Raw genomic sequence first — 144,179 nt, 5'->3', positions numbered from 1 at the left:
TTGAGAGAAAAGAATCTACATTTACATTTGGTGTCAGAAGTGGGATCTCAACGGACGACTGCTGAAAACTTGCGAATTAAGGACCAGACTGGCCTTGGACGAGACGAGGGGAAAGTGGCCACTGGAGTGAGTATGATTCCAATACTGCTCCAGTTTCCCCCGGTTTCAAAAGTCTGAGGAAAGTTTAGCCACTCGCTGGTTCTCAGGTAGTGTCTGAACGAGATCCAGGACAATCTGGTGAATACCTTTCAAACTTAGAATAGGGATAGAGATAGGGAAATTGCACGATGACGCAAACCAAGCGGCGACTTGGAAAGATAGGTTATAGTTAGAGCTAGATAGGGATAGATGATCAATCATGGATCCAAAAATTAATCGGAAAGAAAAGAGACTCTTGTGAACGTCTGTTTAAATGAGAAATGCTTCTGTGATTTTTACTGTAAAAAAAAAAGCTGGGGATTTGTGGTTTGTTTTAGCTCCACTTACTTTTTCAAACAGAATGAAAGTTTCTTTAACCCTTCGTAGTGTTGTCCTGTATGTGGGAAGTTTAAGAGTGTGAACCTTATTGAATTACGTATATTCGGATGATAAGTTACGGAGCCAGGAAATGCACAAAGGATAGGTTTGTTAAAAAAAAAGAAAAACTTGTTGAAAGAAAACATTCAGAGAAGGCACAGCAAAACAACTGAGATGGATTCAAAAGGATTCAAAAAAAAATATTATATTAAATAACACGACCTTGAGGCTGGAACAATTGAGATAACGAAAAGTAGTCCACAGCCTACGTGCCAGACTTCTCTCTAGTTATGGAAAATACAAAAAAAAGTAACGTACTAAATAGGTGCTGAAAACAAAATGTTCTGAGATTTTAAATTATGAGAAAAATTCCACCGCAGTCTAAAAGAAAAAAATCACTCCTGTCCAGTAGGCAGAAAAACTTCATTAAATTAGGGCTTTCATTGACTGATTGGATTTAAACTGAGCAGTGACGCGAAAGGATAGGGAAATTTGGAGACTAAAAGAAATTAAATAAGGCTCATAAGAAATTAAATTTAGAAAATTAGGCTCACAGGGAATTAAATAGAGGATAGGTGTTCAAATCAGGTGTGACGTCGACCTTGTATATCACTTGGCCCGTCTAGGCACTGATTGAAAAATCACGCAGCAACTCGGAAGGTAGGGCCGACGCGAGACGCGCAGCGGCGCGAGCATGCGGCCGAGAGGAGGAGGGCCGACGCGAACGCGCATCGGCGCTGACGCGCAACGACGCGAGATGCGCAGCGGCGCGAGCGTGCGGCCAAGTGGAGGAAGGCAGACGCAGACGCACGGCAACGTAAACGTGTGGTGACGCGAGACGTGCGGCGGCGCGAGCACGCGCTCGCGAGTAAACGTGGGCCGACGCGAACGCGCAGCAACGCGAACTGCGAAAGTCAGTGCTGATTTCTGTAAGTCCGTTTATTGTTGAGTTTGTTAAGCTTGTTTAGGTGGAATCGCGTGGTGACGCGAGCCGCGGGGCGACGCGGCTTTGTGTTAAGTTTGTTAAGCTTGTTTAGGTGGAATCGCGTGGTGACACGAGCCACGGGGTGACGCGGCTTTGTGTTAAGTTTGTTAAGCTTGTTTAGTGGGAATCTCGGAATAGGCCGTTCAGCCCCTCGAGCCTGTATCGCCATTCAAAGAGATCATGGCTGATCTGCAACTTAGCTCCATGTACTTTGCCCCATATCCCTTTATACCTTTGGTTAACTAAAAGCTATCAATCTCCAATTTAAAACTAATAACTGATCTAGCATCAACTGCCGTTTGCGGAAGAGAGTTCCAAACGTCTACCACCATATGTGCGTAGAAGTTCACTCCTGAAAGGTCTGGCTCTAATTTTTAGACCATGCCTCCTAGTCCTAAACTCCCCAACCAGCGGGAATAGTTACCCTATCAGTTCCCTCAATTTTTTTAAAACTTTGATCAGATCACCCCTCAACCTTCTAAATTCTACTGAATACAACCCTAATTTGTGTAATCTCTCCTCGCAACTTAACCCATTAAAGTCTAGGTATCATTCTGGTAAACCTACACGCACTCCCTCCAAGGCCAATATACCCTTCCTAAGGTGTGGGGCCCAGAACTGCTCACAGTGCTCCAGGTGTGGGCTAACCAGGGCTTTGTACAGCTGCAGCATAACTTCTACCCCCTTGTATACTAGTGCTCTCGATATAAAGGCCAGCATTCTATTTTCCTTTTTAATTATGTTCTTGGCCCAGTGATGATGAAGGAGCGGTGATATATGTCCAAGCCAGACATGGAGGAGAACTTTGAGATGATAGTGTTGCTGTCACAATGTGCTTTTGTCCATTTTGAGAGTGGAGGTCGCAGAGGCTGGGAGGTGATATTGAAGTAAGTTTGGCGCATTGCCCCACTGCCTACTGTAGATTGTACGTACTGTACTATGGTGCGCTGGTCATGATGGGACTGGGTAAGTTTGAGTGCGTCCATTTTTGGGGCGCGTGAGGAGGGTGCAGGATATGAATGTCGCACCTGAACGGTGAGGTCCAAGGAGTCCTGATGGGAGGAGCATCAGCGTTATTTTTGTTGATTTGCTCCATGTTGCACTGAGCGAGATCAGCACTTGGCAAGTGAAGCACTGGGGTGTTTGGAAAATGGTCCTGTAAGATGCGCAGGACACTGATTTGAATAAATTATTTCCCCTTTAAATGTTCCCGACGTGCGCTCCTGATGCCAGTGCAACCACCATAACTAATACAGCGCGAGGTGCCCTTCCGTTCCCTGCTCTCGCCCTGAACTAGAAAATTTCATTCACTTTGCTTCCAATTTTCACCCTTCCCTCACCTTCACATGGTGCATCCCTGACTCTTCCCTTCCCTTCCTCGACTTCCCTGTCTCCATTTCTGGGGATAGGCAAACATTCATTATAAGCCCACTGACTCCCACAGTTACCTGGACTACACTTCCTCTCACCCCGCTTCCTGTAAGGCATTCCATTCTCCCAGTTTCTCCATCTCTGTCGCATCTGCTCTGATGATACCACCTTCCATACTAGTGCTTCCGATATGTCTTCCTTTGTCCTCAATCGAGGATTACCCTCTACTATGCTTGACATGGTCCTCGGCTGTTTCCATTCTATTTCCCGCACTTCTGCTGTCACCCCTTCCGTTCCCTCTCAGAACCACGATACGGTTCCCCTTGTCCTCACCTTTCACACCACCAGCCTCCACATTCAATGGATCATCCTTCGCCATTTCCGCAACTCCAGCGTGATCCCACCACCAAACAGATCCTGCCTTCACCGTTTCAACATCCTGAAGGGTCCGCACCCTCTGCGACACCCTGGTCCACTCTCAATCACCCCTTTCCCTTCCCATGCCACCTTCCCGTGCTAGCAAAGGAGATGCAACATCTACCCCTTTTCCTCCTCCCCTCCCACTGTCCAGGGCCCCAAACACTCCTTCCAAGTGAAACAGCGATTTACTTGTACTTCTTGCAATTTAGTATACTGTATTCTCTGCTTACGATGCAGTCTCCTCGACACTGGGGAGACCCAATGCAGATTGGGTGACCGCTTTGCAGAACACCTCCATTCAGTTCATAAGCATGACCCCGAGCTTCCTTTCACTTCAATTCTTGTTCCACTGCCACTCTGACCTCTCTATCCTTGGCCTCTTACACTGTTCCAATGAAGCTCTACATAAGCTCGAGGAACAGCACCTTATCTTTTGATTAGACTCATCATAGCCTTCCAGATTCAACATCGAGTTCAGACCAGAACCTCTGCCCCTATTTTTTTTGACATGGCAACTGTTGATAATTCTGACATTCCCATTTACATCATCTTTTAGAAACATAGAAAATAGGTGCAGGAGTCGGCCATTCGGCCCTTCGAGCTTGCACCACCATTCAATAAGATCATGGCTGATCATTCCCTCAGTACCCCTTTCCTGCTTTCTCTCCATACCTCTTGATCCCATTAGCCGTAAGGGCCATATCTAACTCCCTCTTGAATATATCCAATGAACTGGCATCAACAACTCTCTGCGGCAGGGAATTCCATAGGTTAACAACTCTCTGAGTGAAGAAGTTTCTCCTCATCTCAGTCCTAAATGGCCTACCCCTTATCCTAAGACTGTCCCCTGGTTCTGGACTTCCCCAACATCAGGAACAATCTATCCGCATCTAACTTGTCCCATCCCATCAGAATCTTGTATGTTTCTATGAGATCCCCTCTCATCCTTCTAAACTCCAATGTATAAAGCCCAGTTGATCCGGTCTCTCCTCATATGTCAGTCCAGCCATCCCAGGAATCAGTCTGGTGAATCTTCGCTGCACTCCCTCAATAGCAAGAATGTCCTTCCTCAGATTAGGAGACCAAAACTGAACACAATATTCCAGGTGAGGCCTCACCAAGGCCCTGTACAACTGCAGTAAGACTTCCCTGCTCCTATACTCAAATCCCCTAGCTATGAAGGCCAACATGCCATTTGCCTTCTTTACCGCCTGCTATACCTGTATGCCAACCTTCAATGACTGATGAACCATGACACCCAGGTCTCGTTGCGCCTCCCCTTTTCCTAATCTGCCACCATTCAGATAATATTCTGTTTTCACGTTTTTGTCCCCAAAGTGGATAACCTCACATTTATCCACAATATACTGCATCTGCCATGCATTTGCCCACTCACCTAACCTGTCCAAGTCACCCTGCAGCCTCTTAGCGTCCCTCTCACAGCTCACACCACCAGCCAGTTTAGTGTCATCTGCAAACTTGGAGATATTACACTCAATTCCTTCATCCAAATCATTACTGTATATTGTAAATAGCTGGGGTCCCAGCACTGAGCCCTGCTGCACTCCACTAGTCACTGCCTGCCATTCTGAAAAGGACCCATTTATCCCGACTCTCTGCTTCTTGTCTGCCAACCAGTTCTCAATCCATGTCAGCACACTACCCCCAATCCCATGTGCTTTAACTTTGCACATTAATCTCTTGTGTGGGACCTTGTCGAAAGCCTTCTGAAAGTCTAAATACACCACATCAACTGGTTAGCCCTTGTCCACTCTACTGGAAACATCCTCAAAAAATTCCAGAAGATTTGTCAAGCATGATTTCCCCTTCATAAAGCCATGCTGACTTGGACCGATCCTGTCACTGCTTTTCAAATGCGCTGCTATTTCATCCTTAATAATTGACTCTAACATTTTCCCTACTACCAATATCAGGCTAACCGGTCTATAATTACTCGCTTTCTCTCTCCTTCCCTTTTTAAAAAGTGGTGTTACATTAGCTACCCTCCAGTCCATAGGAACTGATCCAGAGTCGATAGACTGTTGGAAAATGATCACCAATGCATCCACTATTTCTAGGGCCACTTCCTTAAGTACTCTGGAATGCAGACTATCAGGCCCCGGGGATTTATCGGCCTTCAATCCTGTCAATTGCCCTAACACAATTTCCTGACTAATAAGGATATCATTCAGTTCCTTCTTTTGTTTCTTTACGTGTCCCATTACCATCTCCTTTTGCCTCGCACCATCATCCCTTTTGTCTTTTACTCTCTTCTGTCTTCCACCCTATCACAGACCTTTCTTTTTGGTCATTCTCCCTTTCACCCCCCCCCCCACCTTTCCCTGCTCTTAGACTTGCTTAAAAATCTGTTACAACTCTTAACTTTTCCAGTTCTGATGTAGGGTCAGCAACCTGAAACGTTAACTCTGTTTCTCTCTCCACAGATGCTTCCCGACCCGCTGAGTATTTCCAGCATTTTCTGATGTATTTCTGAAACTATAAAATATGTCTTGCATTACCATGCGAACATGTAAATATGTTTGATCATATTGCACTCCTTGGGCCCAAGTTTCGGCTGTCCTGCAGAACGGCGCACCTCCGAGAGGCGCACCTAATTTCTGGAACATAAAGTGCGCCTATTACTAACCTCGGTAGTCTCCGATATTTTTCGGGCCCTTTCCAGGTCGGCGCGGCACAGCAGGAGCTGCTGGGGGTGGGGCCAAGGCGTTGCGACGAAGAACTGCCGGCGGGGGGGCGGGGCTAGGGCCCAGCGTCATTTTTAGTGCCGGCAGCCTTGCACATGCGCGCTGGAGTGTGCGTGCATGCGCAGTGGCGCAGTGGCAGTGAAACATTGGCAATCGGCCATTTTTAAAGGTACATGCAGAAGCGGGATTTTTGGTTTTGTGGAGCTGTGCAAAGGCTTCTGACTGATTTTTTTGTGCCTGAATGAATGCTTTTAGCAGTACTGTGGAAGAAATCACCTGCAGGAATCAGTGAGTGCCGTTTGTTGCTGCTAAACTTCCAGAACAAGTGATGCATAGGTGCATGCAAAATAAGGACTGTATGTTTTGAAAAATCAGAGTGTCAATTCAATACGCAATGGAACAATGTCCACCAAGAACGAAGAATTTCTTGCATGAGGAAGTGGAGACACTAGTGAATGTTATTGAGCAGAGATGGCAGGAGCTGGATACCAGCAACAGAGGTTACACAAAAGTGCCACTCAAAGAAATGAAGAAACACTGGAACCAAGTTGCAGAAGATTACTGCGCAGTGATGCATACCAGGAGATCTGGAAACCAGTGTAAAAAGAAATGGCACGACCTTGGTCAAGTAGTTAGTGTAAGTTTTATTTTCATTTTTCAATGGAATCTAAATTGTAAATGTGACCATCTGTATATGTCCCACCCTGCAGAAAGACACACTCTGTAAAAAGTTATATTTTAATCTTTGCAGAAGAAATTGGTCCACAACAAAAGGGAAAGAACTCGAACAGGAGGAGGTGTGCCAAATCTGCATCCACTGACACCCTTAGAACAGAGGGTCGTTGCTTTGATGAGTCGTACATGGAGAAAAACAATCAGTACAGCACAAGCTGGGCCCACACTCGAGGGAGAGGGTAAGTCCTGAAAATGCATCATGGCCCTTCAAATCAACCTGCTGCCTGGCCTGCTATGTGTGAGAGTACTCATGCCACCCATCCTGCCCCCTCCTGTGCTGCTAAATATTTGACTGTTCTGATATATTTTGGAGAAGGTGATGCCAATCCTGAAGATCCTGAACATAGAAACATAGAAACATAGAAAATAGGTACAGGAGTAGGCCATTCGGCCCTTTTAGCCTGCACCGCCATTCAATGAGTTCATGGCTGAACATTCAACTTCAGTACCCCATTCCTGCTTTCTCGCCATACCCCTTGATCCCCCTAGTAGTAAGGACCTCATCTAACTCCTTTTTGAATATATTTAGTGAATTGGCCTCAACAACTTTCTGTGGTAGAGAATTCCACAGGTTCACCACTCTCTGGGTGAAGAGGTTCCTCCGCATCTCGGTCCTAAATGGCTTACCCCTTATCCTTAGACTGTGACCTCTGGTTCTGGACTTCCCCAACATTGGGAACATACAGAAGAAGAACCAGAAGAACCAGATGCGGACGATCCAGATGATCCAGACCAAGGGTGGCTGCAGGCGTTGACTGAAATGTCTTCAGGGGAGGCCTTAGAAGTTAATATTTATGAGCCTACATTAGTGGACATCAGTGTTTCAAATCCTTGCATAGGTTCTGGTTCCACATTCTATGGTTTCACAGATTCCGACGTTGTGGGTCCCAGTGATGCTGCTGGTGTAATGCAGCAGTTTACACCCACTGCCCCACCATCCCAGCCTGCATCTCCCACTGAAGTGGTACTGGATGTAAGACCCAGGGCCCCACCATCCCAGCCCGCAGCTCCCACTGGAGTTGTGCCGCTTGGAACACCCAGGGTCCCATCGTCCCAGTCTGCGCCTCCCGCTGGAGTGGTGCCGCAAGGCAGACCCAGGCAGAGGAGAAGGAGATTCGAAACACGCTCTCCTGAGATGCAGCATGCAACAGATGTGACTCAGGTTGTGGCATTGGGTGTGGAGAACAATGACCTTACCCGATCACTCATGGGCAGCGTCAGTGCAGTGGGTGAAGAGATAACGGTACTGACAGGAGAAATAGCAGTAATGACACGGGAAATGAGGGAGGGAATGTCAGAGGGAGTGCAAGTGACAGCACAGGCCATCAGGGAGGTCATGCAAGTGATGGCACAGGCCCTAATGGAAGTAGCTGCTGCAATAAGGGCACACAGCCAGGCCAATCAAATTACACCCCCATGAAGCAGTGAACATTTACCGAGTTGTGGATGAGAGATGGGTTGCAGCCTTTCTTTGCTGCTTTTGTTCTTGTTCTTGATGTAACTGTAGTAACTTTTTTCAAATTGAAATTGTTTTGTAAGTTTTGTAACTTTACAAATTATAAGTGATCTTATAGTGTAAATGTTCTCACATTTTGTAACTTATTTAATTTTGCATCTAAAAAGTGATCTTGAAGTTTCAGTGATCTTAAGAGTGTAAGATTTTTCACATTGAAATTGTTTTGTAACTTTTGTAACTTTACAAGTTTATAAGAGATCTTAAAGTTTTTAAGTGATCTTAAAGAATCATATGAAAGTAAAGTTTGATACAACAAATATTTTATTACACTAACGTGTACTTTTCAATAAAATATTTTTATATTAAAACTGAATCATGTTCCATTAACACAACACAACATAGGAACTCCAAAAAATAAACATGTCCTTGCACAACAGTTGTCGCTGAGCCCTCAGGCATCAGTAATTGAAGCATTCACGTATGAGCTGCTGGTGCAGGGCTCGAGCAATTGTTAAAGGAGCACGATGAACCGCCCGCCTTCGACCTCGTGCTCCGGCATCAGGCACGTGCATGCTTTCCTGATCGTCATCATCATCCTCATCCTGCTCTTCCAAATTACTATCATCAGGCACTCTCCCCTCATGTGGGTCTTCTGGTTCCACTACCAGCTCCTGCTGCCTCATGATGGCAAAGTTATGCAGCATGCAGCACACAACAGTGAACTGACCAAAAATCTCAGGGGACTATTAAGTGGCTCCGAATGGTCCAGGCATCGGAAACGCGGTTTCAAGATGCCAATAGTCCTCTCTATGATGCTGCGCGTCGCAATGTGCGCCATGTTGTATTGATGGTCAGCTTCCGTCCGTGTCATGCGTAGGGCGTCATGAGCCAGGTGGCGAGGCTGTACCCTTTGTCTCCCAGTAGCCAACTATGCCCTTCTAGCTGCTGCTGAAACATGTCAGGTATAACGCTGTCGCATAGGATGATCGCATCATGGGTGCTGCCAGGGTATCTTGCATTGACTGACATGATGCGCTGCTTGTTGTCACACACGAGCTGCACATTAATGGAGTGGAAACCTTTTCTATTCCTGTACTGCTCGGAATCCTCCACAGGTGTTCGCAAGGCGATGTGGGTACAATCAATGCAGCCCTGTACCTTTGGGAAGCCAGCAATCCTAGAGAAGCCCACAGTTCTGTCATGCATCGCTTGGCCGTTCATTGGGAACTTGATGAAGTCATTCCTCCGTGCATACAGTGCAGCCGTGACCTGGTAAACGCAGGCATGTATTGCACGTTGAGAGATGGTGCACACATCTCCAGCTGTAGCTTGAAACGATCCCGAGGCATAGAAGGAAAGTGCAGCTGTTACCTTCACTTCAACAGACAAGGCAGTCGGCGTTCTGCTTCTCAGCTGTAAATCTGCTCTCAGCATATCACAGATCTCAATGACAACTTCTCTGCGAAAGCACAGTCTTTTGACACAATCAGCCTCGCTCATGTCCAGGTACAAATGCCTGGCTCGATACTGCCAACGTGGGTAAGGTCTCCTGCCCATCAGCCTACGGGCTATGATGTTCCTGGTGTGGTGAGCTCTAATCAATTCTCTCCTATGCAGCGAATTGATGGAGAACCATTGCATAATCCGTGGTGTTGATAATGCAGCACCCATACTTGAAGTACAAATTAAACTTTCTAACTTGCTGGCTGGCTCTCCCTCCCTCCCTCCCGGTGCTTTGCACGCGTCCCCTGGCCGAACGGCCGAGCTCTCGCAGCTTGGTGCCTGCTGCCGCTGCTTCAGAGAGGTAGGAAAATGTAATTTATTTTTTAATTGATTTATTTATAATTTATTATTCATGATGGCTCTTTATTGGTAAAAGTGGTGTTTAATGCTTTTAAAATCCTCTAACTTCCCTCTAACTTCCCTTCCACCCCCCATCTCTCGCTCCCTGCACCTAATTTATAAAGTGTAGGCAAGGTTTTTCTGAGCGTACAAAAATGTACACTTGCCCCATTCTAAGTTAGTTTGGAGTAAGTTTTCACTGCCTAAACTTGCAAAACAGGTGTAAGTGGCTGGTAACGCCCCCTTTTGAAAAAAGACTGTTCTAAAACGAAACTATTCTAACTCAATAGAATTGGAGCAAACTAAATGCTGAGAATTGCAATTTCTAAGATACTCCATACTAAACTAGTTGCTCCAAAAAAATAGGAGCAACTCAGGCCAAAACTTGAGTCCACAATTAAGTCAAAGTCCCTTCTGTTTAACTTGCTCAGAACCATAAAAAAGGTGATGGTAATGCACTGATTGGTGCATTTCCTATAAATTAAACACCTTAAAAATGCCTACATTCTATCTCAATGATTTGCTGAGTCATAAATTAATCAGTGGAACCTTGACCTCTTGATAATCTCAAGTACTACCGTTGAATGTTACTAGATCCAAGTATAAAATAGTGCTATAGTTAAAAAGAAAGAAAGACTCGCATGACCTCAGGATGTTCAAAAGCGCTTTACAGCAAATGAAGTACTTTTTACAGTACAGTCACTGTTGTAATGTAGAAAATACGGAAGCCAATTTACGCACAGCAACATAGGATTACCCAGGATATACACCACAGAAATAAGTCATTCAGTCCAAACAGTCTATTTCAGCCTAAATGTATCGATACTATGGCCCCTATTTTCGCCACAATTGTACGCCATTTTTTGGCGTCCAAACATTTTTTGCCAGCAAATCCTCAGTTTCCAATTTTTGCCAACATTTGGTGCAGACACGAGTGAAAATGGGCTCGGGCGCCGTTTTTGTGCAGTTAGGCGATTTTGGCCGTCCATGATTTTTTTCGGCACAGCGCACACTGTCAAAAAGCCTCGGAAAAAAACCCTTCTGTGAACGTAAAGAAATCAGCGCGGCACGCAATAGGATATTGGGGCCAGGCAAAAGAAAACAAAATAAAGTACAAACACGTGGATTTTTTTTGACGGGGTACTCTGAAAATAACTCGGAAAGTAATTGAAGCCAAACATCGAGTTGTTGTGCTTGTGTCCAGCCGCGCTTGCGATCCTGCCCGGACGGCACTCCTTTGATCCTTGTTCTAGCTCGGTCAGCATCTGAAACGGGACGTTTTGTGCACAGGTACAGCAGCAAGCTCAAAATCACCATTTGTCACAGGTGACCCAAGAGAATCACTGTACAAACAAACAAACAAATGCATGGGCAGGTCAGGGTGTGGTCCGATCTAGGGCATCACCCAGCCTTGTGGAGCAAAACCGAGAGGAAAGATGCCAGTGATTTAAGTATTTATCTGCATAATAACAATAATAATGGGTGCAATTTTTAGCATGCCTGATGTGATAAGGGCGTTGGCCATATATGGTATGCACATGCAGAGATGATGAATAATTCGACACTGATATCAGGGAGACAGATTGATGGGAAGGAGGCCTTACCCTCAGCGAGTCTATAGGGAGAGGCGTCATACCTGCAACTGAGTGAGACAGACTGCGTTCACAGGCTGCGATTCAGAAAGGAGGTCATCACTGAGATCTGCCAACTAATCAGGGCAGACATGCGGCCAAGAAGTGGAAGGAGGACTGCCCTCCCTGTAGATGTAAAGGTAACAGCAGCACTTACGTTCTATGCTACGGGATCATTTCAAGCTTCAACTGGGGATGTCTGCTCACTCTCTCAGCACGCCACCCATTGCTGCATTCGCCAGGTGACTGCTGCACTGAATGCCAAAACGGACCAGTTCATCACTTTCCCTATGACCATGCAGGCAATGAGAGACAGGGCTGTGGGGTTCTCCAGAATTGCTGGCTTCCCCAGGATACAGTGTGCCATTGACTGTACCCACATCACCTTGAGGGCACCCTTGCAAGATTCCGAAGTTTACCACAACAGGAAAGGGTTCCACTCCCTAAATGTGCAACTGGTGTGTGACGATTTGCAGCGGATCATGGCAGTAGATGCCAAATATCCCGGTACGATCCATGATGCTTTGATCCTACGTGAGAGCGTTATATCTGCGATGTTTCAGGAGCTGCCAGAAGGACAGAGCTGTTTGCTCGGGGACAAAGGTTACGGGCTCGCCACCTGGCTTATGACCCCCCCTACGCAAACCCTGCATTGAGGCAGAGCGTCAGTACAATATGTCGCACATAACGACACGGAGCAACATAGAGAGGACAATTGGCATTTTAAAGCAGCGTTTCCGATGCCTGGACCACTCTGAAGGCTACCTGCAATGCTCCCTTCACCACATCGCTCAGTTCACGGTCGTGTGCTGCATACTGCACAACTTGGCCATCATGAGGGGACAGGTACTGGACGTTGAAGATCCTCCTGAGGGGAGAAGGAGGGATGAGGATTTGGAGGAGGCTGACGAGGAGGAGGAGGACCAGCGGCAGGAGGAGGAATCACCTCAAGCCGAAGGACGACAGCAGAGGAGGGTGGGGCGACCAAGGGGACCTCTAGCCATTGTTAGAGACTTGCGTCAGTGGCTAATCCGTGAACATTTTTCTGCCTGAAGGCTAAGCAACGGCACGTTTAATTATAGTGTCGCACCATGTTGACTGTTTACACCTGTTTGCACTTTTAATAATGTGTTGGTTTATGTTGGTTAAATTCACAGAATAATGCACTGATTCTGGTTAAATTAAAAGAATAGGTTTATTAGACATTTGTACATTTGTACTTTAATAAAACATTTTGCATCAAACTTTAAAATTTTCAATTAACATACATAAAACTTTAAACCTCTCGCAAACTTTAACATTTTCAATTAACAAAACTTTATTGCAGCAAACTTTTCTATTAACAAAACAAGTAACAGCAAGATACAAATATCTCTCTTCCCCCTTATTCAAGGTCTTCTTTTTCAAGCTGTGGATCACCCTACGGCACAGTCCCTGGGGACAATTTGAGTGGCAGCAGTTGATGCCACCAATTGGTGTTGTTGAATGACAACCACCGGTGTGAATTTCCGTCACATATGTCAGACAATTGCCCCATCAGCTGTCCCGACAGTGCATCACGTGCATTCACCGTTCCCTCCCTGCCAGTGGTGGTCCTATTCCTCCAGACAGTGTTGCTACTTCTCCTGACAGTCCCGCAATTTCTACCCTCACCTCACCCCTGGTGTTCATGAGTGACCTGATTAGCTGCATACTCTCCCCATTCATCCTGATGAGCTGTACCATGTCTACCTGCGCTTGTGGTTCAGCTATCCTTTCCACCCTTCTTCGCCGTCTCCCACCGGTACCTTGCTCCTCGACCCTATTGGGCATCCCTCTCACAGGTGTACGTTGCTGGACCACACTGGGACACACATCCTGATCCATGGGTTCCACCGGCTGCAGGTCCAACATGACCATCTGATCAGTGGGGGATCTTCATGCTGGCCTTCATCCAGATCGTCCTGCTCAAAACCAGGAAACAATTCTAGTCTCTCTTCTGGATGTCCTTCGGGTGCTACTTCTGCTTGTCCTTCTGCTGGTCCTTCTGGATCACCTTCTACCTCTTCCTGACACGCAGCTACTGTAAAAATATCAAAAACATCCATTAAAGCCTAGCTAACCCACAGTGTAAATTGCAGGGCTTACCTTGTCAATTTGACCTGAGCCCAGTGTCCACATTGATGGTGGACCGTCTCCGGTGAGCTTTAATCCGATCAGAGATCCTCTGTTCCAGCTGGCTCAATTGCAGCTTACTTGGTGGACCTCCACCAGTACGATTCCTGTGGTTCCTGATCTTTGCATTCTTCAGCTGCAAAGATGAAAATAGAACTTTTTAAGAGAGGGCCCTTCTGCTATGGTGGCCACACACACACACACACACATTTACAAATGTAATTGCAGTGCATACTTTAACTAATTGTCCTAGGTCCTGCCACTTCTTTTTCAGCTGCCCGCCGATTCTCCGGGTGATGGCTACTGCATTGTACTCTACAGCAACACCATCCCAACGTTGAGCCATTGTAGCAGGTTTTACTCTTTTTCGCTTTTCCCCCTGAGTTGCCAGCAGATCCCATTTCCTTTCAATGATATCTACCAGGGATACCACTTCGTGCAGGAGAAATCAAACAGCCCTTCGAATTCCTCTTCCACTTCCCTCTCAGCCATGTTTTAGAAACATAGAAACATAGAAAATAGGTGCAGGAGTAGGCCATTCGGCCCTTCGAGCCTGCACCGCCATTCAATGAGTTCATGGCTGAACATGCAACTTCAGTACCCCATTCCTGCTTTCTCGCCATACCCCTTGATCCCCCTAGTAGTAAGGACTACATCTAACTCCTTTTTGAATATATTTAGTGAATTGGCCTCAACAACTTTCTGTGGTAGAGAATTCCACAGGTTCACCACTCTCTGGGTGAAGAAGTTTCTCCTCATCTCGGTCCTAAATGGCTTATCCTTTAACCTTAGACTGTGACCCCTGGTTCTGGACTTCCCCAACATTCGGAACATTCTTCCTGCATCTAACCTGTCTAAACCCATCAGAATTTTAAACGTTTCTATGAGATCCTCTCTCATTCTTCTGAACTCCAGTGAATACAAGCCCAGTTGATCCAGACTTTCTTGATATGTCAGTCCCGCCATCTCGGGAATCAGTCTGGTGAACCTTCGCTGCACTCCCTCAATAGCAAGAATGTCCTTCCTCAAGTTAGGAGACCAAAACTGTACACAATACTCCAGGTGTGGCCTCACCAAGGCCCTGTACAACTGTAGCAACACCTCCCTGCCCCTGTACTCAAATCCCCTCGCTATGAAGGCCAACATGCCATTTGCTTTCTTAACCACCTGCTGTACCTGCATGCCAACCTTCAATGACTGATGTACCATGACACCCAGGTCTCTTTGCACCTCCCCTTTTCCTAATCTGTCACCATTCAGATAATAGTCTGTCTCTCTGTTTTTACCACCAAAGTGGATAACCTCACATTTATCCACATTATACTTCATCTGCCACGCATTTGCCCACTCACCTAACCTATCCAAGTCACTCTGCAGCCTCATAGCATCCTCCTCGCAGCTCACACTGCCACCCAACTTAGTGTCATCTGCAAATTTGGAGATACGACATTTAATCCCCTCGTCTAAATCATTAATGTACAATGTAAACAGCTGGGGCCCCAGCACAGAACCTTGCGGTACCCCACTAGTCACTGCCTGCCATTCTGAAAAGTACCCATTTACTCCTACTCTTTGCTTCCTGTCTGACAACCAGTTCTCAATCCATGTCAGCACACTACCCTCAATCCCATGTGCTTTAACTTTGCACATTAATCTCTTGTGTGGGAGGTTTGCAGGTTTTAATGCTCAAAATTGCAGAAAGATCTAGCCAGCATGATCCGATCACAAAGGGCTCTTTAAATATGTCTGATCCAGACCAGGAAGTTTCTTTTTTCGCACATACCCAGGCAGTTTTTAGCGCAGACTTAATGCTCCGCCACCCCCCGCTCCTCCCCAGACAACTTCGGAGAGCATGGCGCCAAATTCAAATATTTGTTTGGTGAAAGTCCCAATTTTTTTTTCTGGCGCGAACGTACACCAAAAAATTGTACGTTAACACGCGTGGGCGTCAAAAATACATCAAATGGAAAATAGAGGCCTCAACTACTCCCTGTGGTAGCAAGTTCCCCAATCTCACCATTTACTGGGTAAAGAAGTTTCTTCTGAATCCCCTGTTTTATTTCTTGGTGACTACCTTATATTGATGGCCTCCAGTTATGCTCTTCCCCACAAGTGGAAACATTCTCTCTGTATCCACTCGATCAAAACCTTTCATCATTTTAAAGAGCTCTATTAGGTCACCCCTCAGCCTTCTCTTTTCAAGTGAAAAGAGACCCAGCCTGTTCATCCATTTCCTGATAGATATATCCTTCCATTTCTGGTATCATCCTTGTAAATCTTCTCTGGACCTTCTCCAGTGCCTATATATCCTTTTTTATAATATGACGACCAGAATTGTACGCAGTGCTCCAAGTGTGGTCTAACCAAGGTTCGATAAAAGTTTAGCATAACTTCACTACTTTTCAATTCAATCCCTCTAGAAATAAACCCTAGTGCCTGGTTTGCTTTTTTTTTTATAACCCGTGGGACTACTCAGTGATTTGTGTATTTGTACTCCAAGATCCAAAAATTTAAATACACTTTGGTAGGAAAAATAGAAAAACAGCCGGGGGAAATGCCGTTTGGAGGTGGTAACCTTCTGGGGCCGGGACATTTATCACTCGGCCCGAAAGTTCCACCCCCGGCGTGGAATTCGGCCCTTCCGCACCTCAATGGAGGCGGAGCACTATCGGAGGCGCTCCCAGGGTGGTAGAGCAGCACTGAGTCCGTAGCACTGACATGGCAGAACACCCCTCCCCCGCTGCACGCTCTGCAGTCCCTTTAGTGGCCGTGTGCGCCAGCCCGGGGCGCAAATAGCGGGGTGCAGCGCTAATGGCACAATGCCCCCAAACCTCCGGGGCACTTTCCCCGGAGGTGCTATCGACCCCTTCCCCTGGGCGATAACCTCATTGTGCCCCATTAGCGCAAGGGTGATGATAATGGGTCGAGATGAAAGAACAATTTTGCGGGGCGTTGCAGAATGGCCACCAAGTCGCAGTAGACTGGCTGACGTTCGCGGCATTGCTCTCATGGGTTTTTGCAGCGGTGTGCAGATCCGCCTCGCTCTCCCCACATCCGCAGATGTGCCGTTAACGACATCATCAGAGCACGCACCGCCACGGACCCGTCCCGAAAGGTAAATTCACCTCAAATAATCTTCCAGCCGCCTGTAGGTGCCAACGACAGGTTTTTGAGTGGGTACACAGTGCTTGCTCAAGACCGCCAGCCGTCTTTAAAGGCGTGTTGCGTGTAGCATCATTCTTGTCTGCGAGATTTTGTCAGACTTTTCCAAACATTGCAAATTGCCTTGCTGATAGCAGGATTGAATGATCATGGGCCAGGCTCTTCAATCTCTACAACAGAGAGCCGTGATTGTGGATGCTGTGCTTGCGGAAGAGAGCTAAATGGGGTCATTGCTAGCAGCGCAACACCTCCTGCGCATTGTGTGCGGCAGCGAGGCACACAAGAGAAGGTGTCGCCGGCTCCAACGGCTGGAGAGGCAGCAGGCAAGGGACACAGCACACACGGCTGAGGAACATGCAGAAGGCCATGGAGATGGCGACAGAGCTGAAGCCAGAGCGGTGCCCGAGGAAGGACCTCAGGAGGAGGGTCAGATACGCTGACCCCCCCCGCACACCATAGTAGGCTAGATGGACAGGAGGCAGCATGCACAGGTGGCAGCTGCTTTGTCAGCAGCAGGCTGCAGAGGGTGAGGACCAATAAGAGCAGGAGGGAGATGGCAATGAGGCAGCTATGAGAGGAAGATGCCTACACAGACGTGGTGGCAGAAGGCCCTATTGTCAAAGGGTCTACAGATAGCAGTTCATACACGGACCTTACGGACACTGCGCTTCCGCAAGGACATCGTGATGGAGCTGTGCAATCTCCTGTAGCCAGACCTCCAGCCTCAAATAAGATTGAGGACAGCTCTGACCGTCGCATCAAAGATGACCATTGCACTCAATTTCTACGCAACTGGATCTTTTCAAGCTGCAACTACAGATATCTCACACATCTCCCAGTTCACCACACATAGCTCCATTCATCAGGTTACAGATGCTCTGTATAAGAGGAGGAGGAGGGACTACCTATCCTTCCCTATGAGCAGGGAACGGCAGACTGGATTTGTGAGGATTGCGGGCTTCCTTAGGGTTCAGGGCCCAATAGACTGCACCCACGTGGCATTGAGGGTGCTGCAGATTAATTCTGAGATCTTTAGAAACCACAAGTGATTCCACTCCCTCGATGTCCAGCTAGTGTGCAACCACACCCGCAAAATCATGATGCCAGGTATCCTGGCAGCAGCCACGATGCATTCATCCTCCTCGGCGCCTTCAGTCAGAATTGGCTGGGGTGATTCCATGCTTGGCAGCAATGGCGGAGTGGCAGGTCTCAGCTCAGGCCTGCTGTGATGCTGAGAGACCACATCAGGATCCTGGTCTGATGACCCTGCGCCACTCCCCCGAGGCAGCACCTCACCATCACCACCAATCTGCTGGAGCACAGGTCGGTGAGGTGGCGCAATACCGGAAGGCCCCCGATTGACCGCGGTGGATCCAGCTGCGATGGCAGCAGCCAGATCTCGCGTGGCAACCAGCTGAGACTGGTTGCTCTCTGGGCACTGTTGTCTCTGGCGGCATCGAGACTGTGTCTGCTCTCATGCAGAGAGCAGACACAGTCTCGATGCCACCAGAGACGACAGTGCCCAGAGAGCATGAGAGCATTCTGAACTTTCAGGGCAGTGGCCATTCTCTCCAATGCAATACTCAGACTTTCATTCCCTTGTGCCCGTACTGTAATGGCAGCTGCCACATTACCCACGAGACACAGCATCACAGCTGGATCCACACGGTCACTCTGAGTGCCCACCATTGTCTGCACACTGGCAATGATGGGCTCCATGGTGCGCGCAGAGCTGTCCACAATGCGCGAGGCAGACTCCTCCACGCTCCTGACCACTTGTGACAGGCTCTGGGGCACCCTTGCCATTGCCCCCAACATCTGTGAAGGCATGGTCTCCACCCTTCTTTCATAAGCCCCAACATCGAAGGGCTCGTCTGAGTCCTCTGCAGCAGAACTCGCGTGTGGACTTGCCCCCCCCCCGGAGAGCTGGCACCCGAGGTTGCCTTCGCCCTTGACCATGCTGCAGCCCGCTAGGCCCCCGTGCAGACCCCTCTGCTAATTCTAACTGTCCCGACCGCGTACTCCCAGTATCTGAGCTGGCGTGTGTGAGTGTAGGAAGCAATGATGTGGTGTTGCCAGCAGTGTCGCCCTCTTACCCTCATTGGACATTCAGGCACTGTCTGTAATGGGCTCAAGGGTCTCGTCCTGAGGCTGATTCCCACTCGCCTCAAAGGTGTCCTCCTGACTATGGCTCGCAGTCGCCTCAGGGGTCTCGGTCTCGCTGTGGCTCACACTCGGGGTCTCATCTGCAATCATAAATGCCACAAGGGGTCCTGTCAGTGAGCTAGGACATTGCACCATGCAGCAAGCAACTTTCACACATCATAATCAATTGCCTGGTAGGTGCTTGGACTTTCAGGGAGAGATGGCATTAAAGGAAGGCCTTCACTTACCAATGCTGCCCCCAGTGGAATCCACACGACCGGCGGCCAGAGGGAAGACAACATGTCGGCCCACTAGCCGCTGCACCGTTTCTTCAATATCAGTCAGCTGCTGGATATCGGCCTCACCCCCACCAGTCCTCTGTTGCTCCAAACGGTTGTGAGATACCTTGACCTGCAAAACAAAGAAGGGTTTCTGAGCAGCGGTGTCATGAGGTCTCAGCAATGAGTGCAAGTGTGGGTCCATTACATGCAGGTGTAACTCTGACATGAAAGGGAGCCTCCGTTGCAAGTATGCACGCTACATCCATACATGCCTCACCAATCAAATGGTGCTTCAGTGACTATGTAGTGAAGGTGGGAAATAAGAGAAGGTGAAAGAGAGGCTCGCAAATGGAAAGTGAGTTTGGGGAACATATACTCACTTTCATCAGGCGAATTATGTCGTTCAGCCTTTTGCAGCATTGGGTGGCGGTGCGTTCATGAATGGAGGTCCCCGACACCTCCACAGCGATCTCCCTCCAGGCATTCACAACAACGGGGTGAGTGGGTCTGCCTGTGTCTGGATACAGGACGCACCTCCTTCCCTCCACAGCTTGGATCAAGGTCTCAAGTTCCACATCAGAAAAGCAACTGGCCCTTCTCAGACCTCTGACATTAGGCATTCCTTCACAAACAACAGAGATAAACTCAGTGCTCAGGGCCTAGCTGCAAAACCTGCCCTTTAAGAAGGCCAGAGAGCAGCTGCCTTGTTATGAGCAAATCGGCAGCAACTGAATTTCGCGGGCCAATCGGCCCTGCCACACCCACACCATTACAAAGAGCCCATTCCCGCCACCAATACCACTCCGCTCCTTTTTTTCAGCAAAATGCTGAATTTCCCTCTAATGGCCGCCGCATCCATTGCGGTGGTAATGAACGGCAAAAAGTGGTAGATGCACCTCGTTTCAGCCCCAAGATGTCTAACTGCCATTATATAGGACCCTGGTTTACTTACCTAAGGAAGGATATACTTACCATAGAGGGAGTGCAATCAGGGTTCACCAGACTGATTCCTGGGATGGGGGGACTGTCCTATGAGGAGAGATTGAGTAGACTGGGCCTATATTTTCTAGAATTTAGAGGAATGAGAGGTGATCTCATTGAAACATACATAATTCTTACAGGGATTGACAGGGTAGATGCAGGGAGGATGTTTCCCCCGGGCTGGGGAGTCTAGAACCAGGGGGTCACACAGTCTCAGGATAAGGGGGCGGCCATTTAGGACTGAGATGAGGAGAAATTTTTTCACTCGGAGGGTGGTGAATCTTTGGAATTCTCTGCCCCAGAGGGCTGTGGAGGCTCAGTCATTGAGTATATTCAAGACAGAGATCGATAGATTTTTGGATATTAAGGGAATCAAGGGATTACGGGAATAGTGCAGGCAAGTGGAGTTGAGGTAGATTAGCCATGATCTTATTGAATGGCAGAATCGGCTCAAGGGGCCGAATGGCCTACTCCTGCTCCTATTTCTTATGTTCATATGTTCTTATCCCTTTGCTCCTCTATCCCACCCAGAATCGCACTCTCCAAGTAATAAGTGACCTCTCTATTCTTCCTACCAAACTGTAATACTTCACATTTATCTGTGTTGATTTTCATTTGCCAATTATATGCCCTTTCTGTAATTTTATTAATGTCTTCCTGTAATTTGTTGCAGTCCTCCTCTGTCAATACTGATTCTTAAGGAAGTGCAGGGGCACTGAAAGCGGGGAGGGGGGGGGGGGGGGAGAGAAAAAAAAAGGGAAGGTCTTTGATAGAGTGGAAGGAAGAAGTGATTTGAGAGAAAAATGGATGATGGGCCAAATTGAGATGGTAATGGCACAAGTTAAGAAACAAAAGATGAGGTGCTATTCCTTGAGCTTGCGTTGAGCTTCATTGGAACAGTGGTCACCCAATCTGCATTTGGCCTCCCCAATGTAGAGGAGATCACATCGTGATCAGCGAATACAATATACTAAATTGAAAGAAGTACAAGGAAATCGCTGATACACCTGGAAGGAGTGTTTGGGGCCCTGGATAGTGGGAAGGGAGGAGGTAAAAGGGCAGGTAATGCATCTCCTGTGCTTGCACGGTAAAGTGCCGTGGGAAGGGGAGGGGGTGCTGGGGGTGACTGCGGAATGGACCAGGGTGTCGCAGATGGAGTGGTCCCTTCGGAACGCTGAGAGGGGAGGGGAGGGGAAGATGTGATTGGTGGTGGAAATGGCGGAGGATGATCCGTTGAACGTGGAGGCTGGTGGGGTGAAAGGTGAGGACAAGGGGAACACTGTCGTGGTTCTGAGAGGGAGGGGAAGGGATGAGAGCAGAAGTGCGGGAAATAGAACGGACACGGTTGAGGGCCATGTTAACCACGGCGGAGGGGAATCCTCAATTGAGGATCAAGGAAGACATATCAGAGGCTAGAGTGTGGAAGGTGGCATCGACAGAACAGATACAATGGAGAAACTGGGAGAATGGAATGGAGTCCTTACAGGATGTGCAGTGGCAGGAAGTGTAGTCCAGATAACTGGGAGTCAGTGGACTTATAGTGAATGTTTGTCAATAGTCTACCCCAGAAATGGAGACAGAGAAGTCGAGGAAGGGAAAGGAAGAATCGGAGATGGACCATGTGAAGGTGAGGGAAGGGTGGAAATTGGATGTAAAGTGAATGAAATTTTCAAGTTCAGGGCGAGAGCAGGAAACGGCACCGATACAGTCATCAATGTACCGGAAAAAGAGGTGAGAGCGAGAACCTGAGTAGGACTGGAACAAAGAATGTTTCACATATCCCACGAAAAGGCAGACATAGCTAGGACCCATACAGGTTCCCATAGCAACACCTTTAATTTGGAGGAAGTGAGTGGAGTCAAAGCTGGGGGATGGAAGTGTCATGTATCTTACATTATTATATATAACTGTACCCTAACATGCTATACATGACTGTAACAAGATATGACCTGTAACCACCAGCAAACCTTACCACCAGGGGTGCACTTGCAAGGACAGGTCTCAGGCAAGTGCAGCATTCCAGAGCTGTGAAATAAAGGTGCAGGTCCAGAGTGACCTTGACTTCACTACATGCCTCATGTGAATCTGTACTGAGGGGACAGGACTTTACAACATCCTAATCACAGGTCGTGACACAGAGGAACACCTCCACAACCTGGAGGCGGTGCTACACTGATTGGACCAGGTAGACCTGCGTCTAAAGTAGTCCAAGTGTGTGTTTTTGGCCCCAGAGGTTGAGTTTTTGGGCAGGAGGGTTGCCGCAAATGGGATCCGGCCCACCAAATCCAAAACGGAGGCGATCGTCGTGCGTCCAGGCCCGGCAACACATCGGAGTTGCGGTCATTCCTGGGACTCTTGAACTACTTCGGGAACTTTCTGCCGAACTTAAGCACATTGTTGGAGCCACTACACGTGCTCCTACGTAAGGGTTGTGAATGGTTTTGGGGGGACTGTCAAGAACAGGCTTTCAGTCGGGCGCGGAACCTGCTTTGTTCAAATAAGACTCACGGATAATATTTCTGCCATCTCTCTATCCATGGTATTATCCTGTCCATCCCTTAGTGGCCCTATTTCTATTCCGACCTACCTTTTTTTAAGGATGTGCTTGTAAAACATTTTACTATTTTGTTTTATGTTCCTTGATAATTTAATTTCATAGATCCTCTTTGCGTTCCTAATTGTTTTTTAAATTTCTTTCCTAATCTCTTTGTATTTTCCCATATCGTGCTCTTCCCTGCTGTCCATGTACTGAATATAGGCCTCTTTCTTTACCTTCAATTTTTCCCTTATGACTTTATTCGTCCATGGTGTCTCATTAGTATTTAGCTTGTTTTTGTTTTTTAGCAGAATATTTTTTCTGGACTCTGCTGAACACTGTTTTAAATGATTCCCATTGCTATTCTACATCATTGTTTGCCATTATTGTTGTCCATTTTATTTTCCCAAGTTCTAGTCTTAGCCCCTCAAAATAAGCAAGCTCCCACAAACAGCAATGTGAAGGTTGGTGTCGTACAAACAACTCAACATATTTCACGGTTATTTGAGTCTGGTGACGACATTAATGAAAACACATTGGTTGGATTTTGCATTAAGAATAACGGTGAGGCAATCAGTGCTCAGCGTCATTAAGGAGTGAATCGGACAGTAACTTCTGGCGTCCAGGTGCGCAGTAAAACGTGAAAATCTGTAAGTTGCTGTCTGAGTTGTCCTGCTCCTCCACAAGCTGCGCAAAACTGATACCTCATCGAGAGACATGGCATTGAATTACATGTGAGCATGTGAATTTGTGGCACTTACTAGATATCCACTAAACACAGCAGAAAATGTTAGGGCGTGTCCATTCAAGTGTAAGTGAAATTTTAACGATGTGGTAAGTCTTAATTACTACCAAACAACTTCTCTAACACTGAACATTAGCTTTTACAAGTGTGGAGTCTCATTCCTTCAGATTTTAATTATTATTGGAGATTTAAAAAAAAATTAAATTATGTCTTCTTTCTCTCTCTTTTATCACTCTCTCTCTCTATTAATCCCATCTTTCTATCCCTCTCCATTTCGCTTTCTGTATACGATTTTACATTGAATTAAATATTCTAACTTACACTTCCTGGTTTAGACTCAGTAGAATCAGTAAAGATTCTTCAGTCTGACTGATTGAGGAAACACACTGTTACTTGCCTTGTTCACAAAGGCCTCAGATCCCCTGTTTCAGAAGTTCGTAAGTTGCTGCTAAAAAGCCCACAAAAGGTCTGTGGGCAGCTGTAAGTGTAATGAATGGCGAGCCCTGTTTGTTCGCTGCTGACTGAAATCTGGGCCTTTGTTCTCTTGAGAAACTTAACTAGCCCACAGTCATCATCATCATCACAGGCGGTCCCTCGAACGAGGATGACTTGCTTCCACACGAGTTCACAGATGTTTCAATGAAGGACCCGATGTTCCAGTCTTGAACTCCAATTGAGGGGGTGGAAGATGCCTGTGGGTGGATTTTTTTAACGTGGGGTGGCCGTTGCACACCAGCCACCACACGGGCTTGACCGAGCGAGGTCTTGGTCCAGTGGTAAGGGTTAACCAGGACAACTGGAGACCTACTCTGCTGCATGGACCTAGTGCGTGCACATATCGCACAGTGTGGGCTGGCCCGTGCTCCCCCTGGGCCCTCGGCTCTTCTGGGCCCCGTACCTTCATTCGCCGCACCTCCATCACGATTTCTCGCCGCACCTCCGCCACAAAAACACCCGCTGCACCTCCGCACCAAACATTCACAGAGCTTCCGCCACGATCATCCCCCAAATCTCAGCCATGCTCCCTCATCGCTCCTCCGCCCCGACCACTGTAGAGAAGCAATAAAAGAATGTGAATGTTGGAAATACACAGCAGGCCCAGCAGCATCTGAGAAAAGAAATGATAAATTCAGATTTCGCTTATCTTCCAGCTTCTAGTTTCAATTAAAGGCCACACGCAACATATCTACCAGTCATTCCTCTCTTCAGATGCTGATGGGTCTGCTGCTTGGTTTCACTGTGATACGTTTTGGTAGCAAGAATGAGGAGTGGTAATATAAACTAAAGGGTATAATTCTAAAGGGGGTGCAGGAACAGAGAGACCTGGGGGTATATGTGCACAAATCGTTGAAGGTGGCAGGGCAGGTTGAGAAAGTGGTTTTAAAAAAAGCATGAGGGATCCTGAGCTTCATAAATAGAGGCATAGAGTACAAAAGCCAGGACGTTATGATGAACCTTTATAAATCACTGGTTCACCCTCAACTGGAGTAGTGTGTCCAATTCTGGGCACTGCACTTTAGGAAGGATGTGAAGGCCTTAGAGAGGGTGCAGAAAATATTTACAAGAATGGTTCCAGGGATGATAGACCAGAGAAGCTGGGGTTGTTCTCCTTGGAGCAGAGAAGGTTGAGAGGAGATTTGATCGAGGTGTTCAAAATCATGAGGGTTCTAGACAGAGTAGATCGAGAGAAACTGTTCCCATTGGCGGAGGGGTCAGGAACCAGAGGACACAGATTTAAGGCGATTGGCAGAAGAACCAAAGGCGACATGCGGAAAAACCTATTTACACAGCGAGTGGTTAGGATCTGGAATGTGCTGCCTGAGAGGGCGGTGGAGGCAGACTCAATCGTGGCTTTCAAAAGGGAATTGGATAAGTACCTGAAGGAAAAAAAATTTCAGGGCTATGGGGGAAAGGGCAGGGGAGTGGGATTAGCTGAAGTGCTCTTGCCAGCACAGGCATGACGGGCCAATTGGCCTCCTTCTGTACTGTAACCATTCTGTGGGTTTAATTTTCCCCATTCATTTGCGCTGTTTTTTTTGGCATGCGCCATTTTTTGGGCGTATTTGTTTTTTTCAAAGTTTCCCCCTGCGATCAGCGCCATCGTAACTGATTTAGTTACGATTTTTCTAGGCCAGTTTTTTTTGACGTCATGGGGGGACGTTCCCTCCTGTCTGCGCAGGTTTTTTTCAATTGTTCGCAGTTTGGCCAACATTTTCTTCTCTTAGGTTGGCGTATCTGGACACTCCCGAAAAACCTTCTGATGAGTTAAGAAACCAGCGCACATTCGCATCGGCGCTGAAAGACGCCATTGTTTTTAAATCAAAGATTTTGGAGGGAGTCAAGAACACTGTCAAAATCAATAATAAAGTTCAACTTTTTTTTAACCTGTCAACGTAGAAGTGTAAATTTGTTGGATTTCAGAAGTTCTCTCTTTTTTACTCACTCACACAACACCTCCAAACCTCTTGAAGCAGGGCTGGAGGGTCTAGGTTTGTCCTACAAAATCGGCCCCGGACACGGGCTCGGGGCTCGGGCTACAGCTGTGGGAGGGGGAGGGGGGAGGAGAGAGCGAGGTGCCGATCAGAAGGCTTGGAGCCCGGGAGGGGGAGGGAGAGACAGAAGTCACAAGACTCCAATTAGTAAAGGGGGGGGAGCAGAGAGGAGAAGTCACAAGACCTTTGGCTCTGGTCCATCCATACAGACCTGGAGAGAGACAACTGCGAACCTGTGCTGCCTGCTTTCTTGCCGTTCTGAGCTTCTTTCAAAGGTTAAATTTAAGTATGGGGGCAATACTGACAATGCCATACCTTGTGCGAGCCTTCTGCATCATGGTGCTACGTAGGAGACAATTGATTCAATTTCATCACATCAGGAATATCAGAGCCCATAGGGTGCGGTGCTGGGCAGGAGGCCTTACCCACCTCGGGTGTATCGAGACAGGCGTTCGTACCTCCACCTGAGTGATGCAGACTGTGTCAGAAGGCTGCGTTTCCGCGAAGAAGTTGTAAGTGAGATCTGTGAGTTGGTCAAAGCAGACCTGCAGCCTAGAAGCATCAAGGGGACAATTAGTCAGTTGAAGTGAAGGCTACAGCTGCACTTTCATTCTATGCCTCCGGATCGTTTCAAGCCAAAACTGGGGGTGTGTGCGCCATCTCTCAACATGCAACACATGTCTCCATTCGCCAGGTCATGGCTGCACTGTATGCATGGAGGAATGACTTCATCAAGTTCCCCATGACCGCCCAAGCAATCCATGACAGGGCTCTGGGCATCTCCACGATTGCTGGCTTCCCAAAAGTACAGAGCTGCATTGATTGTACTCGCATCATCTTTGAAGGATTCTGAGATGTACAGGAACAGAAAAGGCTTCCACTCCATTAATGTGCAGCTCGTGTGTGACGACATGCATCACAACATGTCAGTCGATGCAAGATACCCTGGCAGCACGCATGATGCGTTTATCCTATGCGACAGCGTTATATTTGCCATGTTCCAGCAGCAGCAGCCAGAAGGGCAGAGCTGGCTACTGGGACACAATGGGTATGGCCTCTCCACCCGGCTCATGACGCCCCTACGCGTGACTCGGACAGAAGCTGACTGGGAATACAACATGTCGCACATTGCGATGCGTAGCATCATTGAGAGGACCATTGGCATATTGAAACAGTGTTTCCGATGCCTGGACTATTCCGGAGGCTACTTGCTGTACTCCCCTGAGATTGTCGGTCAGTTCACTGTTGTGTGCTGCGTGCTGCATAACTTAGCCATCATGAGGCAGCAGCACCTGACAGTGGAAGACCCACCTGTGGTGAGAGTGGCTGATGTCAATGATGTGGAAGATGCAGATGACGAGCAGGAGGAGGAGGATGTCGAGGATGAGGAAGCAATGCGAGTGCCTGAGGCTGGAGCACGACAGCGAGGAGGGCGGGCCATCGTGCCCCTTTAATGATTGCTTGAGCCTTGCGCCAGCAGCTCATCCGTGAACGCTTTACTGATGCCTGAGGGCTCAGCGACAACTATTCCACATGGACATGTTTACTGTTTGGAGCTGTTCCGTAAGGTGTTGTGTTAATGGAACATGATTCAGTTTTAATGTGAAATATATTTTATTCAAAAGTTTACAATGTACTTAACTATAAAATAATTATTCTTGTATCAAACTTTACTTTAATATCACACTTTAAGATCACTTAAAAACGTAAATTTACATAACTTACAAAAACTTTTAATTTGAGAACAGTTACAACAACAATAATAATAATAATAACACCGCTCGCTGCGCTTGGTCTTGGACACGCTACCACCTCTGCCTGTAGGCAGAGGCGCAGTGTTTCTGGGCTTGATACCAAGCTTATTCTTTCTAACATCTTGGGTACTGTGCACCTCTTGAGGGCAGTGGGGGCGTCAGCATCAGGCGGCAAGTTGGAGAGCCTAGCTTTGGGCTCTTCAGAGGTTGGTGTGGGGATCGGAGTGGGAGTGACTGTTGATTCTGTCAATGGGCGCGGGGTCTGGGCATGCTCCCTTATTGCAGCAGCTAACTCCAACATGTAGTCCCTCATGCGCCCTCTCAACGACCTGCAACATTCCCTCCCTCATGTTGAGCAAAACTGTCTGAACGGCCTGCAACATTCCCTCCCTCGTGGTCAATGACGTGGTTTGCACTACCTCTGACATTCCCTCCCTCATGCCACTATTCCCTCACTGATGGTCCCGGATATTGTTCCCATTTCTCGTGTCATTGCTGTTACTTCTCCCGACAGTCCCGCTACCTCATCACTCACTCCACTGATAGCGTCCAGGAGTGATCAGATAAGGTGAATGCTCTCCGCACTCAATGACATCATCTGAAGCACATCTGTTAGATCCTGCACCTCAGGAGAGCGCGGCCGAGCTCTCCTCCCCATGGGTGTGGCTCGCACCCCACCATTGGGACCCGCAGCCTGGGACGGTGGGACCCTGGGTGTACCTCGCTGAACCACACCACTGGGACCCGCAACCTCGGAAGGTGGGGCCCCTGTGTGTGCCTCGCTGCACCACACCACTGGGGCCCGCAGCCTCGGTAGGTGTGAAACCATAGAATGTCCCACCAACACTCAAAACCACTAGTCACGGAAGGGGCTGTCACCTCTATGAGCGGCATCTCCTCCAAAGTCAGTACAACAGTGGGAGCTTCATCCAGCTCCATCTCCTCCCTTTCACCCCCATGTTCTTGGTCTGGAGGGTTGGATTGGAAGATGTTCTCCTCTTCCTGAGGCTCATCCACATCTGGATCTTCTTCTGCATTGTCAGTGAGGGCCTCAAGTTCTGCAAAAGGTAACAGAATAGTCAAATGGTTAGCAACAGAGGAGGAGGCAAGGTGGGTGGCATGAGTAGGGTCACACATCGCAGGCCAGGCAGCAGGTTGATTTGAAGGACCATGATGAATTTGCAGGACTTACCCGCTCCCTCGAGTGTGGGCCCAGCTTATGCAGTGCTGATTGCTTTTTTCCAGGCAGGACCCATCAAAGCAGCGACCCTCTCTTCCAAGGGTGTCAGTGGTTGCAGATTATCCGGGCCTCCTCCTGTTCGAGTTCTTTCCCTTTTATTATGTGCCACCTTCCTTTGCAAAGATGAAAATGCAACTTTTTAGAGAGGCTGTCTTTCTGCTGGGTGGGACATAAACAGCTGGTCACATTTAGAATTGCAATTCCATTGAAGAAATGAAAATATTACTTACACGAACTACTTGACCAAGGTCCTGCCACTTCTTTTTACACTGGCCCCCAGATCTCGTGGTGGTCACCATTACACAGTAATCTGCAACTTGGTTCCAGCGTTTCTTCATTTCATTGGGTGGAATCTTTATGTGACCTCTGCTGGTGTCCAGCTCCTGCCATCTGTTCTCAATCACAGTAACTGGTGCCTCCACTTCTTCCTGTAAGAAATTCTTGGTCCTTGCACCGCGTTGCATCTTGTATTGCTCCAGCTGCGAATTTTCCAATGCTCTCACACAGCACTCCTTCTCTCACACACACAACTGTCTCTTTAAAAATGGCCGATTGCCAAACCCAAGCTGTACTGAACATGCGGGTCCATTGGAACGATGTCAAAAACGTAACTTTTTTTTCCCGCGCATGCACAGAAGATGAGGCTTCGTTTTTTGGCGCAGACAGCAGGCGCCGCCCCCTGCGGCGACTGGACACGCTTCATGCCGCCAAATTCGAATTATACATTGGGGAAACTCTGGCAAAATATTTCTGCCGCATTTCTGGCCTAGAAAAACGGGCGGAACTCTGGCAATACGCCAGAAAATGGGCTTGGGGAAAATTGGGCCCCACGATTCTATGATTGTTTCTGTCCCAAGCTATAAGCCCAATATTTGTATATTTGATTGTTGTATCTATCAGAGCTGTAAAAATGTTTATCGTGGTTGTCATATATTCAACCAGCATTGTAACCCATGTATAATCTGACCTAAGTTGTATACTGTGAGAACAATGACCACAAGGTGGTGAACTTGTGGGAGACACTCCTAACCTGGACCTTCAGATATAAAAGGGGAAGCTCCACCCACTTCCATCACTTGAGTGCTAAGGAATAAAGGACAGGTCACAGACTGACCTTCTCTCAAGCATGGGCCTCTTGTGCATTTATACTGTGTGGTAAGGACGTATTAATGGCGACAAGAAACTGGGATTTAAACCACGCGAGCATGGCCATTAGCAGAACAAACGAGAGGTACTGTGTTAAGGAATGGTTGGGACAGAGATTCAACATGGTTAAAGCAGCACACAGTTCTCCAGGCAGACAAGGGCAGTCGGGCATGCCCCAACATGTAGGCGAAACCAGAGGGGGAGTTCGACAGAGACAATGGCAAGCTGAACGGCGATTCACGCCATTGCAAGGGACAATGCGGCCAGTAATGGGGCCATCAACACCTGTTAATGACGCACTCAAGGACAATCACAGGGGCAGTCAGGGATGATCGACTGGCAAGGGACCTTTTGTTTCCAACAGCAGCTCATGTTGGAGGCGTGGAGGCACACACTCAGCTGGAGTTTGCAGAGATGAGCAAAATACCTGCAGAAATTGCAGAAATGAATGCTGGGGTCAATCGCTGGAAGCTGAAGTTCAGCGAGTTCATGTGGAGCACATATACAGTTCATACACCAGGACGCCACCGATAATGATGAAAGTGCTCCTCAATGGCATCCCAGTATCAATGGAGCTAGACATGGGGGCCAGCCAGTCCCTGATGGGTATCAAACAGTTCGAAAAGTTGTGGGCGTCCAAGGCCAGGAGGCCAAAATTATCGCCGATTGATGCACAGCTATGGACAGACACAAAGCAGATCATTCCGGTGCTAGGCAGTGCCACGGTAGTCGTGATCCACAAAGATTTGGAGAACAGGTTGCCACTCTGGGTTGTCCCAGGGGACGGTCCCGCACTACTGGGGAGGAGTTGGCTTGCTGTCATGAACTGGAAATGGGGCGATGTCAATGCAATTTCCTCTGTGGCGTGAGTATCATGCTCACAGATCCTGGACAAATTTGACTCATTATTTCAACCCAGCATTGGCACTTTCATGGGGGCCAAGGTAGTGATTCACATGAACCCGGACGCCAGACCAGTACACCACAAGGCCAGAGCGGTGCCATACGTGATGCAGGAAAAGATAGAAGGCGAATTGGACCGCCTGTTGAGGGAAGGCATCATCTCGCCAGTCGAATTCAGTGACTGGGCGAGCCCGATTGTGCCGGTGCTCAAGGTGGATGGGTCGGTCAGGATATGTGGCGATTACAAGGCCACCATCAATCGGGTGTCACTCCAAGACCAGTACCCGCTACCGAGAGCAGAGGAACTCTTTGCGACGCTATCTGGTGGCAAACTTTTTTCAAAATTGGACCTGACCTCAGCTTACATGACCCAGGAGCTGGTGAGTGAGTCGAAGAAGCTGACCACCATCACGACACACAAGGGGTTGCTTGAGTACAACAGATGTCCATTCAGAATTCACTCGGCCGCCGCAATCTTCCAACGAAATATGGAAAGCCTCCTCAAGTCGATTCCAGGGATGGTGGTTTTTCAGGACGCCATCTTCATCACGGGTTACGATACTGAAGAACACCTCCACAACCTGGAGGAGGTGCTACGCAGACTGGACCGGGTAGGGCTGCGACTGAAAAAGGCAAAGTGCGTCTTCCTAGCTCCAGAGGTAGAATTCCTGGGGATGAGGGTAGCAGCAGACGGGATCAGCCCTACTGCGTACAAGACGGAAGCGATCCAGAGAGCACCCAGACTCCGTAACACGACGGAGCTGCGTTCGTTCCTGGGGCTCCTGAACTATTTTGGTAACTTTCTTCCCAAATTGAGCACGCTGCTAGAGCCGCTACACGTGCTCCTACACAAAGGTCGCAAATGGGTCTGGGGGGACAGCCAGGAAAGGGCTTTTAATAGAGCACGCAATTTGTTATGTTCCAATAATCTGTTAATGCTATATGACCCATGTAAGAAACTTGTGTTAACGTGCGATGCGTCGTCCTATGGTGTCGGGTGTGTGTTGCAGCATGTCAATGCCAAGGGTCAGTTACAGCCGGTAGCTTATGGCTCCAGAAGTCTGTCCCAGGCAAAAGGGGCTACGGGATGGTAGAAAAGGAGGCGCTCGCATGTGTATATGTGGTAAAGAAAATGCACCAGTACCCGTTTGGCAGGAAATTTGAGCTGGAGACAGATCACAAACCCCTAACGTCCCTTTTGGCCAACAACAAGACCATAAATGCAAACGCATCGGCCCGCATACAGAGGTGGGCACTCACGTTAGCCGCCTATGACTACACAATTCGGCACAGGCCGGGCACCGAAAACTGCGTCGATGCACTCAGCAGGCTCCCACTAGCCACCACTGAGGGGGCTACCGAGCATGCTGCTGAGATGGTCATGGCTGTTGAAGCTTTCGGAAGCGAAGGCTCACCCGTGACAGCCCGTCAGATTAAAGTCTGGACAAATAGAGACCCGCTATTGTCTCTAGTCAAGAAATGTGTACTGAATGGGGACTGGGCAGCCACGTACAGGGCATGCCGTGAGGAATTTAAACCATTTCACAGGTGCAGGGATGAACTCTCGATTCAAGCCGATTGCCTACTGTGGGGAAACCGCGTAGTCATGCCCCAGATGGGCAGAGAGGTGTTCATCAGAGAACTCCACAATGAACACCCGGGCATTGTCATGCTGAAGGCAATTGCCAGGTCACACGTTTGGTGGCCAGGGATAGACGCAGATCTGGAACTTTGTGTTCGCAGGTGCAACACGTGTGCCCAGCTGGGCAATGCGCCCAGGGAAGCCCCCCCTTAGCCCCTGGTCCTGGCCCGCCAAGCCATGGTCACGCATCCATGTGGACTACGCAGGTCCTTTCATGGGAAAAATGTTTTTGGTTGTAGTAGACGCCTACTCCAAATGGATCGAGTGTGACATTTTAAATTCAAGCACATCCTCTGCCATGGTGGAAAGTCTACGGGCAATGTTCGCCGCCCACGGTCTACCGGACATCGTGGTCAGCGACAATGGCCCGTGCTTCACAAGCACTGAATTCCAGGACTTCATGGCAGGCAATGGAATTAACCATGTCAGAACGGCACCGTTCAAGCCAGCCTCAAACGGCCAGGCAGAATGAGCAGTTCAGATAATCAAACAGGGGATGCTCAGAATTCAAGGGGGTTCCCTACAATGCCGCTTATCACGCCTCCTGTTGGCATACACATCCCGACCACACTCGCTCACAGGGGTTCCACCCGCAGAGCTACTGATGAAAAAGATGCTCAAAACCCGATTATCCCTTATACACCCCACCATGAAAGAAATTGTCGAGAGCAGGCGCCAGTCACAATATGACTACCATGACAGGAATGCGAGGGTGCGATGTATTGATGTAAATGACCCTGTTTTTGTCCTCAATTACGCTGCAGGGTCCAAATGGCTCGCATGCACTGTGATTGCCAAAGAGGGAAATAGGATTCTGGTAGTTAAACTTACCAATGGACAAATCTGCCGCAAACATGTGGATCAAACAAAAAGGAGGTTCAGCAACCCCATAGAAGAAGCAGAGGAAGAACACGATATAGAGTTCACTCCTCCACAGGTGACCGAACACAGGAACCAAATGGAGGAGAGCCCAGTCACTGTGGGCAGTCCGGACAGGCCTGAGGCACCGCAAACAGCAGACACTCAGGCCAGCGCCCAACAACCGGAGCCCCAACTCAGGCGCTCTACAAGGGAGCGTAAACCACCAGAGAGACTCAACTTGTGATCCCAATAAGACTTTGGGAGGGGAGGTGATATCATGTATTCAACCAGCATTGTAACCCATGTATAATCTGACCTAAGTTGTATACTGTGAGAACAATGACCACAAGGTGGTGAACTTGTGGGAGTCACTCCTAACCTGGACCTTCAGATATAAAAGGGGAAGCTCCACCCACTTCCATCACTTGAGTGCTAAGGAATAAAGGACAGGTCACAGACTGACCTTCTCTCAAGCATGGGCCTCGTGTGCATTTATACTGTATAGCAAGGACGTATCAGTGGTGTATCAATTAAAAATAACACTTAGGATCTCCATGTGATCTCCTGGACTGGGTTGATTTCCTGAGAGGGTCAGGGACTTATTTGCCAGAGATTTGTTTCACTTTCTCGGCTCTGGGTTTTATCTTTATTTTGTTACATCTCCCAGGAAATTACATGGCTGTGGGTAACGGTGAGAGGTGGGGTGGGGGTGGTATAAAATGTTTAATCATGATGCTCCAGACATCATGGTGCAAGGCAGGCTTGATGGACCAACTGATCTTCTCCTGCCCGTCAATTTTGTATGTCGTAACTGGATGTAAAAGATCCCACAGCACTATTTTGAAGAAGAGCAGGGGAGTTCTCTCCCCTGTGGCAACGTTTATATCTCAACCAACATCACTAAAACAGATGATGTGGTCATTATCATATTGCTGTTTGAGGGTGCTTGCTGTGCGCCTTTCATGACCTCGGAACATCCCAAAGCGCTTTATAGCCAATGAAGTACTTTTGAAATGTAGTCACTGTTGGAAACTAGGAAACGTGGCTACCAATTTGCCAACACAATGAATTCTCTGCTCATCTCAGCTAAAATCTAAAAAAACAGTCTAACTTTTTTCAAATCTCATTAATTTGTAGGATCTCATGCACAAAATGGCTGCCTTGTTTGCCCACAGGACAGCAGCATTTCAAAATAATTAATTGCATGTGAAGAGTTGAAGATGTGTCCATGGGCTAGACTTTCGGTTTCATTGTTGGTGATTTTCTCAGTGGTACAGCTGTTTTTCCGCCCGGCGAAAGTTTCCACTTAAGTTTCTTCATGCTATCGCCGACATCTGAAGTCGCCCGCCAGGATCAAACCGCCCACGTGCAACGCCGAGAACAACCGTCAGGGCGTAAGTTTGGCCTCAACCGCCGACATCCAGATCGCCGAGAGACCCGCCCTGTAAAAGTAAGGGGGAACCGGGCAAAGAAAGGTAAGTTAAAGGTTCTTTATTTACTTTTTTTAAATTTTAAAACAGCAATTAGGTTTAAAGCTGTCTTGGGAGTGCTTTGTATGTTTTTTTTTAATGACATTTTTTTTTAAGTTTTCTCCCTCCCAAGGCCCAACCACAGCCTCGGACTAAATTTTAGTACTTACTATCCATTCTAGTAATGACCGCACATGTTGCTAACTTTCCACTTACCTGCCAAGAACACCGCCGACAAGGACTGTGCAACGCCCATTTTCTTGCCAGGCGATTAGTTTTACTTACTTTATACATAAAAATGGAAATTCTCGCCAGCTTTTCACGCCAATGTTAGCGGTTCTTCTCAACGGGCAGTCGGGCGTTGAGGGCCTTTAAGGAAGGTCAAGCCCTAAGAAAGGTAGTAGGGTGGTTCATGAGAACGACTCTTTCACTTTGCCATTCGTGGTTTCAACCGAGATTGGATCTGCAGTCTCCCCTTCCGCTAGTATATCCTCCAGCCAACAATGCCAGTCCACTGCCAGATCCACAGGTCTGCTTAACAAAACAGTCCACAGCCTTGTAGTGACACCCCTTGCCCCATTTCCTCAGCTTTTGCTCTCTGGGCTACCACAATGTTAATCATTTTTGACTGCCTGCTCAAACTGCGGTCTCCATTTGCCCATTCTAGTGATTCAGGTGGAAGTTAAAGAGGCTGTTCAGAGAAGGTTCACTAGGTTGATTCCGGAGATGAGGGGGTTGACTTATGAAGATAGGTTGAGTAGGTTGGGCCTGCACTCATTGTTCAGAAAATGAAAGATGATCTATCGAAACATATAAGATAATGAGGGGCCTTGGCAAGGTGGATGCAGAGAGGATATTTCTACTCATAGGGGAAACTAAAACGAGGGGACATAATCTCAGAATAAGGGGACGCCCATTTAAAACTGGGATGAAGAGGAATTTCTTCTCTCAGAGAGTTGTGAATCTGTGAAATTCTCTGCCCCAGAGAGCTATGGAGGCTGGGTCATTGAATATATTTAAGGCAGCGATAGATAAATTTTTGAGTGATAAGGGAGTCAAGTGTTATGGGAAGCGGGCAGGGAAGTGGAGCTGAGTCCATGATCAGATCAGCCATGATCGTATTAAATGGCTCGAGGGGCCAAATGGTCGACTCCTGCTCCTATTTCTTACGTTCTTATGTATATAATTACAAAGGGCATGTAACTGCCCCTAGTATATTGCCGAACATTCATCCCTTAACCAACACCACAAAAAAATGGATTTCCTGATTATTCATCTCATTGCTAGTATGTAATCTAGCCTGGGGTGTTAGGCTGACCATTAATATTTAAACTCATCTCTTAACATCTTCTCCTATTTAATAGTTTCGTTAAGTCTTTATTCCTTCACTAGAGACCTCCTGACAAGCTCCAGGCCTTAGCTCATTCTTAATCACTAAGTACCACACATCAAGGTTACACTCAATTTCAGCTCTCTTTTGTGTTGCAATATGAGTGGAAATTTCCCTACACCTCGTTTTATGGCTTGATAAAAGACTACTCATGAGTCTACAGTCCAGTTGAAATCAAAGGAGTGACGTAGCTCATATTTGCTTGTAAGAAACTTTGAGAAAATATATTGCAGGATACAAGTTTGTGTCTATTGTGCAACATTATATTACATCTCATTAATTGCAAACTATTTCGCTCAACAAGGTGAGGGCTGATGTACTGAGTAAAGCTCCCTCTACACTGTCCCCATCAAACACTCCCAGTGCAGGTACAGGGGGTTAGATACAGAGTAAAGCTCCCTCTATACTGTCCCATCAAACACTCCCAGTGCAGGTACAGCACGGGGTTAGATACAGAGTAAAGCTCCCTCTACACTGTCCCATCAAACACTCCCAGTGCAGGTACAGCACGGGGTTAGATACAGAGTAAAGCTCCCTCTACATTGTCCCATCACTCACTCCCAGGGCAGGTACAGGGGGTTAGATACAGAGTAAAGCTCCCTCTACACTGTCCCATCAAACACTCCCAGGGCAGGTACAGGGGGTTAGATACAGAGTAAAGCTCCCTCTACACTGTCCCATCAAACACTCCCAGGGCAGGTACAGGGGGTTAGATACAGAGTAAAGCTCCCTCTACACTGTCCCATCAAACACTCCCAGGGCAGGTACAGGGGGTTAGATACAGAGTAAAGCTCCCTCTACACTGTCCCATCAAACACTCCCAGGGCAGGTACAGGGGGTTAACTACAGAGTAAAGCTCTCTCTACACTGTTCCATCAAACACTCCCAGGGCAGGTACAGCACGGGGTTAGATACAGAGTAAAGCTCCCTCTACACTGTCCCATCAAACACTCCCAGGGCAGGTACAGCACGGGGTTAGATACAGAGTAAAGCTCTCTCTACACTGTCCCATCTAACACTCCCAGGGCAGGTACAGCACGGGGTTAGATACAGAGTAAAGCTCCCTCTACACTGTCCCATCAAACACTCCCAGGGCAGGTACAGCACGGGGTTAGATACAGAGTAAAGCTCCCTCTACACTGTCCCATCAAACACTCCCAGGGCAGGTACAGGGGGTTAGATACAGAGTAAAGTTCCCTCTACACTGTCCCATCAAACACTCCCAGGGCAGGTACAGGGGGTTAGATACAGGGTAAAGCTCCCTCTACACTGTCCCATCAAACACTCCCAGGGCAGGTACAGCACGGGGTTAGATACAGAGTAAAGCTCCCTCTACACTGTCCCATCAAACACTCCCAGGGCAGGTACAGGGGGTTAGATACAGAGTAAAGCTCCCTCTACACTGTCCCATCAAACACTCCCAGGTCAGGTACAGGGGGTTAGATACAGAGTAAAGCTCCCTCTACACTGTCCCATCAAACACTCCCAGGGCAGGTACAGGGGGTTAGATACAGAGTAAAGCTCCCTCTACACTGTCCCATCAAACACTCCCAGGGCAGGTACAGCACGGGGTTAGATACAGAGTAAAGCTCCCTCTACACTGTCCCATCAAACACTCCCAGGGCAGGTACAGCACGGGGTTAGATACAGAGTAAAGCTCCCTCTACACTGTCCCATCAAACACTCCCAGGGCAGGTACAGCACGGGGTTAGATACAGAGTAAAGCTCCCTCTACACTGTCCCATCAAACACTCCCAGGGCAGATACAGCATGGGTTAGATACAGAGTAAAGCTTCCTCTACACTGTCCCATCAAACAATCCCAGGGCAGGTACAGCACAGGGTTAGATACAGAGCAAAGCTCCCTCTACACTGTCCCATCAAACACTCCCAGGGCAGGTACAGCACGGGGTTAGATACAGAGTAAAGCTCCCTCTGCACTGATCCATCACACACTCCCAGGGCAGGTACAGCACGGGTTAGATACAGAGTAAAGCTCCCTCTACACTGTCCCATCAAACACTCCCAGGGCAGGTACAGCACGGGTTCGATACAGAGTAAAGCTTCCTCTACACTGTCCCATCAAACAATCCCAGGGCAGGTACAGCACAGGGTTAGATACAGAGCAAAGCTCCCTCTACACTGTCCCATCAAACAATCCCAGGGCAGGTACAGCACAGGGTTAGATACAGAGCAAAGCTCCCTCTACACTGTCCCATCAAATAATCCCAGGGCAATTACAGCACGAGTTAGATACAGAGTAAAGCTCCCTCTGCACTGATCCATCACACACTCCCAGGGCAGGTACAGCACGGGTTAGATACAGAGTAAAGCTCCATCTACACTGTCCCATCAAACACTCCCAGGGCAGGTACAGCACGGGTTCGATACAGAGTAAAGCTTCCTCTACAATGTCCCCATCAAACACTTCCAGGGCAGGTACAGCACGGGGTTAGATACAAGGTAAATCTCCCTCTACACTGTCCCATCAAACACTCCCAGGGCAGGTACAGGACGGGGTTAGATACAGAGTAAAGCTTCCTCTATGTAAAGTCCTGTCCCCTCAGTACAGATTCACACGAGGCATGTAGTGAAGTCAAGGTCACTCTGGACCTGCACCTTTATTTCACAGCTCTGGAATGCTGCACTTGCCTGAGACCTGTCCTTATATACCTGTCTCTTGCAAGTGCACCCCTGGTGGTAAGGTATGCTGGTGGTTACAGGTCATATCTTATTACAGTCATGTATAGCATGTTAGGATACAGTTATATATAATAATGTAAGATACATGACATCACCCTCCCCCAAGGTCTTATTGTCTTTATAGGTTCAGTCTCTCAGGTGGTCTACGCTCTCGCGTGGAGCGTCTGAGTTGTGGTTCAGTTGTTTGCCTTGGTGTCTGTTTTTCTTTGGGTGTGGTTGCTGGTATCTCGCCTGGGCTGTCTGTTGGGATTGCCCTTTCCTCAGGTTGTTCCCTCTGTCTGTCCACCAGGTGTGGTGCGAGTTTCACATTGTAGTCTGCCTCTGGTTCCGCAGTGTTGTGGTAAATCTGCTTTTGACTTGGTCTACATGCCTGCGGCAGGTTTTGCCATTGTCCATTTGTACTACCAGTAGCCTGTTTCCTTCCTTGCCCGTTACTATCCCTGCAAGCCATTTGGGACCCCTGCCATAGTTTAGTACAAACACTTTGTCCCCTATCTCATTCCATCTCCCCCTCGAATTTCTGTCATGGTACTCAGTCAGCTTACGGCTCTTTACCTCAACGATTTCATGCATGTCTGGGAGGATTAATGAGAGCCTTGTTTTTAAAGTCCTTTTCATCAACAGTTGCACGGGGGGGAATCCCAGTCAGTGAGTGCGGACGAGATCTGTATGCCAGCATCAGTCGCGACAGGCGACCCTACAGCATGGGACCTTGGATTTTAAGCATGCCTTGTTTAATGATTTGCACTGCTCTCTCCGCCTGGCTGTTGGAGGCCAGCTTGAACGGTGCCGTCTTGACATGATTTATGCCGTAGTCAGTTATAAAGTCTTGGAATTCTGCGCTGGTGAAACACGGACCATTGTCACTGACCAATATGTCAGGGATTCCGTGCGTTGCAAACATGGTTGCGAGGCTCTCCACAGTGGTGGAGATTGTGCTCGAGTTTAAAATGGTGCATTCGATCCATTTTGAAAATACATCTACAACTACGAGGAACATTTTGCCCATGAATGGGCCTGCATAGTCTACGTGCACTCACGACCACGGTTTGGTAGGCCAGGGCCAGGGGCTCAGTGGAGCCTCCCTGGGGGCATTGCTGAGTTGGGCACAAATGGTGCACCTTTGGACGCAGAGCTCCAAGTCCGCGTCAATACCAGGCCACCAGACGTGGGATCTGGTTATGGCCTTCATGAGAACGATCCCCGGGTGCTCGCGGTGGAGCTCCCGGACAAATGCCTCTCTGCCTCGCAGAGGCATGACTACTCAGCTGCCCCACATCAGGCAGTCTGCTTGTAGTGATAGCTCATGCATGCGCCTGTGAAAGGGTTTTAATTCATCGGGGCAGGCATTGCGAGCCTCTGCCCAGTTACCGGTTAGGACACATCTTTTTACCAAGGATAACGTGGGGTCGCTGGCCGTCCAGGCTCTGATTTTGCAGGCCGTCACGGGCGAACCTGTGGACTCAAAGACATTGATTGCCATGACGATCTCACAGTCCTGTTCGTCAGACCCTTCCGTGGTCGCCAGGGGTAGCCTGCTGAGCGCGTCGGCACAGTTGTCTGTGCCTGGTCTGTGCCTTATGGTATAGTCATAGGATGCCAGCATGAGTGCCCACCGTTGAATTCGCGCTGAGGCGTTGGCGTTTATTGCCTTGCTCTCGGATAGGAGGGACATGAGGGGCTTGTGGTCAGTTTCTAACGTGAACTTGGCCCCGAAAAGGTATTGGTGCATCTTTTTGACACCGTACACACACGCGAGCGCCTCCTTCTCTACCATTCCGTACCCGCGCTCCACCCGCGAAAGTGACCTGGAGGCATAAGCTATGGGTTGTAATTTGCCCGCACTATTGACATGTTGCAAAATGCACCCGACCCCATACGCTGATGCATCGCATGTGAGAACTAGCTTTTTACCTGGGTCAAAGAAAGTCAAAACACTATTGGAACACAGAAGGCTGCGTGCCTGATTGAAGGCGCGTTCCTGGGCGTCCCCCCAAAACTAATCGCACCCCTTCCTGAGTAGCACGTGGAGAGGCTCCAGCAGCGTGCTTAAGTTCTGCATAAAGTTCCCAAAGTAATTGAGCAGCCCGAGAAAGGCGCGCAGTTCTGAGACATTCCGGGGCCTGGGTGCCAGGCGAATTGCTTCTGTTTTGGACTCTGTTGGGCAGATTCCATCAGCGGCAATCCTTCTGCCCAATAATTCAACGGGTGCGAGAAACAGGCACTTGGATTTCTTGACTCGTAGGCCTACCCGATCCAACCGCTTAGTACTTCCTCCAAATTACGGAGATGGGAGTCGGTGTCCCTGCCCGTGATAAGTATGTCGTCTTGAAATACAACCGTCCCCGGGATGGACTTGAGCAGCCTCTCCATGTTGCGCTGGAATATGGCAGCTGCCGACCTGATGCCGAATGGGCATCGATTGTACATGAAAAGGCCTCGATGTGTGTTGATGGTGGTGAGTAGCTTGGATTCCTCGGTCAATACTTGCGTCATATACGCAGATGTGAGGTCTAATTTTGAGAAAAGTTTACCTCCAGCCAATGTGGCAAATAAGTCCTCCGCTCTGGGCAGCGGGTACTGGTCCTGTAGGGAGACTCTGTTTATGGTAGATTTGTAGTCCCCACAGATTCGTACGGATCCATCAGGCTTCATGACTGGGACGATGGGACTTGCCCAGTCGCTAAATTCCACAGGTGATATAATGCCTTCCCGCAGAAGCCTGTCTAGTGTTCAATCTTTTCTCTCATCACATAGGGTACAGCTCTGGCCTTGTGATAGACCGGTCTAGCATCCTGTGTGATGTAGATTTTGACTTTGGCCCCTTTGAAAGTGCCCACACCTGGCTGAAAGAGATGTTCAAATCGCTTTATAACTGTTGAGCAGGAGGTCCGTTCCACTAATGACATGTCATGGACATCATCCCATTTCCAGTTTAGTTTTGCCAGACAGCTTCTCCCCAGCAGTGCTGGGGGGTCTCCGGGGACAATCCACAGGGGAAGTCGGTTCACTGTCCCTTTGTGTGTGACAGAGAGCATGGCGCTGCCGAGGACTGGTACGATTTCTTTGGTATAGGTCCTTAGTGTGGTGTCGACCCTTGTGAGTTTTGGTCTGTCTCTTTTATGCGGCCATAGTTGTTCAAATTGTTGAGCGCCCATGAGAGATTGACTTGCTCCCGTATCCAGCTCCATGTTGACAGATATCCCGTTGAGTAGTACTCTCATCATGATAGGAGGCGTCCTGTTGTAGGAGCAGCGGCCATTGATCATGTTGACCCGCTGTACACCGGTGTCCTGGGTACTGTCCCCACGATCTTCTGGTCCATTTTCCGAACCATCCGATTCGTATACCAGCCGAGCTGCCGTTTTTTTGCACATATGGGCCAAATGTCCTGTATATTCACAATTTCTGCAAACAGCCTGCTGAAATTGACATCCCCTTGACGAGTGCCCACCCCCATACCTCCAGCACAGACCTGTTCCATTGTTCAAAGAGTTCCCAAAGAATGAGCTGCGTCTGGCTGATCTCTCTTGAGCTTCTCTCAGTTTGTAGTTGATTGCTCGCATTGTGGGTTGATGAGGTGTGAACGGCTGTTCCTGTGGCCCTTGATGGCCTCTGCCTGCTATCGAGAGCCTGTTCTCCCGGTTTTGTCTGTGTGTGGGGGTAGCAGCTTGTTTAGTGCTGTGAACTTCTTCTTCCGATATTTCGTTAGTTGTCGTACCTGCATTGTAAATCAACCTCGTTTCTTCTTCCCCTACCAAGAATGTCTGTGCAACCAGTGCTGCTGCCTCCAAGGTCAGGTTCTTGGTCTCTATAAGCTTCGGAATATGCCTGCGTGGCCTATTCCTTCAATGAAAAAGTCTCTCAGCATTTCTCTCCTCAGTTCATCGGAGAACTCACGTAAACTAGCCAATCTCCGAAGTTCTGCCACGAAGTCGGGTATGCTCTGGCCCACACAGCGTCTGTAGTTGTAGAACCTGTGTCTGGCCATGTGTAGGCTGCTCGCTGGCTTCAGGTGGTCTCTTACCAGTGTGCTCAATTCTTCAAACGACTTGCTTGCTGGTTTCTCGGGTGCCAACAGATCCTTCATTAAAGCGTATGTTTTCGAGCTACAGCTGGTCAAGAGATGGGCTCTTCTCTTGTCTGCCTTATCGTCGCCTAACCAGTCTTTGGTTACAAAGCTTTGCTGGAGCCTTTCTATAAAGTCCTCCCAATTGTCTCCCGCATTGTACTTTTCATCTGATCCGTTGTTCGCCATTCTGTGGATTCTGTAATCCCGTAACCCGTCACCACTGTAAAGTCCTGTCCCCTCAGTACAGATTCACACGAGGCATGTAGTGAAGTCAAGGTCACTCTGGACCTGTACCTTTATTTCACAGCTCTGGAATGCTGCACTTGCCTGAGACCTGTCCTTATATACCTGTCTCTTGCAAGTGCACCCCTGGTGGTAAGGTATGCTGGTGGTTACAGGTCATATCTTATTACAGTCATGTATAGCATGTTAGGATACAGTTATATATAATAATGTAAGATACATGACACTCTACACTGTCCCATCACACACTCCCAGGGCAGGTACAGCATGGGGTTAAATACAGAGTAAAGCTCCCTCTACACTGTCCCATCAAACACTCTCCGGGGCAGATGCAGCACGGGGTTAGATACAGAGTAAAGCTCCCTCTACACTGTCCCATCAAACACTCCCAGGGCAGGTACAGGGGGTTAGATACAGAGTAAAGCTCCCTCTACACTGTCCCATCAAACACTCCCAGGGCAGGTACAGGGGGTTAGATACAGAGTAAAGCTCCCTCTACACTGTCCCATCAAACACTCCCAGGTTAGGTACAGCACGGGGTTAGATAGAGAATACAGCTCCCTCTACACTGTCCCATCAAACACTCCCAGGGCAGGTACAGGGGGTTAGATACAGAGTAAAGCTCCCTCTACACTGTCCCATCAAACACTCCCAGGGCAGGTACAGGGGGTTAGATACAGAGTAAAGCCCCCTCTACATTGTCCCATCAAACACTCCCAGGGCAGGTACAGCACGGGGTTAGATACAGAGTAAAGCTCCCTCTACACTGTCCCATCAAACACTCCCAGGGCAGGTACAGCACGGGGTTAGATACAGAGTAAAGCTCCCTCTACACTGTCCCATCAAACACTCCCAGGGCAGGTACAGCACGGGGTTAGATACAGAGTAAAGCTCCCTCTACACTGTCCCATCAAACACTCCCAGGGCAGGTACAGGGGGTTAGATACAGAGTAAAGCTCCCTCTACACTGTCCCATCAAACACTCCCAGGTTAGGTACAGGGGGTTAGATAGAGAATACAGCTCCCTCTACACTGCCTCAATATCGTGCTGCAGTCCCACCTTGGACACATATGATGGCATTTTCTTCCATGTTCCGTACATAAGAACATAAGAACATCTTAAATAGGAACAGGATTGGCCATTCGGCCTTTCAAGCCTGTTACCGCATTCAATAAGATCATGGCTGATCTTCTATCTCAATTCCTTCTTCCCATTCTATCCCCATATCTCTTGATTTCCTTAATATCCAAAAATCTAGCGATCTCTGCCTGAATATACTCAACAACTGAGCATCCACAGCCCTTTAGGGTAGAGAATTCCAAAGATTCACAACCCTTTTAGTGAAGAAATTTCTCCTCATGTCAGTTCTAAGTGGCCAACCCCTTATTCTGTGACCCCCGATCTAGACTCCCCAGCCAGGGGAAACACCCTCTCAGCATCTACCCTGTCAAGTCCCTTAAGAATTTTATGATTCAATGAGATCTCCTCTCATTCTTCTAAACTCTAGGGAATACAGGCCTAATCTGCTCAATCCCTCTAGGACAAGCCCCTCATCCCAGGAATAAAGTGGCAAATTGAATATAATGTGGGAAAATGTGAGGTTATTCACTTTGGTATGAAGAATCAAGGAATATTTTTTAAATGCTGAGAAATTATTAAATGTTAGTGTTCAGAGAGATTTAGGTGTCCTCGTACAGGAAACACAGTGAGTTAGCATGCAGGTACAGCAAGCAATTAGGAAGGTGATGGGGTATAGGCAAACTGTGGCTCTCTGAGTGCGACAGGGGAAAACCACTGTCAGCAGTCAAACTGTGTACAAGCACCAGCAGGCCAATCACAGCATGACAACATAGACTTGCAGACCAATAGTACGCTCATGCCCTTAACCCAATCGGGACCTACATGCACCAGCAGGCCAATCACAGCATGACAACATAGACTTGCAGACCAATAGTACGCTCATGCCCTTAACTCAATCGGGACCTACATGCACCAGCAGGCCAATCACAGCATGACAACATAGACTTGCAGACCAATAGTACGCTCATTCCCTTAACCCAATCGGGACCTACATGCACCAGCAGGTCAATCACAGCATGACAACACAGACTTGCAGACCAATAGTACTCGAGGGTGGGGGCGATGGTGTGTGGGTGTGTGCTACTAATGTAAACTGTATAAATGGAGCTGGCCAAAAAACACGTGTGTGACTCTTTGAAATGGAAATTTGAAGATGTAATGAATACATGCTGCAATAAAGTTCACCTGAATCTACCACCGGACCCCGAATCTCATTAAGAACGAAGAGATCTAACAATTCTGGCATCACGAACAGGATCGCAGAAGGAACACAAGACTAAATCCTGGACATCGAACCTACGCCGCGACCCGGAGGTAAGGACACCTCTTTATAAAAGTCCTCGATTGTTGTCTAAGATTTATCTTTCCCTATCGCGATTCTACAAAGAACCTCCGGTTGGTAGTTGGCTCGAGACTCCATCCCGAGAGCTCTCACATCGGCGGTGTCCTGACGAGACACCGACCCGGCTAAAACAGCCCACGGCTCGAGACCCCATCCCGAGAGCTCTCACATCGGCGGTGTCCTGACGAGACACCGACCCGGCTAAAACAGCCCACGGCTCGAGACCCCATCCCGAGAGCTCTCACATCGGCGGTGTCCTGACGAGACACCGACCCGGCTAAAACAGCCCACGGCTCGAGACCCCATCCCGAGAGCTCTCACATCGGCAGTGTCCTGACGAGACACCGACCCGGCTAAAACAGCCCACGGCTCGAGACCCCTAAGAAATCGGTACAATGGCGGAGGAAAAGGATAAACAGTTGCCTACAGTTAAAAACGGGCTGGCACCACCTAATGTCTCAGACGGAGAAATTCCACGGCAACTAAAAGAGTGCGTAGAGCAACATTTTGACTTATCCAAAACCTGTAGCGAGATTGAACAAAAGTATGGCACCTCCAAGGGACAGTGGACCTTGGACGAAATAAAGAAGGTCTGGGGAAAAACGACCCGCCTGAAGGAGAAGGATCGTATCAAATGGTCCCTAGTCATTATGGGTCAGATCCGACAGCGAAATAAAACCATAAAACAATCGCAATATGACCGCGATTCAGTGACAGCAAAGGACCAAAAGAAGGCGATCTGTGAACAGTTGGGAAAATAAACTTGAACGAGAAAAAGTGCAAACAGAAATTACGAAGCTTAAGGTGGAAGTTGAAAAATTGAAAAATCAGTCATGTAACGGACCGGTAAAGCAACCGAAAGCAGAATGCACCGGGTTCTGGCCGGGATATCCGTGCCAGATAGGAGAGGACCAGCGGAAGATGCAGAGGCGTGAAGCGGGCTTGGAAACAGATTCTGAGTCTTCTAACGAATCCAGCGGGGAAAGTGACATTGTCTCTCGGACGAGGCTTGCCCTGCTGAAGAAAAAACGGGTTAAGGTTAAGACTGAGGAAACTACTGACGCAGAGGGTGTGAAGACACGTCAAGCCAAGTACGCCCAGCATTACTACCACCAACCAGCGGACCTGGAGAAAATTGATAAGTGGTCTGTAGAACTGCCACACCCCAAAAAGGGGGGAATAAAGACATGGAACAACTGGAACATATAAAAGGCATCTACCACCTTCACCCGTGGGACGGGGTCCAGGTTCTGACTGTGATGGTGCCTGGACGAGCAGCAAGAAGACTGAACAGGGAAGTAGAGAATGCCCTTGGTGAGGATGAACAACTATTAGATGCTGGGTGGCAGGCGATCAGGCGATGGTTGCAGGTATTCAGCCCCACTAAGACGGATTGGGGAAAACTTGCAGCCTGCCAGCAGAAAGCCGCGGAAGAAGTGTTAGAATATGAAGAACGATTTAAAACTGTGTGGTTGGAACACTCGGGGATGAACAACGACGGACCCGACGAAATGGACCAGAGCACTTCTGGACCCATGAAAGCTGCCTTCGTTGCCGGCCTAAAACCAGAATGATCAAAAGTGCTGAAGATGACCCTACCTGATTGGGAACGCCCAGGAACAACCCTTGCGGCGCTGGTGGATCGGTGTAACCAATTGGATAGAGATATGGGAGCTAAAGTCCGAACCATGCAGGCAGGGTGGAAACCCAAGGATCCTGACAGACAACCGTCAGCAAAATTACCTGGAAAATGCCACTATTGTGGGAAGGAAGGTCACTGGGCCAAAACCTGCCGAACAAAACTACAAGGAAAAGGGCGTCAAGGGTATAACCCGACACACAGGCAGGGTCCACATTCGGACAACAGCAGCCTCTTGGAACAATTTAAGCAGCTCTCCACACAGCAACAAGAGGAGTTGATAAAAGCAACAAAAAACTAGAGAAGCCCGCCTTCGTCCTCGCGGCACCCCTCTTGGCGCTGATACAACAACGAGGGGATGGGATATATATAACAATGAGGGTGGGCGATCAAGAAATAGACTTTCTCCTGGATACGGGAGCGGAATTGACATGTTTACCCCTATGCTACAAAAAGTTAATACCACTGGATGGCATGGTACAAACAGCCTATGGGGTTGGGGGTCACAATCTGGTGCTCAGTAGAACCAAACCCATGTGCCTAGGACTTGACCCACACAAATTGACTACATCGATCTGGACGGGCCCCGTGGATCAAGCCCTTTTGGGAATGGATGTCTTGACTCAATTGGATTCCTCGTTGCATTTTGAGGATGGTCGGGTAACGTGGTCTATTAGATCTTTACGGAAAGAGGAACTGAAGGAACACCCAATATGGGCTCGAGATAAAAATGACTGTGGCCTGCTCCAGATGGAGCCCGCATCATTTACTCGGACCTCTCCCCCGTGCACGAAACAGTATCCCATCAGTCCCAACTCCATTGCAGGAATCCTACCCGTCATTCAACAACTAGAAGAGCGGGGCGTGCTGGTCAAGACACATAGTTCGTCCAATAGCCCAGTATGGCCTATGCAGAAAGACAACAAGACCTGGCGTCTAACCATTGATTACAGAAAGGCCAACCAGTTTATCAATCAGAAGGCCCCTTTGTTGGCGGACCCCACCATCAGTTTTCAGGCTCTAACACCAGAACATAAATACTTCTCGGTCATCGATATGGCCAACGGATTTTTGGTCAGTACCATTGGCACCTGAGGTCCAATCATGGTTTGCCTTCACCGCCCAACAGCAACAGTACACATGGACTCGGCTACCGCAGGGTTTTCATAACAGCCCTACGGTATTCCATATGGCCTTGCAAAGCCACTTACAAGAGTTACCTACCATGACCTCCATTGTCATCAGTATGTCGATGATATTTTGTTGGCCCCCAACATCCACCTTGTAGAATTGGGCAGCTGGATGGTTGGGTTGGATAGGGAGCTCTGTGGTGCAAGGGCTGGTCTTATTCTTTGTTGTTATTGTAGTGTTGTATTGTTTGTTTATGTTGATCAGATGCTGTTACAATCAAGCAACTGTGGCCACAGCTCCACAGCCAAGACGCCTCAAGGATTTCTGTAGGCCTTCTTTGCACCGCACTGGAGCTTGTTATGTTTAATGAAAGAGTATGTATTGTTTGCTTATCAGATTTTATGATTCACTGAAGGAAGAATCAAAGGGGAGATTGATGGGGTATCGGCAAACTATGGCTCGCTGAGTGCGACAGGGGAAAACCACTGTCAGCAGTCAAACTGTGTACATGCGCCAGCAAGCCAATCACAACATGACAACACAGACTTGCAGACCAATAGTACGCTCATGCCCTTAACCCAATCGGGACCTACATGCACCAGCAAGCCAATCACAGCATGACAACACAGACTTGCAGACCAATAGTACGCTCATGCCCTTAACCCAATCGGGACCTACATGCACCAGCAAGCCAATCACAGTATGACAACACAGACTTTGCAGACCAATAGTACGCGAGTGGTGGGGGCGGGGGTGTGGGTGTGCACAACTAATGTAAACTGTATAAATGAAGCTGGCCAAGAACCACGTGTGTGACTTTTTGTAACGAATACATGCTGCAACAAAGTTCACCTGAATCTACCACCGGACCCCGAATCTCATTAAGAATGAAGAGATCTAACAGAAAGCAAGTGGCATGTTGGTCTTTGTTGTAAGGGGGTTGGAATACAAGAGTAAGGAAGTCTTACTACAATTGTACAGGGCTTTTGTGAGACCACACCTGGAGTACTGTGCACAGTTTTGGTGTCCTTATGTGAGGAAGGGGATACTTGTCTTAGAGGCGATGCAACGAAGGTGTGCTAGATTGAACCCTGGGATAAGAGGGTTGCCCTATGAGGAGAGATTGAGTCGATTGGGCCCATGCTCCCTGGAGTTTAGATGATCTCATTCAAACATATAAGATTCTGAGGGAAATTGACAGGGTAGATACTGAGAGGCTGTTTGCCCTAGCTGGAGAGTCTAGATAGGGGGCATAGACTCAGGATAAGGGGTCGGCCATTTAGGACTTAGATGAGGAGAGATTTCTTCACTTAGAGGGTTGTGAATCTTTGGAATTCTCTACCCCAAAGAGCTGTGGAAGCTGAATCATTAAGTATATTAAAAGCTGAGATAGATAGATTTTTGGACTCTAGGACAATCAAGGGATGTGGGAATCGGGTGGGAAAGTGGAGTTGAATCAAAGATCAGCCATGATCTTATTGAATGGCAGAGCAGGCTCGAGGGCCCATACGGCCTACTCCTGTTCCTATTTCTTATGTTCTTATAAATCAGTCTAGTGAACGTTAAGGCAGGTATATCTTTCCTTAGGTAAGGGGTCCAAAACGGATCATATTGCACACCAGCACCATATTAGGAGTGGTCTATTCCTGAAAGCCCACTCCCAGTAGCAGCACTTTTTTATATTCGTTCATGAGATGTGGGCGTCGCTGGCAAGGCCGGCATTTATTGCCCATCCCCTAATTGCCCTTGATAAGGTGGTGGTGAGCCACCTTCTTGAACCGCTGCAGTCCGTGTGGTGAAGGTGCTCCCACAGTGCTGTTAGGGAGGGAGTTCCAGGATTGTGACCCAGCGACGATGAAGGAACAGCCGATATATTTCCAACTCAGGATGGTGTGTGACATGGGGGGGTGCTTGCAGGTGATGGTGTTCCCATGCGCCTGCTGCCCTTGTCCTTCTAGGCGGTAGAGGTCGCGGGTTTGGGAGGTGCTGCCAAAGAAGCCTTGGTGAGTTGCTGCAGTGCATCTTGTAGATGGTACACACTGCAGCCACGGTGCGCCAGTGGTGGAGGGAGTGAACATTTAAGGTGGCGGATGGGGTACCAATCCAATGGGCTGTTTTGTCCTGGATGGTGTCGAGCTTCTTGAGTGTTGTTGGAGCTGCACTCATCCAGGCAGTGGAGAGTATTCCATCACACTCCTGACTTGTGCCTTGTAGATGGTGGAAAGGCTTTGGGGAGTCAGGAGGTGAGACACTCACCGCAGAATACCCAGCCTCTGACCCGCTCTTGTTGCCACAGTATTTATGTGGTTGGTCCAGTTAAGTTTCTGGTCAATGGTGACCCCCAGGATGTTGATGGTGGAGGATTCAGAGATTGTAATGCCAAGGGGCGATGGTTAGATTCTCGCTTGATGGAGATATTCATTGCCTGGCACTCATGTGGCGCGAATGTTACTTGCCACTTATCAGCCCAAGCCTGAATGTTGCCCAGGTCTTGCTGCATGCGGGCACGGACCGCTCCATTATCTGAGGAGTTGTGAATGGAACTGAACACGGTGCAATCATCAGCGAACATCCCCACTTCTGACCTTATGGTGGAGGGAAGGTCATTGATGAAGCAGCTGAAGATGGTTGGGGCCTAGGACACTGCCCTGAGGAACTCCTGCAGCGATGTCTGGGGCTGATATGACTGACCGCCAACCACCACAACCATCCTCCTTTGTGCTGGGTATGACTCCAGCCCGTGGAGTTTTCCCCTGATTCCCATTGACTTCAATTTTACTAGGGCTTCTTGATGCCACACTTGGTCAAATGCTGCCTTGATGTCAAAGGCAGTCACTCTTACCTCACCTCTGGAATTCAGCTCTTTTGTCTATGTTTGGACCAAGGCTGTAATGAGGTCTGGAGCCAATTGGTCATGGCAGAACCCAAACTGAGCATCGGTTAGCAGGTTATTGGTGAGTACGTGCGGCTTGATAGCACTGTCGACGACACCTTCCATTACTTTGCTGACGACTGAGAGTAGACTGCTGGGGCTGTAATTGGCCAGATGGATTTGTTTTGCTTTTTGTTAACAGGACATACCTGGGCAGTTTTCCACATTGTCAGATAGATGCCAGTGTTGTAGCTGTACTGGAACAGCTTGGCTAGAGGCACGGCTAGTTCTGGAGCACAAGTCTTCAGCACGACAGCCGGGATGTTGTCGGGGCCCAGAGCCTTTGCTGTATCCAGTGTGCTCAGCCGTTTCTTGATATCACATGGAGTGAATCGAATTGGCTGAAGACTGGCTTCTGTGATGGTGGGGGCCTCAGGAGGAGGCTGATATGGATCATCCACTCGACACTTCTGGCTGAGGATTGTTGCAAACATTTCAGCCTTGACTTTTGCACTCATGCTGGGCTCCGCCAGCGTTGAGGATGGGGGGAATTCATGGAGCTTCCTCCCGTTAGTTGTTTAATGGTCCACCTCCATTCATGACTGGATGTGGCAGAACTGCAGAGCTTTGATCTGATCCATTGATGGTGGGATCGCTTAGCCCTGTCTGTGGCATGCCGCTTCTGCTTTTTAGCATGCATGTAGTCCTGTGTTGCAACTTCCCTAGGTTGGCACTTCATTTTTAGGTATGCCCGGTGCTGCTCCTGGCACGCACTTCTACACTCCTCATTGAACTAGGGTTGGTCCCCTGGCTTGATGGTAACAGTAGAGTGAGGGATTTGCCATCTATGAGGTTACAGATTGTGGTGGAATACAATTCTGCTGCTGCTGATGGCCCACAGCGTCTCACGGATGCCCAGTTTTGAGCTGTTAGATCTGTTCTGAATCTATCCCATTTAGCACGGTGGTAGTGCCACACAACACTTCGTCTCCACAATGAGTGTGCGATAGTCACTGCTACCAATGCTGTCATGGACAGATGCATCTGCGTCAGGTAGATTGGTGAAGATGAGGTCAAATAGGTTTTTCCCTCGTGTTGGTTCTCTCACCACCTGCCTCGGGCCCAGTCTGGCAGCTATGTCCTTCAGGACTCGGCCAGCTCGGTCAGTGGTGGTGCTACCGAGCCACGTTTGGTGATGGACATTGAAGTCCCCCACCCAGAGTACATTCTGTGCCCTTGCTACTCTCAGTGCTTCTTCCAAGTGGTGTTCAACATGGAGGAGTACTGATTCATCAGCTGAGGGAGGGCAGTAGGTGGTAATCAGCAGGAAGTTTCCTTGCCCATGCTTGACCTGAAGCCATGAGACTTCATGGGATCCGGACCCCATGTTGAGGACTCCCAGGGTAACTCCCTCCCGACTGTGACTGTACCGCCACCCCTGGTGGGCCTGTCCTGCCGGTGGGACAGGACATACCTCGGGATGATGATGGAGGAATCGAGACATTGGCTAAAAAGTATGATTCTGTGAGGCTGTTGTTTGACTAGTCTGTGGGACAGCACTCCCAATTTTGGCACGTCCACAGATGTTGGTGAGGAGGACTTAGCAAAATCGACTGGGCTGGCTGTGCTGTTGTCGTGCCTGTAGTCAGTGCCTGGTAGTCTGTCTGGTTTTATTACAACTGAATGTCTCACTGGGCCACTTCAGGGGCCAGTTAAGAGCCAACCACATTGCCGTGGGTCTGGAGTCACATATAGGCCAGACCAGGTAAGGATGGCAGATTTCCTTCCCAAAAGGACATTAGTGAACCAGATGGGTTTTTAACGACAATCTAGTAGTTTCATGGTAACCATTACTGATACTAACTTTTTATTCCAGATTTATTGAATTGAATTTAAATTCCCCAGCTGCTGTGATGGAATTTGAACTCACGTCTCTGGATCATTAGTCCAGAATTCTGGATCACTGGTTCAGTAACATAGCCACTATGCTACTGGTCCCTGGAGGGAGAAGTGCCCCAAATCATTGCACTTAGCAGCCTTTGTTAACCAACAGAGGAGAATCATAGAAACATAGAAAATAGGTGCAGAAGTAGATCATTCGGCCCTTTAAACCTGCACCACCATTCAATATGATCTTGGCTGATCATGCAACTTCAGTACCCTATTCCTGCTTTCTCTCCATACCCTTTGATCCCTTTAGCCATAAGGGCCACATCTAACTCCCTTTTGAATATATCTAAAGGACTGGCCTCAACAACTTGCTGTGGTAGAGAATTCCACAGGTTCACAATTCTCCGAGTGAAGAAGTTTTACCTCATCTCGGTCCTAAATAGCTTACCCCTCATCCTTCGACTGTGACCCCTGGTTCTGGACTACCCCAACATCGGGAACATTCTTCCTGCATCTAACCTGTCCAATCCCGTCAGAATTTTATATGTTTCTATGAGATCCCCTCTCACTCTTCTAAATTCCAGTGAATATAAGCCTAGTCGATCCAGTCTTTCTTCATACATCAGTCCTGCCATCCCGGGAATCAGTCTGATGAACCTTCGCTGCACTCCCTCAATAGCAAGAATGTCCTTCCTCAGATTAGGAGACCAAAACTGTACACAATATTCCAGGTGAGGCCTCACTAAGGCCCTGTACAACTGCAGTAAGACCTCCCTGCTCCTACACTCAATTCCTCTAGCTATGAAGGCCAACATGCCATTTGCCTTCTTCACTGCCTGATGTACCTGTGTGCAAACTTTCAATGACTGATGTACCATGATACCCAGGTCTCGTTGCACCTCCAATTTTTCTAATCTGACAACACTCAGATAATATTCTGCCTTCCTGTTTTTGCCACCAAAGTGAATAACCTCACATTTATCTACATTGTACTGCATCTGCCATGCATTTGCCCACTCACCTAACCTGTCCAAGTCACCCTGTAGCCTCTTAGCATCCTCCTCTCAGCTCACACTGCCACCCAGCTTAGTGTCATCTGCAAACTTGGAGATATTACATTCAATTCCTTCGTTTAAACCATTAATGTATATTGTAAATAGCTGGGGTCCCAGCACTGAACCCTGCGGTACCGCACTAGTCACTGCCTGCCATTCTGAAAAGGACCCATTTATTCCTACTCTTTGCTTCCTGTCTGCCAACCAGTTCTCTACCCACATCAATACATTACCCCCAATACCATGTGCTTTAATTTTGCACACTAAGCTCTCGTGTGGGAACTTGTCAAAAGCCTTTTGAAAGTCCAAATACACCACATCCACTGGTTCTCCCTTGTCCACTCTACTAGTTACATCCTCAAAAAATTCTAGAAGAATTCAAGAAAATTTTCCCTTTCATAAATCCATGCTGACTTGGACCGATCCTGTCACTGCTTTCCAAATGCGCTGCTATTACATCTTTAATAATTGATTCCAACATTTTCCCCACTACCGATATCAGGCTAACCGGTCTATAATTCCCTGTTTTCTCTCTCCCTCCTTTTTTAAAAAGTGCGGTTACATTAGCTACCCTCCAATCCACAGGAACTGATCCAGAGTCTATAGACTGCTGGAAAATGATCACCAATGCATCCACTATTTCTAGGGCCACTTCCTTAAGTACTCTGGGATGCAGACTATCAGGCCCTGGGGATTTATCAGCCTTCAATCCCATCAATTTCCCCAACACAATTTCCTGACTAATAAGGATTTCCTTTAGTTTCTCCTTCTCGCTAGACCCTCGGTCCCCTAGTATTTTCAGAAGATTATTTGTGTCTTCCTTAGTGAAGACAGAATCAAAGTATTTGTTCAATTGGTCTGCCATTTCTTTGTTTCCCATTATAAATTCCCTGATTCTGACTGCAAGGGACCTACATTTGTCTTCACTAATCTTTTTCTCTTCACATATCTATAGAAGCTTTTGCAGTCAGTTTTTATGTTCCCTGCAAGCTTCCTCTCATACTCTATTTCCCCCCTCCTAATTAAACCCTTTGTCCTCCTCTGCTGAATTCTTAATTTCTTCCAGTCCTCAGGTTTGCTGCTTTTTCTGGCCAATTTATATGCCTCTTCCTTGGATTTAACACTATCCCTAATTTCCCTTGTTAGCCACGGTTGAGCCACCTTTCCCGTTTTATTTTTATGCCAGACAGGGATGTACAGTTGTTGAAGTTCATCCATGGGATCTTTAAATGTTTGCCATTGCCTATCCACCGTCAACCCTTTAAGTATCATTCGCCAGTCTATCCTAGCCAATTCACATCTCATACCATCGAAGTTACCTTTCTTTAAGTTCAGGACCCTAGTTTCTGAATTAACTGTGTCACTCTCCATCTTAATGAAGAATTCTATCATATTATGGTCACTCTTTCCTAAGAGGCCTCACACAACAAGATTGCTAATTAATCCTCTCTCATTACACATCACCCAGTCTAGGATGGCCAGCTCCCAAGTTGGTTCCTCGACATATTGGTCTAGAAAACTATCCCTTATACACTCCAGGAAATCCTCCTCCACCATATTGCTACCAGTTTGGTTAGCTCAATGTATATGTAGATTAGAGTCATCCATGATAACTGCTGTACCTTTATTGCACACATTCCTAATTTCCTGTTTGATGCCATCCCCAACCTTATTACTACTGTTTCGTGGTCTGTACACAACTCCCACTAGTGTTTTCTGCCCTTTGGTGTTCCGCAGCTCTACCCATACAGATTCCACATCATCCAAGCAAATGTCCTTACTTACTATTGCGTTAATCTCCTATTTAACTGGTAACGCTACCCCACCTTCTTTTCCTTTATGTCTCTCCTTCCTGAATATTGAATACACCTGGATGTTGAGTTCCCAGTTTTGGTTACCCTGGAACCATGCCTCCATAATCCCAATTACATCATATCTATTAACAGCTGTCTGCGCCGTTAATTCATCCACCTTATTACGAATGCTCCTCGAATTGAGACACAGAGCCTTCAGGCTTGTTTTTTGAACACTCTTTGTCCTTTTAGAATTATGTTGTAATGTGGCCTTTTTTGATTTTTGCCTTTGATTTCTCTGCCCTCCACTTTTACTTATCTCCTTTCTACCTTTTGCTTCTGCCCCCATTTTATTTCCCTCTGTCTCCCTGCATAGATTCCCATCCCCCTGCCATATTAGTTTAAACCCTCCCCAACAGTACTAGCAAACACTCCCCCTAGGACATCGATTCCGGTCCTGCCCAGGTGCAGACCATTAGGTTTGTACTGGTCCCACCTCCCCCAGAACCGGTTCCAGTGTCCCAGGAATTTGAATCCCTCCCTCTTGCATCATTCCTCAAGCCACGTATTCATCTTAACTATCCTGCTATTTCTACTCTGACTAGCATGTGGCACTGGTAGCAATCCTGAGATTACTATCTTTGAGGTCCTACTTTTAAATTTAACTCCTAGCTCCCTAAATTCAGCCTGTAGGACCTCATCCCGTTTTTTTTACCTATATCGTTGGTACCTATATGTACCACGACAACTGGCTGTTCACCCTCCCCCTCCAGAATGCCCTGCAGCCGCTCTGAGACATCCTTGACCCTTGCACCAGGGAGGCAATATACCATCCTGGAGTCTTGATTGCGGCCACAGACTTTCTCCTATCAGCCGCGGCTTGATTTAAACCCAGGTCCTGTGCTGGAAGATTTTGTGTGTATCCCACTGAGTCATCCAGTTTATGATTTGTGGAGGGTACGTTAGATTAAAGCCTAGTGGGTGAAATGTCATCCGTGGTAAGGTCGAGATATTAGAACATAACAGTTTCAAATAGCACATGAAGGACAGAATTGTTAACCAATGAGCAAAAACATGGGTATGGTGTTGTAGTGGTTCTGTTATTGGATTGATAATCCAGAGTCCTTGACTAATAATCCAGAGAAGATGAATTTAAATCTCACCATGGTAGCTTGACAATTTGAGTTCAGTTTCAAAACGCTGGAATCAATAAGTGACCGTGAAGCTGTTGGATTTTCGTAAAAACCCAACTGGGTTCACTGATGTTCCTTTAGGGAAAGAAACCTTCCGTCCTTACCCAGTCTGAGCCTGTATCTGACTCCAGTCCACACACAAGCGTGGTTGACTCTTAACTAGCCTCCTAAAAGGCCTAGTGAGCTCCTCAGTTGTTTCAAACTCAGGGCAACGGGGAGGGCAATAAATGCTGGCCATGCCAGTGACGCCCTCACCCCGAGAACGAATATTTTGAAAAATAGCCGTCAGAGGACCTTTAACCCATGGCTAGGCTGAAAGCAGCCGAACGCCTGCCTGGTTTGAACCCGATTTGTGCTGCTCCTGATTCGACTGTCACCCTCCCATCAGACACATCCCAGACAGAACAGCCCTAGTGTGCTCCCATCTCTCCCAAACACCCAGTTCTTGAAGGCCAGCGATTCTCTGTCAATCTTTATTTTCACATCCAACATTGTCACAATAAATAATTTGCACAGATTCCAGAACTCGCATTACCCATCCATGGAAGGGAAACACGAGCGGGCAACGTAGCAGCAGACATACCCAAAGCTCAACTTCTTCAAGACAGCTCCTCCTGTCCTCGCTCAACTGATGTCCATTGCTGGGAGGAACCTCTCTTTTTCATTATGCATTGTAAGAAATTTTAATAAGAAATATTTTGTGCATTCTGAGGCAAATTCAGTGGTGCCAGCGAACAGCCTTCCTCGAACAGGAGGGCATGGGAACTCAGACTGCGGAGGTCAGCACGCCTGAATCACGGCAAAATTTGGCGTGCGAGGCTGCCCTCTGTATCTCCCACCCCACCCCCGCCACCTCGAGTCCCAATGGGTGCGGCTACTCGCCGAAGCTCACCTTTGGGATCCCTGAATGGTGTGATTCACCGTCGCTATCCTCACCATACGTTGTCGGGCTTGACTATCTGTACGTTACGTCTACAGGCTCTGAGCGAGGGAGGGGTCTTTCGGTTCTTACTTGGAGCTGATGATCAATGTTTGTGATAAGTGGTTGAAGGAAGGGGGTGGAATTTGTGGATTAAAAAATATATATTCTCGGGATGTGGGTATCACTGGCAAGGCCAGTATTTATTGCCCATGCCTAGTTGGCTGTGAGAAAGTGGTGAACCGCTGCAGTCCGTGTGGTGAAGGTGCTCCCACAGTGTTGTTAGGGAGGTAGTTCCAGGATTGTGACCCAGCGACGATGAAGGAACGGCCGATATATTTCCAAATCAGGATGGTGTGTGATTTAGAGGTGGTGGTGCTCACATGCACCTGCTGCCCTTGTCCTTCTAGGCGGTAGAGGTCATGGGTTTGGGAGGTGCTGTCGAAGAAGCCTTGGCGAGTTGCTGTGGTGCATCCTTTGGTAGTACACACTGAAGGCAAGGTGCGCCAGTGCTGGAGGGAGCGAATGTTTAAGGTGATGGATGGGGTGTCGATCAAGTGGGCTGCTTTGTCCTGGATGGTGTTGAGCTTTTGAGTGTTGTTGGGGCTGCACTCATGCAGGCAACCATTTGGGACTTCAGTTATGTGGAGAGACTGGAGAAGCTGGGATTGTTTCCCACATTACAGCAGTGACTACACACCAAAAGCACTTCATTGGCTGTAAAGCGCTTTGGGATGTCCGGTGGTCGTAAAAGGCGCTGTAGTAATGCAAGTCTTTTCTTTTTTATTCTCTTTAGAGCAGAGAAGTTTAAAGGGAAATATAATAAAGGTATTCAAAATTTTGAAGGGTTTTGATAGAGAGGTGGATGAGAGCATTGTGTGGGGAAGAAGAGAGGGATGTGTGGGGGGAGGGGGGGGAGAGAGCAGTGCGAGGGGGAGAGAGCAGTGTGTGGGAAGGAAGAGAGGGATGTGTGGGGGGAGGGGAGGGAGAGAGCAGTGCGAGGGGGAGAGAGCAGTCCGTGGGAAGGAAGAGAGGGATGTGTGGGGGGAGGGGGGGGAGAGAGCGGTGCGAGGGGGAGAGAGCAGTGTGTGGGAAGGAAGAGAGGGATGTGTGGGGGGAGTGGGGGAGAGAGCGGTGCGGGGGAGAGAGCAGTGTGTGGGGGGAGGGGGGGAGAGAGCGGTGCGGGGGAGAGAGCAGTGTGTGGGAAGGAAGAGAGCAGTGTGTGGGGGGAGGGGGGGAGAGAGCGGTGCGGGGGAGAGAGCAGTGTGTGGGAAGGAAGAGAGCGATGTGTGGGGGGAGGGTGGGGAGAGAGCGGTGCGAGGGGGAGAGAGCGCGGTGCGGGGGGGAGCGGTGCGGGGGAGAGAGAGAGCAGTGGGGGGGGGGGGTGAGAGCACATTGCGCGCGGTGCAGGGGGAGAGAGCGCGGTGCGGGGGGGAGCGGTGCGGGGGAGAGAGAGAGCAGTGGGGGGGGGGGGTGAGAGCACATTGCGCGCGGTGCAGGGGGAAGAGCGCGGTGCGGGGAGGGTGAGAGCGGTGGGTGGGATGGGGAAGAGCGGTGCCAGGATGAGCACGGTGCTGTGTGGGGCGTGCGAGCGGCATTAGGTCTGCACTTGGGGTGGGGCACTAATACATGGCAGTGGGAGGTGCACAGTGGGCACCTGTAAATTAACTCAGAATCTGAGTCAGTGCTGAATTAATTAGATCTCATCTCTGCTACGCTTCCTGCAATTCATCGCCATCAACATCACCGAAAATTGTAGAATTTCCATGTTTAACTGATTTACAAAAATCATAATAAATACACAAAATATCAATTAAGCACAATGGAGAACCATCTGTTGGAACGCAAACATTCCTCTATTAATCACTTCTCCTTACGGAAGGACTCGGAGGTGAGGGCAGATGACTCAGATTTATGTTACAATCTCTTGACGTCTGAACTTGAACAAAGAAAAACTCTATTTCTAATATGATAATCTCACTATTGCAGACTAGTTTTGTTTGCTAACCCAATATGTGGGTGCCTGAGTGGAGAAGGTGAGTGAGTAATAACAGCAGTAGAAGGAGATCGTAGACTTTAAATGGCGTGTAGTTCTATGATCTGCGACCTCGAGGTTTTGATCTGAAGAATAACAAAACAGAATATGAAAGCGTCATTGCCTGTCCACTGTTTATCTCAAGGGGGCTGGATTACAAAGGGGAGGAGGTGATGTTACAGTTTGTATAAAGCTCTGGTTATACCCAGTCTGGAGTAACTGCGTTCAGTTCTGGGCCTCGCCCCTCAGGGGGGATATATCGGCCTCGGAGGGGGAGCAGCGCAGATTCACCAGGAAGGGCCTAAAGGGTTAAATTACGCGGACAGGTTACATGGACAACGCTTGTATTCCATCGCGTATAGAACACCAGCCACAACTTGCATTTATATAGCGCCTTTAATGCAGTAAAACGTCCCAAGGCGTTTCACAGGAACGATTATCAAACAAAATTTGTCACCAAGCCACATAAGGAGTTTTTAGGGCAGATGACCAATAGCTTAGTCAAAGAGGTTGGGGGGTGTGATCTGATCGAGGTGTTTATGATGTTAGAAGGATTTGATAGGTTAGATACAGAGTGACTATTTCCTCTGGTGGGAGAATCAAGAACAAAGGAACATAAAATTCAGGAGTGAGATCAGGAAGCACTTTTTCCCACAAAGGATAGTGGAATTCTGGAACTCTCTCCCACCCCAAAGGCTGTGGATGATGTCATGTTTGTAACCTTCACATAACTGTAACCTTCATGTAACAACACTGTACACTGTATACACCTGAGAAATGCACACCTTGACCACATGGGGTGAACTTGTGGGAGACACTCCTCACCTGGTCATCCAGGTATATAAAGGGACGTCCCACGCAGTATCATTATTTCTTGGTCCTGTGAATAAAGGTACAGGTCACAGAGTGACCTTGTCTGCAGTATGTGCCTCGTGTTGATTTGCTGTAGTGTATAAGGACACAACATTTGGCAACGAGAAACAGGAATCAACGACTCAAGAGAATGGCCACCGGTAGCACGGAGGAACGGTACTGTGTTGGTGAGGACTGGGATGATTTAGCTGAGAGGCTCTAGCAGAGCTTTGTCACAAAGGACTGGCTGGGAGCGGCAGCGGCTGACAAGCGAAGGGCGCATCTACTGACCAGCTGTGGACCTAAGACGTACGCGCTGATGAAAGACCTGCTCGCACCGAGAAGCCGGCGGACAAGACCTTCGAGGAGCTCAGCAAACTGATCGGTGAGCACCTCAAACCGGCGAGCAGTATACACATGGCCCGACACCGATTCTCTACGCACCGACATCGGGAAGGACAGAGCATACTGGACTTCGTTGCGGACCTTCGGCGCCTGGCCAGCCTCTGTAAGTTCACAGACGCCTGCAGGGGGGAGCTGTTACGGGATTTCTTCATTGAGGGCATTGGTCATGCCGGGATTTTTAGGAAGCTAATTGAGACCAAGGACTTGACCCTGGAAGCAGCGGCGTTGATGGCTCAAACCTTCATGGCGGGGGAGGAGGAAACCAAGATCATATGCGCACGCAGCTCTGCTCCCAACGTGGCGATGGAGCAGGAAGTTAACATGGTAAACGCGACTCAGAACCCCGCAGGCAGGCAAGGGCAATTCGACACCAACCAGACAGCAACAGACTCTAGGGTGGGTCCTCAACAGAGACAATCGCAGGTTGAACGGACATTTACACCATCACAAGGGACAATATGTCCCCGGATGGGACCATTGACACCCACAAACAGAGTGCTCAAGAGTAATCAAAGAGACAATCAGAGAGGAATGCCTGGTCACAGCTCTTTTGTTCACAACAATCTCAGCTCATGCTGGAGGTGCGGGGGCAGACATGCTGCGAAGACCTGCCGGTTTCAACCATTCATCTGCAGAAATTGTAACTTGAGTGGACATTTAGCCAGGATGTGCAGGAAGCCCGCAGCGAGGCTGGTTTACGAAGTGGATGAACCACAAGAGGGGTCTGCAAGGCAGGGGTATGCCTGGGACACAGCAATGGACGCTGAAGTTCAGCGGGTCCAGATGGCAAACATCCACAGCTCATACACAAAAACGCCACCTATGATGAGAGTACTGTTAAACAGCATCCCGGTACGCATGGAGCTGGACACAGGAGACAGCCAGTCACTTATGAGTGTCCAACAATTCGAGAAACTATGGCCACTCAGAGCTAGCAGACCCAAACTAGAACACATTGACACGCAATTACGGACATACACCAAAGAGATCATCCCAGTGCTGGGCAGTGCAATGTTGGTGGTCACGCATAATGGATCAGAGAACCGGCTGCCACTCTGGATTGTCCCGGGAAATGGTCCAGCGCTTTTGGGGAGGAGCTGGCTAGCCGAGATGAACTGGAAATGGGGGGATATGCACGCCATTTCATCTGTGGAGCGAAGTTCATGCTCACAGATCCTTCAGAAGTTCGAGTCATTATTTCAACCTGGCGTCGGGACTTTCAAAGGCACCAAAGTAAGGATACGCATCACCCCGGACGCCACACCAGTGCACCACAAAACCAGAGCTGTGCCGTATGTGATGCGGGAGAAAATTGAGAGTGAATTGGACAGGTTGCTCAGAGAAGGCATAATTTCGCCCGTTGAATTCAGCGACTGGGCAAGCCCCATCGTCCCTGTTCTAAAAACGGATGGCTCGATCAGGATCTGTGGCGACTACAAGGCCACCATCAACCGAGTGTCCCTTCAGGACCAAGACCCGCTTCCGAGAGCGGAGGATCTTTTTGCCACGCTGGCAGGCGGCAAGCTGTTCACCAAGTTGGACCTCACTTCAGCCGACATGACCCAGGCACTGGCTGAAGAATCCAAGCTACTGACCACCATCACCACGCACAAGGGGCTGTTTGTCTACAACAGGTGTCCATTTGGCACTGGTTCAGCAGCCGCTATTTTCAGAGGAACATGGAAAGCCTGCTCAAAGCTATCCCCAGAACAATCGTATTCCAGGACGACATCCTTATCACGGGTCGAGACACCGAGGAACACCTCCACAACCTGGAGGAGGCGCTACACCGACTGGACCGGGTAGGCCTGCGACTAAAGAAGTCCAAGTGTGTGTTTTTGGCCCCAGTGGTCGAGATTTTGGGCAGGAGTGTTGCCGCAGATGGGATCCGGCCTACCGAATCCAAAACGGAGGCGATCCGTCGCGCGCCCAGGCCCAGCAACACATCGGAGTTGCGTTCATTTCTAGGACTATTGAATTATTTCGGGAACTTTCTGCCGAACTTAAGCACATTGTTGGAGCCGCTATACGTGCTCCTGCGTAAGGGTTGTGATTGGTTTTGGGGGGACTGTCAGGAACGGGCTTTCAATCGGGCGCGGTACCTGCTTTGTTCTATTAAGTTATTGACCTTGTACGATCCCTGTAAGAAATTGGTTTTGACATGCGATGCATCATCCTATGGGGTTGGGTGCGTGTTGCAGCAGAGTAATGGTGAGGGCCAACTCTAACCTGTGGCTTATGCCTCCAGGTCGCTCTCCCAAGCAGAAAGGGGGGATGGGATGGTTGTAAAGGAAGCACTCGCATGTGTCTACGGGGTGAAAAAGATGCACCAGTACTTTTTTTGGCAGAAGGTTCGAGTTAGAAATGGACCACAAGCCGTTAACATCCCTGTTGTCCGCCAGCAAGGCTGTCAATGCCAATGCATCAGCTCGCATACAGCGATGGACTCTCACGCTGGCTGCGTATGACTACACCATACGGCACCGGCCAGGTACCGAAAATTGCGCTGACGCGCTCAGCAGGCTTCCACTGGCCACCACTGTGGGGCAGCGGAGCAAAGTGCGGAGATGGTCATGGTTGTCGATGCCTTTGACAGCGCAGGCTCCCCCATCACAGCCCACCAGATCAAAACCTAGACAAACAGAGATCCCCTCCTATCTCTGATTAAGAAATGTGTCCTGACTGGGGATTGGGCGCCCGCACGCAGAGCATGCCCTGAAGAGGTCAGACCATTTCACAGACGGATGGATGAACTCTCCATCCAAGCCGACTGCCTACTATGGGGCAGCCGGGTAGTCATGCTCCAGAGGGGCAGGGAGGCATTCATCAGGGAACTCCACAGCGAGCACCCAGGCATCGTGCTTATGAAGGCCATTGCCCGGTCACATGTATGGTGGTCGGGAATTGATGCAAACCTGGAACACTGTGTTCACAGGTGCACGACGTGTGCCCAGCTGGGCAATGCCCCCAGGGAGGCCCCACTCAGCCCGGGGCCCTGGCCCACCAAGCCATGGTCACGTATTCACGTAGACTACGCGGGCCCGTTCATGGGAAAAATGTCCTCGTTGTTGTTGCGTACTCGAAATGGATCGAGTGCATCATATTGAATTCGTGCACGACATCCACCACAGTGCGACCCACGGCTTGCCGGACATCCTAGTTAGCGACAACGGCCCGTGTTTCACTAGCTATGAATTCCGGGAGTTCATGTCGGGTAATGGCATCAAACATGTCAGGACAGCGCCGTTCAAGCCGGCTTCCAATGGCCAGGTGGAATGTGCGGTCCAAATCATAAAGCAAGGCATGCTCCGGATTCAAGGACCCTTCCTTCAATACCGTCTATCGCCCCTCCTGCTGGCCTACAGGTCCCGACCGCATTCACTCACGGGAGTCCCGCCAGCAGAACTACTCATGAAATATACACTAAAAATTCGGCTGTCCCTCATTCATCCAGTCTTGTCAGACATTGTTGAGGGCAAGCGCCAGTCCCAAAATGAGTGCCACGACCGTAACTCAAAGGAGAGATGGATAGAAATTGATGACCCTGTATTTGTTCTTAATCACGCTGTGGGACCCAAGTGGCTTGAGAGTACTGTAATTGGTAAAGAGGGGAATAGGGTCATAGTGGTCAGACTCAACAATGGGCAGATATGCCGCAAGCATCTGGACCAAGTAAAAAATAAGGTTCAGCATGGACACTGAGGAACCTGAGGAAGATCATGAGATGTTGCCCACACCACCGCCAGTGAACGAGCAACAAGAACCGTCAGCAGCATGCACAGTACCTGCGGTCAGCCTGGACGAGCCGGAATCACCACAGGTGACAAAGACGCATGCCAAGGCTCAACAACCAGAGCCTCAACTGCGGCGCTCCACGAGAGAGCGTCGACAGCCTGAAAGACTTAATCTTTGACCCAAAGACGTTGGGGGGAGGTAATGTTCACATAACTATACTCTTTATGTAACAACACTGTACACTGTATACACCTGAGAAATGCACACCTTGACCACAGAGGGTGAACTTGTGCGAGACACTCCTCACCTGGTCAGCCAGGTATATAAAGGGAGGTCCCATGCAGGGTCATCACTTCTTGGTCCTGTGAATAAAGGTACAGGTCACAGAGTAACCTTGTCTCTAGAATGTGCCTCATGTTGATTTGCTGTAGTATGTAAGGACACAACAGATGCTGTGTGTCAATTGGAGCAATAGTGAGAACGATAGACTTTTATTGGGTAAGGGTATCGAGGGATACGGAGCGAAGGCAGGTAAATGGAGTTGAGGTGCAAATCAGCCCTGACTTAATTGAATGGCGGAGCAGGCTTCCTCCTGTTCCTATGTTTATTTCTGCATTATATTTGGTTTAGTGTCTCTGAGGTGAGTGGAGGGCTGAGTGTGGGGCCAAGAGCCAGGAGTGCCCGCCCCCCCCCCCCCCCCCCCCGAGTCCACATTAAAACTGGGGGCTGCTGCCACCGCTCGCCTCCCCCAATTTCCTCACCCCCACCCGTCCCGACGTATCACATGTCCTCAGTCAGCCTCCGAGCAGACCGATCTTGCTATCCAACTCTCTTCCCCCCCACCCCCCCCCCTGCCACTCGCAACCACCTCTGAGGTCAGGTATGGTTCCCGCAGATCACCACTATCGTACCAATGAGGACACGGACTAATGTTGCGCACCGTACCATCTCTGGGCCATGGGATCCCAACGGTCAGATGGTACTGTCACATCATCTTAGCATTATGTTACTGGACAAGTAATCCAGAGGCCGGGACTAATGATCTGGAGATGTGAGTTGAAATCCCACCACGGCAGCTGGGGAATTTAAATTCAGTTAATTAAATTATTATTTTTTTTTATTAGTTAACGGGATGTGGACATCATTGGCAAGAACAGCATTTATTGCCCATCCCTAATTGCCCCTTGAGAAGGTGGTGGTGCGCCCCCTTCTTGAACCGCTGCAGTCCGTGTGGTGAAGGTGCTCCCACAGTGCTGTTAGGGAGGGAGTTCCAGGACTGGGACCCAGCGACGATGAAGAAATGGCCGATATATTTCCAAGTCGGGATGGTGTGTTACTCGGAGGGGATCGTGGAGGTGGTGGTGTTCCCATGGGCCTGTTGCCTTTGTCCTTCTAGGTGGTAGAGGTCGCGGATTTGGAAGGTACTGCTGAAGAAGCCTTGGCGAGTTGCTGCAGTGCATCTTGTAGATGGTACACACTGCAGCCACGGTGCGCCGGTGGTGGAGGGAGTGAGTGTTGAAGGTGGTGGATGGGGTGAGTGTTGAAGGTGGTGGAGGGAGTGAGTGTTGAAGGTGGTGGATGGGGTGCCAATCAAATGGGCTGCTTTGTCTTGGATGGTGTCGAACTTCTTGAGTGTTTTTGGAGCTACACTCATTCAGGTAAGAGGAGTGTATTCCATCACACTCCTGACTTGTGCCTTGTAGATGGTGGAAAGGCTTTGGGGAGTCGGGAGGTAAGACACTCGTCGTAGAATACCCAGCCCCTGACCTGCTCTTGTAGCCACAATATTTATAAATAAAAATCTGGAATTAAAAGCTAGTATTAGTAATGGTTGACCATGAAACAACTGGTTTGTTGCAAAAACCCAACTGTTTTATGATATTCTTTAGGGAAGGAAATCTGCCGCCTGGTATACCCGGTCTGGCCTATATGTTACTCCAGACCCACAGCAATGCGGTTGGCTCTGAACTGCCCAGCAAGACTCAGTACCAAACCGCTATAACAAAGTCAGCACTGTGGGAGCAGCTTCACCACACGGACTGCAGCGGTTCAAGAAGGCGGCTCACCACCACCCTAAATGCTGGCTTTGTCAGTGATGCCCACAACCCGTGAACGAATAAATAAAAAAAATTAAGATTATCTGATGATGTCATACCGCAGAAGATGAGTTTCCGACTTGCAGTCTCGGGTGGAAGTTCTTCGATTCCGCACACCTGGATCCACCTGCATATTGGAACACAGCTGTTAGAAGGTCTTGTCTTCTGCACGCCATTGGAGAGTTCACACCAGCCTCAGGTCCATAGCACTGAGAATGTTCTGCAGCCAGGCCTCCCCTAAGGGATGCTGGGATGCCTCCTTCCCCCACCCCAACTCCGACTCTCACAGCATTCCAAACTCCAGCATCCAGACCCAGACCCCAGAATCAGAATGATACAGGATCCCAACACCCAGACTCTTCGAATCCCACAGCATTCCAGACCTTAGCACCAAGATCCCAGCACCCAGACTCCGAGTGATGTAGGATTGCCGCGCCCAGATATCTTTGGTGCTTTCAATCCCTCGGTGGTGGGGGGAGTCTTCTGTTACTTTTCAGTCATCCCAAAAATTGTAAGTTAAACTTGAAACAAGTACCTTTCACCGCCATTTGGGAGACAGTTTCTTAGACTCTTCTGCCTGTGCCATTCTAACTTCAGGCACGTCCCGACAGTTTAATCAACCACACAACTCGAAAGATGTTGAATCTTACCATCGAAGTTCATAGCAGCAGGGTTTCCCAGGGTTAAATTTCCGGATGCGCGCCATTCCCAATTGTCCGCCTCCCACCGATCTAACATCTGTTTTTCTCTCTTCTGCCTGTTAAATTGCAAAAGGGATGCCCTCTATTAGTAGTGTCAGTGGGTGTACGGACTCGGAGTGATAATCAATAGATTTCCCTCTTGTAGGATTCCCTGGGTCCGGAGGAGGAGGAAATTGCCATCACACATGGACCCCGCTCAATTTTATTTTTTATTTATTCATGTATAAGTAGGCATTGCTGGCAAGGCCGGCATTTAATGCTAATCCCTCGTTGCCCTAAGAGCCCGTGGTGAGCCTTGAACTGAAGCAGTTTGACACAATTGAGGGCAGGTAAGAGTCAACCACATTGGTGTGGGACTGGAGTCACTTACAGGCCCAGACCCAGGAAAAGATGGATGGTTTCCTTCCCTAAAGAGCATGAATGAACCAATTGGGGTTTTGACAACAATCTTAAAGATTCGTGATCACTTTTACTGAAACCAGCTGTTGTTTTCAGATTTCTTAAAACGGGATGCAAATTCTAAAACTGCCATGGTGAGATTTGTAATCACCTTCGCTGGATTACCAGTACAAGTAGAATAACCACTATAATACCATACCAGGATGGATCACATGTGCGATTTCCCCCCCTGCCTGATTGCTCTCAAAGTGTGGCACTCAGCTGATTCTTTATGCCCAAGGGCAGACGAAGAAATTCTTTGCAACTGTGTGTAACAAATACCATCAATCTCCGCGCGGAGTTGTAAATGTACTAGGACTGGGAGGAATAACGTACTGGTGGGAATGGGCTTAAACAGGAGGATTAATGTACTGGGGGTGGACTTTGATGGGGCAGTTAATGTACTGGGGGATGGGCTTTGATGGGACAGGTAATGTACTGAGGGTGGGCTTTGATGGGACAGTTAATGTACTGGGAGTGGGCTTTGATGGGACAGTTAATGTACTGGTGAATGGGCTTTAATGGGACAGTTAATGTACTGAGGGTGGGCTTTGATGGGACAGTTAATGTACTGGGGGTGGGCTTTGATGGGACAGTTAATGTACTGGTGAATGGGCTTTAATGGGACAGTTAATGTACTGGTGATGGGCTTTGATGGACAGTTAATGTACTGGGGGATGGGCTTTGATGGGACAGTTAATGTACTGGGGGTGGGCTTTGATGGGACAGTTAATGTACTGGTGAATGGGCTTTAATGGGACAATTAATGTACTGGTGATGGACTTTGATGGACAGTTAATGTACTGGGGGATGGGCTTTGATGGACAGTTAATGTACTGGGGGATGGGCTTTGATGGACAATTAATATACTGGTGATGGACTTTGATGGACAGTTAATGTACTGGGGGGTGGGCTTTGATGGACAGTTAATGTACTGGGGGATGGGCTTTGATGGACAGTTAATGTACTGGGGGGTGGACTTTGATGGACAGTTAATGTACTGGGGGTGGGCTTTGATGGGACAGTTAATGTACTGGGGGATGGGCTTTGATGGTACAGTTAATGTACTGGTGATGGACTTTGATGGGACAGTAAATGTACTGGTGATGGACTTTGATGGACAGTTAATGTACTGGGGGGTGGGCTTTGATGGGACAGTTAATGTACTGGTGATGGACTTTGATGGGACAGTTAATGTACTGGGGGATGGGCTTTGATGGGACAGTTAATGTACTGGGGGTGGACTTTGATGGACAGTTAATGTACTGGGGGGTGGGCTTTGATGGACAGTTAATGTACTGGGGGATGTGCTTTGATGGGACAGTTAATGTACTGGGGGGTGGACTTTAATGGGACAGTTAATGTACTGGTGATGGACTTTGATGGACAGTTAATGTACTGGGGGATGGGCTTTGATGGACAGTTAATGTACTGGGGGATGGGCTTTGATGGACAATTAATATACTGGTGATGGACTTTGATGGACAGTTAATGTACTGGGGGGTGGGCTTTGATGGACAGTTAATGTACTGGGGGATGGGCTTTGATGGACAGTTAATGTACTGGGGGGTGGACTTTGATGGACAGTTAATGTACTGGGGGTGGGCTTTGATGGGACAGTTAATGTACTGGGGGATGGGCTTTGATGGTACAGTTAATGTACTGGTGATGGACTTTGATGGGACAGTAAATGTACTGGTGATGGACTTTGATGGACAGTTAATGTACTGGGGGGTGGGCTTTGATGGGACAGTTAATGTACTGGTGATGGACTTTGATGGGACAGTTAATGTACTGGGGGATGGGCTTTGATGGGACAGTTAATGTACTGGGGGTGGACTTTGATGGACAGTTAATGTACTGGGGGGTGGGCTTTGATGGACAGTTAATGTACTGGGGGATGTGCTTTGATGGGACAGTTAATGTACTGGGGGGTGGACTTTAATGGGACAGTTAATTTACTGGGGGGTGGGCTTTGATGGACAGTTAATGTACTGGGGGATGGGCTTTGATGGACAGTTAATGTACTGGGGGATGGGCTTTGATGGGACAGTTAATGTACTGGGGGATGGGCTTTGATGGGACAGTTAATGTACTGGGGATAGACTTTGATGGACAGTTAACGTACTGGGGGATGGGCTTTGATGAACAGTTAATGTACTGGGGGATGGGCTTTGATGGGACAGTTAATGTACTGGGGGATGGGCTTTGATGGACAGTTAATGTACTGGGCGGGTGGGCTTTGATGGACAGTTAATGTACTGGGGGGTGGGCTTTGATGGACAGTTAACGTACTGGGGGATGGGCTTTGATAGACAGTTAATGTACTGGGGGATGTGTTTTGATGAACAGTTAATGTACTGGGGGATGGGCTTTGATGGGACAGTTAATGTACTGGGGGATGGGCTTTGATGGGACAGTTAATGTACTGGGGGATGGGCGTTGATGGACAGTTAATGTACTGAGGGGTGGACTTTGATGGACAGTTAATGTACTGGGGATAGACTTTGATGGACAGTTAATGTACTGGGGGGGTGGGCTTTGATGGACAATTAATTACTGGGGGGTGGGCTTTGATGGACAGTTAATGTACTGGGGATAGACTTCGATGGACAGTTAATGTACTGGGGGATGGGCTTTGATGGACAGTTAATGCACTGGGGGGTGGGCTTTGATGGGACAGTTAATGTACTGGGGGGTGGACTTTGATGGACAGTTAATGTACTGGGGATAGACTTTGATGGACAGTTAATGTACTGGGGGTTGGGCTTTGATGGACAGTTAATGTACTGGTGGATGGGCTTTGATGGACAGTTAATGTACTGGGGGATGGGCTTTGATGGACAGTTAATGTACTGGTGATGGGCTTTGATGGACAGTTAATGTACAGGGGGATGGGCTTTGATGGACAGTTAATGTACTGGGGGATGGGCTTTGATGGACAGTTAATGTACTGGGGGGTGGACTTTGATGGACAGTTAATGTACTGGGGGATGGTCTTTGATGGACAGTTAATGTACTGGTGATCGGCTTTGATGGACAGTTAATGTACAGGGGGATGGGCTTTGATGGACAGTTAATGTACTGGGGGATGGGCTTTGATGGACAGTTAATGTACTGGGGGATGGGCTTTGATGGGACAGTTAATGTATTGGGGGAAGGGCTTTGATGGGACAGTTAATGTACTGGTGATGGACTTTGATGGACGGGTAATGTACTGGGGATAGGCTTTGATGGACAGTTAATGTACTGGGGATAGGCTTTGATGGACAGTTAATGTACTGGGGGGTGGGCTTTGATGGGACAGTTAATGTACTGGGGAAGGGCTTTGATGGGACAGTTAATGTACTGGTGATGGATTTTGATGGACAGGTAATGTACTGGGGGATGTGCTTTGATGGGACAGTTAATGTACTGGGGGAAGGGCTTTGATGGGACAGTTAAAGTACTGGTGATGGACTTTGATGGACAGTTAATGTATTGGGGGATGGGCTTTGATGGACAGTTAATGTACTGGGGGAAGGGCTTTGATGGACAGTTAATGTACTGGGGGATGGGCTTTGATGGACAGTTAATGTACTGGTGATGGGCTTTGATGGACAGTTAATGTACAGGGGGATGGGCTTTGATGGACAGTTAATGTACTGGGGGATGGGCTTTGATGGACAGTTAATGTACTGGGGGGTGGACTTTGATGGACAGTTAATGTACTGGGGGATGGTCTTTGATGGACAGTTAATGTACTGGTGATGGGCTTTGATGGACAGTTAATGTACAGGGGGATGGGCTTTGATGGACAGTTAATGTACTGGGGGATGGGCTTTGATGGACAGTTAATGTACTGGGGGATGGGCTTTGATGGGACAGTTAATGTATTGGGGGAAGGGCTTTGATGGGACAGTTAATGTACTGGTGATGGACTTTGATGGACGGGTAATGTACTGGGGATAGGCTTTGATGGACAGTTAATGTACTGGGGATAGGCTTTGATGGACAGTTAATGTACTGGGGGGTGGGCTTTGATGGGACAGTTAATGTACTGGGGGAAGGGCTTTGATGGGACAGTTAATGTACTGGTGATGGATTTTGATGGACAGGTAATGTACTGGGGGATGTGCTTTGATGGGACAGTTAATGTACTGGGGGAAGGGCTTTGATGGGACAGTTAAAGTACTGGTGATGGACTTTGATGGACAGTTAATGTATTGGGGGATGGGCTTTGATGGACAGTTAATGTACTGGGGGAAGGGCTTTGATGGACAGTTAATGTACTGGGAATGGACTTTGATGGACAGTTAATGTACTGGGGGAAGGGCTTTGATGGACAGGTAATGTACTGGGAATGGACTTTGATGGACAGTTAATGTATTGGGGGATGGGCTTTGATGGACAGTTAATGTACTGGGGACTGGCTTTGATGGGACAGTTACTGTACAGGGAATGGGCTTTCATGGACAGTTAATGTACTGCGGGTGGGCTTTAATGGGACGGTCAATGTACTGGAGATGGACTTTGATGGACAGGTAATGTGCCAGTGACTGGGCTTATGGGCTGCATGGCTTTTTCTGTTTTTATCACATCGAATTTCCTCAGAATTCTCCCGATCCTCCTAATAACTTTGGCTGAAGGTGGGCGGGGCCCTGTTCTGCTGGACTTAAGGCAAGATGATTGCGAGACCCCACAAAGATATTCCCACCATGTGTTTCTAGTCATTTCGTTTTGGCGGGGGGGTTGGGGGGGGGGTCGGTTGAGAGTTAAATTCACATCCTCCCGTGGTCTCCTGACTCAGTAATTGGTCCGATTCCACTTTGGCCACCTCATTGCAGTCCTTCAGTATCATGCATAAACAGAAGAATGTAGCGAGCAGATAGAGAACGAAAAGTGAATAATTAGAACATGCCGAGTGTTCCGCCATACAAAAATAACTTGCATTTATACAGCGCCTTTAATGTAGTAAAACGTCCGAAAGCGCTTCACAGGAGCGATTATCAGACAAAAATGGCCGTGAGCCAAAGAAGGAAACATTAGGAGTTACCTTAGTATGAAATCTTGCTTAATCTTGTGTCGGTATTTTATACAGTACACTATCGCCACTGTCAGCGTGACTATAATTATCAGAGCCACGGCTATCGTCACCAAGATTAGCGCCAGTATATTGACTGGGAAGTGGCAGTTTTCCCCAATGTACCAGTAGTTCTTCGACATGCTGCAACTGAAACCAAAAATAAAAGGTCTTGAAATTGCTGAACTAAAATACAGATCCAGAGCAAAGCTTCCTCTACACTGTCCCATCAAACATTCCCAGGGCAGGTACAGCATGGGTTAGATACAGAGTAAAGCTCCCTCTACACTGTCCCATCAAACACTCCCAGGGCAGGTACAGCATGGAGTTAGATACAGAGTAAAGCTTCCTCTACACTGTCCCATCAAACACTCCCAGGGCAGGTACAGCATGGGTTAGACACAGAGTAAAGCTCCCTCTACACTGTCCTATCAAACACTCCCAGAGCAGGTACAGGGGGTTAGATACAGAGTAAAGCTCCCGCTACACTGTCCCATCAAACACTCCCAGGGCAGGTACAGGGGGTTAGATACAGAGTAAAGCTCCCTCTACACTGTCCCATCAAACACTCCCAGGGCAGGTACAGCACGGGGTTAGATACAGAGTAAATCTCCCTCTACACTGTCCCATCAAACACTCCCAGAGCAGGTCTGGCACAGTTAAGGTGCCGAGTAAAATTGATTGTACAATGCTTCTCAACTTCGTCAACCTCTAATCTCAGATAAGAAACCCCTCATGCATGTGTTCATAGAAACATGGAAACGAGATGCAGGAGTAGGCCATTTGGCCCTTCGAGCCTGCACCGCCATTCAATAAGATCATGGTTGATTATATCGACCATCCTGGTTTTTCTAACTGAGATTGTCAATTTAGAACCAATTTGCACTGAATGTTGGGTAAGTCTGACCTATAGGTGACTCCAGTCTCATGCCAACGTGGTTGACTCTTAACTGCCCTCTGAAGTGGCCCCTCATTTGTATCACCACCTACTCAGGGCAGTTAGGAATAGGCAGTAGATGCATCAAGCAGGCAACTAGGGGTAGACAATAAGTAGAGGCCTTGATAACAATGCCTGCATCATGAGATTGGTTCAAAAAATAAGTTCCATGCCATCAGTCTTTGCTCAATCCAATTCTGGGCCAGAGAGGTGAAAGTTCAGAGCCTACCAATGACCCATCTTTATTTGGCTTTCTCATGCTAAATTATTTCATCATTTAGCCATGTAAGGCAATTGACAAATAGCGTTCAGTGCGTTAACAGCATCGCATGTAACACTATAGAGTCAATTTTTCATGGCTCAGCTCCTGGGTTACGGTGTAGAGCTGTGCCCATTCTGTAACCCGCGCTCCCTTCTAATGAGACTCCAGGCATCACTACGGATGCAAAGTCTACTTTATAGAATCATAGAATGGTTACAGCATGGAAGGAGGCCATTCGGCCCATCGAGCCCGTGCCGGCTCTCTGCAAGAGCACTTCAGCCAGTCCCACTCCCCCGCACATTCCCCATAGCTCTGCAATTTTTTTTTTCCTTCAACTCCCTTTTGAAAGCCTTGATTGAGTCTGCCTCCACCAGCCGTTCAGGCAGATCCTAACCACTCGCCGCATAAAAAGGTTTTTCTTCTGACGTCTTTGGTTCTTTTGATAATCACCTTAAATCTGTGTCCTCTGGTTCTCGACCCTTCTGCCAATGGGAACAGTTTCTCTCGATCTACTCTGTGCCCAGACCCCTCATGATTTTGAACATCTCTATCAAATCTCCTCTCACTGTTCTCTGCTCTTAAGGAGAAAACCCCCAACTTTTCCAGTCTATCCATGTAACTGAAGCCCATCATTCCTGGAATCATTCTTGTAAATCTTTTCTGCACCCTCTCTAAGGCCTTCTCATCCTTCCTAAAGTGTGGTGCCCAGAATTGGACACAATACTCCAGTTGAGGCCGAACCAGTGTTTTCTAAAGATTCATCATAATCTCCTTGCTTTTGTGCTCTATGCCTCTATTTATGAAGCCCAGGATCCGTAAGCTTTTTTAACTGCTTTCTCAACCTGCCCTGCCACCTTCAATGATTTGTGCCCATATACCTCAGATCTCACTGTTCCTGCACCCCCTTTAGAATTGTACCAATGACATAGCTAGGACAAAGAAAGAGGTTCTGCTGAGGGAGTGTGAGCAGCTAAGGGCCAAATTAAAAAGCAGAACTACAAAGATAATAATCTCTGGATTACTACCTGAGCCAAGAGCAAATTTGCATAGGGTAAATAAGATCAGAGAGTTAAACACGTGGCTCAAAGACTGGTGTGGGAGAAATGGGATTTGGTTCGTTGGACACTGGCACTAGCACTGGGGTAAGAGGGAGCTGTTCCGTTGGGATGGGCTTCACTTAGACCGTGCTGGGGCTAGTGTCCTGGCGAATCAAATAACTAGGGCTGTAGAGAGGGCTTTAAACTAATTAGTGGGGGCGGGGGGGGGGGGGAGCGGGAGGATTCAGGTGAGCAAAAATTTTAAAAGTCAAAGAATATGGAGAAAGCAATAGAGCAGGGTAGCACTAAGGGAAATGAAAACCAGAGCGTGCCAGGAAGGGACAGAATGTACAAACATAAAGGTGAATCAGAAAATGGGGTCAAAGCAGGAAGAAATGGTATTTTTTTTTAAAGCTCTTTATCTGAATGCATGTAGCATTCATAACAAAATAGATGAGTTGACAGCACGAATAGATACAAATGGGGATGATCTGATAGCCATTATAGAGACCTGGTTGCAAGGTGACTGGAACTGTAAACCAAATATTCAGGGGTATTTGACAATTTGGAAGGACAGACATAGAGGAAAAGGAGGTGGGTAGCTCTGTTAATAAAGGATGAGATCAGTGTTTTAGTGAGAAACTATATTGGCTCAGAAGATCAAGATGTTGAACCAGTTTGGGTGGAGATAAGGAATAATAAGGGAAAAAAGTCACTGGTGGGCGTTGTCTATAGACCCCTAACAGTAGCTAACAGTAACAGTTGGACAGAACATTAATCAAGAAATAATGGAGGCTTGTTATAAAGGAACGCCAATAAGCATGGGCGATTTTAACCTTCATATTGATTGGACAACGCAAATTGGCCAGGGTAGCCTTGAGGAAAAGTTCATAGAGTGTATCCGGGATAGTTTCCTTGAACAGTACGTCGCGGAACCAACCAGGGAGCAGGCTATCTTAGATCTGGTACTGTGTAATGAGACAGAATTAATAAATGATCTCCTAGTAAAGGATCCTCGAGGAATTAGTGACCATAACATGGTTGAATTTCAAATTCAGTTGGAGGTTAAGAAAGTTGGATCTCAAACCAGTATCCTAAACTAAAGGAGACTACAAAGATGTGAGGGCAGAATTGGCTGAAGTGGACTGGGAAAATAGATTAAAGAATGGGACGGTTGATGAGCAGTGGCAGACATTTAAGGAGATATTTCATAACTCGCAACAAAAATATATCCCAATGAGGAGGAAAGACTGTAAAAGAAGGGATAACCATCCATGGCTAACTAAAGAAATAAGGGATGGTATCAAATTGAAAACAAGAGCATACAATGTGGCTAAGACTATTGGGAGGCCAGTGGATAGGGAAACATTTAAAAGCCAGCAAATAATGACTAAAAAAATGATAAAAAGAGGGAAGATATATTATGAAAGTAAACTAGCATGATATATAAGAACAGATAGTAAGAGTTCCTAAAAAGGAAAAGTGTGGCTAAAGTAAATGTTGGTCCCCTGGAGGATGAGACTGGGGAATTAATGGAGAACAGGGAAATGGCAGAGACCTTGAATAAACATTTTGTATCGGTCTTCACGGTAGAAGACACTAAAAACATCCCAATAGTGGATAATCAACGGGCTATAGAAGTAGTACTTGGTAAAATAATGGGACTAAAGGCAGACAATTTCCCTGGACCTGATGGCTTACATCCTAGGGTCTTAAAAGAAGTAGCTACAGAGATAGTGGATGCATTGGTTGTAATCTACCAAAATTCCCTGGATTATGGGGCGGTCCCAGCGGATTGGAAAACCGCAAATGTAACGCCCCTATTTAAAAAAGGAGGCAGACAAAAAGCAGGAATCTATAGACCAGTTAGCCTAACTGCTGTGGTTGGGAAAATGATGGAGTCCATTATTAAGGAAGCAGTAGCGGGACATTTGGAAAAGCATAATTAAATCAAGCAGAGTCAGCATGGTTTTATGAAATGCAAATCATGTTTAACAAATTTGCTGGAGATCTTTGAGAATATCACGAACAGGGTGGATAAGGTGGAACCAGTGGATGTGATGTATTTGGATTTCCAGAAGGCATTCGATAAGGTGCCACATAAAAGGTTACTGCACAAGATGAAAGTTCAGGGGGCTGGGGGTAATATATTTGCATTGGCTAACTAACAGAAAACAGAGAGTCGGGGTAAATGAGTCATTTTCCGGTTGGCAAACAGTAACTAGTGGGGTACCACAGGGATCGGTGTTGGGACCTCAATTATTTACAATCTATATTAATGACTTGGATGAGTGTAATGTAGCCAGGTTTGCTGATGATACAAAGATGGGTGGGAAAGCAAATTGTGAGGAGGACACAAAAAATCTGCAAAGGGATATAGACAGGCTAAGGGAGTGGGCAAAAATTTGGCAGATGGAGTATAATGTGGGAAAATGTGAGGTTATCCACTTTGGCAGAAATAATAGAAAAGCAAATTATAATTTAAATGGACAAAGATTGCAAAGTGCTGCAGTACAGAGAGACCTGGGGGGCCGTTGTGCATGAAACACAAAAAGTTAGTATGCAGGTACAACAAGTGATCAGGACGGCAAATGGAATGTTGGCCTTTATTGCAAAGGGGATAGAGTATAAAAGCAGAGAAATCCTGCTACAACTGTACAGGGTATGGTGAGGCCACACCTGGAGTACTGCGTACAGTTTTGGTCTCTGTATTTAAGAAAGGATATACTTGCATTGGAGGCTGTTCAGAGAAGGTTCACTAGGTTGATTCCGGAGATGAGGGGGTTGACTTATGAGGATAGGTTGAGTAGGTTGGGCCTCTACTCATTGGAGTTCAGAAGAATGAGAGGTGATCTTAATTGAAACTTATAAGATAATGAGGGGGCTTGACAAGGTGGATGTAGAGAGGACATTTCCACTCATAGGGGAAACTAAAACTAGGGGACATAGTCTTAGAATAAGGGGCCGCCCATTTAAAGCTGAGATGAGGAGAAATTTCTTCTCTCAGAGGGTTGTAAATCTGTGGAATTCTCTGCCCCAGAGAGCTGTGGAGGCTGGGTCATTGAATATATTTAAGGTGGAGATAGACAGATTTTTGAGCGATTAAGGTAGTAAAGGGTTATGAGGAGCGGGCGAGGAAGTGGAGTTGAGTCCGTGATTGTATCAGCCATGATCTTATTGAATGGTGGAGCAGGCTCGAGGGGCCAAATGGCCAACTCCTGCTCCTATTTCGTATATTCTTAGGTTCTTAACTCCGGAGATTGCAAGACAATCCTGCAGGGTTGACAACGCTAGGCCTCGCAAACTTTATCGTTACCAATCAAAAACGATAATATCAATTGAATCTTACAAGCACTTGGGGCCTTTTCTTGTGAGCATACATTTCCCGTTTCCGCACTGCAAAGCGTCTTTACTGTCTTCATGACACCTCGACACACAGATCCATCCCAATCGTGTCTTTTCGGCTGTGAAATAGTGCTTGAAGTCGTCATCGACATTCGCCATGCAACTCACTGTTAAACAAAAGTCCATTACTGGATCACAATATTGCCAGTGTATCCCGCAACACTCCACCTCCCCCCACCCCCCCCACCAATTCATGCAGTTAGTCAGTCAGAGTCTCCTGTACCTCACGGCATATGAGGCAACCCATTTCTTCCAGATAAAGATAATGGTCTCTGATTGGACTGTTAATCCAGCAGATCCTGGCTCTCCATTTATATTTGTCTTACCTCTGGGTTGGCATTTTCCCCGTGGACAGTTTGTTAGCCTGACTCACAACCCCCTACCAGAAGGGCGGTACACTTCCTTCAGTCTGGCTCCATCCTACTTTTCGACCCGCCTGGCTCGGGTGTCCCGACCAGGAGCTATACAGCCGCCGAGGTTCAAGGAGCACGCAGGCCTTTCTACAATGTGGAGGAGCAGTCCCCCGGGGATCCCGCGGACTGAGACACTCACCCACGATGCATTGCGCAGTACCTCTTTTGGCCATGCTCTGAAACAACATGAAGGGATAACGCACAATGCATTGCGGGGCGATTTCTAATCAGCGAGTGTTTGAGGCCCAGCACGGATAGCATGATTGGAAACCAGAAATGGTGACTATCCACACAAAACTTGGACAGCTATCAATTCCACAGTGTACACAGGCTGAACTAGATCGTCAATGACAATTAATTAGTGTAACAACACAAGAAAACATAGATAGAGCAAAACAGCGGGATTGAAATCACTGTGCCATGCACACACTAACTGGTTAACCTTCATTAAAATAGCAAGCCAAGGAATTTCATCCGAACAAGTTAATGTTTCCATGGTGACATGGTAATTTCATGCCTCACGGACTAAGTGAACAATTGACACATTTGATATGCAACTTGTGATTCAGAATTTATCACAGAATTTTACATCACAGAAGGAGGCATTTCGGCCCATCGAGCCTGTGTTGGCTCTGTGAGCGAGCGATCCAACCAGTCCCACTCCCCTGCTCTTTCCCCACAGCCCTGCAAATGTTTCCTTTTCAACTATATCTCCAATTCCCTTTTGAAAGTTAATACTGAATCTGCTCCCACCGCCCTTTCAGGCAGCGTGTTCCCGATCACAACAACTCGCTGCGTAAAAACATTCTCCTCATCTCCCCCACTGGTTCCATCACCGATTATCGTCAATCTGTGTCCCTCTGGTTACGACCCTCCTGCCCCGGGAACAGTTCCTCCCTATTGGAAAAAATTCTGAAGGACAGGATAAGTCTTCACTTAAAAAGACACGGATTAATCAAGGACAGTCAGCACGGATTTGTTAAGGGAAGGTTGTGTCTGACTAACTTGATTGAATTTTTTGAGGAGGTAACCAGGAGGGTCAATGAAGGCAGTACGTACGATGTAGTGTATATGGATTTTAGCAAAGCTTTTGATAAGATCCCACATGGCAGACTGGTCACAAAAGTAAAAGCCCATGGAATCCAGGGCAAAGTGGCAAGTTGGATCCAAAATTGGCTCAGAGGCAGGAAGCAAAGGGTAATGGTTGATGGGTGTTTTTGCGACTGGAAGGATGTTTCCAGTGGGGTTCCACAGGGCTCAGTGCTGGGTCCCTTGCTTTTTTGGTATATATCAATGATCTAGACTTGAATATAGGGGGTAAGATTAAGAAGTTTGCAGATGATACTAAAATTGGCTGTGTGATTGATAATGAAGAAGAAAGCTGCAGACTGCAGGAAGATATCAATGAACTGGTCAGGTGGGCAGAACAGTGGTAAATGGGATTTCATCCAGAGAAGTGTGAGGTAATGCATTTAGGGAGGGCTAACAAGGAAAGGGAATACACATTAAATGGAAAGACACTGAGAAGTGTAGAGGAACAAAGGGACCTTGGAGTGCATGTCCACAGATCCCTGAAGGCAGCAGGCCAGGTAGATAAGGTGGTTAAGAAGGCATATGGAATACTTGCCTTTATTAACTGAGGCATAGAATATAAGTGCAGGCGGTTATGCTTGAACTGTATAAAACACTGGTTAGGCCACAGCTGGAGTACCGCATGCAGTTCTGGTCACCATATTACAGGAAGGACGTGATTGCACTGGAGAGAATGCAGAGGAGATTTACGAGGATGTTGCCGGGAGTGGAGATCTAAGCTATGAGGACAGATTAGATGGGCTGGATTTGTTTTCAATAGAACAGAGGAGGCTGACGGGAAACCTCATTAAGGTGTATAAAATTATGAGGGGCCTAGATATAGTGGATAGAAAGGGGCTGTTTCCCTTAGCAGAGGGGTCAACAACCAGGGGGCATAAATTGAAAGTAATTGGGAGGAGGTTTAGAGGGGTTTTGAGGGGAAATTTCTTTACACAGAGGGTTATGGGGGTCTGGAATTCACTGCCCGAAAGGGTGGTAGAGGCAGAAACCCTCCCCACATTTAAAAGTACTTGGATGTGCACCTGAAGTGCCGTACCCTGCAGGGCTACGGACCGAGAGCTGGAAAGTGGAATTTGGCTGGATAACCTCTGTTGGCCGGCGCGGACACTTTGGGCTGAAATGGCCTCCTTCCGTGCTGTAAACTTCTATGATTCTATAATTCTACCTACTCTGTAAAAACCCTCATTTTTAACACTTCTATTGAACCGCCCCTTAAACCTTCTTTGCGCTAAGAAGCTTCTGTAGTCTCTCCACATAAGTGAAGACTCTCAATCCTGGGGTGGATTCCATGACATCATAGCCAGTTGCACGACAGCCCGTGGCGCTAACCGCGAGGTGCAGTGCAGTGCTGCCGCAGCACCTCCGCAAACTCCCGGGCAATATCCCCGGAGGCGGTAGTGCCCACCCCTCCCCGGGCGAAAAGTGTCCTCCGCCCCATTAGCACCCCTGGAGACGCAGGCGGGGCTCTAAAAGGGGGCACTTTTGCTCCCACTAATCCTAGGTCAGTAATCAAGTGAAAATGAGCACATCATTGTAAATGATACCAGCGTAATACATCAGGCCTTCGGCTCTTTATATGTAATTGTTACACCGTTTAGATTGTAGTCTTGAGAATGCAAAACTCACCAGTCAGGTCCTTTTTTGTGAACGATACATTTTTGTAAGTGGGTGAGAGTAGAAGTCCCGGACAGTTGTCTGAAATATTGATTATTACACAATTAAAACAGAATAATTAGGACATGCACGGTAGAAGCGTTGAATAATCTTTCAATTCAACAATTGAACAATGTGAGTAAAACATTGAGATGGTGTTGTTTAATTCGATGGTACAGCAGTTGGCTATGTTACTGGGCTCATAATCCAGAGAACTGTGAGTTCAAATCCCACCATGGCAGCTTAAGAATTTGAATGGAAATAAAAAGCTGGTGTCAGGAGAAGTGACCATGAATCTGTTCGATTGCTGTAAAAATCCAAGTGGTCCACTACGGTCCTTTAGGGAAGGAAATCTGCCATCCTTACCTGGTCTGGGCTCCAGTCCATCACCCGATGTGGCCTCTACTCATTGGAATTCAGAAACGTGTAAGATTATGAGGGGGCTTGACAAGGTGGATGCAGCGAGGATGTTTCCACTGATGGGGGAGACTAGAACTAGGGGGCATGGTCTTAGAATAAAGGGCCGCCCTTTTAAAACTGAGATGAGGAGGAATTTCTTCTCTGAGGGTTATAAATCTGTGGAATTCGTTGCCTCCGAGAGCTGTGGAAGCTGGGACAGTGAATAAATTTAAGACAGAGATAGACAGTTTCTTAACCGATAAGGGAATAAGGGGTTATGGGGAGCGGGCGGGGAAGTGGAGCTGAGTCCATGATTGGATCACCCATGATCGTATTAAATGGCGGAGCAGGCTCGAGGGGCCGTATGGTCTACTCCTGCTCCTATTTCTTATGTTCTTATGCCTAAATGCTGTCGCTGCCAGAAACACCCACCTCTCGAGTATGAATTAATACACATTTAGCTCAGCACTGTTCCACCATGACACAATAAGGATTACTCGGGGTAATTTTCACCTTCGCCATGGGTGGTAATCTGGCAGAGCTGATCGCTCACCCATTGTAGATCCCAATGAAATCAACAGGCCGATGATTCACTCCCATCGGGCAGGTGGCGGCGGTGAAAATGGCCCCCGGCATGTTTTAAATCTGTTCGAGGAAATGAATGGGATTGAGAAAGCAAACCCAGGACTATAAATGAAGGCAGTATATCAAGTGCAGTGTAGTGGTTGTAGAGCTGGGTTAGAAGCCCAGAGGTTCTCAGTTCGAAATCTGACCACGGATTCAATCAACCTGGACTGGCATGTGATAAAACACAACTGGCTCATAGAGGTGCTTCAATGAAGGGGGCATGCCACCCCCTCCTGGTCTGGACTACATGTGACCTCTGAAATGGTCCAGCAAACCACTCAATCGCCAGAGTGTTAAGTTGGAACCGTTTTTATAAAACATGCAGGACAAGGAGGTTCATCTTTGTAAAGTAAAATTTAGAACAAAAGACAGACTTGCATTTCTGCAGCTCCTTTCACCACCTCAGGACGTCCCAAAGCGCTATACAGCCAATTAAGTTATTTTTGTTGTATTGGCTCTGTTGTAATGTAGGAAATGCGGCAGCCAATTTGCGCACAGCAAGCTCCCAGAAACAATAATGTGATAATAACTAGATCATCTGTTTTAGGTGTTGGTTGAGGGATAAATATTGACCCCAGGACACCAGGGATAACTCCCCCTGCTCTTCTTCCAATAGTGCCATGGTATCTTTTACGTCCACCCTGAGTGTGCAGACAGGGCTTCGGTTTAACATCCAAAAGACAGCCCCTCCGACAGTGCAGCGCTCCCTCAGTACCGCACTGAAGTGTCAGCCTGGATTATATGCTCAAGTCTCGAGTAGGAGTTGAACACATGACCTTCTGAGTCAGTGGCGAGCATGCTATCCACAGAGCCACAGCTGGGTCATTTCAGAAACAACTGGATACTGTAACAGGAAGAGGGTGTGCGGGAATTCATGAGGTCAAGCAGGCTGAAAGGCCACCTTCATCTGAACCCGATCTTGTGCAATCTCAATCACAACAACGGGGGAAAGAGTGAAACAAGCAGGGATTGAGTGACCTGCCATTCAACAGAGTCTTGGCATCAATTCCCAGGGGTTAATGATGCAACAGCCTGCGACATTTCAATCCATTTCTTATTAAAAAAAAATCAAGCAGTTATGATGATTTGGAATGCACTGCCAGAAAGGGCGGTGGAAGCAGATTCAATAGTAACTTTCAAAAGGAAATCGGATAAATACTTGGAAAGGAAAAATTTGCAGGGCTATGGGGAAAGAGTGGGGGAGTGGGACTAATTGGATCACTCTTTCACAGAGCCGGCACGGGCACGATGGGCTGAATGGATGGACGCCTTCTGAAATATGCATATAGATTGGGCTAACCAAACTGGAAGCAATACGGTGGAGGATTTCCTGGAGTGCATAAGGGATGGTTTTCTGGACCAATATGTCGAGGAACCAACTAGGGGGGAGGCCATCTTAGATTGGGTGTTGTGTAATGAGAGAGGATTAATTAGCAATCTCGTTGTGCGAGGCCCCTTGGGGAAGAGTGACCATAACATGGTGGAATTCTACATTAGGATGGAGAATGAAAGAGTTAATTCCGAAGCCATGGTCCAGAACTTAAAGAAAGGTAACTTTGAGGTTATGAGGCGTGAATTGGCTAGGATAGATTGGCGAATGATACTTGCGGGGTTGACAGTGGATGGGAAATGGCAGACATTTAGAGACCTCATGGATGAACTACAACAATTGTACATCCCTGTCTGGCGTAAAAATAAAAAAGGGAAGGTGGCTCAACCGTGGCTATCAAGGGAAATCAGGGATAGCATTAAAGCCAAGGAAGTGGCATACAAATTGGCCAGAAATAGCAGCGAACCTGGGGACTGGGAGAAATTTAGAACTCAGCAGAGGAGGACAAAGGGTTTGATTATGGCAGGGAAAATAGAGTACGAGAGGAAGCGTGCAGGGAACATTAAGACGGACTGCAAAAGTTTCTATAGATATGTAAAGAGAAAAAGGTTAGTAAAGACAAACGTAGGTCCCCTGCAGTCAGAATCAGGGGAAGTCATAACGGGGAACAAAGAAATGGCAGACCAATTGAACAAGTACTTTGGTTCGGTATTCACTAAGGAGGACACAAACAACCTTCCGGATATAAAAGGGGTCAGAGGGTCTAATAAGAAGGAGGAACTGAGGGAAATCCTTATTAGTCGGGAAATTGTGTTGGGGAAATTGATGGGATTGAAGGCCGATAAATCCCCAGGGCCTGATGGTCTGCGTCCCAGAGTACTTAAGGAGGTGGCCTTGGAAATAGCGGATGCATTGACAGTCATTTTCCAACATTCCATTGACTCTGGATCAGTTCCTATGGAGTGGAGGGTAGCCAATGTAACACCACTTTTTAAAAAAGGAGGGAGAGAGAAAACAGGGAATTATAGACTGGTCAGCCTGACATCGGTAGTGGGTAAAATGATGGAATCAATTATTAAGGATGTCATAGCAGCGCATTTGGAAAGAGGTGACATGATAGGTCCAAGTCAGCATGGATTTGTGAAAGGGAAATCATGCTTGACAAATCTTCTGGAATTTTTTGAGTAGAGTGGACAAAGGAGAACCAGTTGATATGGTGTATTTGGACTTTCAGAAGACTTTCGACAAGGTCCCACACAAGAGATTAATGTGCAAAGTTAAAGCACATGGGATTGGGGGTAGTGTGCTGATGTGGATTGAGAACTGGTTGTCAGACAGGAAACAAAGAGTAGGAGTAAATGGGTACTTTTCAGAATGGCAGGCAGTGACTAGTGGGGTACCGCAAGGTTCTGTGCTGGAGCCCCAGCTGTTAACATTGTACATTAATGATTTAGACGAGGGGATTAAATGTAGTATCTCCAAATTTGCGGATGACACTAAGTTGGGTAGCAGTGTGAGCTGCGAGGAGGATGCTATGAGGCTGCAGAGTGACTTGAATAGGTTAGTTGAGTGGGCAAATGCATGGCAGATGAAGTATAATGTGGGTAAATGTGAGGTTATCCACTTTGGTGGTAAAAACAAAGAGACAGACTATTATCTGAATGGTGACAGATTAGGAAAAGGGGAGCTGCAACGAGACCTGGGTGTCATGGTACATCAGTCATTGAAGGTTGGCATGCAGGTACAGCAGGCGGTTAAAAAAGCAAATGGCATGTTGGCCTTCATAGCGAGGGGATTTGAGTACAGGGGCAGGGAGGTGTTGCTACAGTTGTACAGGGCCTTGGTGAGGCTACACCTGGAGTATTGTGTACAATTTTGGTCTCCTAACTTGAGGAAGGACATTCTTGCTATTGAGGGAGTGCAGCGAAGGTTCACCAGACTGATTCCCGGGATGGCGGGACTGACATATCAAGAAAGACTGGATCAACTGGGCTTGTATTCACTGGAGTTAAGAAGAATGGGAGGGGATCTCATAGAAACGTTTAAAATTATGATGGGTTTAGACAGGTTAGTTGCAGGAAGAATGTTCCCAATGTTGGGGAAGTCCAGAACCAGGGGTCGCAGTCTAAGGATAAGGGGTAAGCCATTTAGGACCGAGATGAGGAGAAACTTCTTCACCCAGAGAGTGGTGAACCTGTGGAATTCTCTACCACAGAAAGTTGTTGAGGCCAATTCACTAAATATATTCAAAAAGGAGTTAGATGTAGTCCTTACTACTAGGGGGATCAAGGGGTATGGTGAGAAAGCAGGAATGGGGTACTGAAGTTGCCCATGTCAGCCATGAACTCATTGAATGGTGGTGCAGGCTCGAAGGGCCAAATGGCCTACTCCTGCACCTATTTTCTATGTTTCTATGTTCTATGTACTATGAAATCATGCTCTGATTTGCATATTTGTGTTGTGTGTAAATATTTTCATGCATTAATTGCAGCACTGTAAACCTATACAACAAAGCTGGCTGTTTGGCTCTTCATAGCTCCACATAGGATTCACAGGGACTGCCTTTCAGGTGACTGGGCGTGTTGATAACTGGGCACATACCAGGCAGTCTAGACCTCCCCTGGAGGCCTACAGCAGATGACTGCTTCACCAGCCCCCCCAACCTCTCTGAAGGTGGAGGGACAAGCTGATATGAGAAGGAAGATAGGAATCGACCGCTACCCAACCCAACAACACCCCCAGGCAAGACATTCCATTTCTAAAACAGTCTTGCCCAATATGTTAGCTACTAGCCCCATGTGGCTAATTGGGAAACCAGATGTGGCTAATAGTATTTCTGATTAGAAAATAAATAATGAGTCTCTTCTTCTTAGGCAGTCCCTCGGAGTCGAGGATGACTTGCTTCCACACTAAAAATGAGTTCTCAGGTGACTGAAGAGTCCAATGCGGGACCCACAGTCTCTGTCACAGGTGGGGCAGATGGTGGTTGAAGGAACCAGTGGGTGGGGTGCCTGGGTTGCCGCAAGCTCCTTCCGCTGCCTGCGCTTGGTTTCTGCACGCTCTCGGCGATGAGACTCGAGGTGCTCAGCGCCTTCCCGGATGCTCTTCCTCCACTTTGAGCGGTCTTGGGCCAGGGATTCCCAGGTGTCAGTGGGGATGAAGCAATTCCTCTGCTCCTCTGGGGCTTGCTTGCCGTGTCGAAGCTCCGAGTAGAGCGCTTGCTTTGGGAGTCTCATGTCAGGCATGCAGACAGCGTGGCCCGCCCAATGGAGCTGATCGAGCGTGGTCAATGCTTCGATGCTGGGAACGTTGGCCTGAGCGAGAACACTGACATTGGTGCATCTATTCTGCCAATGGATTTGCAGGATCTTGCGGAGGCAGCGCTGGTGGTACTTCTCCAGCGTTTTGAGGTATCTCCTGTATTTAGTCCACGTCTCTGAGCCATCTAGGAGAGCGGGTATCACTACTGCCCTGTAGACCATAAGCTTGGTGTCGGGTTTGTGGTCCTGGTCTTCAAACACTCTCTTCCTCAAGCGACCGAAGGCTGCACTGGCACACTGAAGGTGGTGTTGGACCTTGTCATCGATGTCTGCCCTTGTAAGCGCCCGAGGTATGGAAAATGGTCCGCGTTGTCCAAGGCCTCGTCATGGATTTTGATAACCGGAGGGCAGTGGTGTGTGGCAGCGTCAGGTTGGTTAGAGGACCTTTGTCTTACGGATGTTTAGTGTAAGACCCATGCTCTCATACACCTCGGTGAAGATGTTGACGATGGCTTGGAGTTCGGCCTCCGAGTGTGTGCAGACGCAAGTGTCATCTGCATACTGTAGTTTAATGACAGAGGATGGGGCGACCTTGGATCTGGCCTGGAGGCGGCAGAGGTTGAACAGATTTCCTTTTGTTCTATAATTTAGCTTCATTACAGCGGGGAGCTTGCTGAGGGTGAGGTGGAGCATTGCAGCAAGGAAGATCGAGAAGAGGGTTGGTGCAATGACACATCCTTGCTTGACCCTGGTTCGGACATGAATTGGGTCTGTGGTAGATCCATTGGTCAGGATCACAGCTGGCATGTCATCGTGGAGCAGGCGGAGGATGGTGACAAACTTGTCACCTTTCTTGAAGATAGTCATGATTACGGCGTCTCTCAGATCTCCTGGCATGCTCTCCTCCTTTCAGATAAGAGAAATGAGCTCATTGTATTTCTGATTAGCAAATAAACAATGAGTAATAGAACCCCTGGTTGGGCGTGTGATCTCAATGCTCATTCATACGACATGTGAACTTTAACCTTTTTGTGCATTTGATGGTAAAATGGTGAGACGGAAGGCAGGGTGTTATGCTCCTTATGAATTCTTTACTCCCTTGGTTACTGAATGGCGGTAGCTGTCAAGTGAATATACACACGTGAAGTACATTTATCTGGATCGCGTGAGTGTGTGTGTTTCTTTTATTCACTCTGGGGATAGGGCATCACTGGCAAGGCTAGCATTTATTGCCCAGCCCTAGGTGCCCTTGAGTACGTGGTAGTGGACCTTCTTCTTGAACCGCTGCAGTCCTTATGGTGAAGTTGTTGCCACAGTGCGGTTAGGTTAGGGAGCTCCAGGTTTCTGACCCAGCGATGACGAAGGAACAGCGTACGTGTCCACGTCGGCATGGTTGATGTGATTTGGAGGCGTTTCCTATGAAAATTAGCGCATGTGGCAAAAACAGTATCACCGTAGCCAAGTCTGGGGCTAGTCGGCGATTTCCATTGGACAACACGGCTCTAAAAGGGAGGATGGGATTAGATCAGCGCGCAACACAACCGCATTCCGAGACAAGGTATTTCAGTTCTAAAGGAGGGCCACTGAAAACACAGACGGTTATCTCCGAACATGAAAACACGCAGCTAAGAAATTTCAGATGAATGGTTTAAATTGAATGTGTAACAGGACTGCACAGCAAGAGTGAGAACAGGACGGCTTTCTTACTTAAATTGCTTTCCTCGGTGCAATTCCTGTTGTCTAAGGTTGCTTCAATCTCTTTCTCCGTTACTTTTATCAGGCTTTCATTGAACTTCTGCATTGCAACTTTAAAAATAGCTTTGTGATCAGCAATGATGCTGCCTTGACTGAAAACAAGATGAAAAAAAAAGGCACGGTGAATTATGTTCAGCGCTACCTGCTCTCCTGTGACGTTTTTGAGATCGATGGGATCTGGAGCAAGGTCCAATTGCTACGATGGAGCTGAATTTCATCTGACCGACGCCTTAAGACCCATTGGGCGGAAATTAGTGTAAATAGGCAAATCCTGAGGCTCCCAATTCAATCCCCTCCCCAGCTACTCACTCAGGTTGAACCCAACAAGTGTGCATCCTTCGTGTCATGTTTGACCCTGAGCTTCAAACCTTCATCACCCAATGCAAGAGCACTTATTTGCACCTCTACAAAATTCCACCCTTGCCTGATCCTTACCTCAGCCCTCATCCACGCCTTTGTCACCTCCATGTTCAACTTCTAGCTTTCCGAGTTCTACCTACATCAACTCCAGTTCATCCCAAACTTTGTCACTCACATCCCAACCCATACCAAGTCCTGATTCACATCACTCTGTCCATTTCCACCCACGTTGCCTCCCTGTGCTCCGAATGAGCTGTTAACCATTTCTTTTGATGAAATTGGTGAGAGAGGAAGTTGGCCAATATTTTCAGGTACAGGTACAATTGTCTCAAATCCGGCAACCTCAGGACCGAGACTGTGCCGGTTTTTGGATTTTACCAGATTTCGGACAAGAAAATAAGAGCATCCGAAGAAGGTACGTATGCTACCGAGACAGACAAAGTACTAATGGTGGCGTTGGTCGGGTCGGGGGTCATTCAGCAAGGCTCGGACCGATCGCACGCCATTTAAAACATAGCACCGAAGCCAATAACTAGCTCAGCCCGCCGGTTTTTGGGCAATAATTTCGGATTTTATCTTACTGAATATCAAATTGGATTTTTTCAAAAATGTCCGATTTTCGGACAGGCAGATTTGAGATGTTGTACCTGGAGTAAATTCCAAATCGGCCCAGAATTTTTGCCAATGATCTTAAATCTATGTCCTTTAGTTAGCGACCCTCCTGCCAGTGAAAACAGTTTCTCCCTATCTACTTTATCAAAACCCCTCATAATTTTAAACACCTCGATCAAATCTCCCCTTAACCTTCTCTGCTCTAAGTAGAACAATCCCAGCTTCTCCAATCTCTCCACATAGCTGAAATCCCTCATCCCTGGTATTATTCTGATAAATCTCCTCTGCACCTTCTCCAAGGCCTTGACCTCCTTCCTGAAGTGTGGTGCCCCGAATGGGACATAGTCTGAGGGCTATGGCGTGATGTATAAAAGTTTGCCTTAACTTCCTTGCTTTTGGTATTCTCTGCCTCTGCTTATAAATCTCAGGATCCCATTAATGCCATGAAATAGTTAAGGGGTGCCTGCGAGGGTATATGGGGCCTCAGCGTAATATCCCATCTAAAAACGGCACCCCTGACAATGCAGCACTCCCTCAGTTCTGTAGTGGAGTGTCAGCTTAGATTATGTGCCCAAGTCTCTGAAATGAATTTAAACTCACAACTGTATAACCCAGAACTATCATGTCAGCCAAGTGGACTCACTGTTGTGAAATGTTTCCCACAGAGATGTTGGGGGAGAAATTTGGGTCATTTGCGTCTCCCATTACGCTAACGGGGGGGGGTGCACATGACTTTTCACTCGGGCGCGGCGCTGCTAGCGACTCCCGCTAAATTCCGCGGGGGTTTAGCGGTAACCGATAGCGTCCCACTCTGCTGCGCCAGCGCTGACGACGTCATCACCATGTGCAGTGACCCTTTTCGCCCCGGAGCGAAAATTCGGGAGCAACCATTGAAGCTGTGTGGGTGATGACAGCGACAGCTTCAGGGAGCGTATACTGGGCTGTAGGCCGCCCACGAGACGATAGTTAAAGGGGAGGTGGCGCTCGCAGAAAGAAAATTGACCGACTTACCGCTCGCGGCCCGTTGCATTGTGAAACGCAGGGGCCGTGCCATGATCTGGCAACCTGACACACCGCTTGAGTGCTGGGCTGAAGCCACGGCACCCTGCTCCCCGATGGTCCAGGTAGGGACCCGCACAGTCGGTAACTTGGCCGTCCCCTTTATTGAATGGAGGGCCCCTTCTATGTGGCAGCGCTATGTGTCCCAGTGCGTAGAGCTGCGCCCCTCTCCATTTGCTTCCACCCCATTCGCGCCATACAGAGCCAGTGGAGCGCATTACTTTGCGCTCCACTTGCTCTCGGAGTGGTAACCCCAATATCGCGAGCGGGGCGGGACTTCCGCGCCCAGCGCAGGAACTCCCACCTTGCGCCTATTATCATCCCCAAACGAGGCGCGACGCAATTTCTCCCCCATGTTGGTCTTTGTCAGACATCCGCTAAATTTATCAGAGCAGAGTATTTTTTTGCTGAGTCGCTTACCTTGTCTTTGTGATGTTTACTGTATCATATCCAGGAATATGCCTATAGACAAGTTTCATCTGAAAGAGAAAAAGGGTAGGTAGATAAACATACACACATGTATGTGTGAGAGAAAGAGACAGAGAAAGAAAGGGCAGGGAAATTGGACTGAGTGGAGAGATCTTTCAGAGAGTGACACAGGTACGATGGTTTGAATGGGGAAAGGGCAGGGAAATGGGACTGAGGGGATATGTCTTTCAGAGAGCGAGCCCAGGCACGATGGACCAAATGGGGAAAGGGCGGGGCAATGTCCTGTGTATAGCGTGTGTCTGTCCACCAATGTGTTGCTTGTAATGATGTAGCCGCAGGCACTGTGAAGAAGGCACTGTGAAGAAGGCACTGTGGAGCGAGTCTTACACATCTCCCTTCTTTTATATAAAAAATTATATTCATTACCTGACTGTGGGCAACACTACAAGCAACTTACTAATATTTAACATTAGTTATATAAAGCAACTATTCAAGGCTTCTTCGATAGCACCTCCCAAACCCGCGACCTCCACCATCTAGAAGGGCAACAGCATAGGAACACCATCATCTCCAAGTTTCCCTCCAAGGCACACACATAACAACATAAGGCCCCTCGAGCCTGCACCGCCATTCAATAAGATCATGGCTGATCTGATCATGGACTCAGCTCCACTTCCCCGCCCACTCCCTGTATCCCTTGACTCCCTTATCGTTCAAAAATCTGTCTATCTCCACCTTAAATATATTCAGTGACCCAGCCTCCACAGCTCTCTGAGACAGAGAATTCCACAGATTCACGAGAAGAAATTCCTCCTCATCTCCATTTTAAATGGGTGACGCCTTATTCTAAAACTATGTCCCTAGTTCTAGATTTCCCCCACGAGGGGAAACATCCTCTCTGCATCTACCCTGTCAAGCCCCCTCAGAATCTTATACGTTTCAATAAGATCACCTCTCATTCTTCTAAACTCCAATGAGTACAGGCCCAACCTACTCAACTTTTCTTCATAAGACAAGCCCCTCATCTCAGATGAACATAAGAACATAAGAATTAGGAATAGGAGTAGGCCATCTAGCCCCTCGAGCCTGCTCCGCCATTCAATAAGATCTGGCCGTGGACTCAGCTCCACTTACACGCCCTCTCCCCATAACCCTTAATTCCCTTATTGGTTAAAAAGCTATCTATCTGTGACTTGAATACATTCAATGAGCTAGCCTCAACTGCTTCCTTGGGCAGAGAATTCCACAGATTCACAACCCCCTGGGAGAAGAAATTCCTTCTCAACTCGGTTTTAAATTGGCTCCCCCGTATTTTGAGGCTGTGCCCCCTAGTTCTAGCCTCCCCGACCAGTGGAAACAACCTCTCTGCCTCTATCTTGTCTATTCCTTTCATGATTTTAAATGTTTCTATAAGATCACCCCTCATCCTTCTGAACTCCAAGGAGTAAAGACCCAGCCTACTCAATCTATCATCATAAGGGAACCCCCTCATCTCCGGAATCAGCCTAGTGAATCGTCTCTGTACCCCCTCCAAAGCTAGTATATCCTTCCTTAAGTAAGGTGACCAAAACTGCACGCAGTACTCCAGGTGCGGCCTTACCAATACCCTGTACAGTTGCAGCAGGACCTCCCTGCTTTTGTACTCCATCCCTCTCGCAATGAAGGCCAACATTCCATTCGCCTTCCTGATTAACTGCTGCACCTGCAAACTAACTTTTTGGGATTCATGCACAAGGACCCCTAGGTCCCTCTGCATCTCAGCATGTTGTAATTTCTCCCCATTCAAATAATATTCCCTTTTACTGTTTTTTTTCCCCAAGGTGGATGACCTCACACTTTCCGACATTGTATTCCATCTGCCAAACCTTAGCCCATTCGCTTAACCTATCCAAATCTCTTTGCAGCCTCTCTGTGTCCTCTACACAACCCGCTTTACCACTAATCTTAGTGTCATCTGCAAATGTTGTTACACTACACTCTGTCCCCTCTTCCAGGTCATCTATGTATATTGTAAACAGTTGTGGTCCCAGCACCGATCCCTGTGGCACACCACTAACCACCGATTTCCAACCCGAAAAGGACCCATTTATCCCGACTCTCTGCTTTCTGTTAGCCAGCCAATTCTCTATCCATGCTAATACATTTCCTCTGACTCCGCGTACCTCTATCTTCTGCAGTAACCTTTTGTGTGGCACCTTATCGAATGCCTTTTGGAAATCTAAATACACCACATCCATCGGTACACCTCTATCCACCATGCTCGTTATATCCTCAAAGAATTCCAGTAAATTAGTTAAACATGATTTCCCTTTCATGAATCCATGTTGCATCTGCGTGATTGCACTATTCCTATCTAGATGTCCTGCTATTTCTTCCTTAATGATAATTTCAAGCATTTTCCTCACTACAGATGTTAAACTAACCGGCCTATAGTTACCTGCCTTTGGTCTGCCCCCCTTTTTTTAAACAGAGGCGTTACATTAGTTGCTTTCCAATCCGCTGGCACCTCCCCAGAGTCCAGAGAATTTTGGTAGATTATAACGAATGCATCTGCTATAACTTCCGCCATTTCTTTTAATACCCTGGGGTGCATTTCATCAGGACCAGGGGACTTGTCTACCTTGAGTCCCATTAGCCTGTCCAGCACTACTCCCTTAGTGATAGTGATTGTCTCAAGGTCCTCCCTTCCCACATTCCTGTGACCAGCAATTTTTGGCATGGTTTTTGTGTCTTCCACTGTGAAGACCGAAGCAAAATAATTATTTAGGGTCTCAGCCATTTCCACATTTCCCATTATTAAATCCCCCTTCTCATCTTCTAAGGAAGCAACATTTACTTTAGTCACTCTTTTCCGTTTTATATATCTGTAAAAGCCTTTACTATTTGTTTTTATGTTTTGCGCAAGTTTACCTTCGAAATCTATCTTTCCTTTCTTTATTGCTTTTTTAGTCATTCTTTGCTGTTGTTTAAAATTTTATCAATCCTCTAGTTTCCCACTAACCTTGGCCACCTTAAATGCATTGGTCTTTGATTTGATACTCTCCTTTATTTCCTTGGTTATCCACGGCTGGTTATCCCTTCTCTTACTGCCCTTCTTTTTCACTGGAATATATTTTTGTTGCGCACTATGAAAGAGCTCCTTAAAAGTCCTCCACTGTTGCTCAATTGTGCCACCGTTTAGTCTGTGTTTCCAGTCTACTTGAGCCAACTCTGCCCTCATCCCACTGTAGTCCCCTTTGTTTAAGCATAGTACGCTCGTTTCTGACACAACTTCCTCACCCTCAATCTGTATTACAAATTCAACCATACTGTGATCACTCATTCCGAGAGGATCTTTTACTAGGAGATCGTTTATTTTTCCTGTCTCATTACACAGGACCAGATCTAAGATAGCTTGCTCCCTTGTAGGTTCTGTTACATACTGTTCTAAGAAACAATCCCGTATGCATTCTATGAATTCCTCCTCCAGGCTACCTCGTGCGATTTGAGTTGACCAATCGATATGTAGATTAAAATCCCCCATGACTACTGCCATTCCTTTTTCACATGCCTCCATTATTCCCTTGATTATTGCCCGCCCCACCGTGAAGTTATTATTTCGGGGCCTATAAACTACGCCCACCAGTGACTTTTTCCCCTTACTATCTCTAATCTCCACCCACAATAATTCAACATTTTGTTCATTAGAGCCAATATCGTCTCTCACAACTGCCCTGATATGATGCTTTAGTAACAGAGCTGCTCCACCTCCTTTCCTTTCTTGTCTATCTTTCCGAATCGTCAGATACCCCTGTATGTTTAATTCCCAGTCTTGGCCACCCTGCAACCATGTTTCTGTAATGGCCACCAAATCATACCCATTTGTAATGATTTGCGCCGTCAACTCATTTACTTTATTTCGAATGCTGCGTGCATTTCGGTCGAGTGTTTTAATCCTGGTTTTTAAACCATGATTTTTAGTTTTGACCCCTCCTGCAGCCCCGTTATATTCAGTGGCCCTTTTTGTTTTTTGCCTTAGGTTTCTCTGCCCTCCACTTTTACTCATCTCCTTTTTGTCTTTTGCTTTTGTCTCCTTTTTGTTTCCCTCTGTCTCCCTGCATTGGTTCCCATCCCCCTGCCATATTAGTTTAACTCCTCCCCAACAGCACTAGCAAACACTCCCCCTCAGGAATCAACCTCATGAACCTTCTTGCCTCCAATGCAAGTATATCCCTCCTTAAATACGGAGACCAAAACTGTATGCAGTACTCCAGGTGTGGTCTCACCAATACAGTTGTAGCAGGACTTCCCTGCTTTTATACTCCATCCCCCTTGCAATAAAGGCCAAGATTCCATTTGCCTTCCTGATCATTTGTTGTAACGGCATGCTAACTTTTTGTGTTTCATGTACAAGGACCCCCAGACCCATCTATACTGTAGCATTTTGCAATCTCTCCCCATTTAAATAATAATTAGTTTTTTTATTTTTCCTCCCAAAGTGGATAACCTCACATTTTTCCACATTATACTCCATCTGCCAAATTTTGCTCACTCACTTAGTCTATCTGTATCTCTTTGCAGACTATCCTAACTTGGAAATATATCATCATCGCTGGGTTAAAATCCTGGAATTCCCTCCCTAACAGCACTGTGGGAGCACCTTCACCACACGGACTGCAGCGGTTCAAGAAGGCGGCTCACCACCACCTTCTCAAGGGGCAATTAGAGATGGCCAATAAATGCCACTCTTGTCAGCGATGCCCACATCCCGTGAATGAATACATTAAAAGTTACTTTGCTCACTTTCCCAAGTGATGCTCCTCTTGTGATTTGGCTGAGAATTTAAGAACTTCTATTTATGCAGTGCCCTTAATGTGGGATCACGTCATGAGGAGCTTCACAGAGGCATCATATGAAAACTATATGTAGCGCCATATACAGATATAAGTTATCCAAAATCTTGGGTTTTATGGAGCATCTTAAAGGAACTGAGAGAGAGAGCGATGTGGAGAGGTTTAGGGAGGGAATTTCAGAGTGTGAGCCGTAGTGGCAGAAGTCACGAATGGCAATGGTGGAGCAAAGTGAGAGGAGGTACAAGAGGCCAGAATCAGAGGAATGAAGAGTTTGGGGGCAGGGGTGGGGAGGTTGTAGACCTTGAGGAGGTTACAGAGCTGGGACAGGCAAGTTCAAAAATGGATTTAACCAGGAGAGAGTGATTTTTAAATTGGATGGCCTGGGAACCAAGGAAAGTCAGCAAGGATGGGGGTGATGGGTGAGAGGACTTGGTGCACATTAGCATAGAGGCAGCAGAGTTTTGGATGAGCTGAAATTTACGGAGGGTGAAGGCTGGGCGGCCAGCCAGAGGTAGAGTGAGGGGTTGGAGAGCTGGAGCTGGGTATTGTCATCGTACATATGGAAACTGACCCCCCCCCCCGCGCACGCTGATGATGTCGCCAAGGGGCAGCGTGTAGATGAGGAAGAGGAGGGGCCAAGGATATATCCTTGGGGGACTCCAGAGATAGGGGTGCAGGAACGAGAAGAAAGGCCATTGCAGGGGATACTCTGGCTATAATCAGATTGGTAAGAGTGGGACACAGGTGAGGGCAGTGCCACCAAGTTGGGTAATAGGGAGAGGCGTTGGAAGAGGATGGTGTGGTCAACCATGCCAAAGGCCAAGGGAGGCCAAGGGAGATGAGGAGGGATAGATTACCACGATCTCAGTCACAGAGGAGGTTGTTTGTGATTTTAGTTAGGGCTGGTTTTGTTCAGAAGCCAGTAAATAGGCTCTTACTGGGGAGAGATGGCTACAGATCAATTCCCAAAGTAACTCCGCCATCAATTCTATATGGGAGGGGAGGGGCTCAAGTAGAACATGGATCTTTATTTCCAGACATTCAACTATTTATATCTAAATGCAAGGGGTAATTGGAACATGACAAGAGGTGACTAAGTTACATTCAAAACAATTTCCGGCAGTTACTATTCAGTACAAATACATCGAGAGCTTCCAACCTGTTCCTCAAATAACTTTGAAAAGTTTAGAAACTCTGCAGACTTGCGGTTCTCCAATTCAAGAGAGTAATTTTTGTTCTCTATCTCCACTGTCACACTGATTGCATAAATCACATATCCTGTAATAAATTGGAACATATGTTAGTATCTTACGCTGTACAACAGGCAGATAACATTTGTATCTCTCTATTTAGAGGAAAGCAAAAACGAGAACTGCACCCCGTGTTAATATTGGGGTGTAATGTTCCTGTGTTAATATTGGGGGTAATGTTCCTGTGTTAATATTGGGGTGTAATGTTCCTGTGTTAATATTGGGGGTAATGTTCCTGTGTTAATATTGGGGTGCAATGTTCCTGTGTTAATATTGGGGTGTAATGTTCCTGTGTTAATATTGGGGGTAATGTTCCTGTGTTAATATTGGGGTGTAATGTTCCTGTGTTAATATTGGGGGTAATGTTCCTGTGTTAATATTGGGGTGTAATGTTCCTGTGTTAATATTGGGGGTAATGTTCCTGTGTTAATATTGGGGTGCAATGTTCCTGTGTTAATATTGGGGTGTAATGTTCCTGTGTTAATATTGGGGGTAATGTTCCTGTGTTAATATTGGGGTGTAATGTTCCTGTGTTAATATTGGGGTGTAATGTTCCTGTGTTAATATTGGGGGTAATGTTCCTGTGTTAATATTGGGGTGTAATGTTCCTGTGTTAATATTGGGGGTAATGTTCCTGTTTTGGTTTCCATATTTACGAAAGGATATACTTGCTTTAGAGGCAGTGCAGAGAAGGTTCACTAGGTTGATTCTGGGGATGACGGGGTTGACTTATGAGGAAAGGTTGAGTAGGTTGGGCCTCTACTCATTGGAATTCAGAAGAATGAGAGGTATCGAAACATATAAGATTATGAGGGGGCTTGACAAGGTGGATGCAGAGAGGATGTTTCCACTGATGGGGGAGACTCGAGACTAGGGGGCATAATCTTAGAATAAGGGGCCGCCCATTTAAAACAGAGATGAGGAGAAATTTCTTCTCCCAGAGGGTTGTAAATCTATGGAATTCGCTGCCTCAGAGAGCTGTGGATGCTGGGTCATTGAATAAATTTAAGACGGAAATAGACAGTTTCTTAACCAATAAGGGAGTAAGGGGTTATGGGGAGCGGGTGGGGAAGTGGAGCTGAGTCCATGATCGGATCAGCCATGATCGTATTGAATGGCGGAGCAGGCTCTAGGGGCCATATGGCCTACACTTGTTCCTATTTCTTATGTTTTTATGTAATGTTCCTGTGTTAATATTGCGGGTAATGTTCCTGTGTTAATATTGGGGTGTAATGTTCCTGTGTTAATATTGGGGGTAATATTCCTATGTTAATATTGAGGTGCAATGCTCGCCATATTTTATCGGTAAATCTTCAAGATAATTTTTCCCACTTCAGTCACAGTGTAATCTATTATATGTGAGCAACGTAGAAATTATAGGACAAATCCAACTTACCAAGGACAGAATTAGATACCGATTTACAGTACAATCCTTGATATGGCTGTTGGCAAGTACATGTAAGGCCATCCCAGGAACCTCCATTGTCACATGGATTAACTGGTTGAATTGAAGACAAAAACATTTTGGAACAATGAATATAATTATGGTACAAGTGAATGTCCGTAAGTGTTTAACAGATTGAATCTTCATTTTTACCTATGATCGAGGGAGGTCAGAAGAGAGGCAGTGAGATGGAATCACACTGTGCAATATTAGTCACAACAATATTTATGAGGTGTCAGCTATGACTCAGTGACTAGCGCTGTCGCCTCTGAGTCAGAGGTTGTTGATTCAAGCCCCATTCGGTCACTTGAGTGCAAAATCCATGCTGACACTCCCCGCGCAGTGCCGAGGGAGTGTTGCACTGTTGGTAGATGCAGTCTTTCTGATGAGATGTTCAACCAAGGCCCGGTCTGTCCCTGTCAAATAGACTGCATCTGGAGTACTGTGTTCAGTTGTGTACTCCGCACCTCAGAAAGGATATATCGGCCTTGGAGGGAGTGCAATACAAATTCACTAGAATGATACCCGGGGCTGAAAGGGTTAAATTCCGAGGGCAGGTCTCACAGACTGGGCCTGTATTCCCTCGAGTGTAGAAGATTAAGGGGCGATCTAATCGAGGGGTTTAAAGGAGTTGACGGGATAGAGAGAGAGAAACTATTCCCTCTGGTGGGGAGGGAATCCAGAACAAGGGGGGCGTCACCTTAAAATTAGAGCCAGGCCGTTCAGGGTGATGTCAGGAAGCACCTCTTCACACAAAGGGCCCTGGGAATCTGGAACTCTCTCCCCCAAAAAGCTGCTGAGGCCGGGGGTCAACTGGAAATTTCAAAACTGAGATTGATCGAATTTTGTTGGGTAAGGATATTAAGGTTTATGGAACCAAAGCAGATAAATGGAGTTAAGATACAGATCAGCCCTGATCTAATTGAATGACAGACAGGCTCCAGTGGCTACTGTGCTGTTCCTGCACTGTACTACAAACTCACACGAGGCATGTACTGCAGACACAGTCACTACGTAACCTTAACCTTTATTCCCTGGACCAAGCAGTACTGACCCTGGGTGGGACCTCCCCTTTTATACCTGGAAACCCAGGTGAGGAGTGTCTCCCACAAGTTCACCCCCTGTGGTCAGGGTGTGCATTTCTAGGATATAAGTACAGTGCACAGGAGTTGCATGAAGGTTACAGTTACATGAAGCTTACCGTTGCATGATGGTTACATACATGATATCACCTCACCCCTTACGTCTTTTTGTGTCAAAGGTTAAGTCTTTCAGGTGGTCGGCGCTCTCTCGTGGAGCGCCGCAGTTGTGGCTCTGGTGGCTGAGCCTCAGCACGTGTCTCTGTCACCTGAGGTGATTCCGGCCTGTCCGGGCTGGCCGCAGGGACTGTGCATGCTGTGGATTGTCCTCTTTGCTCGTCCACTGGCAGTGGTGTGGGTGACATCTCATGCTCTTCTTCAGGTTCCTCCGTGTCTATGCTGAACCTTTTCTTTACTTGATCCAAGTGTTTGCGACATATCTGTCCATTTAGTCTGACCACTATGACCATATTCCCTTCTTTGCCAATTACTGTGCCCTCAAGCCACTTGGGTCCCAAAGCATGGTTAAGAACAAATACCGGGTCATCCATTTCTATACACCTCCCCCTTGAGTTTCGATCATGGAGCTCGGTTTGGGACTGGTGCTTGCCCTCAACAATGTCTGTCAGGGCTGGGTGGATGAGGGACAGCTGCGTTTTAAACGTGTGTTTCATGAGGAGTTCCGCTGGCGGGACTCCCGTGAGCGAGTGCAGGTGGGACCTGTAGGCCAGCAGGAGGCGCGATAGGCAGTACTGAAGGGAGGGTCCTTGGATGAGTAGCATGCTCTGCTTTATGACTTGGACCGCACGTTCCACCTGGCCATTGAAAGCCGGCTTGAATGGCGTTGTCCGGATGTGTTTGATACCATTGCCCGACATAAACTCGGAATTCATGGCTGGTGAAACACGGGCCATTGTCGCTGACCAGGATGTCCGGCAAGCCGTGGGTCGCGAAAATCGTACGCAGACTCTCCACGGTGATGGATGTTGCGCACGAGTTTAATATGATGCACTCGATCCATTTCGAGTATGCATCAACTACGATCAGGAACATTTTCCCCATGAACGGGCCCGCATAGTCTACGTGAATACGTGACCATGGTCTGGTGGGCCAGGGCCACGGGCTGAGTGCGACCTCCCTGGGGGCATTGCCCAGCTTGGCACCTGTCGTGCACCTGTGAACCCAGTGTTCCAGGTCTGAGTCAATTCCCGGCCACCATACATGTGACCGGGCAATGGCCTTCATCAACACGATGCCTGGGTGCTCGCTGTGGAGTTCCCTGATGAACGCTTCCCTTCCTTTCTGGGGCATGACTACCCGGCTGCCCCATAGCAGGCAGTCGGCTTGGATGGAGAGCTCATCCATCCGTCTGTGAAACGGTCTGACCTCCTCGGGGCACGCCCTGTGTGTGGGCGCCCAATCCCCAGTCAGGACACATTTCTTTATCATGGATAGGAGGGGGTCTCTGTTGGTCCAGAGTTTGATCTGGCGGGCTGTGATGGGGGAGCCTGCGGTGTCAAAAGCCTCAATGGCCATGACCATCTCAGCGCTCTGCTCCGACGCCCCCTCGGTGGTGGCCAGTGGAAGCCTGCTGAGCGCGTCAGCGCAATTTTCGGTGCCTGGCTGGTGCCGTATGGGGTAGTCATACGCAGCCAGCATGAGGGCCCGGCGCTGTATGCGAGCTGACGCATTGGCTTTGACAGCCTTGCTGTCGGACAACAGGGATGTTAACAGCTTGTGGTCTATCTCTATCTCGAACTGTCTACCGAAAAGGTACAGGTGCATCTTTTTCACACCGTAAACACACGCGAGTGCTTCCTTTTCGACCATGCCATATCCACGCTCTGCCTGGGAGAGTGACCTGGAGGCATAAGCCACTGGTTGGTGTCGGCCGTCATCGTTACCCTGCTGCAACACACACCCAACCCCGTAGGACGATGCATCGCACGTTAAAACCAGTTTTTTACGGGGGTCATACAAAGTCAACAGTTTGTTAGAACACAGCAGGTTCCTCGCCTTATTGGAAGCCCGTTCTTGACAGTCACCCCAAAACCATTCACAACCTTTACACAGGGGCATGTGTAACGGCTCCAACAATGTGCTTAAGTTCGGCAGAAAGTTCCCGAAATAGTTCAAAAGTCCCAGGAATGATCGCAACTCCGACGTGTTGCTGGGCCTGGGCGCCCGGCGGATTGCCTCCGTTTTAGCTTCGGTGGGCCGGATCCCGTCTGGGACAACCCTCCTGCACAAAAACTCGACCTCTGGGGCCAAAAACACACACTTGGCCTTTTTCAGCCGCAGGCCTACCCGGTCCAGTCGGCGTAGCACCTCCTCCAGGTTGTGGAGGTGTTCCTCGGTGTCACGACCCGTTATAAGGATGTCGTCTTGGAATACGATTGTTTCAGGAATGGAGTTGAGCAAGCTTTCCATGTTCCGCTGAAAGATAGCTGCCACCGAACAAATGCCAAATGGACACCGTTGTAGATAAATAATCCCTTGTGCGTGGTGATGGTGGTCAGAAGCTTGGATTCTTCAGCCAGTTCCTGAGTCATGTCGGCCGGAGTGAGGTCCAGCTTCGTGAACAGCTTACCACCCGCCAGTGTGGCAAAAAGGTCCTCCGCTCTCGGGAGCGGGTATTGGTCTTGCAGCGACACTCGGTTGATGGTGGCTTTGTAGTCGCCACAAATCCTGACCGAGCCATCTGCTTGGAGGACGGGAACGATGGGACTCGTTCAGTCGCTGAATTCAACGGCCGAAATTATGCCCTCTCTGAGTAGCCTGTCCAATTCACTTTCAATTTTCCCTCGTATCACATATGGCACCGCTCTGGTCTGGCGTCCGGAGTAATGCGTATCACTACTTTAGTGCCCTTGAACGTTCAGACACCGGGTTGAAACAGTGACCCGAATTTTTGTAGGACCTGTGAGCATGAATTTCGCTCCACAGATGAAATGGCGTGCACATCCCCCCATTTCCAATTCATCTCGGCTGGCCAACTCCTCCCCAAGAGCGCGGGGCCATTTCCCGGAGTGGCAGCCGGTTCTGTGATCCATTAAGTGTTACCACCAAGTTTGCACTGCCTAGCACTGGGATGATCTCTTTGGTGTACGTCCGTAGCTGCGTGTCAATACGTTCCAGTTTGGGCCTGCTAGCTCTGTGTAGCTATAGTCTTTCAAATTGTTGGGTGCTCATGAGTGACTGGCTAGCTCCCATATCCAGCTCCATGCGCACCGGGATGCCATTCAATAAAACTTTCATCATCATCATGGGTGGCGTTTTAGTGTATGAGCTGTGGACATTAGCCACGTGAACCCGCTGAACTTCAGCATCCATGGCTTTTCCCCAGGCATCATCCTGCATTGCAGACCCCTCGTCTGGTTCCTCTGTCTCACAGATTAGCCTCGCCACAGCCTTTTTGCACATGCTGGCCAAGTGTCCACTGACGTTACAAATCCTACAGGTATATTGCTGGAACCTGCAGCTTTTCGCAGTATGTCTACCCCCGCATCTCCAGCATGAGCTGAGATTGTTGTTAACAAAGGGACTGTTACCAGGCATTCCTCTCTGATTGCCCATTTGGTTGTTTCTAAGCACTCTGATGGTGGGTGTTAATGGTCCCATCGCGGGACGCATTGTTCCTCGTGATGGCGTGAATTGCCGATCCCCTTTCCATTGTCCCTGTTGCGGGCCCACCCTAGAGCCTGTTGCTGCCTGGGCGGTTTCGAAATGCCCTTGCCTGCCTGCTGGGTTCCTAGCCGCGTTCACAATGTTAACTCGCCACGTTGGGACCAGGGCTGCGTGCGTAGATTAGCTTGGTCTCCTCTTCCCCTGCCATGAAGGTCTGAGCTATCAACGCCGCCCCTTCTAAAGTCAAGTCCTTGGCATTTATGAGCTTCCTGAAAATCCCGGCATGATTAATACCCTCAATGAAAAAGTTCCTTAACATCTCCCCCCTGCAGGCGCCTGTGAACTTACAGAGACTGGCAAAGTGCCGCAGGTCCGCAACGAAGTCCGAGATGTATTGTCCCTCCTGGCGCTGATGTGTAGAACCGGTGCTGGGCCATGTGTACGTTACTCGCCGGCTTGAGATGCTCACTGATCAGCTGGCTGAGCTCTTCAAAGGATTTGTCTGCTGGCTTTTGGGGCGTGAGCAGGTCTTTCATCAACGCATACATCTGTTGTCCGCAGCTGGTCAGTAGATGCGCCCTCTGCTTGTCAGCCGCTTGTCAGTCCTTTATGACAAAGCTCTGCTGGAGTCTTTCCAGGAAGTCGTCCCAGTCCTCACCCACACAGTAACGTTCCCCTGTGCTACTGGTGGCCATCCTCGTGGTTCGGTGAGTCCCATTTCTCGTCGCCAAATGTGGTGTCCCTGTACCATACTACAAACTCACACGAGGCATGTACTGCAGACACAGTCACTACGTGACCTTAACCTTTATTCCCAGGACCAAGGAGTGCTGGCCCTGGGTGGGACCTCCCCTTTTATACCTGGAAACCCAGCTGAGGAGTGTCTCCCACAAGTTCACCCCCTGTGGTCAGGGTGTGCATTTCTAGGGTATAAGTTACCGAAGATTACCGTTGCATGATGGTTAAATACATGACAGGTACTATTCCCATATATCTCAGAAATCTGATCCCAATTTGTTGCCACAGCACACTAAAGTCAAACTGTATTGAACCTACCAGCAGGGGGGCAGTGTGTGTGAGTTGGCAGTGTAACTCCAGTCTAAGGCAGACAGCATTTTAAAAATGTTTCCTCAACTTATATTCCGGTGTTTCGATGCGAGAGAAATGCTTTCGCCCACACTCTGCTAACTAACCGCCCCAGGAGCACAATATCGAATCGCACCAGTTGTGCAACTCACAGTGTTAACTAGAGGCGACCGACAGCACATCGCACTCCCCAGATACTGCGTAGTCTGACATTAGTTTGTAGCACTTCAGTCTGCAAATCTGTTTCTCCTCAACCCCATTTGCTCCCTTTTAAAATTTGCTGGTGAAAATGCAAAGTACTTGAAGATTGAAATGTCTTCATTAGAATGATACCGCACAGAAGGAGGCCATTCGGCCCATCAAGTCTGTGCCGGCTCTTTGAAGGAGCAATCCAATTACTCCTACTCTCCCCAGCTCTTTCCCCATAGCCCTGCAGATTTTCCTTTTCAAGTATTTATCCAATTCCCCTTTTCAAAGTTACTATTGAATCTGCTCCCACTGCCCAGATCACAACAACTCGCTGGGTAAAATAATGGGGCCCAAATTGGCCCGTACTGGGTTTGGGCCGCACAGTTCGAATTAAAACAAAACTTAGCACCCAGCAAGACGGGCCGCTAAATGTACCGTAATTGGGCTCTTAGAGCCAAAAAATGTTGTGTGCCGTAAGGGGATGTTTGCGGGGCGCGACCCTCAGCGTTGATGACATCAGCGTGACGTGGAGGTGCTGCGTCACGCTAATGAGTCACAACGCCCTTCCCTTCTAGAACATAAGAATTAGGAGCAGGAGTCGGCCATTCGGCCCCTCGAGCCTGCTCCGCCATTCAATAAGATCACGGCTGATCTTTGACCTCAACTCCACTTTTCCTACCCGATCCCCATATCCCTTGATTCCCCTAGAGTCCAAAAATCTATTCATTCTTTTAAAGGGGAGGGCCGCTGCTTTAGTGGCGCCCACTGGGTCACCAGGGAGGGTGTCAGCTGGGCCAGCGGACCAGCACCCAAAGGGGGGGGGGTGCCGGGCTGCATTGTTGGCCGCTCGGCCGCACCAGAGGCCGTCATATTCGGGTCGATTGAAAAGTCGACCGACACACAAAACATGGTGGCCGCGGAGCTACCACCTCTCCTTTAAGGGCGGCCGGTGCGTCCCAGTTACCACAGCTTCTCGCCCCACGAAGCTGTTGGTGGGATCGCCCCACACAAAGGGGTCGGTATGCACGACGATGACGTCATCACCCTGCGTGCACCGCGCCGATGCGCTACTCGCGGGGTGCAGCACAAACCACTGTTTGCGCTCCGAACCACGGGGGCAATTCCGGTCCCAGGCGAAAACCCATTAGCGCCTCCCGGAGGGGCAATTTAGGCCCCAATGTCTCCCCACCTCCCCTCTGGTTCTTTTGTCATTTACAGGTTACTGACCCACCTGCCAATGGAAACAGTTTCTCCCGATTTATCAACACACCTCATGATTTGGAATACCTCTACGTGACCTCAGTGATGTTTCAAACATTACAGGGTACTCATCTGCTGTGGTTAAACTGGTTCCTGCTGAAACATTGGTCGCCTGTGAACTCGATGTACCTTGGGTCACAGTGGAGCCTGTTCAATAGAATTTAGCTAAGTGATCTCTTGGCCTGTGTTATCGACACTCATTTCATTGGTTTTATTTTTTAACCAAACAATATCTTGCAAGAAATTATTTCATATAGTTCTGGTTCTGTCAAAAACCAGCAGCTCACTGCCTCTGGTGCTTTGTAAGTGAAATTGCAATGAAATTGCAGGGAATCTGGCTGCATCCAGTGGATGTGGACATTCGGCAGATTCAACGTGCAAGTTGTGCCACACCAGACTCACTTCCACATTAGAAAGGTTACATCACATATGCTACTGAGTATATTTGGGACTATTCCGTTATTTAAGTGTATCTTTAGGGCTGTACCTATCAAACTAGGCACGACTAAGTTGACTTAAATAAATCCCTTATCATCAAATATTAAACAAATCACCCTCATAATACTAAAGGAACACAAGCCAGTAGATTACCCCACCACTAACATGACACCGTTCCTTTGGTATTTACTTGCTGATTTGAGGAGAGGGAACCATCTGTTACGTGGATGGGTCCAAATACAGCTTTAAATCACCTTCGTCCTTTACACAACATGGGGACGATAAAGCAAATGGGAATTGAAACATTGCTGGGGGATTTCAGTAACCATCGAGGTAGCCTGTTTGTATGGAATTCCTCCCTCTGATATTTTAACTGTTTCACACAAACTGGTTACAGACTCTGCTGAAATTGGGGAGAGAGGGACTTCAGACAAACACATTTAGTACACCAACACCTCGGAGAGTAATTTCAGCGTGATGTGTTGAAACAATAGGTCACATTGTCTACCATTTACCTCCTGTAGTTGAGGGTCCAGTGGATGAGATGGAAACGTCTGGACTGCTGGTTGCTGCTGGTGTCCCAGTTGAAGTTGATCCCGCAGTTGATTCCTGTCCAGTTGTCATGGATCCTGTTTAATATCAGGTTAGTTGGGTCAGTTTTACATTTAATGGTTATTTTTGTATACATTTAATTGTACTTCCCATCAGAATGTCCCGTCTTATTACACTGCGCGATCTGCTCGAAATTAATGCTTGTTCCACAATCGAAAGGGAAGGATGTGTCTCGTTCTGTCCTCCAGGATTAAAGTCCCAAATTAGTGGGTAGCACTTTCGCCCCTGAGTCAAAAGATTTGGGTTCAATTCCCATGTTAGAGAATGAGAGCATAATCTAAGCTGACACTACCAGTGCAGTATTCTCATTCAGATTTGAAATTAACCTGTGGCCCTGTCTGCCCTCTCAAGTGAACACAAAAGATCCTATGGCACTATTGGAAGAAGAGCAGTGGACATCTCCTGGTGTCCTGGGCAAATATTTATTCCCCAGCCATCCTCAATAAAACAGATTATCTGGTCATTATCACATTACGTTGATTGGATCTTGCTGTGTACAATTTTGCTGCTGACATTCGCTACATTACAACAGTGCCTACACCTCAGAGAGTAATTTCAGGGCCATGTGTTGAAACAATAGGCCACATTGTCTGCCATTCACCTCCTGTAGTTGAGGGTCCACTGGATGAGGTGGAAACATCTGGACTGCTGTTTGCTGCTGGTGTCCCAGTTGAAGTTGATCCCGCAGTTGATTCCTGTCCAGTTGTCGTGGATCCTGTTTAATATCAGGTTAATTGGGTCAGGTTTACACTCAATGTTTTTTTTCTATTTGTTTCAACCCGTCTTCCCATCAGAATATTCCGTCCTATTACACTGTGGGATGTGATCAAAATTAGTGCTTGCCCCGCATCGAAAGGGGAGGGTGAATCTCGTTCTACCCTCCAGGATTAAAGTCCCGCATTAGTGGGCTGTACTTTCGCCCCTGAGTCAGAAGATTTGGGTTCATGTCCCATTTTAGAGACTTGAGAATGTAATCTAAGCTGACACTACCGGTTCAGTACTGAGGGAGTACTGCAGTGTCGGAGGTGTTCTCATTCAGATTTGACATTAACCTGTGGCCCTGTCTGCCCTCTCAAGTGAACACAAAAGATCCTGTTGGAGTAGCAAAGCAGGATGGGGTAAGCCACCACTAAATGAACTTTGTACCAAGAAGCCTATCTGCTGTCCCTGATATGAACTCTGCAGCAACAAGTGACTCCTGGCCAGGTGCAGGCCACTGTTTCACAGAAAGCTTTGCAACAGAATAATTAACCACAAAAGAAGATACAGAGGAAGGGCCCCCAAACACGCGCCATGCTATCAGGTTTCATTAGGACTAAAACGTTGTATGTAAATAAATTGCGTTGCCATATGGATTGATTGGTTGTATGTAAATGAATTGCGTTGCCATATGGATTGGTTGGTTGTATGTAAATAAATTGAAATGATTGTATTCCGCCCCATGTAAACTGCTTATAACCCTGCGGCACAAGGCACTCGAGGAGAAGGTGATTCGCAGGTCGCGGGATCTCAACTCTTCTCCCAGAGCTCTGTTAGCAATAAAGTTGTCTCTCTTACTTTACTAGAGTCTATGTGAATTTATTTTCACTAACAATCCTCTGGCACTATTGGAAGAAGAGCAGTGGACATCTCCTGTGTTCTGTGCAAATATTTATCGCTCAGCCAACCGCGCTAAAACAGATTATCTGGTCATTATCACATTATGTTGACTGGATCTTGCTGTGTGCAATTTTGCTGCTGACATTCGCTACATTACAACAGTGCCCACACCTCAGAGAGTAATTTCAGGGCAATGTGTTCAAACAATAGGTCACGTTGTCTGCCATTTACCTCCTGCAATTGAGGGTCCAGTGGATGAGGTGGAAACATCTGGACTGCTGTTTGCTGCTAGTGTCCCAGTTGAAGTTGATCCCGCAGTTGATTCCTGTCCACTTGTCGTGGATCCTGTTTAATATCAGGTTAGTTGGGTTAGTTTTACACTCAATGGTTTTTCTCGATTCATTTCAATCTGCCTTCCCATCAGAATGTTCCGTCCGATTACACTGTGGGATCGATTCGAAATTAATGCTTGACCCAGATCGAAAGGTAAGAGTGAGTCTCATTCTACCCTCCAGGTTGAGAAGCTTTGAGTCAGAAGGTTGTAGGTTCATACTGCCATTCCAGAGATTAGAAACATAGAAACATAGAAACATAGAAAATAGGTGCAGGAGTAGGCCATTCGGCCCTTCTAGCCTGCACCGCCATTCAATGAGTTCATGGCTGAACATGCAACTTCAGTACCCCATTCCTGCTTTCTCACCATACCCCTTGATTCCCCTAGTAGTAAGGACTTCATCTAACTCCTTTTTGAATATATTTAGTGAATTGGCCTCAACAACTTTCTGTGGTAGAGAATTCCACAGGTTCACCACTCTCTGGGTGAAGAAATTCCTCCTCATCTCGGTCCTAAATGGCTTCCCCCTTATCCTTAGACTGTGTCCCCTGGTTCTGGACTTCCCCAACATTGGGAACATTCTTCCTGCATCTAACCTGTCTAACCCCGTCAGAATTTTAAACGTTTCTATGAGGTCCCCTCTCATTCTTCTGAACTCCAGTGAATACAAGACCAGTTGATCCAGTCTTTCTTGATAGGTCAGTCCTGCCATCCCGGGAATCAGTCTGGTGAACCTTCGCTGCACTCCCTCAATAGCAAGAATGTCCTTCCTCAGGTTAGGAGACCAAAACTGTACACAATACTCCAGGTGTGGCCTCACCAAGGCCCTGTACAATTGTAGCAACACCTCCCTGCCCTTGTACTCAAATCCCCTCGCTATGAAGGCCAACATGCCATTTGCTTTCTTAACCGCCTGCTGTACCTGCATGCCAACCTTCAATGACTGATGTACCATGACACCCAGGTCTCGTTGCACCTCCCCTTTTCCTAATCTGTCACCATTCAGATAATAGTCTGTCTCTCTGTTTTTACCACCAAAGTGGATAACCTCACATTTATCCACATTATACTTCATCTGCCATGCATTTGCCCACTCACCTAACCTATCCAAGTCGCTCTGCAGCCTCATAGAATCCTCCTTGCAGCTCACACTGCCACCCAACTTAGTGTCATCCGCAAATTTGGAGATACTACATTTAATCCCCTCGTCCAAATCATTAATGTACAGTGTAAACAGCTGGGGCCCCAGCACAGAACCTTGCGGTACCCCACTAGTCACTGCCTGCCATTCTGAAAAGTCCCCATTTACTCCTACTCTTTGCTTCCTGTCTGACAACCAGTTCTCAATCCATGTCAGCACACTACCCCCAATCCCATGTGCTTTAACTTTGCACATTAATCTCTTGTGTGGGACCTTTTCGAAAGCCTTCTGAAAGTCCAAATATACCACATCGACTGGTTCTCCCTTGTCCACTCTACTGGAAACATCCTCAAAAAATTCCAGAAGATTTGTCAAGCATGATTTCCCTTTCACAAATCCATGCTGACTTGGACCTATCATATTACCTCTTTCCAAATGCACTGCGATGACATCCTTAATAATTGATTCCATCATTTTACCCACTACCGATGTCAGGCTGACCGGTCTGTAATTCCCTGTTTTCTCTCTCCCTCCTTTTTTAAAAAGTGGGGTTACATTGGCTACCCTCCACTCCATAGGAACTGATCCAGAGTCAATGGAATGTTGGAAAATGACTGTCAATGCATCCACTATTTCCAAGGCCACCTCCTTAAGTACTCTGGGATGCAGTCCATCAGGCCCTGGGGATTTATCGGCCTTCAATCCCATCAATTTCCCCAACACAATTTCCCGACTAATAAGGATTTCCCTCAGTTCCTCCTCCTTACTAGACCCTCCGACCCCTTTTATATCCGGAAGGTTGTTTGTGTCCTCCTCAGTGAATACCGAACCAAAGTACTTGTTCAATTGGTCCGCCATTTCTTTGTTCCCCGTTATGACTTCCCCTGATTCTGACTGCAGGGGACCTACGTTTGTCTTTACTAACCTTTTTCTCTTTACATATCTATAGAAACTTTTGCAATCCGTCTTAATGTTCCCTGCAAGCTTCTTCTCGTACTCCATTTTCCCTGCCCTAATCAAACCCTTTGTCCTCCTCTGCTGAGTTCTAAATTTCTCCCAGTCCCCGGGTTCTCTGCTATTTCTGGCCAATTTGTATGCCACTTCCTTGGCTTTAATGCTATCCCTGATTTCCCTTGATAGCCACGGTTGAGCCACCTTCCCTTTTTTATTTTTACGACAGACAGGAATGTACAATTGTTGTAGTTCATCCATGCGGTCTCTAAATGTCTGCCATTGCCCATCCACAGTCAACCCCTTCAGTATCATTCGCCAATCTATCCTAGCCAATTCACGCCTCATACCTTCAAAGTTACCCTTCTTTAAGTTCTGGACCATGGTCTCTGAATTAACTGTTTCATTCTCCATCCTAATGCAGAATTCCACCATATTATGGTCACTCTTCCCCAAGGGGCCTCGCACAACGAGATTGCTAATTAATCCTCTCTCATTACACAACACCCAGTCTAAGATGGCCTCCCCCCTAGTTGGTTCCTCGACATATTGGTCTAAAAAACCATCCCTTATGCACTCCAGGAAATCCTCCTCTACCGTATTGCTTCCAGTTTGGTTAACCCAATCTATGTGCATATTAAAGTCACCCATTATAACTGCTGCACCTTTATTGCACGCACCCCTAATTTCATGTTTGATGCCCTCCCCAACATCACTACTACTGTTTGGAGGTCTGTACACAACTCCCACTAACGTTTTTTGTCCTTTGGTATTCTGCAGCTCTACCCATATAGATTCCACATCATCCAAGCTAATGTCCTTCCGAACTATTGCCTTAATTTGCTCCTTAACCAGCAATGCTACCCCACCTCCTTTTCCTTTTATTCTATCTTTCCTGAATGTTGAATACCCCTGGATGTTGAGTTCCCAGCCCTGATCATCCTGGAGCCACGTCTCCGTAATCCCAATCACATCATATTTGTTAACATCTATTTGCACAGTTAATTCATCCACTTTATTGCGGATACTCCTTGCATTAAGACACAAAGCCTTCAGGCTTGTTCTTTTAACACCCTTTGTCCTTTTAGAATTTTGCTGTACAGTGGCCCTTTTTGTTCTTTGCCTTGGGTTTCTCTGCCCTCCACTTTTCCTCATCTCCTTTCTGTCTTTTGCTTTTGCCTCCTTTTTGTTTCCCTCTGTCTCCCTGCATTGGTTCCCATCCCCCTGCCATATCAGTTTAAATCCTCCCCAACAGCACTAGCAAACACTCCCCCTAGGACATTGGTTCCGGTCCTGCCCAGGTGCAAACCGTCCGGTTTGTACTGGTCCCACCTCCCCCAGAACCGGTTCCAATGCCCCAGGAATTTGAATCCCTCCCTGTTGCACCACTGCTCAAGCCACGTATTCATCTGCGCTAATCTGCGATTCCTACTCTGACTATCACGTGGCACTGGTAGCAATCCCGAGATTACTACTTTTGAGGTCCTACTTTTTAATTTAGCTCCTAGCTCCTTAAATTCGTTTCGTAGGACCTCATCCCTCTTTTTACCTATGTCGTTGGTACCAATGTGCACCACGACAACTGGCTGTTCTCCCTCCCTTTTTAGAATGTCCTGCACCCGCTCCGAGACATCCTTGACCCTTGCACCAGGGAGGCAACATACCATCCTGGAGTCTCGGTTGCGGCCGCAGAAATGCCTATCTATTCCCCTCACCATTGAATCCCCAATCACTATTGCTCTCCCACTCTTTTTCCTGCCCTCCTGTGCAGCAGAGCCAGCCACGGTGCCATGAACTTGGCTGCTGCTGCCCTCCCCTGATGAGTCATCCCCCTCAACAGTACCCAAAGCAGTGTATCTGTTTTGCAGGGGGATGACCACAGGGGACTCCTGCACTACCTTCCTTGCACTGCTCTTCCTGTTGGTCTTCCATTCCCTATCTGGCTGTGGACCCTTTCCCTGTGGTACGACCAACTCGCTACACGTGATACTCACGTCATTCTCAGCATCGTGGATGCTCCAGAGTGAATCCACCCTCAGCTCCAACTCCGCAACGCGGTCTGTCAGGAGCTGGAGGCGGATACACTTCCCGCACACGTAATCGTCGGGGACACCGGAAGTGTCCCTGAGTTCCCACATGGTACAGGAGGAGCATAACACCCGACCGAGCTCTCCTGCCATGACTTAACCCTTATATACACTTAAACTGGTAACAACAGTGTTAAAAGTTACTCACTGATATAGAAGAGAAAAAAGAAAAACTACTCACCAATCACCAGCCAATCACTTACCCTCTTGGCTGTGACGTCACCTTTTGATTTCTTTCTACTTCTTTTTTGCCTTCTCCCTGTCACTGCACAAGTCACGCCTTTTATAGGCCTCTCCACGCACCTCCTCGACGCTGGGCCCCGGACTCCCTGCTGTGCCTTTTATAGGCCTCTCCACACACCTCCTCGACGCTGCTCCCGACTGCCGCCGACGCTGGGCCCCGGACTCCCTGCTGTGCCTTTTATAGGCCTCTCCACGCACCTCCTCAACGATTGATGTTGTAATCTAGACTGACACTCCCAGTGTAACACTGAGGGAGTGCTGCACAATCAGAGGTGTTGTCATTCAGATTTGACGCAAGATAAGGCTCTGTCTGCCCTCTCAGGTGGATGGAAAAGATCACAAGGCTTCGATTAGAAGAAGAGCAGGAGAATTGTCCCCAGTGAACTGACCAATATTTATCCCCTAACCAACATCATTAAAACAGATTATCTGGAGATTTTTATCATTAACGTTTGTTGGATCTTGCAGTGTGCAGATTTGCTGTTGCCATTTGCCACATTACAACCGTGACTACTCTTCACATTGGCTGCGAATTACTTTGGGATGTCCTAAGTTCGTGAAAGGCGCTATACAAATGCAATACCGTTCTTTTCTTATTCTGCTGATCTACACAGATTTCAGAGACAGGCCTCAACGTCAGACTGAGCCCCGACAGTCTGCCCCTGGACCCAGCCTCACCACACACACATCTGGACCTCAGCCTGAAACTCTGCCCAGTCCTGGAACAGGAGCCTGCAGCACGACTTGGACAACCCGGGGTCGCCTGTTTGTATGGAATTCCTCCCTCTGATATTTTAACTGTTTAACACAAACTGGTTACACGCTCTGCAGAAATTGGGGAGAGAGGGACTTGAGTCAAACACGTTTAGTGTCCGTACACCAACACCTCGGAGAGTAATTTCAGGGCGCTGTGTTGTAACAATAGGTCACATTGTCTACCATTTACCTCCTGTGGTTGAGGGTCCAGTGAATGAGGTGGAAACGTCTGGACTGCTGGTTGCTGCTGGTGTCCCAGTTGAAGTTGATCCCGCAGTTGATTCCTGTCCAGTTGTCATGGATCCTGTTTAATATCAGGTTAGTTGGATCAGTTTTTCATTTAATGGTTATTTTTGTACACATTTAATTGTACTTCCCATCAGAATGTCCCGTCTTATTACACTGCGCGATCTGCTCAAAATTAGTGCTTGTTCCACAATCGAAAGGGAAGGATGTGTCTCGTTCTGTCCTCCAGGATTAAAGTCCCAAATTAGTGGGTAGCACTTTCGCTCCTGAGTCAGAAGATTTTGGGTTCAATTCCCATTTTAGAGATTGAGAACGTAATCTAAGCTGACACTACCAGTGCAGTACTGAGGGAGTACTGCAGTGTCGGAGGTGTTCTCATTCAGATTTGACATTAACCTGTGGCCCTGTCTGCCCTCTCAAGTGAACACAAAAGATCCTATGGCACTGCTGAAAGAAGACAGTGGACATCTCCTGTGTTCTGTGCAAATATTTATCGCTCAGCCAACCGCACTACAACAGATTATCTGGTCATTATCACATTACGTTGACTGGATCTTGCTGTGTGCAATTTGGCTGCTGCCATTCGCTACATTACAACAGTGCCCACAGCTCAGAGAGTAACTTCAGGTCGATGTGTTGAAACAAAAGGTCACATTGTCTGCCATTTACCTCCTGTAGTTGAGGGTCCAGTGGATGAGGTGGAAATGTCTGGACTGTTGGTTGCTGCTGATGTCCCAGTTGATGTTGATCCCGCAGTTGATTCTTGTCCAGTTGTCGTGGATCCTGTTTAATATCAGATTAGTTTGGTCAGTTTTACACTCAATGGTTTTTCTCGATTAATTTCAATCTGCCTTCCCATCAGAATGTTCCGTCCTATTACACTGTGGGATCTGATCGAAATTATTGCTTGTCCCAGATCGAAAGGTAAGAGTGAGTCTCATTCTACTCTCCAGGATGAGAACCTTTGTGTCAGAAGGTTGTAGGTTCATACTGCCATTCCAGAGATTGATGTTGTAATCTAGACTGACACTCCCAGTGTAACACTGAGGGAGTGCTGCACAATCAGAGGTGTTGTCATTCAGATTTGACGCAAGATAAGGCTCTGTCTCCCCTGTCAGGTGGATGGAAAAGAACACAAGGCCCCTATTAGAAGAAGAGCAGAAGAATTGTCCCCAGTGACCTGACCAATATTTATCCTCCAACCAACATCATTAAAACAGATTATCTGGTCATTTATCTCCTTGCTGTTTCTTGGATCTTGCAGTGTGCAAATTTGCTGTTGCCATTTGCCACATTACAACCATGACTACTCTTCACATTGGCTGCGAATTACTTTGGGACGTCCTAAGTTCGGGAAAGGCGCTATACAAATGCATGATCTTTCCTTATTCTGATGATCTACACAGCTTTCAGAGACAGGCCTCAACGTCAGACTGAGCCCCTACAGTCTGCCCCTGGACCCAGCCTCACCACACACACATCTGGGCCTCAGCCTGAAACTCTGCCCAATCCGAAACTCTGCCCAGTCTTGGAACAGGAGCCTGCAGCACGCCTTGGACAACCCGGGGTCGCCTGTTTGTATGGAATTCCTCCCTCTGCTATTTTGACTGTTGAACACAAACTGATTACAGACTCTGCTGAAATTGGGGATAGAGAGACATCAGACAAACACGTTTAGTGTCCGTACACCAGCACCTCGGAGAGTAATTTCAGGGCGATGTGTTGAAACAATAGGTCACATTGTCTACCATTTACCTCCTGTAGTTGAGGGTCCAGTGGATGAGATGGAAACATCTGGACTGCTGGTTGCTGCTGGTGTCCCAGTTGAAGTTGATCCTGCAGTTGATTCCTGTCCAGTTGTCGTGGATCCTATTTAATATCAGGTTCGTTGGGTCAGTTCTACACTCAGTGGTTTTTCTCCATTCATTTCAACCCGCCTTCCCATCAGAATGTTCCGTAGTCTTACATAGTGGGAAATTAATACTTGTGCCACATCAAAAGGGATGGATGTGTCTCGTTCTACCCTCCAGGATTAAAGTCCCAAATTAGTGGATAGCACTTTCACCCCTGAGTCAGAAGATTTGGGTTAAAGTCCCATGTTAGGGACTGAGAATGTAATCTAAGCTGACACTACCAGTGCAGTACTGAGGGAGTACTGCAGTGTCGGAGGTGTTCTCACTCAGATTTGACATTAACCTGTGACCCTGTCTGCCCTCTCAAGTGAACATAAAAGATCCTATGGCACTTTTGGAAGAATAGCAGTGGACATCTCCTGTTGTCCTGGGCAAATATTTATCCTCCAGCCAACCTCACTAAAACAGATTATCTGGTCATTATCACATTAAGTTGATTAGATCTTGTTGTGTGCAATTTGGCTGCTGAAATTCGCTCCATTACAACAGTGCCTATACCTCAGAGAGTAATTTCAGGGCGATGTATTGAAACAATAGGTCACATTGTCCACCATTTACCTCCTGTAGTTGAGGGTCCAGTAGATGAGCTGGAAACGACTGGACTGCTGGTTGTTGCTGGTGTCCCAGTTGAAGTTGATCCTGCAGTTGATTCCTGTCCACTTGTCGTGGATCCTGTTTAATATCAGGTTAGTTGGGTCAGGTTTACACTCAATGGTTTTTCTCTATTCATTTCAATCCGCCTTCCCATCAGAATGTTCCGTCCTATTACACTGAGGGATCTGATCGAAATTAATGCTTGTCCCACATCGAAGTAGTAGTGAGGTAGCAGTAGTGAGGATGGGGACAGCATCAAACAAGAAATTAGGGATGCGTTCAATAAAGGTACAGCAGTTATCATGGGCGACTTTAATCTACATATAGATTGGGCTAACCAAACTTGTAGCAATACAGTGGAGTAGGATTTCCTGGAGTGTATTAGGGATGGTTTTCTGGACCAATATGTCGAGGAACCAACTAGAGGGCTGGCCATCCTAAACTGGATGATGTGTAATGAGAAAGGACTAATTAGCAATCTTGTTGTGCGAGGCCCATTGGAGAAGAGTGACCATAATATGATAGAATTCTTTATTAAGACGGAGAGTGACACAGTTAATTCAGAGACTAGGGTCCTGAATTTATGGGAAGGTACCTTCGATGGTATGAGACGTGAATTGACTGGAATAGATTGGCAAATGATACTTAAAGGGTTGACGGTGGATAGGCAATGGCAAACATTTAAAGATTATATGGATGAAGTTCAACAATTGTACATCCCTGTCAGGAGTAAAAAATAAAACGGGGAAGGTGGCTCAACCGTGGCGACCAAGGGAAATTAAGGATAGTGCTAAATCCAAGGAGGAGGCATACAAATTGGCCAGAAAAAGCAGCAAATCTGAGGACTGGGAGGAATTTTGAATTCAGCAGAGCAGGACAAAGGGTTTAATTAGGAGGGGTAAAATGGAGTATGAGAGGAAGCTTGCTGGGAACATAAAAACTGACTGCAAAAGCTTCTATAGATATGTGAACAGAAAAAGATTAGTGAAGACAAACGTCACATTGTCTACCATTTACCTCCTGTAGTTGAGGGTCCAGTGGATGAGGTGGAAACGTCTGGACTGCTGGTTGCTGCTGGTGTCCCAGTTGAAGTTGATCCCGCAGTTGATTCCTGTCCAGTTGTCATGGATCCTGTTTAATATCAGGTTAGTTGGATCAGTTTTTCATTTCATGGTTATTTTTGTATACATTTAATTGTACTTCCCATCAGAATGTCCCGTCTTATTACACTGCGCGATCTGCTCAAAATTAGTGCTTGTTCCACAATCAAAAGGGAAGGATGTGTCTCGTTCTGTCCTCCAGGATTAAAGTCCCAAATTAGTGGGTAGCACTTTCGCTCCTGAGTCAGAAGATTTTGGGTTCAATTCCTATTTTAGAGATTGAGAACGTAATCTAAGCTGACACTACCAGTGCAGTACTGAGGGAGTACTGCAGTGTCGGAGGTGTTCTCATTCAGATTTGACATTAACCTGTGGCCCTGTCTGCCCTCTCAAGTGAACACAAAAGATCCTATGGCACTGCTGAAAGAAGACAGTGGACATCTCCTGTGTTCTGTGCAAATATTTATCGCTCAGCCAACCGCACTACAACAGATTATCTGGTCATTATCACATTACGTTGACTGGATCTTGCTGTGTGCAATTTGGCTGCTGCCATTCGCTACATTACAACAGTGCCCACAGCTCAGAGAGTAACAGGGCGATGTGTTGAAACAATAGGTCACATTGTCTGCCATTTACCTCCTGTAGTTGAGGGTCCAGTGGATGAGTTGGAAATGTCTGGACTGTTGGTTGCTGCTGATGTCCCAGTTGATGTTGATCCCGCAGTTGATTCTTGTCCAGTTGTCGTGGATCCTGTTTAATATCAGATTAGTTTGGTCAGTTTTACACTCAATGGTTTTTCTCTATTCATTTCAATCTGCCTTCCCATCAGAATGTTCCGTCCGATTACACTGTGGGATCTGATCGAAATTAATGCTTGTCCCAGATCGAAAGGTAAGAGTGAGTCTCATTCTACTCTCCAGGATGAGAACCTTTGAGTCAGAAGGTTGTAGGTTCATACTGCCATTCCAGAGATTGATGTTGTAATCTAGACTGACACTCCCAGTGTAGCACTGAGGGAGTGCTGCACAATCAGAGGTGTTGTCATTCAGATTTGACGCAAGATAAGGCTCTGTCTGCCCTCTCACGTGGATGGAAAAGATCACAAGGCCTCTATTAGAAGAAGAGCAGGAGAATTGTCCCCAGTGACCTGACCAATATTTCATCATAGGTAGTCCCTCAAAGTGAGGATGACTTGCTTCCACACCAAAAAGGGATGAGTTCACAGGTGTTTCAATAAAGGACCTAATATTCCAGATCCCGAACTTCATCGTGAAGGGTGGAAGATGACTGTGTGTGGATTTTTTTAACGTGGGGTGGTCGTTGCACACCAGCCACCACACGGGCTTGACAGAGCGAGGTCTTGGTCCAGTGGCAAGGGTTACCCAAGACGACTGGTGACAAGCTCTGCTGCACGTACCTAGTGCGCACACATATCGCAGTGTGGTGTCGAAATCTCGACCTCCGAAAAGAATGACTCCGACACTTACAGCTCCGGTAGAAGTTTCTTTAATTTACTTGCTCGCAAGGGGTAGGTCACACTCAGTCAAGGGCTAAGTGAACACCTCCGAAATGGTTCAGTTTAACAAGATATTTATACAGTAAAATCAAAGTTCTGGCCTCTCCCTGTGTATTGCTCTGTCTCACAGTCAGTGAATACAGATAAAGAGTTAATTACTATATCCTGGTCCTGACATGGTATCCAGATATTTCCTTTTGTCAGGGTTATCAGAAAGCCAAACGGCCATTACTCCATGAGTCATAGGTAATGGGCTATCACCTGTCTTGTATTATGTCAGGATTGTTCCAATTTCCTGGTCAGTTTATCTGTTTGCATCAAATGGATGAGGTCTCGGAAAGAGATAATGGCTAGAAGATAAGGGTGGGGTGACATGCAACTCCTGTAGTGTAGACAATAGGAGAGCACCATGGGGGGTTACTTGTCTCAGCATGACTTGTCTCCTAGCTGTCTGATGGCCATCAGCCATCTCAAACGAGGTTTAGCTGTTTATGCAAGCTGACTGCTAAAATGCAGAAAGTTCTGGAAGAGCCAGGACTCCATTTTAATCAAAAGGCACACAAATACCGTATGGTATCAGCTTAGATAAAATTACATTTCCACAGTGGGCTGGCCCGTGCTGCCCCAGGGCCCTCGCCTCTTCCAATATTTATCCCCCAACCAACATCATTAAAATAGATTATCTGGAGATTTATATCATTAACGTTTGTTGGATCATGCTGTGTACAAATTTGCTGTTGCCATTTGCCTCATTACAACCGTAATTACTCTTCACATTGGCTGCGAATTACTTTGGGACGTTCTAAGTTCGTAAGAGGCGCTATATAAATGCAAGATCTTTCTTTCCTTATTCTGATGATCTACACAGATTTCAAAGACAGGTCTCAATGTCAGACTGAGCCCCTACAGTCAGCCTCAGGACCCAGCCTCACCACACACACATCTGGACCTCAGCCTGAAACTCTGCCCAGTCCTGGAACAGGAGCCTGCAGCACGCCTTGGACAACCCGGGGTCGCCTGTTTGTATGGAATTCCTCCCTCTGATATTTTAACTGTTTAACACAAACTGGTTACACGCTCTGCAGAAATTGGGGAGAGAGGGACTTGAGACAAACACGTTTAGTGTCCGTACACCAACACCTCGGAGAGTAATTTCAGGGCACTGTGTTGTAACAATAGGTCACATTGTCTGCCATTTACCTCCTGTAGCTGAGGGTCCAGTGGATGAGGTGGAAACGTCTGGACTGCTGGTTGCTGCTGGTGTCCCAGTTGAAGTTGATCCCGCAGTTGATTCCTGTCCAGTTGTCATGGATCCTGTTTAATATCAGGTTAGTTGGATCAGTTTTTCATTTCATGGTTATTTTTGTATACATTTAATTGTACTTCTCATCAGAATGTCCCGTCTTATTACACTGCGCAATCTGCTCAAAATTAGTACTGGTTCCACAATCGAAAGGGAAGGATGTGTCTCGTTCTGTCCTCCAGGATTAAAGTCCCAAATTAGTGGGTAGCACTTTCGCTCCTGAGTCAGAAGATTTTGGGTTAAAGTCCCATGTTAGAGAATGAGAGCGTAATCTAAGCTGACACTACCAGTGCAGTACTGAGGGAGTACTGCAGTGTCGGAGGTGTTCTCACTCAGATTTGACATTAACCTGTGACCCTGTCTGCCCTCTCAAGTGAACATAAAAGATCCTATGGCACTTTTGGAAGAATAGCCCTGGGCATATTTATCCTCCAGCCAACCGCACTAAAACAGATTATCTGGTCATTATCACATTAAGTTGATTAGATCTTGTTGTGTTCAATTTGGCTGCTGCCATTCGCTACATTACAACAGTGCCCACAGCTCAGAGAGTAATTTCAGGGCGATGTATTGAAACAATAGGTCACATTGTCTACCATTTACCTCCTGTAGTTGAGGGTCCAGTAGATGAGCTGGAAACGACTGGACTGCTGGTTGTTGCTGGTGTCCCAGTTGAAGTTGATCCTGCAGTTGATTCCTGTCCAGTTGTCGTGGATCCTGTTTAATATCAGGTTAATTGGGTCAGGTTTACAATCAATGGTTTTTCTCTATTCATTTCAATCTGCCTTCCCATCAGAATGTTCCGTCCTATTACACTGAGGGATCTGATCGAAATTAATGCTTGTCCCACATCGAAAGTTAAGAGGGAGTCTCATTCTACTCTCCAGGATGGGAACCTTTGAGTCAGAAGGTTGTAGGTTCATACTGCCATTCCAGAGATTGATGTTGTAATCTAGACTGACACTCCCAGTGTAACACTGAGGGAGTGCTGCACAATCAGAGGTGTTGTCATTCAGATTTGACGCAAGATAAGGCTCTGTCTGCCCTCTCAGGTGGATGGAAAAGATCACAAGACTTCGATTAGAAGAAGAGCAGGAGAATTGTCCCCAGTGAACTGACCAATATTTATCCCCTAACCAACATCATTAAAACAGATTATCTGGAGATTTTTATCATTAACGTTTGTTGGATCTTGCAGTGTGCAGATTTGCTGATGCCATTTGCCACATTACAACCGTGACTACTCTTCACATTGGCTGCGAATTACTTTGGGATGTCCTAAGTTCGTGAAAGGCGCCATACAAATGCAATACCGTTCTTTTCTTATTCTGATGATCTACACAGATTTCAGAGACAGGCCTCAACGCTAGACTGAGCCCCAACAGTCTGCCCCTGGACCCAGCCTCACCACACACACATCTGGGCCTCAGCCTGAAACTCTGCCCAGTCCTGGAACAGGAGCCTGCAGCACGCCTTGGACAACCCGGGGTCGCCTGTTTGTATGGAATTCCTCCCTCTGCTATTTTAACTGTTTAACACAAACTGGTTACACGCTCTGCAGAAATTGGGGAGAGAGGGACTTGAGTCAAACACGTTTAGTGTCCGTACACCAACACCTCGGAGAGTAATTTCAGGGCGCTGTGTTGTTACAATAGGTCACATTGTCTGCCATTTACCTCCTGTAGCTGAGGGTCCAGTGGATGAGGTGGAAACGTCTGGACTGCTGGTTGCTGCTGGTGTCCCAGTTGAAGTTGATCCCGCAGTTGATTCCTGTCCAGTTGTCATGGATCCTGTTTAATATCAGGTTAGTTGGATCAGTTTTTCATTTAATGGTTATTTTTGTACACATTTAATTGTACTTCCCATCAGAATGTCCCGTCTTATTACACTGCGCGATCTGCTCAAAATTAGTGCTGGTTCCACAATCGAAAGGGAAGGATGTGTCTCGTTCTGTCCTCCAGGATTAAAGTCCCAAATTAGTGGGTAGCACTTTCGCTCCTGAGTCAAAAGATTTTGGGTTCAATTCCTATTTTAGAGATTGAGAACGTAATCTAAGCTGACACTACCAGTGCAGTGTCGGAGGTGTTCTCATTCAGATTTGACATTAACCTGTGGCCCTGTCTGCCCTCTCAAGTGAACACAAAAGATCCTATGGCACTGCTGAAAGAAGACAGTGGACATCTCCTGTGTTCTGTGCAAATATTTATCGCTCAGCCAACCGCACTACAACAGATTATCTGGTCATTATCACATTACGTTGACTGGATCTTGCTGTGTGCAATTTGGCTGCTGCCATTCGCTACATTACAACAGTGCCCACAGCTCAGAGAGTAACTTCAGGGCGATGTGTTGAAACAATAGGTCACATTGTCTGCTATTTACCTCCTGTAGTTGAGGGTCCAGTGGATGAATTGGAAATGTCTGGACTGTTGGTTGCTGCTGATGTCCCAGTTGATGTTGATCCCGCAGTTGATTCTTGTCCAGTTGTCGTGGATCCTGTTTAATATCAGATTAGTTTGGTCAGTTTTACACTCAATGGTTTTTCTCTATTCATTTCAATCTGCCTTCCCATCAGAATGTTCCGTCCGATTACACTGTGGGATCTGATCGAAATTAATGCTTGTCCCAGATCGAAAGGTAAGAGTGAGTCTCATTCTACTCTCCAGGATGAGAACCTTTGAGTCAGAAGGTTGTAGGTTCATACTGCCATTCCAGAGATTGAAGTTGTAATCTAGACTGACACTCCCAGTGTAGCACTGAGGGAGTGCTGCACAATCAGAGGTGTTGTCATTCAGATTTGACGCAAGATAAGGCTCTGTCTGCCCTCTCAGGTGGATGGAAAAGATCACAAGGCCTCTATTAGAAGAAGAGCAGGAGAATTGTCCCCAGTGACCTGACCAATATTTCATCATAGGTAGTCCCTCAAAGTGAGGATGACTTGCTTCCACACCAAAAAGGGATGAGTTCACAGGTGTTTCAATAAAGGACCTAATATTCCAGATCCCGAACTACATCGTGAAGGGTGGAAGATGACTGTGTGTGGATTTTTTTAACGTGGGGTGGCCGTTGCACACCAGCCACCACACGGGGCTTGACAGAGCGAGATCTTGGTCCAGTGGCAAGGGTTACCCAAGACGACTGGAGACCAGCTCTGCTGCACGGACCTAGTGCGCACACATATCGCAGTGTGGTGTCGAAATCTCGACCTCCGAAAAGAATGACTCCGACACTTACAGCTCCGGTAGAAGTTTCTTTAATTTACTTGCTCGCAAGGGGTAGGTCACACTCAGTCAAGGGCTAAGTGAACACCTCCGAAATGGTTCAGTTTAACAAGATATTTATACAGTAAAACCAAAGTTCTGGCCTCTCCCTGTGTATTGCTCTGTCTCACAGTCAGTGAATACAGATAAAGAGTTAATTACTATATCCTGGTCCTGACATGGTATCCAGATATTTCCTTTTGTCAGGGTTATCAGAAAGCCAAACGGCCATTACTCCATGAGTCATAGGTAATGGGCTATCACCTGTCTTATATTGTGTCAGGATTGTTCCAATTTCCTGGTCAGTTTATCTGTTTGCATCAAATGGATGAGGTCTCGGAAAGAGATAATGGCTAGAAGATAAGGGTGGGGTGACATGCAACTCCTGTAGTGTAGACAATAGGAGAGCACCATGGGGGGTTACTTGTCTCAGCATGACTTGTCTCCTAGCTGTCTGATGGCCATCAGCCATCTCAAACCAGGTTTAGCTGTTTATGCAAGCTGACTGCTAAAATGCAGAAAGTTCTGGAAGGGCCAGGACTCCATTTTAATCAAAAGGCACACAAATACCGTATGGTATCAGCTTAGATAAAAATACATTTCCACAGTGGGCTGGCCCGTGCTGCCCCAGGGTCCTTGCCTCTTCCAATATTTATCCCCCAACCAACATCATTAAAATAGATTATCTGGAGATTTATATCATTAACGTTTGTTGGATCGTGCTGTGTACAAATTTGCTGTTGCCATTTGCCTCATTACAACCGTAATTACTCTTCACATTGGCTGCGAATTACTTTGGGACGTACTAAGTTCGTAAGAGGCGCTATATAAATGCAAGATCTTTCTTTCCTTATTCTGATGATCTACACAGATTTCAGAGACAGGCCTCAATGTCAGACTGAGCCTCTACAGTCTGCCTCAGGACCCAGCCTCACCACACACACATCTGGGCCTCAGCCTGAAACTCTGCCCAGTCCTGGAACAGGAGCCTGCAGCACGCCTTGGACAACCCGGGGTCGCCTGTTTGTATGGAATTCCTCCCTCTGATATTTTAACTGTTTAACACAAACTGGTTACATGCTCTGCAGAAATTGGGGAGAGAGGGACTTGAGACAAACACGTTTAGTGTCCGTACACCAACACCTCGGAGAGTAATTTCAGGGCGCTGTGTTGTAACAATAGGTCACATTGTCTACCATTTACCTCCTGTAGCTGAGGGTCCAGTGGATGAGGTGGAAACGTCTGGACTGCTGTTTGCTGCTGGTGTCCCAGTTGAAGTTGATCCCGCAGTTGATTCCTGTCCAGTTGCCATGGATCCTGTTTAATATCAGGTTAGTTGGGTCAGTTTTTCGTTTAATGGTTATTTTGGTATACATTTAATTGTACTTCCCATCAGAATGTCCCGTCTTATTACACTGCGCGATCTGCTCAAAATTAGTGCTGGTTCCACAATCGAAAGGGAAGGATGTGTCTCGTTCTGTCCTCCAGGATTAAAGTCCCAAATTAGTGGGTAGCACTTTCGCTCCTGAGTCAGAAGATTTTGGGTTCAATTCCCATTTTAGAGATTGAGAACGTAATCTAAGCTGACACTACCAGTGCAGTACTGAGGGAGTACTGCAGTGTCGGAGGCAGATTTGACATTAACCTGTGGCCCTGTCTGCCCCCTCAAGTGAACACAAAAGATCCTATGGCACTGCTGAAAGAAGACAGTGGACATCTCCTGTGTTCTGTGCAAACTTTTATCGCTCAGCCAACCGCACTACAACAGATTATCTGGTCATTATCACATTACGTTGACTGGATCTTGCTTTGTGCAATTTGGCTGCTGCCATTCGCTACATTACAACAGTGCCCACAGCTCAGAGAGTAACTTCAGGGCGATGTGTTGAAACAATAGGTCACATTGTCTGCCATTTACCTCCTGTAGTTGAGGGTCCAGTGGATAAGGTGGAAATGTCGGGACTGTTGGTTGCTGCTGATGTCCCAGTTGAAGTTGATCCCGCAGTTGATTCTTGTCCAGTTGTCGTGGATCCTGTTTAATATCAGATTAGTTTGGTCAGTTTTACACTCAATGGTTTTTCTCTATTCAATTCAATCTGCCTTCCCATCAGAATGTTCCGTCCTATTAAACTGTGGGATCTGATCGAAATTAATGCTTGTTCCAGATAGAAAGGTAAGAGTGAGTCTCATTCTACTCTCCAGGATGAGAACCTTTGAGTCAGAAGGTTGTAGGTTCATACTGCCATTCCAGAGATTGATGTTGTAATCTAGACTGACACTCCCAGTGTAGCACTGAGGGAGTGCTGCACAATCAGAGGTGTTGTCATTCAGATTTGACGCAAGATAAGGCTCTGTCTCCCCTGTCAGGTGGATGGAAAAGATCACAAGGCCTCTATTAGAAGAAGAGCAGGAGAATTGTCCCCAGTGACCTGACCAATATTTATCCTCCAACCAACATCATTAAAACAGATTATCTGGTCATTTATCTCCTTGCTGTTTCTTGGATCTTGCAGTGTGCAAATTTGCTGTTGCCATTTGCTACATTACAACCGTGACTACTCTTCACATTGGCTGCGAATTACTTTGGGACGTCCTAAGTTCGGGAAAGGCGCTATACAAATGCATGATCTTTCCTTATTCTGATGATCTACACAGCTTTCAGAGACAGGCCTCAACGTCAGACTGAGCCCCTACAGTCTGCCCCTGGACCCAGCCTCACCACACACACATCTGGGCCTCAGCCTGAAACTCTGCCCAGTCCTGGAACAGGAGCCTGCAGCACGCCTTGGACAACCCAGGGTCGCCTGTTTGTATGGAATTCCTCCCTCTGATATTTTAACTGTTTAACACAAACTGGTTACAGACTCTGCAGAAATTGGGGATAGAGGGACATCAGACAAACACGTTTAGTGTCCTTACACCAACACCTCGGAGAGTAATTTCAGGGCGATGTGTTGAAACAATAGGTCACATTGTCTACCATTTACCTCCTGTAGTTGAGGGTCCAGTGGATGAGGTGGAAACATCTGGACTGCTGGTTGCTGCTGGTGTCCCAGTTGAAGTTGATCCTGCAGTTGATTCCTGTCCAGTTGTCGTGGATCCTATTTAATATCAGGTTCGTTGGGTCAGTTCTACACTCAGTGGTTTTTCTCCATTCATTTCAACCCGCCTTCCCATCAGAATGTTCCGTAGTCTTACATAGTGGGAAATTAATACTTGTGCCACATCAAAAGGGATGGATGTGTCTCGTTCTACCCTCCAGGATTAAAGTCCCAAATTAGTGGATAGCACTTTCACCCCTGAGTCAGAAGATTTGGGTTAAAGTCCCATGTTAGAGAATGAGAGCGTAATCTAAGCTGACACTACCAGTGCAGTACTGAGGGAGTACTGCAGTGTCAGAGGTGTTCTCACTCAGATTTGACATTAACCTGTGACCCTGTCTGCCCTCTCAAGTGAACATAAAAGATCCTATGGCACTTTTGGAAGAATAGCAGTGGACATCTCCTGGTGTCCTGGGCATATTTATCCTCCAGCCAACCTCACTAAAATAGATTATCTGGTCATTATCACATTGTTGATTAGATCTTGTTGTGTGCAATTTGGCTGCTGAAATTCGCTCCATTACAACAGTGCCGACACCTCAGAGAGTAATTTCAGGGCGATGTATTGAAACAATAGGTCACATTGTCCACCATTTACCTCCTGTAGTTGAGGGTCCAGTAGATGAGCTGGAAACGACTGGACTGCTGGTTGTTGCTGGTGTCCCAGTTGAAGTTGATCCTGCAGTTGATTCCTGTCCACTTGTCGTGGATCCTGTTTAATATCAGGTTAGTTGGGTCAGGTTTACACTCAATGGTTTTTCTCTATTCATTTCAATCCGCCTTCCCATCAGAATGTTCCGTCCTATTACACTGAGGGATCTGATCGAAATTAATGCTTGTCCCACATCGAAGTAGTAGTGAGGTAGCAGTAGTGAGGATGGGGACAGCATCAAACAAGAAATTAGGGATGCGTTCAATAAAGGTACAGCAGTTATCATGGGCGACTTTAATCTACATATAGATTGGGCTAACCAAACTTGTAGCAATACAGTGGAGTAGGATTTCCTGGAGTGTATTAGGGATGGTTTTCTGGACCAATATGTCGAGGAACCAACTAGAGGGCTGGCCATCCTAAACTGGATGATGTGTAATGAGAAAGGACTAATTAGCAATCTTGTTGTGCGAGGCCCATTGGGGAAGAGTGACCATAATATGGTAGAATTCTTTATTAAGACGGAGAGTGACACAGTTAATTCAGAGACTAGGGTCCTGAATTTATGGGAAGGTACCTTCGATGGTATGAGACGTGAATTGACTGGAATAGATTGGCAAATGATACTTAAAGGGTTGACGGTGGATAGGCAATGGCAAACATTTAAAGATTATATGGATGAAGTTCAACAATTGTACATCCCTGTCAGGAGTAAAAAATAAAACGGGGAAGGTGGCTCAACCGTGGCTACCAAGGGAAATTAAGGATAGTGTTAAATCCAAGAAGGAGGCATACAAATTGGCCAGAAAAAGCAGCAAATCTGAGGACTGGGAGCAATTTTGAATTCAGCAGAGCAGGACAAAGGGTTTAATTAGGAGGGGTAAAATGGAGTATGAGAGGAAGCTTGCTGGGAACATAAAAACTGACTGCAAAAGCTTCTATAGATATGTGAAGAGAAAAAGATTAGTGAAGACAAACGTAGGTCCCTTGTAGCCAGATTAACGTGAATTTATAATGGGGAGCAAAGAAATGGCAGACCAGTTGAACAAATATTTTGGTTCTGTCTTCACGAAGAAAGACACAAATAACCTTCTGGAAGTACTAGGGGACCGAGGGTCTAGTGAGAAGGAGGAACTGAAGGATATCCTTATGAGGCGGGAAATCTTGTTAGGGAAATTGATGGGATATAAGGCCGATAACTCCCTGGGGCCTGATAGACTGCATCCCAGAGTACTTAAGGAAGTGGCCCTAGAAATAGTGGATGCATTGGTGATCATTATCCAATAGTCCATCGACTCTGGATCAGCTTCATATACTGGAGGGTAGCTAATGTAACAGCACTTTTTAAAAAAGGAGGGAGAGAGAAAATGTGTAATTATAGACCGGTTAACCTGACATCAGCAGTGGGGAAAATGTTGGAATCAATTATTAAAGATGAAATAACAGCGCATTTGGAAAGTGCATTTGAGAGAAAGAAGTCAAGGGGTACTGAGGTGAATGATCAGCCATGATCTTATTGAATGGTGGTGCAGGCTCGAAGGGCTGAATGGCCTACTCTTGCACCTATTTTCTATGTTTCTATGAAAGGGAAGGATATATCTCGTTCAAACCTCTAGGATAAGAACCTTTGAGTCAGAAGGTTGTAGGTTGATACTGCCATTCCAGAGATTCAGGGCGTTATCTAGACTGACACACCCAGTGTAGCACTGAGGGAGTGCTGCACAGTCAGAGGAGTTGTCATTCAGATTTGACATAAGATAAGGCTCTGTCTGCCCTCTCAGTTGGATGGAAAAGATCACAAGGCCTCTATTAGAAGAAGAGCAGGAGAATTGTCCCCAGTGACCTGACCAATATTTCATCATAGGTAGTCCCTCAAAGTGAGGATGACTTGCTTCCACACCAAAAAGGGATGAGTTCACAGGTGTTTCAATAAAGGACCGAATATTCCAGATCCCGAACTACATCGTGAAGGGTGGAAGATGCCTGTGGGTGGATTTTTTTAACGTGGGGTGGCCGTTGCACACCAGCCACCACACGGGCTTGACAGAGCGAGGTCTCGGTCCAGTGGCAAGGGTTACCCAAGACGACTGGAGACCAGCTCTGCTGCACGGACCTAGTGCGCACACATATCGCAGTGTGGGCTGGCCCGTGCTGCCCCTGGGCCCTCGCCTCTTCCAATATTTATCCCCCAACCAACATCATTAAAATAGATTATCTGGAGATTTATATCATTAACGTTTGTTGGATCTTGCTGTGTACAAATTTGCTGTTGCCATTTGCCTCATTACAACCGTAATTACTCTTCACATTGGCTGCGAATTACTTTGGGACGTTCTAAGTTCGTAAGAGGCGCTATATAAATGCAAGATCTTTCTTTCCTTATTCTGATGATCTACACAGATTTCAAAGATCGGCCTCAATGTCAGACTGAGCCCCTGCAGTCTGCCCCAGGACCCAGCCTCACCACACACACATCTGGGCCTCAGCCTGAAACTCTGCCCAGTCCTGGAACAGGAGCCTGCAGCACGCCTTGGACAACCCGGGGTCACCTGTTTGTATGGAATTCCTCCCTCTGATATTTTAACTGTTTAACACAAACTGGTTACACGCTCTGCAGAAATTGGGGAGAGAGGGACTTGAGACAAACACGTTTAGTGTCCGTACACCAACACCTCGGAGAGTAATTTCAGGGCGCTGTGTTGAAACAATAGGTCACATTGTCGACCATTTACCTCCTGTAGCTGAGGGTCCAGTAGATGAGCTGGAAACGACTGGACTGCTGGTTGTTGCTGGTGTCCCAGTTGAAGTTGATCCCGCAGTTGATTCCTGTCCAGTTGTTATGGATCCTGTTTAATATCAGGTTAGTTGGATCAGTTTTTCATTTAATGGTTATTTTTGTATACATTTAATTGTACTTCCCATCAGAATGTCCCGTCTTATTACACTGCGCGATCTGCTCAAAATTAGTGCTGGTTCCACAATCGAAAGGGAAGGATGTGTCTCGTTCTGTCCTCCAGGATTAAAGTCCCAAATTAGTAGGTAGCACTTTCGCTCCTGAGTCTGAAGATTTTGGGTTCAATTCCTATTTTAGAGATTGAGAACGTAATCTAAGCTGACACTACCAGTGCAGTACTGAGGGAGTACTGCAGTGTCGGAGGTGTTCCCATTCAGATTTGACATTAACCTGTGGCCCTGTCTGCCCTCTCAAGTGAACACAAAAGATCCTATGGCACTGCTGAAAGAAGACAGTGGACATCTCCTGTGTTCTGTGCAAATATTTATCGCTCAGCCAACCGCACGACAACAGATTATCTGGTCATTATCACATTACGTTGACTGGATCTTGCTGTGTGCAATTTGGCTGCTGCCATTCGCTACATTACAACAGTGCCCACAGCTCAGAGAGTAACTTCAGGGCGATGTATTGAAACAATAGGTCACATTGTCTGCCATTTACCTCCTGTAGTTGAGGGTCCAGTGGATGAGTTGGAAATGTCTGGACTGTTGGTTGCTGCTGATGTCCCAGTTGAAGTTGATCCCGCAGTTGATTCTTGTCCAGTTGTCGTGGATCCTGTTTAATATCAGATTAGTTTGGTCAGTTTTACACTCAATGGTTTTTCTCTATTCATTTCAATCTGCCTTCCCATCAGAATGTTCCGTCCTATTACACTGAGGGATCTGATCGAAATTAATGCTTGTCCCAGATCGAAAGGTAAGAGTGAGTCTCATTCTACTCTCCAGGATGAGAACCTTTGAATCAGAAGGTTGTAGGTTCATACTGCCATTCCAGAGATTGAAGTTGTAATCTAGACTGACACTCCCAGTGTAGCACTGAGGGAGTGCTGCACAGTCAGAGGTGTTGTCATTCAGATTTGACGCAAGATAAGGCTCTGTCTGCCCTCTCAGTTGGATGGAAAAGATCACAAGGCCTCTATTAGAAGAAGAGCAGGAGAATTGTCCCCAGTGACCTGACCAATATTTATCCTCCAAACAACATCATTAAAACAGATTATCTGGTCATTTATCTCCTTGCTGTTTCTTGGATCTTGCAGTGTGCAAATTTGCTGTTGCCATTTGTCACATTACAACCGTGACTACTCTTCACATTGGCTGCGAATTAGTTTGGGACGTCCTAAGTTTGGGAAAGGCGCTATACAAATGCATGATCTTTCCTTATTCTGATGATCTGCACAGCTTTCAAGACAGGCCTCAACGTCAGACTGAGCCCCTACAGTCTGCCCCTGGACCCAGCCTCACCACACACACATCTGGGCCTCAGCCTGAAACTCTGCCCAGTCCTGGAACAGGAGCCTGCAGCACGCCTTGGACAACCTGGGGTAGCCTGTTTGTATGGAATTCCTCCCTCTGCTATTTTGACTGTTTAACACAAACTGATTACAGACTCTGCTGAAATTGGGGATAGAGGGACATCAGACAAACACGTTTAGTGTCCGTACACCAACACCTCGGAGAGTAATTTCAGGGCGATGTATTGAAACAATAGGTCACATTGTCCACCATTTACCTCCTGTAGTTGAGGGTCCAGTAGATGAGCTGGAAACGACTGGACTGCTGGTTGTTGCTGGTGTCCCAGTTGAAGTTGATCCTGCAGTTGTTTCCTGTCCACTTGTCATGGATCCTGTTTAATATCAGGTTAATTGGGTCAGGTTTACACTCAATAGTTTTTCTCTATTCATTTCAATCCGCCTTCCCATCAGAATGTTCCGTCCTATTACACTGAGGGATCTGATCGAAATTAATGCTTGTCCCACATCGAAGTAGTAGTGAGGTAGCAGTAGTGAGGATGGGGACAGCATCAAACAAGAAATTAGGGATGCGTTCAATAAAGGTACAGCAGTTATCATGGGCGACTTTAATCTACATATAGATTGGGCTAACCAAACTTGTAGCAATACAGTGGAGTAGGATTTCCTGGAGTGTATTAGGGATGGTTTTCTGGACCAATATGTCAAGGAACCAACTAGAGGGCTGGCCATCCTAAACTGGATGATGTGTAATGAGAAAGGACTAATTAGCAATCTTGTTGTGCGAGGCCCATTGGGGAAGAGTGACCATAATATGGTAGAATTCTTTATTAAGACGGAGAGTGACACAGTTAATTCAGAGACTAGGGTCCTGAATTTATGGGAAGGTACCTTCGATGGTATGAGACGTGAATTGACTGGAATAGATTGGCAAATGATACTTAAAGGGTTGACGGTGGATAGGCAATGGCAAACATTTAAAGATTATATGGATGAAGTTCAACAATTGTACATCCCTGTCAGGAGTAAAAAATAAAACGGGGAAGGTGGCTCAACCGTGGCGACCAAGGGAAATTAAGGATAGTGTTAAATCCAAGGAGGAGGCATACAAATTGGCCAGAAAAAGCAGCAAATCTGAGGACTGGGAGCAATTTTGAATTCAGCAGAGCAGGACAAAGGGTTTAATTAGGAGGGGTAAAATGGAGTATGAGAGGAAGCTTGCTGGGAACATAAAAACTGACTGCAAAAGCTTCTATAGATATGTGAAGAGAAAAAGATTAGTGAAGACAAACGTAGGTCCCTTGTAGCCAGATTAACGTGAATTTATAATGGGGAGCAAAGAAATGGCAGACCAGTTGAACAAGTATTTTGGTTCTGTCTTCAGTAAGAAAGACACAAATAACCTTCCGGAAGTACTAGGGGACTGAGGGTCTAGTGAGAAGGAGGAACTGAAGGATATCCTTATGAGGCGGGAAATCTTGTTAGGGAAATTGATGGGATATAAGGCCGATAACTCCCTGGGGCCTGATAAACTGCATCCCAGAGTACTTAAGGAAGTGGCCCGAGAAATAGTGGATGCATTGGCGATCATTTTCCAATAGTCCATCGACTCTGGATCAGCTTCATATACTGGAGGGTAGCTAATGTAACAGCACTTTTTAAAAAAGGAGGGAGAGAGAAAATGGGTAATTATAGACCGGTTAGCCTGACATCAGCAGTGGGGAAAATGTTGGAATCAATTATTAAAGATGAAATAACAGCGCATTTGGAAAGTGCATTTGAGAGAAAGAAGTAAAGGAGTACTGAGGTGAATGATCAGCCATGATCTTATTGAATGGTGGTGCAGGCTCGAAGGGCCGAATGGCCTACTCTTGCACCTATTTTCTATGTTTCTATGAAAGGGAAGGATATATCTCGTTCAAACCTCTAGGGTGAGAACCTTTGAGTCAGAAGGTTGTAGGTTGATACTGCCATTCTAGAGATTCAGGGCGTTATCCAGACTGACACTCCCAGTGTAGCACTGAGGGAGTGCTGCACAGTCAGAGGTGTTGTCATTCAGATTTGACGCAAGATAAGGCTCTGTCTGCCCTCTCAGTTGGATGGAAAAGATCACAAGGCCTCTATTAGAAGAAGAGCAGGAGAATTGTCCCCAGTGACCTGACCAATATTTCATCATAGGTAGTCCCTCAAAGTGAGGATGACTTGCTTCCACACCAAAAAGGGATGAGTTCACAGGTGATTCAATAAAGGACCTAATATTCCAGATCCCGAACTACATCCTGAAGGGTGGAAGATGCCTGTGCGTGGATTTTTTTAACGTGGGGTGGCCGTTGCACACCAGCCACCACACGGGCTTGACAGAGCGAGGTCTCGGTCCAGTGGCAAGGGTTACCCAAGACGACTGGAGACAAGCTCTGCTGCACGGACCTAGTGCGCTCACATATCGCAGTGTGGGCTGGCCCGTGCTGCCCCTGGGCCCTCGCCTCTTCCAATATTTATCCCCCAACCAACATCATTAAAATAGATTATCTGGAGATTTATATCATTAACGTTTGTTGGATCTTGCTGTGTACAAATTTGCTGTTGCCATTTGCCTCATTACAACCGTAATTACTCTTCACATTGGCTGCGAATTACTTTGGGACGTTCTAAGTTCATAAGAGGCGCTATATAAATGCAAGATCTTTCTTTCCTTATTCTGATGATCTACACAGATTTCAAAGACAGGCCTCAATGTCAGACTGAGCCCCTGCAGTCTGCCCCAGGACCCAGCCTCACCACACACACATCTGGGCCTCAGCCTGAAACTCTGCCCAGTCCTGGAACAGGAGCATGCAGCACGCCTTGGACAACCCGGGTCGCCTGTTTGTATGGAATTCCTCCCTCTGATATTTTAACTGTTTAACACAAACTGGTTACACGCTCTGCAGAAATTGGGGAGAGAGGGACTTGAGACAAACACGTTTAGTGTCCGTACACTAACACCTCGGAGAGTAATTTCAGGGCGCTGTGTTGAAACAATAGGTCACATTGTCTACCATTTACCTCCTGTAGCTGAGGGTCCAGTGGATGAGGTGGAAACGCCTGGACTGCTGGTTGCTGCTGGTGTCCCAGTTGAAGTTGATCCCGCAGTTGATTCCTGTCCAGTTGTCATGGATCCTGTTTAATATCAGGTTAGTTGGATCAGTTTTTCATTTCATGGTTATTTTTGTATACATTTAATTGTACTTCCCATCAGAATGTCCCGTCTTATTACACTGCGCGATCTGCTCAAAATTAGTACTGGTTCCACAATCGAAAGGGAAGGATGTGTCTCGTTCTGTCCTCCAGGATTAAAGTCCCAAATTAGTGGGTAGCACTTTCGCTCCTGAGTCAAAAGATTTTGGGTTCAATTCCTATTTTAGAGATTGAGAACGTAATCTAAGCTGACACTACCAGTGCAGTACTGAGGGAGTACTGCAGTGTCGGAGGTGTTCTCATTCAGATTTGACATTAACCTGTGGCCCTGTCTTCCCTCTCAAGTGAACACAAAAGATCCTATGGCACTGCTGAAAGAAGACAGTGGACATCTCCTGTGTTCTGTGCAAATATTTATCGCTCAGCCAACCACACTACAACAGATTATCTGGTCGTTATCACATTACGTTGACTGGATCTTGCTGTGTGCAATTTGGCTGCTGCCATTCGCTACATTACAACAGTGCCCACAGCTCAGAGAGTAACTTCAGGGCGATGTGTTGAAACAATAGGTCACATTGTCTGCCATTTACCTCCTGTAGTTGAGGGTCCAGTGGATGAGTTGGAAATGTCTGGACTGTTGGTTGCTGCTGGTGTCCCAGTTGATGTTGATCCCGCAGTTGATTCTTGTCCAGTTGTCGTGGATCCTGTTTAATATCAGATTAGTTTGGTCAGTTTTACACTCAATGGTTTTTCTCTATTCATTTCAATCTGCCTTCCCATCAGAATGTTCCGTCCTATTACACTGAGGGATCTGATCGAAATTAATGCTTGTCCCAGATCGAAAGGTAAGAGTGAGTCTCATTCTACTCTCCAGGATGAGAACCTTTGAGTCAGAAGGTTGTAGGTTCATACTGCCATTCCAGAGATTGAAGTTGTAATCTAGACTGACACTCCCAGTGTAGCACTGAGGGAGTGCTGCACAATCAGAGGTGTTGTCATTCAGATTTGACGCAAGATAAGGCTCTGTCTGCCCTCTCAGGTGGATGGAAAAGATCACAAGGCCTCTATTAGAAGAAGAGCAGGAGAATTGTCCCCAGTGACCTGACCAATATTTCATCATAGGTAGTCCCTCAAAGTGAGGATGACTTGCTTCCACACCAAAAAGGGATGAGTTCACAGGTGTTTCAATAAAGGACCTAATATTCCAGATCCCGAACTACATCGTGAAGGGTGGAAGATGCCTGTGGGTGGAATTTTTTAACGTGGGGTGGTCGTTGCACACCAGCACCACATGGGCTTGACAGAGCGAGATCTTGGTCCAGTGGCAAGGGTTACCCAAGACGACTGGAGACCAGCTCTGCTGCACGGACCTAGTGATCACACATATCGCAGTGTGGTGTCGAAATCTCGACTTCCGAAAAGAATGACTCCGACACTTACAGCTCCGGTAGAAGTTTCTTTAATTTACTTGCTCGCAAGGGGTAGGTCACACTCAGTCAAGGGCTAAGTGAACACCTCCGAAATGGTTCAGTTTAACAAGATATTTATACAGTAAAACCAAAGTTCTGGCCTCTCCCTGTGTATTGCTCTGTCTCACAGTCAGTGAATACAGATAAAGAGTTAATTACTATATCCTGGTCCTGACATGGTATCCAGATATTTCCTTTTGTCAGGGTTATCAGAAAGCCAAACGGCCATTACTCCATGAGTCATAGGTAATGGGCTATCACCTGTCTTGTATTGTGTAGGGATTGTTCCAATTTCCTGGTCAGTTTATCTGTTTGCATCAAATGGATGAGGTCTCGGAAAGTGATAATGGCTAGAAGATAAGGGTGGGATGACATGCAACTCCTGTAGTGTAGACAATAGGAGAGCACCATGGGGGGTTACTTGTCTCAGCATGACTTGTCTCCTAGCTGTCTGATGGCCATCAGCCATCTCAAACCAGGTTTAGCTGTTTATGCAAGCTGACTGCTAAAATGCAGAAAGTTCTGGAAGGGCCAGGACTCCATTTTAATCAAAAGGCACACAAATACCGTATGGTATCAGCTTAGATAAAAATACATTTCCACAGTGGGCTGGCCCGTGCTGCCCCAGGGCCCTTGCCTCTTTCAATATTTATCCCCCAACCAACATCATTAAAATAGATTATCTGGAGATTTATATCATTAACGTTTGTTGGATCGTGCTGTGTACAAATTTGCTGTTGCCATTTGCCTCATTACAACCGTAATTACTCTTCACATTGGCTGCGAATTACTTTGAGACGTTCTAAGTTCGTAAGAGGCGCTATATAAATGCAAGATCTTTCTTTCCTTATTCTGATGATCTACACAGATTTCAAAGACAGGCCTCAATGTCAGACTGAGCCCCTGCAGTCAGCCTCAGGACCCAGCCTCACCACACACACATCTGGACCTCAGCCTGAAACTCTGCCCAGTCCTGGAACAGGAGCCTGCAGCACGCCTTGGACAACCCGGGGTCGCCTGTTTGTATGGAATTCCTCCCTCTGATATTTTAACTGTTTAACACAAACTGGTTACACGCTGTGCAGAAATTGGGGAGAGAGGGACTTGAGACAAACACATTTAGTGTCCGTACACCAAAACCTCGGAGAGTAATTTCAGGGCGATGTGTTGAAACAATAGGTCACATTGTCTACCATTTACCTCCTGTAGCTGAGGGTCCAGTGGATGAGGTGGAAACGTCTGGACTGCTGGTTCCTGCTGGTGTCCCAGTTGAAGTTGATCCCGCAGTTGATTCCTGTCCAGTTGTCATGGATCCTGTTTAATATCAGGTTAGTTGGATCAGTTTTTCATTTAATGGTTATTTTTGTATACATTTAATTGTACTTCCCATCAGAATGTCCCGTCTTATTACACTGCGCGATCTGCTCAAAATTAGTACTGGTTCCACAATCGAAAGGGAAGGATGTGTCTCGTTCTGTCCTCCAGGATTAAAGTCCCAAATTAGTGGGTAGCACTTTCGCTCCTGAGTCAAAAGATTTTGGGTTCAATTCCTATTTTAGAGATTGAGAACGTAATCTAAGCTGACACTACCAATGCAGTACTGAGGGAGTACTGCAGTGTCGGAGGTGTTCTCATTCAGATTTGACATTAACCTGTGGCCCTGTCTGCCCTCTCAAGTGAACACAAAAGATCCTATGGCACTGCTGAAAGAAGACAGTGGACATCTCCTGTGTTCTGTGCAAATATTTATCGCTCAGCCAACCGCACTAAAACAGATTATCTGGTCATTATCACATTACGTTGATTGGATCTTGCTGTGTGCAATTTGGCTGCTGCCATTCGCTACATTGCAACAGTGCCCACAGCTCAGAGAGTAACTTCAGGGCGATGTGTTGAAACAATAGGTCACATTGTCTGCCATTTACCTCCTGTAGTTGAGGGTCCAGTGGATGAGGTGGAAATGTCTGGACTGTTGGTTGCTGCTGGTGTCCCAGTTGATGTTGATCCCGCAGTTGATTCTTGTCCAGTTGTCGTGGATCCTGTTTAATATCAGATTAGTTTGGTCAGTTTTACACTCAATGGTTTTTCTCTATTCATTTCAATCTGCCTTCCCATCAGAATGTTCCGTCCTATTACACTGTGGGATCTGATCGAAATTAATGCTTGTCCCACATCGAAAGGTAAGAGTGAGTCTCATTCTACTCTCCAGGATGAGAACCTTTGAGTCAGAAGGTTGTAGGTTCATACTGCCATTCCAGAGATTGATGTTGAAATCTAGACTGACACTCCCAGTGTAACACTGAGGGAGTGCTGCACAATCAGAGGTGTTGTCATTCAGATTTGACGCAAGATAAGGCTCTGTCTCCCCTATCAGGTGGATGGAAAAGATCACAAGGCCTCTATTAGAAGAAGAGCAGAAGAATTGTCCCCAGTGACCTGACCAATATTTATCCTCCAACCACCATCATTAAAACAGATTATCTGGTCATTTATCTCCTTGCTGTTTCTTGGGTCTTGCAGTGTGCAAATTTGCTGTTGCCATTTGTCACATTACAACCGTGACTACTCTTCACATTGGCTGCGAATTACTTTGGGACGTCCTAAGTTCGGGAAAGGCGCTATACAAATGCATGATCTTTCCTTATTCTGATGATCTGCACAGCTTTCAGAGACAGGCCTCAACGTCAGACTGAGCCCCTACAGTCTGCCCCTGGACACAGCCTCACCACACACACATCTGGGCCTCAGCCTGAAACTCTGCCCAGTCTTGGAACAGGAGCCTGCAGCACGCCTTGGACAACCCGGGGTCGCCTGTTTGTATGGAATTCCTCCCTCTGATATTTTAACTGTTAAACACAAACTGGTTACAGACTCTGCAGAAATTGGGGATAGAGGGACATCAGACAAACACGTTTAGTGTCCTTACACCAACACCTCGGAGAGTAATTTCAGGGCGATGTGTTGAAACAATAGGTCACATTGTCTACCATTTACCTCCTGTAGTTGAGGGTCCAGTGGATGAGGTGGAAACATCTGGACTGCTGGTTGCTGCTGGTGTCCCAGTTGAAGTTGATCCTGCAGTTGATTCCTGTCCAGTTGTCGTGGATCCTATTTAATATCAGGTTAGTTGGGTCAGTTCTACACTCAGTGATTTTTCTCCATTCATTTCAACCTGCCTTCCCATCAGAATGTTCCGTAGTCTTACATAGTGGGAAATTAATACTTGTGCCACATCAAAAGGGATGGATGTGTCTCGTTCTACCCTCCAGGATTAAAGTCCCAAATTAGTGGATAGCACTTTCGCTTCTGAGTCAGAAGATTGGGGTTAAAGTACCATGTTAGAGAATGAGAGCATAATCTAAGCTGACACTACCAGTGCAGTACTGAGGGAGTACTGCAGTGTCAGAGGTGTTCTCACTCAGATTTGACATTAACCTGTGACCCTGTCTGCCCTCTCAAGTGAACATAAAAGATCCTATGGCACTTTTGGAAGAATAGCAGTGGACATCTCCTGGTGTCCTGGGCATATTTATCCTCCAGCCAACCTCACTAAAATAGATTATCTGGTCATTATCACATTGTTGATTAGATCTTGTTGTGTGCAATTTGGCTGCTGAAATTCGCTCCATTACAACAGTGCCGACACCTCAGAGAGTAATTTCAGGGCGATGTATTGAAACAATAAGTCACATTGTCCACCATTTACCTCCTGTAGTTGAGGGTCCAGTAGATGAGCTGGAAACGACTGGACTGCTGGTTGTTGCTGGTGTCCCAGTTGAAGTTGATCCTGCAGTTGATTCCTGTCCACTTGTCGTGGATCCTGTTTAATATCAGGTTAGTTGGGTCAGGTTTACACTCAATGGTTTTTCTCTATTCATTTCAATCCGCCTTCCCATCAGAATGTTCCGTCCTATTACACTGAGGGATCTGATCGAAATTAATGCTTGTCCCACATCGAAGTAGTAGTGAGGTAGCAGTAGTGAGGATGGGGACAGCATCAAACAAGAAATTAGGGATGCGTTCAATAAAGGTACAGCAGTTATCATGGGCGACTTTAATCTACATATAGATTGGGCTAACCAAACTTGTAGCAATACAGTGGAGTAGGATTTCCTGGAGTGTATTAGGGATGGTTTTCTGGACCAATATGTCGAGGAACCAACTAGAGGGCTGGCCATCCTAAACTGGATGATGTGTAATGAGAAAGGACTAATTAGCAATCTTGTTGTGCGAGGCCCATTGGGGAAGAGTGACCATAATATGGTAGAATTCTTTATTAAGACGGAGAGTGACACAGTTAATTCAGAGACTAGGGTCCTGAATTTATGGGAAGGTACCTTCGATGGTATGAGACGTGAATTGACTGGAATAGATTGGCAAATGATACTTAAAGGGTTGACGGTGGATAGGCAATGGCAAACATTTAAAGATTATATGGATGAAGTTCAACAATTGTACATCCCTGTCAGGAGTAAAAAATAAAACGGGGAAGGTGGCTCAACCGTGGCTACCAAGGGAAATTAAGGATAGTGTTAAATCCAAGAAGGAGGCATACAAATTGGCCAGAAAAAGCAGCAAATCTGAGGACTGGGAGCAATTTTGAATTCAGCAGAGCAGGACAAAGGGTTTAATTAGGAGGGGTAAAATGGAGTATGAGAGGAAGCTTGCTGGGAACATAAAAACTGACTGCAAAAGCTTCTATAGATATGTGAAGAGAAAAAGATTAGTGAAGACAAACGTAGGTCCCTTGTAGCCAGATTAACGTGAATTTATAATGGGGAGCAAAGAAATGGCAGACCAGTTGAACAAATATTTTGGTTCTGTCTTCACGAAGAAAGACACAAATAACCTTCTGGAAGTACTAGGGGACCGAGGGTCTAGTGAGAAGGAGGAACTGAAGGATATCCTTATGAGGCGGGAAATCTTGTTAGGGAAATTGATGGGATATAAGGCCGATAACTCCCTGGGGCCTGATAGACTGCATCCCAGAGTACTTAAGGAAGTGGCCCTAGAAATAGTGGATGCATTGGTGATCATTATCCAATAGTCCATCGACTCTGGATCAGCTTCATATACTGGAGGGTAGCTAATGTAACAGCACTTTTTAAAAAAGGAGGGAGAGAGAAAATGGGTAATTATAGACCGGTTAACCTGACATCAGCAGTGGGGAAAATGTTGGAATCAATTATTAAAGATGAAATAACAGCGCATTTGGAAAGTGCATTTGAGAGAAAGAAGTCAAGGGGTACTGAGGTGAATGATCAGCCATGATCTTATTGAATGGTGGTGCAGGCTCGAAGGGCTGAATGGCCTACTCTTGCACCTATTTTCTATGTTTCTATGAAAGGGAAGGATATATCTCGTTCAAACCTCTAGGATAAGAACCTTTGAGTCAGAAGGTTGTAGGTTGATACTGCCATTCCAGAGATTCAGGGCGTTATCTAGACTGACACACCCAGTGTAGCACTGAGGGAGTGCTGCACAGTCAGAGGAGTTGTCATTCAGATTTGACATAAGATAAGGCTCTGTCTGCCCTCTCAGTTGGATGGAAAAGATCACAAGGCCTCTATTAGAAGAAGAGCAGGAGAATTGTCCCCAGTGACCTGACCAATATTTCATCATAGGTAGTCCCTCAAAGTGAGGATGACTTGCTTCCACACCAAAAAGGGATGAGTTCACAGGTGTTTCAATAAAGGACCGAATATTCCAGATCCCGAACTACATCGTGAAGGGTGGAAGATGCCTGTGGGTGGATTTTTTTAACGTGGGGTGGCCGTTGCACACCAGCCACCACACGGGCTTGACAGAGCGAGGTCTCGGTCCAGTGGCAAGGGTTACCCAAGACGACTGGAGACCAGCTCTGCTGCACGGACCTAGTGCGCACACATATCGCAGTGTGGGCTGGCCCGTGCTGCCCCTGGGCCCTCGCCTCTTCCAATATTTATCCCCCAACCAACATCATTAAAATAGATTATCTGGAGATTTATATCATTAACGTTTGTTGGATCTTGCTGTGTACAAATTTGCTGTTGCCATTTGCCTCATTACAACCGTAATTACTCTTCACATTGGCTGCGAATTACTTTGGGACGTTCTAAGTTCGTAAGAGGCGCTATATAAATGCAAGATCTTTCTTTCCTTATTCTGATGATCTACACAGATTTCAAAGATCGGCCTCAATGTCAGACTGAGCCCCTGCAG

Source organism: Pristiophorus japonicus, chromosome 20 (genome assembly GCF_044704955.1).
Source record: "Pristiophorus japonicus isolate sPriJap1 chromosome 20, sPriJap1.hap1, whole genome shotgun sequence".
Lineage (NCBI taxonomy): Eukaryota > Metazoa > Chordata > Chondrichthyes > Pristiophoridae > Pristiophorus > Pristiophorus japonicus.
Note: the sequence above shows the minus strand (reverse complement) of the source record.